General features: G+C 47.7%; 5 protein-coding genes, 1 long non-coding RNA gene, 11 other non-coding genes and 2 pseudogenes across 36 annotated transcripts; 6 read left to right on the top strand and 13 right to left on the bottom strand.

Moving 5' to 3' along the window:
- Positions 1-536: 536 nt before the first annotated feature.
- Positions 537-1,917, bottom strand: LOC116751779 (annotated as a pseudogene).
- A 25,987-nt stretch (positions 1,918-27,904) lies between these two features.
- On the top strand, positions 27,905-28,477 carry LOC116751778 (annotated as a pseudogene).
- A 2,055-nt stretch (positions 28,478-30,532) lies between these two features.
- On the top strand, positions 30,533-30,614 carry TRNAL-AAG. Its single transcript has one exon. It is a non-coding gene; the product is annotated as a tRNA-Leu (tRNA).
- Positions 30,615-30,947: 333 nt separating this feature from the next.
- Positions 30,948-31,020, bottom strand: TRNAV-AAC. Its single transcript has one exon. It is a non-coding gene; the product is annotated as a tRNA-Val (tRNA).
- Positions 31,021-31,317: 297 nt separating this feature from the next.
- On the bottom strand, positions 31,318-31,389 carry TRNAP-UGG. Its single transcript has one exon. It is a non-coding gene; the product is annotated as a tRNA-Pro (tRNA).
- Positions 31,390-33,885: 2,496 nt separating this feature from the next.
- TRNAT-UGU lies at positions 33,886-33,958 on the bottom strand. Its single transcript has one exon. It is a non-coding gene; the product is annotated as a tRNA-Thr (tRNA).
- A 2,199-nt stretch (positions 33,959-36,157) lies between these two features.
- Positions 36,158-47,674, bottom strand: TRIM7 (tripartite motif containing 7). 3 transcript variants are annotated; one of them, XM_032628083.1, is made up of 7 exons: positions 46,859-47,660; positions 45,874-45,969; positions 41,446-41,676; positions 40,599-40,621; positions 40,194-40,309; positions 39,659-39,694; positions 36,158-37,755 (listed from the first exon to the last, which is right to left on the bottom strand). In XM_032628083.1, exons 1-7 carry the CDS (start codon positions 47,363-47,365, stop codon positions 37,244-37,246), a joined length of 1,521 nt encoding a protein of 506 aa, XP_032483974.1. In that variant the 5' UTR covers positions 47,366-47,660; the 3' UTR covers positions 36,158-37,243. The 3 variants fall into 3 exon arrangements, 2 of the variants coding, with proteins under 2 accessions (XP_032483974.1, XP_032483975.1); XM_032628084.1 differs by lacking the exons at positions 45,874-45,969; positions 46,859-47,660 and adding an exon at positions 42,928-44,693 and having other exon boundaries at positions 41,446-41,723; XR_004349331.1 differs by lacking the exons at positions 36,158-37,755; positions 39,659-39,694 and having other exon boundaries at positions 40,259-40,621; positions 41,446-41,723; positions 46,859-47,674.
- A 2,242-nt stretch (positions 47,675-49,916) lies between these two features.
- TRNAA-UGC lies at positions 49,917-49,988 on the top strand. The gene has a single exon. It is a non-coding gene; the product is annotated as a tRNA-Ala (tRNA).
- A 460-nt stretch (positions 49,989-50,448) lies between these two features.
- Positions 50,449-50,521, top strand: TRNAK-CUU. Its single transcript has one exon. It is a non-coding gene; the product is annotated as a tRNA-Lys (tRNA).
- Positions 50,522-57,495: 6,974 nt separating this feature from the next.
- TRNAV-AAC lies at positions 57,496-57,568 on the bottom strand. Its single transcript has one exon. It is a non-coding gene; the product is annotated as a tRNA-Val (tRNA).
- A 3,258-nt stretch (positions 57,569-60,826) lies between these two features.
- Positions 60,827-60,899, bottom strand: TRNAK-CUU. Its single transcript has one exon. It is a non-coding gene; the product is annotated as a tRNA-Lys (tRNA).
- A 388-nt stretch (positions 60,900-61,287) lies between these two features.
- Positions 61,288-61,360, bottom strand: TRNAV-CAC. Its single transcript has one exon. It is a non-coding gene; the product is annotated as a tRNA-Val (tRNA).
- A 680-nt stretch (positions 61,361-62,040) lies between these two features.
- TRIM41 (tripartite motif containing 41) lies at positions 62,041-73,100 on the top strand. Of its 8 annotated transcripts, none has more exons than XM_032628071.1 (7): positions 62,041-64,309; positions 68,072-68,167; positions 69,885-70,148; positions 70,702-70,724; positions 70,922-71,049; positions 71,475-71,650; positions 72,296-73,100. In XM_032628071.1, exons 1-7 carry the CDS (start codon positions 63,500-63,502, stop codon positions 72,311-72,313), a joined length of 1,515 nt encoding a protein of 504 aa, XP_032483962.1. In that variant the 5' UTR covers positions 62,041-63,499; the 3' UTR covers positions 72,314-73,100. The 8 variants fall into 8 exon arrangements, 7 of the variants coding, with proteins under 7 accessions (XP_032483962.1, XP_032483961.1, XP_032483964.1 ...); XM_032628070.1 differs by having other exon boundaries at positions 71,475-71,646; XM_032628067.1 differs by having other exon boundaries at positions 62,042-64,309; positions 71,475-73,100.
- Positions 73,101-73,919: 819 nt separating this feature from the next.
- RACK1 (receptor for activated C kinase 1) lies at positions 73,920-78,550 on the bottom strand. The gene is made up of 8 exons (XM_032628102.1): positions 78,312-78,550; positions 77,132-77,303; positions 76,460-76,607; positions 76,114-76,209; positions 75,582-75,692; positions 75,003-75,143; positions 74,389-74,499; positions 73,920-74,028 (listed from the first exon to the last, which is right to left on the bottom strand). The coding sequence occupies exons 1-8, from the start codon at positions 78,418-78,420 to the stop codon at positions 73,963-73,965; spliced, it is 954 nt and encodes a 317-aa protein (XP_032483993.1). The 5' UTR covers positions 78,421-78,550; the 3' UTR covers positions 73,920-73,962.
- On the bottom strand, positions 76,768-76,846 carry LOC116752405. The gene has a single exon (XR_004349478.1). It is a non-coding gene; the product is annotated as a small nucleolar RNA SNORD96 family (small nucleolar RNA).
- LOC116752414 lies at positions 77,982-78,049 on the bottom strand. Its single transcript, XR_004349486.1, has one exon. It is a non-coding gene; the product is annotated as a small nucleolar RNA SNORD95 (small nucleolar RNA).
- An 80-nt stretch (positions 78,551-78,630) lies between the features above and the next one.
- Positions 78,631-98,936, top strand: LOC116751781. The gene is made up of 3 exons (XR_004349337.1): positions 78,631-78,917; positions 92,131-92,649; positions 93,579-98,936. It is a non-coding gene; the product is annotated as an uncharacterized LOC116751781 (long non-coding RNA).
- On the bottom strand, positions 87,656-92,301 carry TRIM52 (tripartite motif containing 52). The gene is made up of 2 exons (XM_032628104.1): positions 91,468-92,301; positions 87,656-88,130 (listed from the first exon to the last, which is right to left on the bottom strand). The coding sequence occupies exons 1-2, from the start codon at positions 92,266-92,268 to the stop codon at positions 88,062-88,064; spliced, it is 870 nt and encodes a 289-aa protein (XP_032483995.1). The 5' UTR covers positions 92,269-92,301; the 3' UTR covers positions 87,656-88,061.
- Positions 98,937-99,085: 149 nt separating the features above from the next.
- Positions 99,086-116,181, bottom strand: LOC116751775 (BOLA class I histocompatibility antigen, alpha chain BL3-7-like). 11 transcript variants are annotated; one of them, XR_004349336.1, is made up of 10 exons: positions 115,817-116,177; positions 111,980-112,087; positions 108,920-109,099; positions 106,591-106,851; positions 104,921-105,196; positions 102,290-102,559; positions 102,076-102,171; positions 101,715-101,747; positions 101,394-101,537; positions 100,172-100,626 (listed from the first exon to the last, which is right to left on the bottom strand). XR_004349336.1 is itself a non-coding variant. In XM_032628100.1 (9 exons), the coding sequence occupies exons 5-8, from the start codon at positions 106,703-106,705 to the stop codon at positions 101,738-101,740; spliced, it is 885 nt and encodes a 294-aa protein (XP_032483991.1). In that variant the 5' UTR covers positions 106,706-106,851; positions 108,920-109,099; positions 111,980-112,087; positions 114,583-114,716; positions 115,817-116,181; the 3' UTR covers positions 100,172-101,537; positions 101,715-101,737. The 11 variants fall into 11 exon arrangements, 6 of the variants coding, with proteins under 6 accessions (XP_032483987.1, XP_032483991.1, XP_032483992.1 ...); XR_004349334.1 differs by lacking the exons at positions 100,172-100,626; positions 108,920-109,099 and adding an exon at positions 99,538-99,763 and having other exon boundaries at positions 115,817-116,143; XR_004349333.1 differs by lacking the exon at positions 108,920-109,099 and having other exon boundaries at positions 115,817-116,169.
- Positions 116,182-139,458: the final 23,277 nt, after the last annotated feature.

Genomic DNA, 139,458 nt, shown 5'->3' on the forward strand with positions numbered 1-139,458 from the left:
AAGGCACAGAGCCAGGTACTGGAAATACACAAATAATTTCTAAGCAGTTAAGGGTATATTTATATCTCTTAAAGGAAGTTTTATAAAGCTTCTAATGGGAGAAGACTAGGGACCACCCAAGAAAGAATTATAGAGACTCAATTTCTGCCATCTAGAAGTTTTTATTTAAAATATCCATATTTATTAGGTAAAATCATTAATTTAATACTATAGATGACACATAAAGGAAAAAGGACAGTGCCCAGCACATAGTAAGCGTTCAACAAAACACAGTTATAACCAAGAAGAATTAAGAAATAGAGTGAATTTACTTCAAGGACTTCATAAATGATCAATAATGACAATAACGACAATGCATTGCTTCGTCATGCGGCTTTAGATTTACATGCAGTGATCCCTACAGAATCCCTGTGAGGTAAGGCAGGTGTCATGATTCTCATTTATTGATGAGGAAATAGACACTCCCAAAGGGTGAATGACTTTGCAGCATTATGCAACCAGGAGGCGGCAGCACCAGGTAGCAGATGCCCTGGCCGTCAGTGCCGACTGCCAATCCTGCAACGATCCAGCCCCTTCTATTTTTTCTTTTTTTTTTTCTTTTTCTTTTTTTTTTGCGGTACGCGGGCCTCTCACTGTTGTGGCCTCTCCCGTTGCGGAGCACAGGCTCCGGACGCGCAGGCTCAGCGGCCATGGCTCACGGGCCCAGCCGCTCCGCGGCATGGGGGATCTTCCCAGACCGGGGCACGAACCCGTGTCCCCTGCAACAGCAGGTGGACTCTCAACCACTGCGCCACTAGGGAAGCCCCAGCCCCTTCTTTAGGGGCCCCATCACCTCCCAGTTCCTCAAGCTATAAATGAGAGGGTTGAGCCTATATAGGAGTAAGGACTGTGTAGAAGATAAGAGACCACATTGTCATGGCTTGGGGCCTGGTAGCGCCTGGGTCTCAGATAGATAAACATGGCTGCCCCATAGAAGAGGGACACAGCTGTCAGGTGGGAAGAACAGGTGGCCAGAGCCTTTTTATGGGCCTGAGCAGTGTGCATGGGGAGCGCAGATCCCCAGAGGTGAGCATAAGAGGCCGTGATGATGGAGAAGGGCAGGAGCAGCATGAATACATAGCAAGCAAAAAACAGTATCAGGGCTTTCCTGGTGGCGCAGTGATTGAGAGTCCGCCTGCCGATGCAGGGGACACGGGTTCGTGCCCCGGTCCGGGAAGATCCCACATGCCGCGGAGCAGCTGGGCCCCGTGAGCCATGGCCGCTGAGCCTGCGCGTCCGGAGCCTGAGCTCCGCAACCGGAGAGGCCACAACAGTGAGAGGCCCGCATACCGCAAAAAACAAATAAACAACAAAAAAACAGGGTATCAAAAATGGATGTGTCTGCACAGGCCAGTTTCAATAAAGCTGGCACCTCACAGAAGAAGTGGTCCACATTCCTTGAGCCACAGTCGGGTAAGCTCATGGCTCCTGCCATCTGCATCATTCCATCTATTATCCCCAAAGTCCATGAACTCCCAGCAATCTGGAGACAGACCCTCTGACTCATGAGGATGGGATAGTGAAGTGGGTGGCTAATGGCCACATAGCAGTCATAAGCCATGAGTCCCGACAAGAGCCCTTCAGATCCCACAAGAGAGATGAAAAAAACAATTTGTATGCCACAACACACAAAGGAGATGGATTTTCAGCCAGAGAGAAGTTGGCTACCATCTTGGGCACAGTGGCACAGACCAACATGAGGTCCATGAGGGAGAGGTGATTGAGGAAGAAGTACATGGGTGTACGAGGATCAATGTAGATGAGGAAGATGAGGAGGACATTGCCACAGAGGGCAACTGTGGAGACCACCATAACCACAGAGAACAGGGCAAGATCAGTCTGGCTATGAGAAAAGATTCCCAAGAGGATGAAGCCATCTATAGATCCCATGGATCAGTTGTTCCCAGTCACCTGAGAACATGGACAGAGAAATTCTAAGATTGAGTGACATGTCTTTATTTATCTCTGGATTATTATTCTTCAGTCTTCTGTATCTTTTGTAATTTATTAGAGCACAACAATATATGCCTAGGGACACACGAGAGTGTATTCTTTCATTTTTCCCATGACACGGATGATAGGATCTTTGCTAGCTCATAGAATTGAACCATTTATCTACATTTGTACATATTCATACCAAGAAGAATAGAAACTGAATTATTTTATGTGTCACAGGACTGTTGGACAATCCTTCAATAGGCAAAACATTGGCTTTCCCATATGGCACTGACTCTTTTTAGCTGGGATTAAATGGACTCAGTAAACTATCTCTAGCAGGACTTGGACCATTTCATCCCCAAGAGGTAATTCATATATGTTACAATAAAGGAAGGTAATGGAGACTTGAGATGTTCTTTATTTTGCTTAGGCCAAATATCTTGAAATCATTTTTTAATTCCTCTATGTCTTTTATTCCCTAGATCCAAACCATCAGTAAAGCCTCTTGGCTATACATTCAGAATACCTCAGAATCCAATGAATGCTTATGTCCACTGCAACTGCCCTGGTCCAAGCCACCATCTTCTCTCAGATGGACTATTGTAGGCTTCTATCCAGTCTCTTGACATCTATCCTTGAATCCCTTGAATCTGTTCTCATAACTATTCAAATGAGTCTGCTTAAAATGTAAGTCATATGATGTAATTCTCTTGCTGAAAGTAACTCAGTGACTCCCCAAATTACTCCAAATAAAGCCCAGATCCTTGCAGTGGCACACAAGGCCCTACATGATACACCCACACAGACACACACACACACACACACACACACACTCATATACACCGATACCTCTGACCTCATCTCCTACTGTGTCCCCTTCACTCACTGCTTCCTTGAATTTCCTTGGACAAATTGGACAAACACCCACCTTTGGATCTTTGCATTTTCTTCTCTTTGGAATGCTCTTTCCTCAGATTTCTGTCTCTCATCTGCTTCAGATATTTATTCAAATGCCAACCTCTTTAGAGATGGCTTCTCTGAAAGTCACTGAAGTTATAAATGTCTTGCATTTTCAAGCCCTCCCCTGCTCTTGGTTTCTCCACAGCACTTATACCATTTCACACACACATGCTTACATTTTTAAACTTTTATGGTCTGTCTCATCCCACTGGAATAAGAGCACCATTTATTATTCACCATGACATTGGCAGCCCCTAGAAAGGTTGCCTAGTTCATAGTATAACCTTCAGTACGTAAGTGTTGATTGAATGAAATAATCATTATGAAGTAATACATGGCTGCCGCTTCCATTTTCTCAAAGTAGAGAGACTCCCCCTTTAATTGATGGAGCCCTTGTTCTCGACCTCAATATACTAGTTCACTGTTATATTTCTTCCTCTGAGGGATAGTGAGTGATATAGTAAGAACAATATTGAGGTATTTTTAAAAAAAACAGGACTTCTCTGCAAATGGATGATAGTGGCATCCAGGTGACATTTGTTTGGGGTGTATTCATGTCTACCTTACCTCCTTGCAAAGAGGAAACAAGTCAACCCCACAGAACACACTCTTTGTGTGAAGAAACAGAGTAATTTCAAAAACTAGGATAGGCCTGCCCAGATCCACCACCAGGGAGGCAGGCTCTGTGAGCTGAGATCTTACAGAATGGAGCACATCCTGACTCATGCCCAAAAAAGACATGCACAGGTGTCTTTGCCAACAACAACACAAAGGTGTGATGTTGAAGCTAGTGGGGAGGTCCTACAGGAGCAAATCACTGTTCCTACAGCCTTCAAATACCATCTTGGCCGTATTAGCCCCAGACTAAACCAATCAACTGAACCAACCAGGTCCCATAGACCTCACACCAGAAATTCCTCCTCTTGTGCTAAGGACGTACTGTGTGCAGAATCATTCAGCTACATGCACCTTCAAAGACATGCACTCTACACGTCCTCTTCTCCCCCCCACAACCCCCCACCACCTTATACTACAATATCATAGAGTTGATTAATGACAGTTAAACTCCTTTGAATTCTAATTTTTTTTTTTTTTTTTTTTGCGGTACGTGGGCCTCTCACTGTTGTGGCCTCTCCTGTTGCGGAGCACAGGCTCCAGACGCGCAGGCTCAGCGGCCATGGCTCATGGGCCCAGACGCTCTGCAGCATGTGGGATCTTCCCGGACCAGGGCACGAACCCATGTCCCCTGCATTGGCAGGCGGACTCCCAACCACTGTGCCACCAGGGAAGCCCTGAATTCTAATTCTTATGCCACTGTGTACTCATCACCTCCACTTGGATGTGCAATGGGCTTATGCTACCTAAAGTGACCAAATAGAGTCCTTGGTCTCCTCTGGAGAAACATCTGGTCTAACCTTCTTCCCAGGTAAATTAAGGGCAGGTCTGTCCAGCTTCCAAGGGTACAACATATGGGTCACATTGAACCTCTCCTTCCCTCACACATCCCAACATCATAAATCCCTGCTGGTTCTTCCTGCAAAATGTAGGTAACCCTGACCACTTCACAATCTTGCCCATCTCACCTGGCCACACTGTCATCACCGCTCCCCTGGTTGATGGTGGCCCCTAACTGAATTTGCCTCATCATTCACTCCATCCTTGCCCCCATCCCAGTCTCTTTGCACACAGCACTAAAGTGAACCCATCTCTCTAAGAAGATGGGTTCTTCAAGCAGAATAAAGGAATGCTTTTATCAGCAGAACTTCCATCACCACCCAGACCTCCTTTCCTTCTGCTCTCCCCAGTATTCCCATGACTCTCGTCTCACCAGCATCCTGTGTTTCCTCCCACACCAGCCTCGGAGGCCTTGGTCCTTGTTCTTGCCTACTCATGGAAATCTCTTCCCACATACGCTCCACCTGGTCCACTCACCTCCTAACTAACTTTCTCAGCCAGGGCTTCCTCACACCTATTTGGAGTTGAAATCCCTCTTCCCTCCCCATTCCTTCCCTGCCTTATGTTTCTCTTAGCATTCAACACCATTGGGCATGCTACATTTAATTCGTATGAATTGGTTTTCTGCTTTCCAACTAGAACCTATATCCCCCGATGCCACTTTTTCTCATGGGAGGATCCCCGGCTCTTAGAGCAGTGACTGGCATGTATTATGTGCTCAGTAAATACTGTCAAATGATTGATTGTATGCAAACAACTCAAGAAACTATTCTAGCATCTCACATATTCATTTCCTGCTCATTAACTTCATTCCTTTCTGCTGACTAGTTAATGGCTGCATTTTTCTTCTGAGAAATGACACCATAAAGAAGCCACCTTGTATCTAAAATATACTTTGGGGGACAAGCTGACTCTATGTCACATATCAGCCTTCTCCTTCCTGCCCCTTTACCTCCATGTCTCCCCACTCATCCTTTTTCCTCCTGTTAACCACTCTTCAACCCAGGAAACCAACACTATGGCCCCCAATCCAAAATGAGGGAAAGAGGAAAGAAAAAGGTCAATGATACATTTTCCTTCTTTAGAAAGAAAAACAGAGAAATAGATCAAATGAAAAGGACTAGAAGAAAGAAAGGAAAGACAAAGACAAATAACACTAAAAGGTATGTGCCCTCCACCTACTCCAAAAAAAAAAAAAAAAAAGCTGAAAGAGGCAGACAACAACGGGAAGAAGAAATGCTGATAATTTTTTTAACATCTTTATTGGAGTATAATTGCTTTACAATGGTGTGTTAGTTTCTTCTGTATAACAAAGTGAATCAGCTATACATACACATACATCCCCATATCTCCTCCATCTTGCATCTCCCTCCCACCTTCCCTATCCCACCCCTCTAGGTGGTCACAAAGCACCGAGCTGATCTCCCTGTGCTATGTGGCTGCTTCCCACTAGCTATCTATTTTACATTTGGTAGTGTAAATATGTCCATGCCACTCTCTCATTTCGCCCCAGCTTACCCTTCCCCCTGCCCATGTCCTCAAGTCCATTCTCTATGTCTGTGTCTTTATTCCTGTCCTGCCCCTAGGTTCTTCAGAACTTTTTTTTTTTTTTTTAGATTCCATATATATGTATTAGCATATGGTATTTGTTTTTCTCTTTCTGGATTACTTCACTCTGCATGACAGTCTCTAGGTCCATCCACCTCACTACAAATAACTCAATTTCATTTCTTTTTATGACAGAGTAATATTCCATTGTATATATGTGACACATCTTCTTTATCAATTCATCTGTTGATGGACACTTAGGTTGCTTCCATGTCCTGGCTATTGTAAATAGTGCTGCAATGAACATTTTGGTACATGACTCTTTTTGAATCATGGTTTTCTCAGGGTATATGCCCAGTAGTGGGATTGCTGGGTCATATGGTAGTTCTAGTTTTAGTTTTTTAAGGAACCTCCGTACTGTTCTCCATAGTGGCTCTATCAATTTACATTCCTACCAACGGTAGAAATGCTGATAATTAAATATAAATGCGAAATGGCCAGCAACTAGTAATAGATGCAGCAAGGAGGAGAGAAGGGGATGACAGGAAATGACCCTCACTCACTTTTAAGTGGGTTCCCTGAAGGAAAACCAATTCAGCAGATACCCTGTGGAGGAGATTCCAGCATTAAAATAATTTCATCCTCTTTTCTTTGTTTGCACTTACTGGGTCAGAGGGATCAGGGAGGAGCCCCCCAGCTCTGACCTTCCTCAGCTCCCACCAACCTCTCAGCCCAGCTGTGGGTGTCCACGTCACCCTCAGCCTCCCTGTGACTCTCTAGCTCAGACAGTGGGCCTCAGACAGGCAACAGCCTCCTCTCAGCAAAAGGGGTGTGGAGAAAGTGAACTTAGTCAAGGAGACGGTGGTGGGCAGATGGGGACAGAGCCAGGACCCGTGTATCTGAGCCCACTCCCTGATTCCCATCCACCTTCCACGGGCTGCCTCCCAGCCTGGGTTGCAGAACTGTCCCCCGCTGCCCATGCAGGTGCTTAACACTGAACCTGAGTGAGGAAGGGAAAGCTGTGAAGTCCCAGGGGACCCACAAACTCCAGCCCTGGAGCAGAAGCTCCCAAGTTTATAATTAAAGAAAACCAGACAGGGAGCTTGGGGACAGGACCAGAAGAAGGGCCAGTGGGACAGGGTGGGGAAACCTGGTCATGGGAGGGGCACAGAGCAACCAGGGCACAGGAATGGGGAACAAGTTTCTTGGTGCTCTACCCCTCACCACAAACAAATTCCACACTTCCCCAGTGACCCCAAGGGCCTTCATGGGGTCTCTACCCTTGGGTTCCCTGATAGACTTTCTCTGCACCCCAGAATCTACACATGTTTTTTGCTGGCCCCATGAAGTCAACATACATTTATTGAGAACCCGTGTTATATAGAGCACTGGGTGAGCTGTTACACTTGAATCAAAGGTGGAGACCGAACACAATCCTGGCCCCGAGAAGTTTATAACCTGATGGGAGGGAAAGAAGAGCACCCACATTCACGAGGCTCACAGGGTGGCATGGGACTGGGTGTCATCCCAATCCCGGTCAGTCATATCTGTAAGCTCAGTGCCTTACACAGTTTGCTATGGACAGTCCTGTGGTCTTCAGTTATGCCCCTCATCCCAGTGTAATCATGGATAGCACTCCCTTTCACTCTCAAGGATGTCCCAGGATTTAAAAAAAATATTTATTTATTTGTTTGTTTGTCTGCACCGGGTCTTAGTTGTGGCACGTAGGATCTCTCGTGTGGGATCTAGTTCCCTGACCAGGGATCAAATCCGGGCCCCCTGCATTGGGAGCGCAGAGTCTTAACCACTGGACCACCAGGGAAGTCCCATCCTGGGTTTGATGATAATTTAATAGTCACTTTAATTTTGACTTTATATCCCATGGACGGAGGTCAATTTTCAAAATGGCCAATTCGTTGGAAACCAAATGTTCAGATCATCAATTTATGTTGATCTTTTAACTCTTTGATATACGACTGGTTTTTATTTTATCTTCACAGCAGCAATAAAACATGTTTTCCTGCCATACAAATCTCCTGGGGCCTTTAGTTGGAGGCTGATGCTCAGAGAGGACAGATTAGACCAGAAGGCTGAGAGAAGGGGACTTGAAAGGAGAGGCAGGAAAACACAAGGAGGTGGAGACAGAGGGACCTAGAAAATAGAGGCCTCTGTCAAATTAGTTCCAGGCACACCAAACCGGTTTTTGAAGAAACTCCTTACAGCCACCTCACATTCTTCTGCTCCAGCCTACTTCTCTGTCATTCCCCGCATCCCGCTGACCTACTCTGCTTCCCTATAGGTACTTAAAGTTTTTCCACTTCCGCATTTTTCTCAAGTTAACCTCCCACTAGAACTTGCATTGCCTACTTTGTCTTTTCCTACTGAAACTCAATTTATTCTATAAAGACCCATCTAAAGCCCATCATTACTATTCTCACCTTCCAAAGATTCAATCCACATCCCTTCAGCCTCTGTGAGTTCCTACAGTCTACTGTCTGTACAACTGACAATTTATTCTGTTCTGCTCTGTGAAATCTGTTACATTACTATTTATTTAACCTACATAGTGATTGGGTGAAACTTGATTGCGTACAACCAAGAAAGAGCTTTTTTTTTTCTTTTGGTGGTACGCGGGCCTCTCACTGTTGTGGCCTCTCCCGTTGCGGACCACAGGCTCTGGACGCGACGGCTCAGTGGCCATGGCTCACGGGCCCAGCCGCTCCATGGCATGTGGGATCTTCCTGGACCGGGGCACAAACCCGTGTCCCCTGCATCGGCAGGCGGACTCTCAACCACTGCGACACCAGGGAAGCCCCAAGAAAGAGCTTTATGTTTAGCTAGGACCACTTTCACTCCTGGAAAATCCTTCACCACCTTTGATGGAGATCAGGCTGATCTCAGAGCTGTCTGGTCTGCTTCAGGTGTAAGTCTATTCCCACTTAGCTAATCAAGACCAACTTTCAGGTAGGATAAGATCCAGCCTGATACAAGTCATGACTTAAATCTCTCACCAAATTCAAAATCTCCCCTGTGGCCTCTGTCTAGTTCAGATCTGTTTGGGAGTCTGGGGACCTACCACAGGGAAGGGTGAAAGATTCTGTCTTTTCACTCTTTCTCCTGCTCCTTTCATTCTGATACTTCGAGATCTCTCTTCCTTCTTTGGTTTTCTAGGATTTAAGGAAGGATTATGGATGTGGGGGGCAATGGGGCACCCTGTTGAGTAGTATATATCAGTGTCATCTGCAGTGAGATATCCAAATTCCATTGTGTGATCTATCTATCTATCATCCCTGCATGTTGATAGATGTTGAATGCCCTCCCCACCCTCTGAGAACTCTGCAGTGACAGTTCCCTGACAAGGGCAGGCTCTCTCCAGTTGACCTCTTGTGAACCCCTCATTTCCTGACCCTGGCATTTTGCTTTCAGCCCCTCACACAGACCACTCTCAAGAGAGGGCTTTCCGAGAAGGCTTGAGATGGTAGCCTCACAAAACATCTACTTGACAAATAAACAATCTAGTCATCTTGACCCTGGACTGTTGCTGCACTTTGCTCTTTTCTTGCCAGCATGAACTGCTCTGTCTTGTCTCACTACTTCAGAATTTTCCAAGCACAAGTTCTACATTCACCTACCTATACAGTCTCCTTGGAAACACATGCCAGGTTCTCCTTGGAGATCCCTCATCTGGTCAACTCCATGCAATCAGGCCCATGAGTGTCTGTAGTTAGTGAGCCTCCATCCAGAAGTTGAGGGGCCAGTCCCCTCTCTAGGGGTGTAAGGAGGGGAACTTTTGAATCCCTTCTCAATCAGGGAGCAGAGAAGTAAAATGTCACTATAGTCAAACTGAGTTAGACTAGTTAATGTTTGATGCAGCGTGGAGAACAAAGGGATGTTTAGTGGGAGGGTGTAAGAGGAGCTTGTTATAAGATTGTTATGAAACTTATCACATAAGGTGACTTCATTTTTGATGTTGAATGGTTTTCTGTTAACTTGAGGCACACGAAATCCTAACAAACACATCAATCCTGGATCAAAAATGCAACCTCCAACTCTGACGACTGATGTGTTCCTGATGGTCTCTGAGTGATGCACATTGTATTCATCTGCTCAGGCTACCATGACAAACCACCAAAGACTGTGTGGCTTAAACAACAAAAACTAATTAACTCATGGTTCTGGAGGCTGGAAAGTACAAGATCAAGTTTCTGGCAGGATTCAGTTTCAGGTGTGGGCTCTCTTCCTGGCTTGTAGACAGTGACTTTGTCCTCATATGTTCTTTCCTCTGAGCATGTGCATGGAAAGAGTGAGCTCTCTGGTGTCTCTTCTTATAAGAACACTAATCCTATCAGATAAGGACCCCATCCTTATAAACTCCATTAACCTTAATTACTTCCTTACCCCAAATACAGTCACACTGAGTATTATGGCATAACTCAAAAATTTGGGGGAGATAAACATTCATTTAATTACAGGCACCAATGATACTTTTTACTTTGGTATCAAATAAATGTTTAACAGAATTAAGTAAAATTAAATTAAAAATTTTTTCCATGTTGAAGCTTTCTGTTTGTCAAAAAAAAATGGGAAGACCTAGATAAGATAAAAGAGAAATTTGAAAGCATCAGAAAGAAACGACAGCCAAGACTTAGAGGCCAGAATCACAGAGAAAAAGGAAGCGTGCTAAGGTGAACTCAGTTTTATCTGACCTTTTCCCCTTGAGGTGTCTGTTGATTAATAAGTAGCATAAGGCTCAGAGGGTGAGAAACTGAGCATAAAACAGAGACTAAAAGGTTAGGAGTCGAGTAGACCTTTTGGTAGTCTGATGTGCTGGAGATCCAAAAATAGGTGTTAAGGCTTAGCAATAGGAAGTTATTCTCCTCTAAAATTTTTTTTTAAAAAAAGAGACTTTTCAGGTGGAATGTTGAAAAGAACACACCCTAGAAGCAATGGTGAGCTGGAAAGAGATGAGCTCTCACAAAGACCATAATACAGCTTTAAATCAATTAAATCATAGATCATATTAAGGTGAATGTCCACCTTAAAGCAAAATCCAAAAGCAAAATCAAAAGCAAACCCTCTCTTTAGGAAGTAACAATCTTCAAATTATTTCTATGGTTTATAAAATTACCAGGCATTTCAGAAGATAAGACCAAATAAACAAACAAACAAAGAAAATAGGTAATAGAAGCAGACATAAAGGAGATTCAGACTTAGGAGTTATAAGAAATGGACTTCGAAATAACTGTTATTTATATATTCAAGGGGGAAAATCACACCGTGGAGAATTTTACTAGATACTTGGAATCAATAAAAAAAAATTAAACGGAAATTTGAGAACTGAAAAATACATTAAATAAAATCACAAACCCAACATATGAATTTACCTCCAGAATAGACACAGCTGAATACAGGATTAGCACCAGTAGAAAATATTCAGACTGAAGCATAAATATAAAAAGGATACTTAATACAGCAAACCTGCTCTAGCCTCAGGACAAGTCTCACCCAAGAGCAAGGGAACGACAACAGGACAATCGCAGCCCTGCAGCCTGTGGACACAGCCCACCCACCATCAGGCCAGATCTTGCTCAGGGACTAGCTGGGCTCTGGATCCACTTATCAGCAAGCCAACACAAGCTTTGGGACAACCCAGACCTTACAGGCAGCTGTGTCAGGAACAAGCCCCAATGACCAGCTGTCTGGCACCAGTCCTGGGACCCCTGGACCTTGCAGCAAGACCCCAGGACACAGCTCTGCCTGCCAGTGGGCCAGCACTAGCCCCAGGGCCTGGCTTCATCCACCAGTGAACAGACACCAGCCCTGGGATCTCCTGGACACTGACTCTGCCCACCAGTTAACCAGAAATAGCCCTGGGGTCCATTGAGGTTACGCACCAGCCACCTCATGACCTGGCCCTGCCAACCAGCAGCATGCAGCATCTGCACAAAGCAGGGTCTGGCAACCAGCCAGGCCAGGAGTGAACCAAGACTACCAGACCCAGTATTCAGTTCATCAGTACAGAAAAACCCACACAGCTCACACAGGGGGACCCCTAGAGATACAGCTCTGGTGACAAGACAGGAGTGCACTACTGAAATGCATAGGACATCTCCTACAAAAGTCCACTTATCCAAAGTCAAAAAACATAACTAACTTAGGAGATTCATAGAAAATAGCAATTTAGGCAAAATGAGACAGGAACATGTTCCAAATGAAGGAACAGGATAAAACTCTTGTGAGGAAAAACAAATTGAGTGGAGATAGGGAATTTACACAAGAAAAAGTTCGGAGTGATGACCATAAAGATGATGAAAGAATTCAAGAGAAGAATGGAAGCACAGAGTGAGAAGTTAGAGTTTTTTAAGAGTTAGAAAATATGAAGAACAACCAAAGATGAAGAACACAATAAATGAAATGAAAATTACACTAGAAGGAAGCAACAGTAGACTAAATGATACAGAGGAACGGATCAGTGAGCTAGAAGACAGAGTAGTGGAAATGACTGGAACTGAACCAAAAAAAAGAAGAAGAGAAGGAGGACATTTTAAGAGACCTCTAGGACAACATCAAGTGCACTAATATTCCCATTATAGGGATCCCAGAAGGAGAAGACAGAGAGAAAATAGGGGCTGAGAACATATTTGAAGGCATAATAGATGAAAACTTCCTTAACCTAGGAATGGAAACAGACGTCCAAGTCCAGGAAGCACAGAGAGACCCACACAATATTAACCCAAAGAGGAACAAACCAGGACACGATGTAATTAAAATGGCAAAAATTAAGATAAAGAGAGATTAGAAGCAGCAAGGGAAAAGCAAGAAGTTATATACAAGGGAACTTCCACAAGGCTTTCAGCTGACTTTTCAGCAGAAACTCTGCAGGCCAGAAGGGAGTGGCTTGGCATATTTAAAGTGATGAGAGGGAAAAACCTACAACCAAGAATATACTACTCAGCAAGGCTCTCATTCAGACACTCTCTTCAATAAGTGGTGCAGGGGAAGCTGGATAACTACATGTAAAAGAATAAAATTAGAACATTCTCTAAGATCATATACAAAAATAAATTCAAAATGGATTAAAGACCTAAATGTAAGACCAGAGACCATAAAACTCCTAGAAGAAAATATAGGCAGAATACTCTTTGACATAAATTCGCAGAAATATTTTTTTGGATCTGTCTCCTAGAGTAATGTAAATAAAAGCAAAAATAACCAAATGGGACATAATTAAACTTAAAAGTTTTTGCACAGCAAAGGAAACCATAAACAAACACACAAAAAGACAACCTACAGACTGGGAGAAAATATTTGTAAATGATATGACCAACAAGGGATTAATTTCCAAAATATACAAACATATATAGAGCTCAATATCAAAACAAACAAACAGACAAACAACCCAACCAAAAAATGGGCAGAAGATCTAAATAGACATTTATACAAAGAAGACATACAGATGGCCAATAGGCACATGAAAAGACACTCAACATTGCTAATTATTAGAGAAATGCAAATCAAAACTACAATGAGGTATCACCTCACACCAGTCAAAATGGCCACCATCAAAAAGTCGATAGGGCTTCCCTGGTGGCGCAGTGGTTGAGAGTCCGCCTGCCGATGCAGGGGACACGGGTTCGTGCCCCAGTCTGGGAAGATCCCACATGCTGCAGAGCGGCTAGGCCCGTGAGCCATGGCCGCTGAGCCTGCGCGTCCGGAGCTTGTGCTCCGCAACAGGAGAGGCCACAACAGTGAGAGGCCTACGCACCACACACACACACAAAAAAAGATACAGATGTAGAGAATGGACTTGAGGACACGAGGAGCGGGAAGGGTAAGCTGGGACGCAGTTAGAGAGTAGCGTGGACATATTTACACTACCAAATGTAAAATAGATAGCTACTGGGAAGCAGCTGCATAGCACAGGGAGATCAACTCGGTGCTTTGTGACCATGTAGAGGGGTGGGATAGGGAGGGTGGGAGGGAGATGCAAGACAGAGGAGATATGGGGATGTATGGATATGTATAGCTGATTCACTTTGCTATGCAGCAGAAACTAACACACCACTGTAAAGCAATTATACCCCAATAAAGATGTTAAAAAAAATCTACAGACAATAAATCCTGGAGAGGGTGTGAAGAAAGGGAACCCTCTTGCACTGTTGGTGGGAATGTAAATTGATACAGCCACTATGGAGAACAGTATGGAGGTCCCTTAAAAAACTGAAAATAGAACTACCATATGACCCAGCAATCCCACTATGGGGCATATACCCAGAGAAAACCATAACTCAAAAAGACACATGCACCCCAATGTTCATTGCAGCACTATTTACATTAGCCAGCTCATGGAAACAACCTAAATGCCTGTCAACAGACAAATGGATAAAGAAGTTGTGGTACATATATACAATGGAATATTACTCAGCCATAAAAAGGAACAAAATTGGGTCATTTGTAGGGACGTGGATGGACCTAGAGACTGTCATACAGAATGAAGTAAATCAGAAAGAGAAAAATGAATATCGTATATTAATGCATATATGTGGAATCTAGAAAAATGGTACAAGTGAACCAGTTTGCAAGGCAGAAATAGAGACACAGACATAGAGAACAACATATGGACAGCAAGGGGGGAAAGGGGGTTGGGGTGTAGGATGAACTGGGAGATTGGGATTGACATATATACACTAACTAATATGTATAAAATAGATAACTAATGAGAACCTGCTGTATAGCACAGGGAACTCCACTTTGCTGTACAGTAGAAACTAATACAACATTGTAAAACAACTATACCCCAATAAAAACAAAGGGGGGTGGTGTAGAGTGAAATTCTCTCCCAAGTATCGAATGTATCTTTCTGGGGATATTTTGTGCATTTAAAAACCAGTACATACATGAATTCGTTCCCCATGTTTACACAAAAGTTAGAACACTATAAACACTGTTCTACACCTTGATTTTCTAATTTTTAGTTTTTTATTTTAAAATATATATAATGTATACCAGAGATTTTTATATATGTAGTGTTTCTTCACTAACTTCCTGAGATGGAAATTAGACAGTTGATTTTCTGCCTTTTTCATTTTTAAATATATCCATTTAAAGTTATGAATTTCCCACTAAGCATGGCTTTACCTATATTCCACAAGTTTGGTCATGTCATATCTTTGTTATCTCTCTTTTCAAAATATTTTTAAATTTCCATTGTAATTTCTTATTTAACTCGTGGGTTACTTAGAAGCTTATCCCTTAATTTCCATATATACGAGTATACTGTTGACCTGAAACAAATAGACTCCAGATGTTTCTCCAGCAAAGATGGATTTATTCAGGATCAGCAGAAAATTGCAATTCAAGGTCTGCTACCATGGGGAGCCATATGCAAGTGCCCTAACGCAAGGGAAGGAGAACTTTTTTTGTTTTAACATCTTTATTGGAGTGTAATTGCTTTACAATGTTGTGTTAGTTTCTGCTGTATAACAAAGTGAATCAGCTATACGTATAAATATATCCCCATATCCCTTCCCTCTTGGGTCTCCCTCCAACCCTCCCTATCCCACCTCTCCAGGTGGTCACAAGTTGGGAGGGGTAGAGCAAACAATCCACAGCTTTTCATCTGCTGAGTCCTTGTCAGTAAAGAAGTTTTTCTTCTTCCTGTTGGGCTCTGCTATCATGGAAGGGCATGAGAGCTCCCCCTTCTTGTCTCACAGCTCTATTTTATTGAGTTTTCTGTTTACTAATTTTTCATAATACATATAAATGGATTTTCTAGTTTTGTCTATTTGTCAATTAATTTCTAGTGTAATACTAGAAGAATATTGAAATCTGTCTGATTTCAAGGCTCTGAAATATGTCAAGACTTGCTTTATGGAACAGCATGTGATCAATTTTGACAACTGTTGGGCGTGCAGTTGAAGAGAATGTGTATTTTGTGGTAGTTGGGTACAATTTTCTACTTATGTCCACTAGGTCAAGTTGCTACTCTAGTTGTTCAAATCCTCCATATCCTTACTGGTATTTTTGTTACTGTATTCTAAAGTTACTAAGACATGTGTGCAAAAATCTCACATTATGCTGTGAATTTGTCTATTTCCATGTTTAGTTCTTTCAAGTTTCCCTTTATATAAGGCCACATTGTTAAATACATTTAATTTTTTTAGTTTTTAAAAATTTTTTATTTAAAAATTTTTTACAGTAGTCCTTATTGTTTATCTATTTTAAATATAGCTGTGTGTACGTGTCAATCACAAACTCCCAATCTATCCCACCCCTCCACCCTTCCCCCCATAACCGTAAGTTCATTTTCTAAGTCTGTGAGTCTGTTTCTGTTTTGTAAATAAGTTCATTTTTTTTAGATTCCACATACAAGCAATATCATATGATATTTATTTTTCTCTGTCTGACTTACTTCACTTGATATAATAATCTCCAGGTCCATCCATGTTGCTGCAAATGGCAGTATTTCATTCCTTTTTTGGCTGAGCAATATTCCATTGTATATAGGTACCACATCATCTTTATATATTCATCTGCTGATGGACATTTTGGTTGCTTCCATGTCTTGGTTATTGTAAACAGAGCTGCAATAAACATTAGGGTGCATGTATCATTTCAAACCATGTTTTTTTCCAGATATATGTCCTGGAGTGGGATTGTAGCTCATACTGTAGCTCTATTTTTAGATTTTTAAGGAACCTCCATCCTGTTCTCCATAGTGACTGTACCAATTTACATTCCCACCAACAGTGAAGGAGGGTTCCCTTTTCTCTACACCCTCTCTAGCATTTATCGCTTGTAGATTTTCTGATCATGGCCATTCTGACTGTTGTGAAGTGATACCTCATTGTACTTTTGATTTGCATTTCTCTAATAATTAGCAATGTTGAGTACCTTTTCTTGTGCCTCTTGGCCACCTGCATGTCTTCTTTGGAGAAATGTCGATTTAGGTTTTCTGCCCATTTTTTGATTGGGTTGTTTGTTGTTTGGATATTGAGCTGCATGAGTGGTTTGTAAATTTTGGAGGCTAATCTCTTGTCCATAGTATCATTTGGCAATATTTTCTCCCATCCTGTGGGCTGTCTTCTCATTTTGTTGTGGCTTCCTTTGCTTGCAAAAGCTTTTGAATTAAATTCTGTCCCATTTGTTTATTTTTGTTTTTATTTCCATTACTCTGGGTGACAGATTGAAAAAGATGTTGCTGTGATTTATATCAAAGAGTGTTTTGCCTATGTTTTCTTCTGAGTTTTATAGTATCCAGTCTTACATTTAGGTCTTTAATCCATTTTGAGTTTATTTTTATGTATGGTGTTAAAGAATGGTCGTTTCATTTTCTTACATGTACCTGTCCAGTTTTCCCCTCACCATTTATTGAAGAGACTGTCTTTTCTCCATTGTGTAGTCTTGCCTCTCTTGTCATAGATTAATTGACCATAGGTGTGTGGGTTTATTTTTGGACTTTCTATCCTGTTCCATTGATCTATATTTCTGTTTTTCTGCCAGTACCATACTTTTTTGATGACTATAGCTTTTTAGTGTAGTCTGAAGTCAGGGAGTCTGATTCTTCCAGCTTCGTTTTTCTTTCTCAAGATTGTTTTGGCTATACAGTGTCTTTTGTGTCTCCATACAAATTTTAAGATTTTTTTGATCTGTGAAAAATGCCATTGGTAACTTCATAGGGATTGCATTGAATCTGTAGATTGCCTTGGGTAGTATAGTCATTTTAACAATATTGATTCTTCCGATCCAAGAACATTGCATATCTTTCCATCTGTTTGTTTCATATTTGATTTCTTTCATCAGCATCTTATAGTTTATCCCTAGGTATTTTATTCTTTGATGCAATGGTAAAAGGTATTGTTTCTTTCATTTCTCTTTCTGATCTTTTATTGTTAGTGTATGGAAGTGCAACAGATTTCTCTGTATTAATTTTGTTTCCTGCAACTTTACCAAATTTATTGATGAGCTCTAGCTGTTTTCTGGCAGCATCTTTAGGATTTTCTATGTATAGTATCATGTTATCTGCAAACAGTGACAGTTTTACTTCTTCTTTTCCAATTTGGATTCCTTTTATTTCTCTAATTGGCTAGGCTAGGACTTCCAAAACTATGTTGAGTATAAGTGATGAGAGTGGACATTCTTGTCTTATTCCTGATCTTAGAAGGAATGCTTTCAGCTTTTTACCATTGAGTATGAGGTTAGATGTAGGTTTGTCATATATGGCTTTATTATATTGAGGTAGGTTCCCTCTATGCCCACTTTCTGGAGAATTTTATCATAAACAGGTGTTGAATTTTGTCAAAAGATTTTTCTGCAACTATTGAGATGATCATATGGTTTTTATTCTTCAATTTGTTGATGTGGTGTATCACACTGACTGATTTGCAGATATTGAAGAATCCTTGCATCCCAGGGATAAATCCCACTTGATCATGGTGTGTGATCCTTTTAATGTATTATTGGATTCAGATTGCTAGTATTTTGTTGAGGCTTTCTGCAACTATGTTAACCAGTGACATTGGCCTATAATTTTCTTTTTTTGTGGTATCTTTGTCTGGTTTTGATATCAGGGTGATGGTGGCCTCATAAAATGAGTTTGGGAGTGTTCCCTCCTCTGCAATTTTTTGGAATAGTTTCAGAAGTGTAGGTATTAACTCTTCTCTAAATGTCTGATAGACTTTGCCTGTGAAGCCATCTGATCCTGGACTTTTGTTTTTTGGGAGATTTTAAATCACAGTTTCAATTTCAGTACTTATGATTGGTCTATTCATATTTTCTATTTCTTCCTGGTTCCGACTTGGGAGATTGTACCTTTCTAAGAATGTGTCCATTTCTTCCAGTTTGGCCATTTTATTGGCATATAGTTGCTTGAGGTACATATAAATTTTAAATTATTTTACATTCCTGGTTGAATGACCCTTTTATGGAATATCCCACTATATCTCTAGCTTTGCTTTTTACTTTAATGTCTGTTTTGCCTGATATTAACATAGTTTCATCAACATTTTTTACATTGTTGGCATAGCATGTATTTGTCCATTCTTTTGCTTTATACTGTTAATACCCTTAATTTTAAGAGAATATTTTGTGTACAGTTTATGCTTTTTTAAAAATTGAGCCTGACAATTTTCATCATTTTTTGACATATTTAGTCCACTTACATTTAGTATGATGTCTGTGATAGTTTTCTAAGGCTGCCATAACAGAGTACCACAGAGTGGGTGGCTTAAACAACAGAAATTTGTTTTCTCACAGTTCTGAAGACTAGAAGTCCAAGATCAAAATGTCAGCAGGTTTGGTTTCTTTTGAGGCCTCTCTCCTTGGCTTGCAGATGGCTGCCTTCTCACTACGTCTTTTCCTCTGTGTGTTTTTGCCCCTCATGTCTCTTTTGTGTGTCTAAATTTCCTCTTTTTAATAAGGACACCACTCAGATTGGATTAGGACTTGCCCTAATAGCATCATTTTAACTTAATCACATTTATTAGGCTCTATCTCCAAATATAGTCACATTCTGAGGTACTTGGGGGTTAGAGCTTCAATGTATGAATATAGGGGGGATACAATTCAGCCCCTAACAATATCTGATATATTTCAGTTTAAACTCATAATCTTACTATTTGGTTTTTCACTTGTTCCACTTGTACTAATTTCTCCCTGCCTTATTATTATTGTTATTATTATTATTAATTAGGTAATATTTTTCATTCTTTTCTTTTTCTTTAATAACTTCTGGCATACTTGGTTACTAGTGTCTAATCCAAATAAATATTTTTGCTACTTCCTGCTTAACATGAGGACCTCAGAACACTTTACCCATTATTTTTTGTAAAAGGCAACTCTTAGTCTTCTTACTGCACTTCTTAATGTAATCTGTCTTTTTTAATGGATGCTGTTAAATTTTTTCTTTTTGTTTTGATTATCCACAGTTTACACTATGTATTTCTTTTTATTCACCTTGCTTTTGACAAATACAGCTTCTATGACTTGAGGTTTTCTATCACTTTTGGAAATATCTTTACCACTATTTTTTTCAAATATTGTTTCTGCCCTATTCTCTTTTTCCCCTCTGCTTTTGAGACTCCAGTTACATTTAAGTTAGACCTCACTGAGTCCATATGTTTCTCATGCTCTTTCCCATATTTTATGTTCTTTTTCTGTGTTTCAGCCTTGATTTTTCTATCGACCTACTGCTCTCCTCACTTGTGTCTAAACTGCTCCTAAATCCATTTATTACGTTCTTAGTTTAGTTTTTGATTTTTTTTCATTCTAGAGTTTTATTTGAATGTTTTCATAGATTACACCTGCCTGGTGAAATTATCCATCTTCTTTTCTTTTCTCTTGAATATAATAATAATAGTTATTTTAAAGTCTCTAAAAGGTAATGTCAATATATGGATCTCCTTTGAGTTTGTTTCTTTTTCTTCTCTCTTGATTTTTGGTCATTTTATCCTTGCCCTGGAATACGTTGTATTTTTCTTGAATGGAAAACATTGTGAATTACATATTAAGAGATAGTCTGAAGCTCTGGATGATAATGTTTTCCTTCTGTCATGCAGCTAAAATGTCAGCAGATTTTAATCTAGCCTATGAATGACCTGAAGGAAGCTGGGTCAGTATTTATGAGAATTTGTCTATTTCTGATTAATTATTATTCCTAGGGTATAGTCCTTCTGTGGTCTTAGCTGGAAACCTGGGATATTTTTGAGGGCTTTGAACTCCAATTTTTGTCTCCCAGATCTATGAGATTACTGAAAGCTCTGCTCAGCTTTCCAGCCATTAGACCCTTTGCTGCTTAAATCAACAAATTCCTTGAAAGAAAAAGCACCACAGAACATCCACCTCATCTCAAAATACTTCCCTTCTATCTGGGACCTCAGCCTCTCAAGTCATGGTTGCTTTGCTATTGTTATGATGCCTTCAAAAAATTTTGCTTTCTTGTATTTTATCCAACTTCTATAATTGTTCTCATTGTGAAAGTTGCTCTAATACAAATTACTCCACTATAGCTAGAAATTTTTTCTTCTTTATTTAATTTTTATTTTTAATTGTGTGAAACATTTGCCAAAACCAAACTATAAACAAAAGTACATTCAAAGATGCCTAGTTTCTATCTCTGTCTTCTCCAAAATTTCTTCCTTCTTCCTATATGAAACACATTTTTATTAGTTTTTGGTTATCCATTCATTTTTCAATTTTGAAAATATAAACAAATGTATATATATACATATATAATTATCCTCCTTTCTTACACAAGAGATAGCATACTATGTACACCGTTCTGCACTCAACATTATATCCTGAAGATCACTTCAGCATAGCAGATAGAAATACTTTGTGTTGTTTTTTACAGTTGTATAGTACTCCATCGTGTGGCTATATTATAACTTGATCAGACCACCTTTAGTGAGCTTTCAATTTTTGTTATTATGAAAAAAATTTGGACACGTATGAAGTTAGAGAGAATGGTTTAATAAATGTCCATGTACCTATCACCTAGCTTTGACAATTATCAACTAATGGCCAATATTGTTTCATCTGCTCTTCCACCCACCTCTCCCTGCCTCCCTCATCTGTGGATTATATGGAAACAAAAATTCAGGAATCATATAACTTCATTACATGTAAATATATTAGTGTGTTTCTCTAAAAGATAAGGAAATTAAAAAAAATAGAATGAACATTTTAAAAGAATTTCTAACAGAGAAATATTGATATTGACATCTCATGGACATTTATGTCACAGTTACTACTGTCTTTATAGTGTTTAAAGTTTGGGGGAGTAATTTGAATACCCTGAGACACTTGAAAAGTTATTTTAGAAAATTACACTTACGCATTAAAGTAAAACAGAATACTTCTATTTATTCGAGGTAGTTTTCAAAATAAAAAAGAAGGTATCAGTTCAGACTTCCTTGTAATTTATTTGAGAAAAAAATTATTTGAGAAAAGACTACGTCTATAGCCTTTAGAATTTTTAAAGATAAGGAATAATTGCTATTAATAGACTTTTCTCGCTTCCCTACTGTGGGTCTTCAAGCCTCAATCTATCTTGATTTAGGATGGATCAAGGAGAAAAACACTGAATTTGAATATGAGATTCAAGTGTGATTTTTAATGGACTGGATTTAGAATACTTAAGTGAGTTTTAGTCTAACCACCCAACTCTTGAATATGCATGAGATATCATGAAAAAATGGGGATGAAAGAATTGAGATGTCCTATTTAAAAGCAGTGGTTGTACAAAAATAAAGGCGTTTCCTTGTTTGTACAAGATCAACTGGAGCCTGTTCAGTATAATGAATGGTAATATAGGAGATGTCACATGGCAATACAGTATATGTTTCCCAGGATGTAGACAGTAGGCTTGCAGTGATTCATGGGAGGCTGAAATCATGGTGGATTGAGTTTTGGGGTAGTTTGAAAGGAGAAGATGTGCTCAAGCTCGATTTTGGAGAATTAGTAATGACCGAGGAAGACTAGAGGAAACAGACATAGTACAGTCGTCCCCAGGTATACATGGGGGATTTACTCCGGGATCCCCTCTCCCCAGTGGATACCAAAACCTCTGCAGGCTCAAGTCGTTTTTATAAATGGTTAAGTTGCATATAACCTGTGCTCATCCTCCCATATACTGTAAATCATCATTATATTACTTAACCTAATACAATGTAGATGGTATGTGAATAGTTGCCAGTGCATGGCAAATTCAAGTTTTGCTTGTTGGAACTTTCTGGAGTTTTTTTTTTTTTCCTGAATACTTTCAATCTATGGTTGGTTGACTCTGCAGATCCAGAAGCCAGAGATACAGAGGGCTGACTGTAATCTCCGATGGGGAAAAATGGTTTGAGCAAAAGTGTAGACATTGAAAACCATCAGATGTATAAAGAGGATAAGAGGAATAGGCTGAAAAGGGAGAAGAGTGGTAAATGCTCTAAGTCATGTCCTCAGCAGCCAATGTGCTGAAAACCAATTTGCTAGAACCCAATTCCGTTCTCTGTTCTCTGGTCTTCTGCCTCTCCCTCTAAGCATCTCCCTCAATGTGTTCCTTGCCTCCAGCTGAAGGAGCTGGAAGCAAGAGCACACAAAGGGGTACATAAAAAAAACCTGTAACAAAGACACTGTTTTATGATGGTCTCATCTTATCAATAACCAATGCTGTGGCTGGACCAGCCCTTGTGGTTCCTATTATGATTGCAACATACCCTTCAGCAGTAGCCATCAGGAAACTTTGAAAAAATAGAGGTTTATTACATACACAACACACCTGGGACCACACAGTGAGGCAGCAAGTAGAGAAAGAGAAAGAAAGAGAGTGGGCCTGGGGTCCTGCTTTTACAGGGGTCAAGGATGGGGGGCTAGGACTTTAGGGGATCACTCTTCATTAGTTAATTTAAACATAAGACCATGAATTTAAATCACAGGAAGAGGGAAAAAAAACAAGCAGCCCAAATGGCCAATTATTGAAATCAACCAGGACGTATAAAACAAAGGAGCCTCTGTGGGGAGAGGCAGCCAGTCTCTGACTCTTTGCCTGGCAACGTGGCTGGCAATGTGTTCATTCCACACAGTCTTCTTTGAAGTGGATGCCTTCAAAGAAGTGGCAATCAAAACTTAAGTCAGGTACTTGCATTATAAAAAAACACAAACAAACAAACAAAAAAAGCCACTGTCTGAGCTTATACTACAGACACCTGAAAATATAAGGATTAAGAAGAAACAAGTTTGGTGACTTAGCCATGTGGCAGGTAAAGTGCCACCATACTGGTCAGTGAGAAAATTAATTAATTCTGTAGGACATAAAGCCCAAAATAGAGAAACCATAAAATTTATCATTCAACATGAGACACTCTTGAGAGTGAAAGGGAGTGTTATCCAGGATTACGCTGGGACAACAGGCATAATAACTAGACCACAGGCTTGTCCACAGAAAAACGTGAAGGGCACTGAGCTTAAATAAACATCTAACAGGGTTTGGGAAGACACCCAGCTCCCATGCCACCATCTGACTCTCTCAAAGATGGGTGCTTTTCTTTCCCTCCCACTAGGAGGGACAGAATTGTGTTCAGTTCCCACTTTTGATTCAAGTGCAACATCTCACCCAGTGCTCTGCATACCATAGGCCTCCAGTAGACGCAGGCTGACTTCACAGGGCAGGAAAAGGACAGGTGTGGATGGCGCAGTGCAGGGAGAGCCAATTGGGGTGGTCACAGGTAAAGACCCCATGTGGGCCTGGGAGGTCACTGGGGAACCATTGAAATGTGTCTGTGGTGGGGGGTAGAGCACCAAGAAACCTGCCCCCCCATTCTTGTGCCCTGTGCCCCTCCCATGACCAGATTTCTCCACACTGTCCCACTGGCCCTTCTTCTGGTCCTGTCCCCAAGCTCCCTGTTTGGTTTTCTTTAATTATAAACTTGGGAGCTTCTGCTCCAGGGCTGGAGTTTGTGGGTCCCCTGGGACTTCACAGCTTTCCCTTCCTCACTCAGGTTCAGTGTTAAGCACCTGCATGGGCAGCGGGGGACAGTTCTGCAGCCCAGGCTGGGAGGCAGCCCGTGGAAGGTGGATGGGAATCAGGGAGTGGGCTCAGATACACGGGTCCTGGCTCTGTCCCCATCTGCCCACCACCGTCTCCTTGACTAAGTTCACTTTCTCCACACCCCTTTTGCTGAGAGGAGGCTGTTGCCTGTCTGAGGCCCACTGTCTGAGCTAGAGAGTCACAGGGAGGCTGAGGGTGACGTGGACACCCACAGCTGGGCTGAGAGGTTGGTGGGAGCTGAGGAAGGTCAGAGCTGGGGGGCTCCTCCCTGACCCCTCTGACCCAGTAAGTGCAAACAAAGAAAGGAGGATGAAATGATTTTGAGGCTGGAATCTCCTTCACAGGGTATTTGCTGAGTTTGTTTTCTTCCAGGGAACCCACCTTTAGGTGAGGGTCTTTACCTGTTACCCGCCTCTCTCCTTTTTGCAGTTCCTATTACTGATTGCTGGTCATTTTGCATTTCTATTTATCAGCATTTTCTCTTCCTGTTATTTTCTGCCTCTGTTAGTTTTTATTTTCTTTTGTGGGGATGAGGGCGTGGGCATATATCTTCTAGTGTTATGCCTATTCTCACTCTTTCTTCCAGTCCTCTTCCCTTGATCTACTTCTCCCTTTTTCTTAACTTAGTGTCTCATTGACCTTTTTCTGTTCTCTTTCCCTCTGTCTGGATTGGGGGGCCACAGTGATGGGTTGAAGAGTTTTCTAAAGCAGGAAGACAGAGGATGAGTGGAGAGAGATGCAGGTAAAGAGGCAGGGAGGAGAGGGGATGTTGAGTCGTTTCTTCCCCAAAAGGTGACTTGTTTTATGGTGTCATTTCTAGGCAGAAAAATGAGCTCGCTAACTAAACACCTATAGTTACAGTGCAAGAAATGAGCATGTGAGATGCCAGAATAATTTCTTGAATTGTTTTGCATAATACAATTACTCATTCAACAAATATGTGCTGAGAACAAAATATATGCCAGGCCCTGTCCTAAGAGCCTGAGATCCCACCATGTGCAAAAGTGGCATCAGTGAATATAGGTTTTAGTCGAGAAATTAGGAGTATAACAAAATTCATGTGAATTAAATGTAGCATGCCCAATGGTGTTTAGTGCAATGAAAAACATAAGGCAGGTTAGGAATGAGAAGGAAAAAAGGATTTCAACTCGAAATAGATGTGGAGGAAGGCCTAGCTAAGAAGGTGAGGAGCAGGTAAGGGAACAAGGTGGAATACACCTGGCGAGAGTATTATATGAGGAGGTAAGGGCAAGCCTCACATCCGCCTGCTCTGTTGGAGGAACGGAAGGGAGGCCAGTGAGACTTGAGTGGAGGAAATTCCAGGGAGAGCAGAACATACATGCTTTTGCCTATGGATGCTCCAGCAACATCTGTTGAAAAGGCTGTCCTTTCTCTGAGAAATTGAATTGTTTTTGCCCCTTTGTCAATGTAGTGTATACAGAAGTAGAAATACAATGTCGTACATGAAACATATAATGCCATAAACCAACGTTACCTCAAAAAAAAAAAAAAAAGGCAAGCAGCAAAAAGGATAGCAACAACGATGACTAAAAGATTAGTTGGGGAGAAAATATTTGCAAACCACGTATTTGACAAAGGACTTGTAGCTGGACTAAATAAAGAACTTATCAAAACTTAATATTTTAAAAAGTTGTCCACATTAACAGAATCAAGGGAGGGAAAATCACATGATCATCTCAATTGCTGCAGAAACAGTATTTGACAAAATTTAGTACCCTTTTATGATAAAAACATTCAACAGACTAGGCGTAAAAGTAAACAGGTGAATGGTTAAACAATCTGTGGTACATTTATACCATGGAATATTACTCAGCAATTAAAAAAGAAAGAAATCCTATTGATATAACTGGAATGGATCCCAAGGCAATTATGCAGAGTAAAAAAGCCAGTCTCTAGAGGCTACATATTGTCTTACTCCATTTATATAGCATTCTTGAAGCAACAGAATTAGAGACAGAAAATAGACTAGTGGTTGCCACGGGTTAGGGATGGGAGACAGGAGAAATTAGAGGGGTTGTATGTGGCTATAAAAGAGTAGCCCAAGGGAGTCTTGTGGTGATGGAACAGTTCTATATCTTGATTGTGACACATGAAGGTACACATGTGATAAAATTGCTATATATCAGGTCCTGGGGCAGGAAGGGGCAGCAGTGCAGCTGTTATCTGTCACTGGGGGTCGACTGTGGCCCAGTGCCATCTCTTAGATTCTCCCCTGTCCCCTTAAAAAAAAATGAGAAGTAGTGAGTCAAACAAAGAATCATGCCCCTTGAGAACTAGGTAAATTTAAATCTTGGGTAGCCTAATAGACAATGTTCAATCATGACATTGAAAAAACATGCAGTTTTGGTGTGCTGTGTTTTCATTTTTATTTGTCTCTAAGTGTTCTGCAGTTTCCCTTGTGATTTCTTCATTGATCCACTGGTTGTTTAAGATTGTATTGTTTAGTTTCCACAAATTAGTGAATTAAAGTTTTACTTCTGTTATTGAAAAAGAAAGATGTACATTTTAAATTAATGGAAATTATATAAGTTTAAATAGTGAGCTGATTCCAGTGTAAATAAAGAATGAGAAAATGAATGTGCTGGGGAAAAAAATTGCTATATAGAGATATGGAGAAATCTGAAAACTCTATGGGTTGTACCAATATCAATTTCCAGTTTTGTTACTGCACTATACTTATACAAGATGTCATCATTGGAGAGAGCAGGTGAAAGGTACATGAGACCTCCCTGTACATTTCTTTGCAACTTTATGTGAACCTACAATTATTTCAAAATATTTTCTTCCTTCCTTTCTTTCTCTCTTTCTTTGAGCCCAGGTTCCAAATTAACATTCTAAGAAGTTAATGCTCTAATGTGTAGATAGTAAGAGCCCTGCTAATGTCAGGGGCTGTGGTCAGTTCATGATTCCATGTGGATTTACAGATACATTTTCTAATCCACACTGAGGACCTCACTGTGAAGCAGTGGGAGGGCCTGTTAATAAAATGACTGAGTGGAAGTTCGTGTTATTATTATTAAAACACGAAATACTCAGCTAAGGCCAATCTCTTCAGGCCCATGAGGCCTGAAAGACACACACATTGGTTGAAAAGCAGACAGCTATACAAAGTTATAAAAATCACACCACAATCTTTACATTAAGATTTAACATAAGCACCAGGAATAAAGCCACCGAATGCAGCAGTAATTCCAGAGTATTGGTTACCCTCTTCTCTTCGAATCTCCCATCTAAACTCAGAGCCCTCGGGACAGAAATCAGGATACTTTTGTCTTCTAGAATTTGAGCCAACCATTCAAATGAGGTTTTGGAAAATTTAATAACATAAAAATCTAAGTTTAAAAAACGTGATTCAAGGCGTAGCTCCGATCTTGCTAAAAACGCCTTTTGGGAGGTTGAGCTGCTTGCACAATGTTGGGAATGAATGAGCCGTCCCAGCTCTATGAAGAGAGCAATGACGTGCAGATGGACCTGATGCCTGGCAAGAGTGACCTTCTACAGATGCAGGTAGGCAGCGGGAGCCGGGAGCCATCCCTGAACCCCCGCACCGGAGCCCTGCCACAGCCCGACCAGGACGGCCCAATGGAGGAGGAGGCGGCCCAGCCAACGGCGGAGCCCCAGGGGGACAGAGGCCTTGCCAACCGGCCCAGCTCTGGGGAGTAGCCAGGCCAGATCGCCAGCCATGGCTTGGAGAAGGTGGGGGAGGGGGGAGGGGGTACGACGAGAAAGACTAGGAATTTGATGACTGGGAGGACGACTGCGACTATCTGGCAGAGGAGCCGCTGAGTGGTGCAGGCTGCAGTTTCAGCAGCCCTTGGAGGAGACAACGTGCTTCTGAGAACCTCCAGAGTAAGAGAAGCAGCTCTGGATGGCGGGTTTCAAATGCGTTATGAAAACACCTCTTTTGATCAGTTGGCTTTTATGGAAAAGCTTTTTTCACTTATGGTTGGCAATCGTTTGACCGAAGAACTCGGCTGTGATTGATATGATACAGAGTAGTTAAGTGATTTGGGAGAGACCCAGCGTTCCACCGTCTCTCGGGTTCTTTCCAAATAGGTCTGTGCCAATGGAAAACTTGATCTTAAAAAGATTTTTTTTTCTTATTTAATTAAATTAATTAATTAATTTTTGCAGAGTAGAATAGGGCAGGGACAGCACAGTTATGAAAAAGGAAGATAATTGGTAAAGAAATAGGCTGTTAGTACTGTTGAATCCTGTTTTCAAGAATGTCCTAAAACACCTATGGTTTTGACTTTGTTATTGATACAGATTATTTTTCTTGCATTGGGGAAAATATCTTTCATATGTAAGGGATGGTTTTGCAAGAATAAGTCATGACCAAGACAAACTACCAGCACAAGAGCCCACTGTATTTGTTGCATGACAAAGAGTAACTAATTTGTCCAATTAAAGACACGATCTTTTTGAGTTATTTGGACTGAAAGCATTTAAATTATTTATTTACTTATTTATTTGCCACACCGCGAGGCTTGCAGGATCTTAGTTCTCCGACCAGGGATTGAACCCGCACCCTCAGCAGTAATATCACCGAGTCCTAATCCCTGGACTGCCAGGGAATTCCCTTGTCTGAAAGTATAAGGAGAAAACTTTGAAGATTCCACTTTGTGATCTATCCAAGCTGTGGCTATCAAAGGCTAAATTTTTAGTGTAAGATAAATTGAGTATTCTTCAGTATCCCTAAAGGATAATCAAGCCCCCAAAGAAATATGTATTGTGTGTGCTATGTCTTAAAATGTGTTTCCAAGATCATCTGAAATTTTGCTTGTACTACTGTATCTTAATCATTTAGATAGCTACTGTGATCTATAATTCAAGAAAATACCTTGCCTTGACTATTTTTAAAAGTAAAATTTAAGACGTCCTTAATAAAGTTTCAAATTTGAGACATTAAAATGTATGTGAAAGTACAAGAAAACAAACTATTTCTAACATCCTTATACTCTAGAGCAAGTGTCTGTTTTACTTGCTCTCTGTTTTTCATTTAACTTTACAGGCAAAAGACTGTTTCAACGTCATAATGTAAGAACTGTTAAGTGAAAATTGTCAAGTAAAAAGAAAGCCCTAACATCTAAAAGAGACTTTATGAACACTCATGTCCGTCAACGCTTAAAGGTTTTAAACCTGCCCAGAAATCCCCCTCAGTATCTGAAGTTTCCTTCTCTAGTTAAGCTTGTTATTGGTTATGCACTGGCATTCGAGGTAATTTTTTTCTTTTTAAAGCACAATTCAAGTGTGTATCTGAAGCAAAATCACGCACTGATGCAGGTAAAAATCAACAGAAAACCAAACTGGAAATTAGTTCACCAAATAGTGATGGTTGTCTCTGAGTTTGGGGCTTGTAGATTAATTTTTTCCTATATGTTTTTTCTTGGATTTGCTATTTTTTAAGAAGTGGGTTTTTATAATGAGGGGCGGGGGGGGGGTTGTCTCCGTACAGTGTGCAGTCAGGCGTGTTTTGTCAAGACCCCATACCTCCATACCTCCAGCTGGAACCTTTGTTTCAAGGGTGGAAGCATCAGGCAACAGAGCTGCATGGATGGAGGCTTCTGAGACCGCCAAGGTAGTCACTAATGAACCACTTCTGAATGTGTCGGTGTTATTTGCCAAAAAATGTTATGGGTTAAACAAAAAAGAATTGGGAGGAAGTAGTGCAGTGTTTCCCCTTCCTTTTTTTAATTCGTAAAAACAACACAAGCTCACGGGTAAAACAAAACAAAACAAGTGATAGTGTAGAAGGCTTCCCCTGCGTCCACGCCCACTCCCCCAAAGTGAACTGCAGGAGTGACTTCTTGAGTTTCCTTCCCAAAAACATTGTGTGCGTCTGTGCTTCGCGAATCCTCCTTTGTCAGAGAGCTCGCAGAGCGCAGATTCCACGCCGGTGGCTCTGGGCAATCTAATTCTGCTAGTTGGAGTGTGGTTCTGCTGACCTGTAGACCCACTCCAACAATTGATTTCCCACAGGACCCTGCGGGTGTTATCTAAATTGAAAAATAACACCCAAGACGTGGCCAAAGGCAGGGTAGCGTGGCCGAGCGGTCTAAGGCGCTGGATTAAGGCTCCAGTCTCTTCGGAGGCGTGGGTTCGAATCCCACCGCTGCCAGCTTGTTTATCCCTTTTTCTCCCCCACCCCATTCATCACAAAAAGGATTATGCAAATTGGACGCTCAACCGCGGGCCCCGCCCTCACTCGGAGCTTGGGACTGCGTTCACCAGCCTGCTGAGATATATCTCAGCCCAGGGCGCGCCGAAGTCCCAGACCGCAAATTGGGTGGGCCCGAGGATGAGTCGGGGAACCCAGCGCTGTAGATGCTGGTTCTCCCCTCCCTGGAAAACCGGAAGAGGTGATGATGGGATGTCTTGAACTGGGACCAAACTTACTCCAAAGTAATAAATTTCAAGAAGCAAAAAAGGAAAGCCAGTCGGGAGCTCACGCTGTTTCCGCCCGGTTTCGAACCGGGGACCTTTCGCGTGTTAGGCGAACGTGATAACCACTACACTACGGAAACAGGCCCGTCAACCCTCCTTCGTAATACTACTGAAAATCTCTCGTTAGGAAAACTTCTTGTGAGTACGGTGCATACACAGCTTTATGGTGGTGAAACAACGGTCCCACGATCCAGATCATTGGAAACGCCCACAGAAGGCTCTCCACCCAATCTCTTACCGGCAAGCTGCTCACCCACTCTTCTACCTGCACTTCTTTCCCATCCCGGAACTCTTGGTGATGCCCACTGCCCGTCCAGGACGAAACCTGTCCACATAACAAGAAATTATCAGAAGGTAAATGAAAAAAGAAAAAAGTGGGGCTCGTCCGGGATTTGAACCCGGGACCTCTCGCACCCAAAGCGAGAATCATACCCCTAGACCAACGAGCCACCCGGTAAAGTAGCCGCTGATTCAATCCTTGATATGCTTCTAGGTGGAGTCGTTTAATCGCTGAGAAAGTAAACATTTTTTTCTGGTATAATGAAAGCGTTCTCTGGATCTCCGAGTCTCTCACGCCCAACCTATCCCTGTTCGACCGTCTTCGCGTCAGCTGTTAACTCTCAGCAGTAGATAGTTCGCTCAGCATAAAAGCTCGGTATCCCCTGGCCCCTCTGAGATCTCCTGGAATCCAAATGAGCGCCTCATTGCTAAGGCTACTCGGGCAGCAGGCAGGGGCGTCCTTCCACTTTGGGGACTCCTCCTCTCCCAGGGGAGCCCAAATAAGGCGCAAGTCTGGAGGCCCAAGGGCAGGGTACAGAAGCCGGGAGAGCCGGGGGGCTCCTGGAGAGAACCGGGAGCCGGGCTTGTAGGGGACGCGGGATGGACTAGGTCCCGAGCCGCGACAGACGAAATGAAACCTGGGTAGTTCCTTCCTATGAAGTGCCTGGTAAGGGCAGGAGGGAGGGCGGGAGGGGCCCTTTTCTTTATCGTTTTATGAAAATGTTAAAAACAACATATACTTATTTGCAAAATATTCAGAAAGTGTAGGGAAGTGAGAAATGAGAAGCATAAATGAGATGGCCAGGAACCCCGCTCCCTCAAAGGGTGACCGACCAAGGTAGTTGGTGCACAGCCCCCCGAGGCTAGCATCGGTGCGCGCGCGCACACACACACACGCGGCGCCCAGGCCGCGTGTCTTGGCTACCCGCCCTAGCTGCGTTCTCCCGGGATCGCCCCAGAACAGTCGCGCGCCCAGTGAACCGGAGGCCCGGGCTGTGCGGGCGCTTTCCTCCTCCAGTTCCACTGGGTTATTTAGTAGTACAAAGCAGTGATTCGGAATCCCTGCTTTCAAAGTTCACGAAAATCCACTCAGAGTGGACCCAAAAGTTTATTTTTGTGCCACCAGCAGAGAAATTCCCTACACGGATGGCTGTTACAAAAGAGAGAGACAAATGGTGGTTAAACTACTCCGAGGGGGAAAAAGTGCTATTTTTTCCATTGCCACTCTCCGAGATCTTGCTCAGCCCTCTGACCTGACCTCACCTCTCTACTCGCTGCCGCTCCTCCTCTCGGCCTCTTCCTTGGAGACCACGAGGCTAACGCACTCCATCCCCACCTGCTGTGGGCTTCCCCTCTTCCCGTGCGCACTCAGCGTTAGGTGGGCTCTCCTTTGCTTCCGGCGGCTGTGCGTCCTTGGCCTCCCAGTCACTACCGCCTCCGTGTTGCAAGCATTCGCTTCTATTCTCTGTGGAATTATATAAAGAGAAGTGCAAACAAATGTCCACACTCGTGACACCTGGACCTAAAAAGTGTAACTTTGTCACATTCGCTTCCAGTCTTTTTTAAAAACAACTATTTAGTTTTCCTTTTAACAAACAAAAAACAGTAATACATGCTGACCTTCTGACTTATTTTTTCTGTTAACGGAAGTCAAGTGTACAAAATGACCCTAAATCCTCAGTGAACATGGGGCCCCTGCCCAATGGGCAGAACCAGGCCCGCTGGAGGTCTCGGGTGCCCGCCCGCCCGCCGTGGCCTTCGCGGGCATGACCCATCCGAGGGGCCTTGGCAGAAGCAGAGCCCTGACTAGGCCCCGCCGCATCATCCGAGACCGCTGGAGCCCTCTCTCCAGCGGATGAGGACCCTCAGAAAAGCCCTGAGCGAGTCGCCATCCCACGTGAGGTCTAGCTTGGATCAGCGTTCGATAACAGAACCCGGGTCTCCTTCTCACCAGAAGAGAGAAAACCGCTCGCGGGAACCTGGGTAGACGCCCAGGAGGGGTGAATGAGGTGGGTCGGGGGGGGTGGCAGAGGAGGCACACACTTCCCTTCCTCACACAAACCAGCTCCCATCCAACGAGGCAGGCTTTCCATAAAGACCCGAATGGACTCGCCCCACACGGGCACGCTGAGGCACTTGCGCGTCCCGGACTCCCGGGATTCTTCAACCCCTATGTGACTGCCCTACTGGAAGGCCACCTCATTAAAGAAGCCCCTGCGGGGACCAATGGCAAGCTACGCGGGGTCTTAAACATCGCTCCACTCTCGACTAAAATAGTAGATTCCCAGGGGGCGGGGGCGGGAGGGCTTTCACAGGTGAGCCCCCAAGCAACGCAGAAAGAATTAGAGACCAGGGCAAGCCCCTGGCCGAGTGGAGCGACAGGAGGGGAACGGAAAGACCCGCCGTGAACTCGCGGAGAGGGCGCGCATAAGGAAGCGAGAGAGGGGTCGCGGGGGGAGAAGGCGCGCGGGGCCAGCAGAACCTGTGATCTCAAAGCCAGGGACGCAGTGGGTCTGGATCTTCGCGAGAGTAGACGGGAGGGAGGGACCGAAGGGTGGCAAGCATTTAAGAGGCACTTGAGAGGCAAAAACACATAATGGCGGAAATTCGTGTTGGGGTGTGCATTTTCAGCTCTTCAGAAGAGAGGGATGGAAAAATATCAGCGTAGGCCCCAGCGAGATTTGAACTCGCGACCCCTGGTTTACAAGACCAGTGCTCTAACCCCTGAGCTATGGAGCCAACTGCGAGTCGCCTTTCTGCGCACGAGTACTTGACACCGCTCTGGTCACCGCGCAGCCGCAGACACCAACATGCAGGAGTTAACTGACGACAGGCGGGGCCCACGTCCCTCGGCCAGTGAGCGCCCCGTCCGGCTGCCGCCCCCTCAGCTGCGGCGTCAGTGTCAGTGTCAGTGTCAGTGTCGCGGGCCGAGCTGCAAATCCTGGGAGAGAGCCCAGAGGCTAGAGGAAGAGAGTTGCGCCCGCTGGGGAGCGGAAGCTGTGAGAGATCTGGTGAGGGCGGGGCGCGCTGCGGGAGGGGGCGGGGCCACCAATGGGCTGAATACGAGGAGGGCCCGGGGTCTTCCGCCCGGCTTTGGGGTCTGGGGCGAAAACTTGTTGAGGATAGAGGTCCTATGACAGTAGGGGTCCGAGGTCGGGGCTCTGAGAGGAGGGCTAGAGAAAGGGTGTCAGTATGCCTGTCCTGAGAGGAATCCAGGTCTGGTCTGGGTTGGTGATCAGGAGGGAAAGATTGGTAGAGAAAGGTGGGAAAATCAAAAGGTCGATGTGTGAAGGACTGGAACGGGACAGGAGGTCCCTAGCCCCTACCGCAACTTAAGGCAAATTAGGAAAAGGAAATCCTTAGGGGCCCGTCTTGAATTTTGGGGGAGCTGGTTCCATCGGGGCCCCCCAAAGCACCCACGGGACAAAGGGAAGAGATTGAGAGCCCAGGTGAGGGACAGGAGCCCTAGCCCAGAAATGGTCAGAAACTGTGGCTGTAGTTGGTGGAACTTGGTCTGATGGCCCAACCCACCCTTTGGTCCCTGCAAGGCCAGATGACTTAGGTCACTGGGTGGCCAGGCCAGAGGAAGGTCCCTAGGTGCCCTCTTGTCTGGATGCTGAGGAGTGGTGTGAGGGTCTGGTTTCAAGGATGTGGGGTTTTATGTCTCAGCAGCTCACAAGGATCTAGGACCAATGAATGGATGGAGTCAGAAGGAACCCAAGTTAGGCCAGTCATTGTTCTCAGAGGCCCAGACATCTCAGAGATCTTATGATGGTCAAAGGATGGGAGAGGAAAATGCACACACACAGGCATACTCTCACACCAGCCTTGTGACATCCTAAGTCACTGCACCACCCTAGTGACCAAGAGAGAACATCTGTCGTACTGTCCACGTGTAATTGTTATGTAACTGTTGTTACATCTCTTCGAATATGTATGTATCTACATTGTTATTCTGCAAACTCTGATAGACACACAATCACATTCACAAACACAAAAGCTGAAAATATAAACACAGCCACCCCTGCAGTGCCCAGACCTGAACCTAGTCACCCTACCTTCTGTGACCTGTAATGTGTTGCAATACTTCAGCACAGTTGTTAGATGATATAAAGGGTAATTGTGCTACTCAATCCAAAAGCCATACAAGCCTGGATAACATTAAGGCTTGATGATAGCATTAGGCAATTTAATTAATAAGTGAATGTTACAAATGGATTTTCCTTGTGGAAATCAGTGGTATTCAAATACACTGATTAGCTACAGTGTTCTAGAGCTACTCTCCATGTATGAACACCACACAGGGTTCACCCTCTGGGATGCTGCTATAGGCTGGACTCTTCAATGGTCCTGTCCCCAGCCCACAGGACACTGGATTCTGACTGCCCTAGTGCTATATCTCTAGATTGCCTCTAGAAAAGGGTCATGCCTGCCCTGACAAGAACATCTCTCTTACCGTCCCTTGTATGCAAAGTGTGCTTGAAGTATCTCAGGGACAGAGCATGGAAACTCCAAGATGCTTGCAGATCAGACTGTTTGATGGTCACTGCCCCTGCATGCCAACACGTCTATCTATAAACAATGTGTGCAGGACAGAATTAGGTCTGAGACTGGATTTCATCTAGCTGGGCAGCTAGGTAGTGGGGGAAGGAAACCTTTGGCTTTCACCTAAATATGGGGTGGCTAATATTTTACAACAACAAATCAAAAATAGGGTGTGACCATACTGACCTATGTCTGTTTGCACCTAAACCCTATACGCATGCTCATAAACGCCCTCTCCTCTTCCTCCTGAGACCTGAGATATAAACACACATGCAAACATTCCTCACACAGATAAACACACGTGCTCACCTAGTCTGGCAGAAACCTTTGCTCGTAACTGTGCTCTTGCATTCAGACTGGGGGAGTTAAGAATGAGCCAAGACACCCTAGAAATGAGCTCACAGTCTGTATTTCCATCTCCCCATGCCCCTTTCCCGGAGCACACTAAGCAGGGAACAGCCTACCTCCACTCTCCCAGAAGCCCAGCCATGCAGAAGCTGGGGAACCATTAGCCAAGGGAATAACACCCTCCAGGGTACAGGCTGAGCAGGCCGTGGCAGCAGGGTCTTCTGCTGTTGGCATACAATTGAGAAGCTCCAGGAAGTGTCTGTCAGGGGCATGCCTGTGCTCTGTGCATTTCCATGCTGGTGTTAGTTGCTTCTGGAAAATTATACGTGCCGCCTTGAGTTTCAAAATTCCAGAATCTTTGGTCTCCTTACCCAAGGGAGACTGTACTTTGGCACTTGAAAAGGGTTTAGGCAAACTTGAGTACACGGAGCAGTCACTGTGGCCAAGGATGTGTTGTACATACACTCTGTCATCAGGCTAAGCCACACTGGACGGCAGCTATGCCTAGATGCTGTTACCCTGGGCTTTGCCCTCATGTACAGATCAAGGGTCTCCTACCAGTTCCGGCCCAAACTCTCCACTGAGCTGGAAGTACAGTGATCCTCCCTGAGTAGACAACTTCGTCAGGCCAGCTAGATTCAGGTCTCTGAAGGCAGAGCTGGCAGCTGACAGGAAGGCAGAGCAGAAGGGATCATGAACCTGATTGGCCTGGCACGAACCTGCCCCCCTTGCAACTGAGGATGGGAAAGGACCAGAGCTTGGTTTTGTTCCACGGAACCAGAAGCCCTGCTGAGTTGGGGCAGTGATAGGAAGCACCTCTGGTGGAGCTGGGCTCCTGTCCTCATCCACCTCCACCTCCTCACAGCTCAGGCCAAATCCACACGTGGACAACAGGCAGGAGACATGCCAGGAGGGTCCAAAGCATCTCTTCCCCTGCTCAATTGACCTCAGAGCCCTTTTCCCCAACAGCCCATTCTCATGTCTTTGATGCTGTAGTCTGCAGAAGCCCCTCTAAGGCAGCCTGGGACAAGAGTCTGGAGGGCATACCCAGAGTGACCAGGAGGCTCCATCCGAGGGCAACATGCCTTCCCATGACCGACTGACCCCCTCAGGGAGGCCGAGCAGTGCCCCTCAAGGCCAGATTCGCAAGTAGGTCCCAGTGGAGCAGACAGAGAAAAGGGGGAACACGCGCTCTTGGAAGTTGACACGGAAGGTGTAGATGTGGTGCATGTCCTCCGCAGCATAGAACGACACGGCCCCCACCTCCAGGTCCAGGGCGACCCGCACGCGGGACAGGTGCCCACAGCTGAGGGGCGTCCTTTCAGGGCTGGTCACCGCCCAGTACTGCCCGCTGTTGAGCTGCAGCGCCCAGACGCCCTCTTCGGGGGTGAAGGGCGTGAGGCCCTTGCGGCGCACGCTCTCACGTGCCACGCCGAAGGCCCAGCCGTCCTTGGAGCCCACTTCCACCTCCCAGTGGTGCCTCCCGGAGGAGAAACCGCAGGATGCCAGAACTCGCATGTTGGTGTCGAAGCGGCGCGGGTGGCTGGGCAGGTCCTGGGCCCGCTGTCCAAGGCGCACGCTCTTAAGATCCAGAGAGAGGATGAGGCGGGGGTTGGCCGTGTCGGGGTCCAAGGTCAGCTCCACTGCGGGGTATGGGGAGGAGGGAAGACAGGGAGAGACGTCCCATGCAGCGTCCTTGCACGGCTCCCATAGCCCCACTCCCACCGCCCCCTCATTAAGTAGGTGTTGAAATCACAGAAAGGCAATTTATGGACCTGATTTGGATCTCAATTCAAACAGATTGACAAATCCAATTTAAAAGACCGTGGGGTGGCCTTCCCTACTGGCACAGTGGTTAAGACTCTGCCTGCCATTGCAGGCTACACAGGTTTGCAGCCCTGGGTCCGGAAGACCCCACAGGTGGAGCAAGTAAACCCCTGCGCCACAACGACTGAGCCTGCGCTCTAGAGCCCGCGAGCCACAACTTCTGAAGCCCGCGAAGCCACCACAATGAGAAGCCCGTGCAGCGCATCGGGTAGACCCCGCTCACACACCTAGAGAAAAGCCCGCGTGCAGCAATGAAGACCCAAGGCAGCGCAAAAGAGAAAAAAAAAAAGAAAATTGGGGCTGTACAGCAGAGATTGGCAAAACACTGTAAATGAATTATACTTCAATTAAAAATAAAATTAAGAAAAAAGACAAGTGGGGGATTTCGGACACTAGATACTGGAAAGAATCATTAATTTTTTAGTTATGATGTTGGTTTTGTGTTTGCTTTTTTAATGGTTTTGTGTTTATGTTTTTTTTAAAGTCTATCTCTTTAGAGACAACATACTGAGATATTTACGGAAGTGAGAGCTATCTGTGGTTTGCTGCGAAATAATCCAGTGGGAAGAAGTGGGTAGGGGTGTTTATGAAAAATACTAGCCACGAGTCAATAATTGATGGAGGTGTACGATGAGTACATAATACTCGTCATGCTCTTCTCTCTACTTTAGTGTATGTTTGAAATTTTCCATAATAAAAAGTTAAAATATGCACACTTGCTGCAAGTGCTACTATGTTCCAGGTCTGTTCTAGGCCCTGAGAATCCCACAGTGGAGTATCCCTGCCCTCCTGAAGCTTCCTTTCTGTGAGGAGAAGGAGGAGAGACAACACATGATAGAGGGATCAGGAGAGCAGGCTGTAATTTCAACTAGAGGGGCCAGGGAAGGCCTTACTGAAAAGGTGCATTTGAGCACAGACATCAAGGAGATAGGAAGTCAGATCTGCAGCTGTCTGGGGGAAGGGTGTTCCAGGCCCTGGCGTAGCCGGTGCAGTGCAAAGGCCCTTAAGCAGCTGTGTGCTTGGTGCCTTCCAGGAGCAGCAAGGACTGTGTGTGGCTGCACGGAGTGAACCAGGGGAAGAGTGTGCAGTGAGGCTCCAGATCCCGTAGGGCCTTCAAGACCACTGCAAGAACTCCAGCCCTTACTGAGTGAGAGAGGCGGGGCTGTCGCAGGGTTCTGAGCAGAGGAGGACATAGTCTGACTCGGTTGGTTTAGATTCTTCCCGAGTAAGATCTGATTTAGCTCAGTCACATCAGCTTCAGGAATATGTGTCCTCCCCTCCCCACTTCCCTTCCCGTTGGGGTTAGATCCCACTCACCCCAGAGCCCTGCAGGAGTGATCACCACCTCCCTTCCGGTCTTCAGTCTCCCCCTGCTTCCCCCGACCCCTGCACACAATCCCTGTCCCCAGGAGAGGTCTCCATCTCTCTGGGAGTGGGAACAGGGAAGAGAGGCTTGTCCAGGTGACCGACAAGCACTCCCTGATCTGAGTATCTCAAGGTGCAGGGAACTCCTGCTCTGGAACAACTTATAGGCCTATGGGCCCCACTGTGGCCTGAAGGAATCAGACTTGTGAGGATGAGGAAGAAAGGGCAGTCGATGGCAAAGTTGCTGAGGTGGATGGGCAGAAGGAACCACCCATGCACAGAGCCCCGAGAGACAGTCACTGGATCTCTGCATGGCCAAATGACGGGCACCCACTGTTAAAACAGCCATCATACCTTTCTCCTCTTTCTCCAGTTCTCCCCGAAGATCCTCTGAAGAGGAGAAACAAAGCAGGTTGTGTGTGAATGCCATGGGAAATTTCTATTTGGCAACAACGGTGACACCACCTCTTGACACTGACAGCCCCCCTGTAAATGTTAAATATCTGGGGGTTCACTCACTCCCCAGATACCCTAGAGTTGATGGGCAAGTGCTGGGCCGATCATGGGGGTGGGGAGGGGCTGTATTCTAGTTCTACCTCTCCCACTTCCCCCTCTTTTGTCTGGAGCCATTCTGAGCTGAGCTCTCCCTCTTCATCCTTCTTTCTGCCCCCAGTGCCCCTCTACTCCATCTGTCCCCAGGGGAAGCTTCATGCCCTGGGGTAGGGGCGGGGGTTCTAAATAAATTAGCCACCACCGCCTCCCCGCACCAGTCTGGCCTTGACACACCCTAGTTCCTGTTTTATCATACAGCTTTTGGAAAGGCACATCTTCAGGACCCCAAACCACCAGAAACACACCGTCACCACCAGGCCCACACACAAGTCCCTACCTCTGAACTTCTTGAGCAGCCCCTTTAAGACAAAGGTCTTGAGAGAAACATTCCAGACTTTATTCTTCATCTCAGAAGAGACTGTGGTTGGCTTGGGGGCAGGCACATTGCTGCACCTGCAGGACAAGGACCCTGAGGAAGGCCCACTAACACTGTCCCACTCCCACTGGGCTACTTGACAATTAGGATGGTGAGGTCCTCTGGGTGGGGAGAGGTGAAAAGGAGAGCCTGACCCCGTGCCGAATACCCACGGGCAGGCAGTAGATGTTTGCCTCAGAAGGTACCCAGGTAAGGCAGGGAGGGCATCGGGAGGTGAGAGGTCAGGGGTGGGGAATGAAGACAGGAAGCTAAGTGGAAAAGAAGAGCCAGCTTAGAGAGGCCCGAGGTATTGTTAGGTCCACTCACCTGCTTAGTGTGTTTTTGAATTCCTGGAAAGAACAATGAGAGAAAACCAAATCAGCATTCACCTTTGAGAAAATAAAACTGGCCCCTTCCCTCCTTCCAGGGGAATAAGCAATAAGCAGGTGTATCACCCCCTACCTCCTGCATGGGCCCCAGGTGGCAAGAGTTTCCCGATGCTCCCATTTATTACAGCAGCATCACTGGAGCCAAGTGCTAGGACCCAATGTTGCCTCTGCTTTCAACATCACCCAAGACAAGTGACAGCTCTTATGCAACAACTGGACATCACTCAGATTAGCGCCTTTTAAACGACCTTTTTTGTTTTGTTTTGTTTTGGCCTCATGGCTTTGTGGTATCTTAGTTACCTGACCATGGATTGAACCCAGGCCCCCGGCAGTGGAAGTACAGAGTCCAGGGAATTCACTTAAATGACCATTCTTGATCCATTTGTGACTTGTGAAGTTTATTTCATGGATTGTGACTATTTATTTTAGAAGGAAATAAGACAGAATAAAAAACATCGAAGTGCGTCACACGTAGTACGGGTAAGTGTCATTCATTTTCTGAGACTTTTGTCACAACGTATATAATAGAATACATTGTAAGAGATATTATTGTGGATCATGGTCAAGAAAGTTTTTATCACATCCCTTTAGACCTCTAACCCCAGGAAAATCAGCGCTCCTCTCTCTAGTCCACTTTGGCTCCAGATGTGTGATTCTACTAAACTCATAGGATCTGGTTCTGTTCTCGCCGCCATTCTTGTTTCCTCATTTGAAAAGTGGGAGGGATAAATTCATGCCTACTGCCTTAGGATAAATGACTCATACCCTGGCCAAGCCAGGCTCACCTGGAGAAAGTCAAGATCAGGCTTGCAAGTTGTCTCCTGGATCTCGCTGCTGAGCTTGGAGAGCTGGGCAATCTCACCCCCAAGCTGGGCCAGGTTCTCATTCTGCTTCTGTGTCACCTCCCGGGACAGCTCCTCCAGGCGGCCCAGGAGCCGACCCTCCTGTTCCACCAGGAAGGCCCGCAGAGCCTGGAACTCTGCCCCAACCTTCTCTCGCTCGGCTGCCATCTGCTTCTGTCCCAGGAGAGGTGAAGTTGAAGAGGGCAAAGGGATGTGGGCATCTGAGACACAGCATTTGGATAGAAACCTCTGAGCCATCCCACAGGGCAGGGGTGCATCCCACTCACTGCTCAGGGGTCAGAGACTCACGCGTGCACGCCCACCGTGCACACGCTCTAGTTTAAATGTCCCAATTCCGAGCACGCAGCAGCCTCAACACGTGCCTTCCCTTTCCCTGTCACAGTTGCGCCCATGTGTCTCTTTAGACCTGGGCTCTCCCACCAACCTAGGGCAACTTCAGACTCACCCCAGAAACCCCCAGGCCTGCAGTTTCCTTATTTGAAAAGTGGGAGGGATAAAATAGTGCCTCCTGCAATCACTGTAAGGATTAAACTGAGGTCCCCAAACACATTTATTTTGTGTTCAAAGCAAGACAACAGGCCCCAAATGGAGTCGCTTATGTTAAGCCCCACATCACCAAACCGAGACCTAATGACAGTTTCAGCTCTCCCACAAATGTCATCTTAAACCAGCCTATAAGGAACGGCCTGATCAGTATCTGTTCAGTAATCTGCCTGATAAACCCCTGCCATCCCCTACAGGGAAAGCAACTTTGCAATAGCCAACCCACTTTTTTGTGCGTGTGACCAGATTTGTGATCTTTATTCTGCTGAAATTAGAGCATCCAAACACACGATGGTTTCAAGTTATTGTAGAGTTGGAAAACATCTTTGATAGCACACACTGAGATCTCAAACATAACGCCGTATAACTTTTGCTCACTTCGGCTTAGTTCAACATTTTCAGCAATGATTTAATATATGATTTATAAGGCAACTTTAAGGTGTGGCTTTGTGGAAGTGGGGGGTGGAGTGGGGGCTGCTGCTGAAAACTCATTTTAAGACATAGAAACTTAAAGTAAATCATTGATGTCACTGGCTGTCAGACAAGCAGGCCAACAAAGTACCCTAATTCATTGTTAGGCTGCGAGGGTGACGCAAGTATCTACATGGAGAGATGATGGCGGGTCTCACATTTAAAGAAGCACATTCACAGCATTAAAAACATGTACTAATAGGATACCAAAACTGCAAGATTGGAAATAAATTTAAAATACTTCTACCTTCACAGCACTTCTTATGTTTAAATTCCCTCTCTAATCGGACACCCAAACTACTTTGGGATCATAAATCATGTTGATGAATCAGTCTATAAGTCCTTGGTAGTGCTGGCTTGGGCTCTGAAGGCAGAAAAGACAACTCTTACTCAGAAATGTTGTCAGTTCCAGCCAAGATAAAATGCTGTCCCTCCCAGGGTGGAAGAGGTCCAGTGCAATCCATCTGCTACCAAGTAACTGGTTTCCTTCAAGGATGATGTTGTATCAGGCCTCTGCAGTGGTTCTGCTGCTGCCAGGCTGAACACTGGGCAGCAGCAGCTGCTAGGTCATTCTTGGTGAGTGGGAGCCCGTGCTGTTGGGCCAATGAAAAGCCTTCTTAACCGTCAAAACAACTCTTCTACTCATGAGCCTCTGTGGCCAACCCACTTTTTTGCCTAGTACAACTTCCTTGTTCCTGCTTCCTCTGCCTGTAAAGTCTCTCACCTTGTATAGCTCTTCAGAACTTCTTTCTTTCTGCAAGATGGGATGTTGGCTGATTTATGAACCACTGAATAAAGCCAATAAGATCTTTAAGTTTTACTCATTTGAATTTTGTACTTTAGCATTGGTCACCCCTCCAACTTTCACTCTTCACTTTACTTCATTTTAAAGGGCACCTTTTCTGTTTAGCAATCGTAAAAGCAACACAAGTTCATAATATAAAACCTGGAAATGCAGGGAAGTAGAAAGAAGGAAGGAAAATCAATGCCAGTGATCAGAGGTAACAGCACACCCACAACGACCTAAGTAAGAGTATGCTGTGTGCAAGCTTTCCATCCTATTCTTTCCATGACCACTATCCACAGGATTTTCACCCCTGTGATTTCAGACACAGACTCTCGCTCCTGACCCTCTTGAGTCTTTACGTGAACACCTGGGAGGGACTCTGCATGATATAACAAGTGAGGCCTCTCGCGGCCAGTGAGAAGGATTCCATCCCTCCAGGACAAGCTCAAATGTCAAAGTTCCTCTTCCCTGAAAATTCTAGGTGGGGAGGGGGTGGCTGGAAGAGGAGACTATAAGTGGGTTCTGAAGTTAGGAGACCTGGGTTCAGTTCGATGCTCCCCAGTCTTCAGGATTTGGGCAAGCAGGCAGCAACAGCACAGGGAACTTTACAGGCGTTAACTCCCTCAATGCTGACAACCACCCAGTGACGTGGGTACACTCTCATCCTGATTTACAAATGAGAAGACCAAGACAGAGAGGTGCATTACCAGGAAGTGGGAAGTCAGGATTCTAATCCAGGGAGTCTGACCCCAGAGTCCAAGCTTCTTGCAATTATAGCATACGGTCTCCCAAGGAAATAACACAAGTGGGACAATTTTCACCAAAACACTCTAAATCGGGGTTTCCAACCTCGGCGCTATTGACATTTGGGGCAAGATAATTATTTGTGGTGGAGGGCTGTCCTATGCATTGCAGGATGTTTAAGCAGTACCCTGGCCTCTACCGGTAAACACCAGTAGCACCCCTGCCCCAGTGCTGACAACCAAAAATATCTCCAGACATTGCCAAATGTCCCCTGGGGCCCAAAACTGCCACCAGTTGAGAACTACTCCTCTAAATGGTAAGAGCATTTTCAAATAAAAATATTCCTTCTCCTTGTTCTCATAGCACCAATGGTTGTCTCATTAAGCAGGCATTTTGTAATCATAAAGGATGTGTGGGCCACAGGGGGGTTGGCTGGGTGGGGGTAGGACAGAGTAGAAAGTGCTAAGCAATGTCATGGGGTGTGGGGTCAGAGACCATGACGCTGCCCAAGCTGGAGAAGGCCCTCTGGATCATGGATGTACAGCAATGGCCGAAGAGCCACATGCTTACTCTTTTTTTTTTTTTTTTTTTTCCGGTACGCGGGCCTCTTCCGTTGCGGAGCACAGGCTCCGGACGCGCAGGCTCAGCGGCCATGGCTCACGGGGCCAGCCGCTCTGCGGCATGTGGGATCCTCCCGGACCGGGGCACGAACCCACGTACCTTGCATCGGCAGGCGGACTCTCAACCACTGCGCCACCAGGGAAGCCCCACATGCTTACTCTTTTTTTCCAGCAGAGCAGGGTGGAGATCTGGAGGGGTGAGGGGTGAGCCCTTCCTTGTGGAGGGAAGTGAGTGTTCAGAAGAGAATGCCTGAGATGTGCATGGGATGCAGGTGTACCAGGTGCAGTTCAGGGTCAGGAAAGGACCCTGGGGCACCTGTACACAGGGTCCTCCCCTTCACCCCACACCTCCTTCCCTTAAGGGGAGGGGGCGACCCTCAGGTTGCTCTCCCTCCATTTTCCAACTCTAGGACTTAAGAGCCCTGCCCTAACAGGCCTTAGTGGATCCTTTCATTCTCTTAACCCCTAGTTTTTGAGCTAGGAACTGAATTTTCGAGATAGAAAATGACAGTGACCCACATTTGCCCACCTTAACCAAAATGAACCCCATTTCACTTTCCTGTTCCACTTCAAGGAAGACAAAATACCACCCCAAGCGCTGGGCAGCGGGGGTGCTAGCACAATCGGCTGCTGAAAACCCAAGTCCCGGAACCTCCTGCCCTCTGCTGGGTGGGGAGCAGCTCTGCCATCCCCTCCCCCATCCCCCCCACCCCGCTCCCCTAGTCTCGATTTCAAAATCGAAAAAACTCTAAAAATGAAAGTTTTTTTCATAACTCTTTTGGTGGTAAAATATACCATAGACTGACAGAAGGCTCCCACTTAGTATGAATATTCATATGTTTCTCTATAGAAATATTCATGTGTTCCATTACAAGATGCTCCACAGACCCTAACTGGGGTGTTATGTAATATTAGGGGGACTATACATCTTGATTCACCTGGACAGTTCCACTTCAAGCCAGCTGTCCTAAAATAATTATTTTAGCCCTCCCTTTCACTCTCAAAAGCTCTGGTTATATAATAAATTACACGGTCACCCTATATAATATGCATCTCATTATATTTCTAAACTCCACCTCTGCTGTTCCCCAGGCACACACTCCAAAGCCACACACACCTAGCCAGAGTGGTGGGTGGCCCTCTGCTGTCACCCAGGGGAGCCAACCTGGGGGTTGCCATGCTCACCAGGAGCTCCTTGCTCTCCTTCTCTTCGGTGGAACGAAATGCCTCATAGTCCTCCAGATCCTTCTTCAAGACCTTCAGCCTGGACTCCAGGAGCTCCTGTGGAAGAGTGAGAAGGAGGACACTGTGGGGAGAGGATTCTGGCAACTCCCACTTGTGCCTTCCTGAAGCCACCCAGGAGAAAGGGAAGGCCCTGTTCATTGAGGAAGAGGCGGCAGGGTTGAAGCCACCTCTGGACGTCGGGATGGCTACAGCCTGCACAGGCTGCACATAAGGGTACAGGACAGCTGCTGGGTGACTCCAAAGGCCTCAGGGCCTCCCGTCCTCAAGACCATCTGTGCACCATCCAGGCTGACATCAAGCCCCCCAGCAGCCCAACCTGCCTAGTCCTCTCTTCTGCTCTCCTCACCACCATCAGAAAGCCCTCTGGGTGGGAGAGCTGGAGCAGGGTAAGAGCAAAGAAAGACTGGGGACTGTGCCAGAGGCGTCCGCGCACACCCTAGCAAGTTGGCAGGAATGGGAGGTGCCAGAATCCCAGATGGCTCTTGGCTCTCTACTCAGCCCTGGAGCCACCCACCCCCTTACCCCGACCTCTTGGGAAGGTCGTCCCACTCGGCCACAGAAGGTGAGAACACCGAACAGAGCTATGTCCAGGGAAAGGGCTTAAGAGTGGGGGTAGCGAATGTGTGGGTGTGACGGAGAAACCGCTCAAAGCCAGGTACCGACAGAAAGAAAATCTCCAAATCTGTGGGGCATCACGCCGCCGGCCCAGTAGGGGCCCAAAGGGAAACGCGAGGGGTTTGGGAAGGTGGTATTGGTGGTGTCGGGGGTGACAGAGGGAGAGCCGCGCTCAGTCCCGAAGCCAATGCTGCGCAGCATGGGATAAGGGAAAAGAAGCAGGGGCTCACCTGGGCCTTCCTGCCTGCGCGGGAACGCAGAACGGGGACTGGGGGTACCGGGGACGCGTAGGGGTGGGGACGGCGCTCACCTTGGCCTCCTGCACCGCCTCGTCCAGGGGTAACACGGCGTGAGCGCGGTGCTCGCGGGCGCGGTCGCACACCACGCAAATGGCACGTCCATCGTCCTGACAGTAGAGCTTGAGCGGTTCGTGGTGCTGCGCGCACCCGGCCGCCCCCGCCTCCGGAGGCCCGCGTTCCCCCTGCGCGCCCGCTGTCAGGCTGAAGCGCCGCAGCAGCGTGGCCACCGCGGCCAGCTGCCGGTTGGGCCGCAGCTGGCCCGGGCGCGCGGGCTCGCGACACTGCGGGCAGGGCAGCGAGCAGGACAACATGTGGGACGCGGCGGTGGCCCCGGCGCCCGAGCGCTCCCAGCAGCGCTCGATACAGGCGCGGCAGAAGCTGTGGCCGCACTCGACGGACACCGGCTCCCGGAAGAGCTCCAGGCAGATGGAGCAGGTCACCTCGCCCTGCAGCTCTACCGCCAGCGCCAGCGCCTCGGCCCCAGCGCCCGGGCCAGTCCACGGCCCCACCGCCGCCATGCGCACCCTCAGTTCACCCAAGTCGGGCGGCGCGGGAGAGGTTACCCTACCCTACGGTACGCCTCTCCCAGCGTAGCGGCCGGGGCGGGCCTCCGAGCGCCCACGGGAAGAAGAAGGGCGGGGCTGACGCCTGCTGGCAGAGACTTGAGCTGAGGGTGCGCCAGGATGGGAAACGTGAGGGGAGGGTGCGTTTTGATAGCTGACCGGGTAGCACAGGGCGAGGGGATCTCAGTGCAGGCCAGTGCTCTGCGCTCCAGTTCTGGGCCCCTCAATATCCCGCCTTGGCCTGCGGCCTCCTGGGTCCCGCGGCGCCCTCTCTCCGTCTCTCCCTTCTCTCAGCCCTAACGCGAGCCTGTCTAGGCCGCCCCAGCCTGACCCAGTCAGCCTTGGGAAACGGGCCGGGACAGGTGGAAGCACACGCCCACTTGGGCGCCACTCCCAGTTGCCGCCCGAGGCCCAGCCAGCACAGCCCGAGGGCTTGGCGCCGGACCAGCGTCAGGTTCCCGGAGCTCAGGTTTGTCCGGCCCTGTGCTGAGCTAAATTTAGAGTCTGGAACCTGACTCTTGTCCCCGACCCCCAAGCGTGGCCTTGTATCCACTTTTGTAGCTACCTCTCCCGCGATTGTGTCCCCCCGCCTCCCCGTTTATTCTTTATTTTTGTTTTGTTTTTTTAAGCAAGTAATACAGTTACAGTCAATTCCCCCACTTTATTCGGTGTTATACCCCTCCAAAACCCAATCCTTTGTTTCTCTAGCTCATTTCTACAGTCCCCCTACCCACCGCCCAGAACTGCCATTGTATTTGCTCACACCCTCTCTCACCCCACTCCCTCTGGAGGGCACTTGGGGCAGATTTTCTTCCCCAACCTCCTCAGAAACTGCTCTTGTCAAGGTCACCACAGCGATCCTAACCCAAAGGTGAAAGCAGGCCCCTTCTCAGGCCTTACCTCCCCTCTCCCCTGATGCTTCCCCCTTCCAGACACCCTTTCTCAGCGCCTTCTGGGATGCTGTACTCCCTGACTCTCCTCCCACCTCCATGGCCTCCTACCCACTTCTTGGCCACCGCGGTGGTTTCCTCCTCCTCTCCCTGCCCTTGCTCAACCCTTGGACTTCTGTCTATACTCACTTCCTTGTGATCTCTTTCACTTTCTTGCTTAAAAGACCTTCTCCCTGCCCCACAGTACAAAGCCCCAGCCCAGCTCTTCCTAGGATGCCTGGCTCCCACATCCAACTCACTGGGCAGCATCCACATGCAGCATTCTAAGGGCACACACTCACCGTTTCCACAGTGCACTTCTGCTCTGCCCCTCCACCTACCTACTCTGCCCACAGCCTTCCCCACCCCATCCCAGTTAACAACTCCACCCCTCCAGGTGCTCAGGCCCAAAGGGGTGAGTCCTCTGACACACAGGGGAAATGAGAAGGCCCCACTCACAGTCCTCAGCATCTCCTCACTCTCTCACCCCCTCCACCGCATCATCTCCTATAATTTGATGATCACAACAGTTTTCTCCCCTTCTGCCCCACTCCTGCCCTGTCTTCTCCATCCAGCTGTGAGAACAATCCTGTTAAAATGTTAAATCAGATAGGGGCTCTCCTTTGCTGAAATCCCCCTGTGGCTCCCATCTCTCTCAGAGTAAAAGTCGAAGTCTTCACAATCGTCTAAAGGCCCTACCCATTCTTCCTCTCCATCCCCTGCACACAACCTCTCCACCCTCATCTCCTATCACTCTCCCCTGCCACATGGACCTCCTTACTATTCCTGCAATAACAAGTCAGAAAGATCCTACTTCAGGGCCTTTAAACTGGCTGTTAACCTTTACTTGGACCTCTCTTTCCTCAGATACCTGCATGGCTCAGGTCCCATCTCCTTCAAGCCTTTTTTCAAAAGTCACCTTCTCAGAATCACACATTACTATATTCTCTCCCTCAACGCTGGCTCTGTTTTCTCTCTAGCACTCTACCTCCTCTGGAATAGGAGCTGATAGATGTAATGGACTATGTCAGTTTTGTTCACGGTTGAACCTCCAGTTTTCTAGAGCAGTTCTTGGTACAGAGTAGAGCTCGGTAAACTTTTCTTGGATTGAATTGATTTAAATGTGGGTCAAAATTCAGATATACAGAGCGGTTAACAGTGAAAAATCTGCCCATCACCTACGTCCCAATCAACTTTGCAATTCTGAATTACTTTATACAAATATTACATATTTTGCTACACTCCCCCCTCTTTTTGTTTAACAAAAGTAACATCCTGCACCCAGTCTTAACTTTCCTTTTTTCGGCTCACAGTTCATTTTGGGTATCGTGCCGGATGACTTTCCCTTCTTTTTCCCCGCTGCCTCCAAGGGTTTATCCCGGTCCTGTGTTCCCCCCGGGCGACCCTCGGTAGAGGTCCGCTCGCCTAGAATCAGTAGAGGACCCTGGAACAGCTCCCGGCGCTGGCCGCCGAGCTTTGCTGCGTTTGGGTTGTCGCGACTGGCGATGCTATTCATTCACCCTTGCCTTTCGCCAATAAAGGACTAAGGGAACATGGAAAATGCGGTGTTGGAGACTGGGGATGTAGCTCAGTGGTAGAGCGCATGCTTTGCATGTATGAGGCCCCGGGTTCGATCCCCGGCATCTCCAGCGCAGGTATGCGTGACCGTTTTGCTTCCTCTCCTTCCAAGTTTCGAAACGCAGAACACTAGGAAAATTCCTGAAGAGTGGAGTTTGCTCAGGTTGGAGGAGCCGGCGGCCCTCACCCACTACAAGCCCAAGCCCGCGTCTCTGCCTTTAAACTTCCGACTGAAAAATCACAGGGTGAGCTCGTCGATGGCATCAGCGTGCGCAGGTTTTCCCTGCACTGAGCCGTACGTTTTCCAGGGATGGAAAAGGGCGAGGTCCCTGGCAGAAAAGGGCAAGAAGAAAACGGACGGAAGTGGGAGGGACGGTCAGTCAAGCACGGTCGGTAGAGTTTGAGTTTCCTGGGTTGCTAAGAATCTTGTCTTTAGTGGCCAGATCTTGTCCCAACTAACTTCAAACCTGGAGCTAGATACAGCCCGAATCCTACCTTGAAGTAAGAATTATTGAAAGGTGGGAGATACATGCCCGGCTAGCTCAGTCGGTAGAGCATGAGACTCTTAATCTCAGGGTCGTGGGTTCGAGCCCCACGTTGGGCGAGGTGTGTGTTTTGGTCACACGAAGCACTTCCTTGCCTGACCTGCTTTCGGAAGAAATCCTGTACGGGAAATTCCGTGTGTGTGATATTCACGAGGCCGTTTTGTTGTCACTCTCCGGTTCATTGATTAATCTATCCTTTACCTACTAACAAAGTGGGTTTTTAAAACTTTTGGGGGGTTAAAAAAAATTTTTTTTTTAAATTTTTTAAGACATACATAATAAAATGTACCACTTTCACCATTTTAAAAAATTGAAGTATAGTTGATATACAATGTTGTGTTAGCTTCTGGTGTACAGCAAAGATAATATATATAGATATATAGGTTGTTTTTCAGATTCTTTTCCATTATGGTTTATTACAAGATATTGAATATGGTTCCCTGTGCTATACAGTAGGACCTTGTTCATTTTCACCATTTTAAAGTTCACAGCTCTGTGCTTTAAACACATTCACATTGTTGGGCAACCATCACCACCATCCATCTCCAGAACTTTTTCATATTCCCCAGCTGCAACTCTGTACCCAGTGAACATTAACTCCCTAACTATCTTTCTTCCAGCCCCTGGCAACCACTATTCTACTCTCTGTCTCTATGAATTTGACTACTCTAGGGACCTCATATAAGATGAACCATACAATATTTGTCCTTTTGTGATTGGCTTATTTCACTTAGCATAATGTCTTCAAGGTTCTTCCATGTTGTAGCATGTGTCCGAATTCCTTCCTTTTAAGGCTACATAATATTCGATTGTATGTATATACCACATTTTGTTTGTCCATTTATCTCTCGATAGACACTTGGGTCCCTTCCATCTTTTGGCGATTGTGGATAATGCTGCTATGAACACGGGTGTACTACTAGTACACATGTTCGAGTTCCTGCTTTCACCTCTTTTGGGTATATATCTAGAAGTGGATTTGCTGATATATGGTATTTCCCTGTTTACTTTTTTGTGGAATTGCCATACCATTTTCCACAGAGGCTGCACCACAAAATGAGTTTTTAAAACATCTTTTGAGTAGGTAATAAACTGTACTGTTCAAAAATTGAACCATCTATAAAGATATTCAGTGAAAAGAATCTAACTTCCATCCTCCCTTCCTAGGTAACAAGTTTTGTATCTATGTACATATTCTTCCAGAGTTTTTTAATGCAAATATATTTTTGTTTTCTCCTATTTTACACAAAAATATAATTACAGCTCTGTTATATTTTGATGATCTTTCCATCTCAAGACATAGAAATTTTCCTCAGTCTTTTTTTGCAGCTGCATAATATTCCACTGTAGATGAACCCTAGTTTAACAGATCACCTACTGATGGATATTCATAGTTTCCAATCTCTTGCTATTACAATCAATGCTGCAGTTAATAAGCAGGTCGTGTTGTCATTTTGCGCTTTTGAACTTATATCTGTAAGGCAAATTCCCAAGGAGTAAGATTCCTGGGTCAAGGTATAGATGAAGTTGTAATGTAAAATAGACAAATCACCAGGCTATGGGTCCTACAGGGTGATCTTACCTCCCACCAGTCATGGATAAGATTGACTGTTTCTTCACTGCCTTGGTGGCGTCGGGATGCTTTAACAGCAAACCTAACATGTGACTGTCCCTACCCCCTTAAAATTAACAGGGCCCCTCACTGTCTGTCCTATAGGATAATAACCATTGCAGGGCCAGCAGGGAGAGGGACCTTCCTTTTGCCTCTCACAGGCACATACTTGGACAAAAGATTTTGAAGATCACATTGTCACTCTAATTTATGGTTTCTAATCCAGTTCTATAGGACAACGTTATTTTTTCTCTTTTCAGTCCTGTTTCTGTGGGAGGCCATCATGTTTTCTTCACTTGCAAAGCCATGACATCATTGGAAAGGCCTGCTCAATTATTTTTTACTCGGCAAATTTTCTCCTTGGACAAGGAGACTCCAACCAGATATAAGACATTAAATTTGTATGTGGGGCTTCCCTGGTGGCGCAGTGGTTAAGAATCCGCCTGCCAATCCAGGAGACACGGGTTCAAGCCCTGGTCTGGGAAGATCCCACATGCTGCGGAGCAGCTAAGCCCGTACGCAACAAGTACTGAGCCTGTGCTCTGGAGCCCGTGTGCCACAGCTACTGAAGCCCATGCGCCTAGAGCCCGTGCTCTGCAACAAGAGAAGCCATCGCAATGAGAAGCCCGTGCACTGCAACGAAGAGTAGCCCCCGCTCACCGCAACTAGAGAAAGCCCGTGCACAGCAACAAAAGACCCAACACAGCCTAAATAAATAAATAAATAATAAAATAAATAAATTAAAAAAAAAAATTTGTATGTGATGTTATACAAGGTCTTGGTGTCATATGGGGGATATATAAATTATTAGATCATGCATGTAGTTTGTGAAGTGGTCTAAAACAATGATTATATATAATTTATATGTAAATTATTAATCAACCATCCACACGAATATTCTTATTTAAAAATCTCATTTGAAGCAGAAGATTATTTCCAGGTTTAATATATTCATGGCTATATTCTAACTAGTCTAAAAATACTCCAGTATCATCTTTTTCTTTAACAGCCACTGGTTTCCCTTTACTAAACTTGAGAAAATCATTCTTCTATGGTCTGTGTAGCATCAGGAGAGAAGGTTCAATCACTATCAAATGCTCACCCATTATTTCATTGCTGTTTATGTCATATCACATTGGTTTAAGGGTGCAAGTCCCCCCAAGAAAAAGGCACGTCTCAGTCACATGCTGGTGTCATGGGGAATGTGAATTGTGGGTAAGGAGGAAGACAAAATGTCAACCAGAGCAAGCTAATTCTGGAGGACTGCCTGCAAAAGGAAGAGTGGCCAAAAAAGACGACCCAGAATGACCTGCTCCTCTATTCTGTGTCAGGACCAACTGAACTAAAATCACTGGCTATTTTGGGAAACCCTCTCTGCTATCATTTGAGATGTTTAGCGCCTAAGGGCAAGGGGGAGTCTTTTGAATAGGGAAAAGTATGTATTCTTTTCAATACATACTTCTTGTGTGATTAATATTCAATGTATTACAGTTGCAAATGTTAAAGTCTAGTTTTCCTCAAGGCTTTAAATTTAATTTACAAATATTGTTGTTCTTCTTATGAAGCTAGAAATTTCTGAAACAAATGGAACAATCCCTTTCACTGGTTCTTTCATGAATTAAGGTTACCAAAAGGCATCTTCCTGAACATCTAAGCCACTGGTGATATTCTCTTAGACATTTTAAATGACAATTACAGAATTTATCTGAACCTTCAATTCGTGGTGAGGCGAGGGAGGCACTGGGGAGGCAGTGATTAGGTCACAGCTGGAATCTAGAGCTGATGTTTATTTGAAATTTTCGGAATGAACCTATGTGTTAATTCATTTGTCCTTAAAAACTCCACATTGTGTTAAAAACTCTACTCTGTTCTTCATTTGCCTGGGAGTCCTCAAAGACATAAGATCCCGTGTCCTCCACTCATTTTTCTATCCACCTGCAAACAAAACCAGCAAATGGTGCGGAGGCAGTCATCCGAATGCACAGCCAAGGAGGTATAGGTGTGGCTCCTTAGCCTCCAAGCCCCTGGTCTTCCGTCCTTGAACCCACCAAGTTTATCCTACTTCAGGGCCTTTGAACTCTCTGCTCCCTCTCCCAAAGGCCTCTTCCCCAAGATATCTGGAAGGCTAGCTCTTTCTTATCTTCCTGCCTCAGCTCATTGTCACCTCTTCTGATGCATCTTTTCTGGCCTATCTCTCTAATACAGTGCTCTGCCTGACATTCTATCAGATCACCCTCATTAATTTTCTCACAGTCCTTATCGCTCTCTGAGATTATTTTTCTACCTGTTTATTTGTTATTTTAATTGCCCATCAGAAGGTAAACACCAGGAGGGCAGGGACCCGTTCTGTCTTTTTCACTGCAATGAAAGTGAACGAGTGAATGAAGTTTCCTTTTTTTTTTTTGGTACGCGGGCCTCCCCCTGCCGCGGCCCCTCCCGTTGCAGAGCACACGCTCTAGACGCGCAGGCTCAGCGGCCATGGCTCACGGGCCCAGCCGCTCTAGGGCATATGGGATCTTCCCGGACTGGGGCACGAACCCGTATTCCCTGCACCGGTAGGCGGACTCTCAACCACTGCGCCACCAGGGAAGCCCTGAAGTTTCCTTTTAATAGTGGCACACCGTACGTTTGTTGCAAGGGTGCAAAGGAGTCAATGATGCCCAGCATCTAGAACAGTTTCTAGTCCACGGTAAGGACCCAATTCATGAGATTTGTAGCTATTAATATTATTTCCTAACCTTGAAGTTTTACACATAAAAGAACCAGAGGGAAAGGGAGATGATCAATAGAGTGACGATAGAAGGCTATTCCATGAAATCTATGAGGATTATGAAGAAAAGAGGCAGTGGGATGGGAAGTGGTAGATGTAGAGATAAAACAGAAATGGTGGAAGAGAGAAAAGTGTTGAAGCTGAGTGATGAGTACTTGGGGTTTCCTAATACCATTCTGTCTACTTTAAATTTTCTAATAAAAGTTTAAAACATGAAAGCAAAAAGGAATACAATTACTCTTGAGTGAGAGATTTAGGTAAATAATTTTGTAGAGTAATGATGTTGAGGTTTATTTGAAAAAAAAAAAAAGGAAAGATCTAGCAAAGCTAAATTGAATAGAGCTCTCAGTGTAAGCTTATATCCTTTAAAGGATTTCCCTAGGGTACGTCAGAAGTGGGGGAGCCAGGGACTTTTGTCCTGACACCCAGATTTGGCTCTTTTCTTTTACTCTTCACTAAAAATCAATCAATCAATCAAGCTCCCTGAACATTCTCCTGCATCCAGGAAAAATTATAGATAGGCCCGAAGTGTGAACTTCTACCAGGAAACAAGGATGCTCTCAAATTGCCAGGGCAATGCTGAAAGGACCAAGGGACCAATTTAAAGGGGCTTCCACTGACAAGCAGCTACAATTTAAGGATCAGAAAGAGAATAATTTTAGCATTAATTGAAACAAGATGAATCTAGGAAAGCTGTCAAGTCCTATTGACGATTTAGCATTAAAGGTAACCCAAAAGAAATACGACTCACGTGAGACAGCTTTCTGTGGAGCTTATTGCTCAGTCCAGCTGGTTCTTTGGTGTTAATTGTGTTGCATTGAATTTGTTTACTGTCTCCCCAAGGAAGTCAGATGACAACTCTTATGTTAGCTGAGGCACAGATCAAAATCCACCTGGAGAAGAGTGACAGGACTGAGTGATGGTCCTGGCCTCCCAGAGTCCTGGGTCGGCTTGGAGGGGTTGCAAGAGAACCTCTGGCGGTCCGGAGCCTCGGATGCAGGGACTGTACTGACTCATCTCAAATTACTATGAAAAACACGAGGAAAAAAAAGAAATTGGGTCAGCAGGGGAAAGTCTGGGAGAATTCTTCCAAGTGGGGTCCAAAATTCTTCACTCTTCTAGGGCTCTAAGTTGCATGACAGGGCCCTGTCATTCTTGGTTGGGTTTACATCTGTAAACCCAGGTAAGGCATACAAATAAGTATAAAAGAGCAATGATAAAGAGATGGGCCCGATACTGATTCTGTGTGTGTGTAAGTTATGTGAATGCAGGTGGCCTAACAAGTTTTGCCATCACTGGGCTATTTTTGGTTATGTTTTGTCTGCATTTAAGATGTGTGAAATTTTAGGGAATTCCCTGGAGGTCCAATGGTTAGGACTCGGCACTTTCACTCCCAGGGCCAGGATTTGATCCCTAGTCTGGGAAATGAGATCCCGCCAGCTGCGAAGCGCAGCCAAAAAAGAAAAGAAAAAAAAAATGCGTGAAACTTGAGAATTTGATTTACCACTTTGATGTTTTCTCTACTCGACTTTCAAGTTTGACAGAAGTCCTGGGAAAGAAGTTGCTTCTCTCACGTGTAAGTTGGTGTACCGTCAGGTGTATGAGAGTGTGAACCCCATTTTCCAGGCTGCACTGCAAAAGTCCACATCGTGTGTTTCTCTACTGACATCTCTCCGGCCGGGAACTCTGTTTGGGGGACTCCAAGCACAGCTGGTCTGCTTCTGTGAAGCCTTCGCTGCCTTTTCCCCTTGATCTCTGGAGCCCGTTTCTCAACACACCTGTCACTTCTCACAGGCCTGAAACAGATGCGCAGCAAGTGAGGATCGGTGAAGAAGGCGGCTGACCGAGACACCTCTGGAGAGACCGATGGTTCTTTTTACTGTTCTGCACTGCCGCTGAGGACAGGTTGACGAGGAGGCGCAGGATGGGAGTGAAACCAGTCAGGGTAGAAAAACTCAGACTCGCTCACGGTGTTGTCCGTAAGGTGGAGGTTGTCGCGATAGCCAGCAGCGCCGAGCGGGAGCCAGTCACCAGCAGATCACTGGCAGAACCAGGTGCTTTTCCGGCTGTGCTAACTTGAATTTCTCTCGGTGCCCTGTTTCTTCCCCCATTCTCCGTTCTTTAGCACCGTCTACTATTTCCTCTACCCCACATTTGCTCACCTTATGTGATGTGTCTGCGCCTCAGTGGCCTCACCTACAGTAGAGGGAGACACCTACAACAGGACCAGACACAGTCAACATGATGTGATAGATGGTGTGGTTATTACTGCTATCTTTCCTGCGAACAATTCCCCGGCCTGACTTCCACTATACGTTTCCAACGCACTCCTTCTTGTACTTTTTTTAAATATTTCATTTGTCGTTGAGTGGCATTCCTGCCTTTTGCTGCCTCTAAATCTAGGATTTTAAGTTCTGTGAAGTCTGGTTCTAATGACATAGACCACCTGCTTTTGCACTACAGACCTAGAGATGTGGAACATATTAGCTTGAAGGGAACTGGTAATAGACTGGAAAAGACAGGAGTATGGATAAAACTGTAAAAGTTATGCGTACTTTTATACACATACATTCCGGCAACAAATGACAGAAGTAGGCAAGTTAACTGGAAGAAACTTTTAGCAGGGGAAAAAAAAAGGAATAAAACATTGTTGTTTCCGCCCGGTTTCGAACCGGGGACCTTTCGCGTGTTAGGCGAACGTGATAACCACTACACTACGGAAACACATGACTGCTCTGCTTCCCATACCTTTTATAGGACTTATGATCATAGTCAATGTCCAGGACCCTCTACCCATCCGCTGGCTCAGAGCCCCCGGAACCATTCTGCCCTGGAATACCGGTCCCTTGGTGGCCTTGGGTAACAGTGTTTGTCAAACTGTGGAGCGCGATCCGTTAGTGGGTAGTGAAATCAATCAAGTGTAGCAATTAAAAAAAAAAAGTGTGAATGAAAGCAGCGGGCCTCATGGGAGGGAAGGTAAAATGTGGCTTGAGGCTGGATAACCCTCTCCATTATCTCTGTCTTCTAGGGAGAGAGCTGCCAGGTTTAAATTTTCAGATAATTTGTGTTCTATTGACAGTTAGATCTAAAGGGTTCAAATACATTCAAAGTATATGAGATTTGAATATATTTTCGTCAAAATGTAAATTAGATATGAACAAGCAACAATGAAATTAATTTTACGTATGCTTTCAATATAATTATATATTTCTTAGAAATTATACAAAATTATTAAGAATAAACGGGAGATTGAAATTAGTGAATATCAAATTTTAAGTCGATGTTATTTAAATAAAGCTGAAAAAAATTTATTAAATTTTGAAAACGTAGTGAAATCTTTTAAGTATTTTATAAAAATAAAACCCATTCAATTTCCAGGATTGGGATGAGGTTTAACACATGCTCTATGTAGATATGCTATATGTATCTACCTGTATGCAAATTTAAGAGGAGTATCGATGGTATAATATTGCAAAATGTTTTTCTGTTGCCGATGCTTGCTCCCAAAGACCTAGGTAACCAGGAATTGGAACAGAGGCTGAGTCCTACTGAGTAGGGATCCTTAAAGTGTCTGTGACACGGAAGGCCCTCTCCCCCAGAGCACAGGGCAGGAGGCCCTCTTGTCCAAGTCTAGTTCAAGGTTACCAAGGGGCCTGCAAGTGGCCCCATCCATGGACGCTTAACCATTTTCCCTTCCTAGACTATAATTTGACTCTACCCACTTGTCGTCCCTTTTTGCACATCTCGACTCCCTTGGCTTCAATGGAAGCTTCGCTGCTGGCTTTCCTCCTATTCCGACTCCTCCTTCTTGTACCTGAGGCCATCTCCCTGAGGGTCAGATCCCAGCTCACAGCTTGACCCACACTCTATCCCTGCAACTGAGACTCCAGCTAAGACTGCTCTCCCCTGTCTTGCACATGTCCCTTTAGACGTCTCCCAACTTGTTCAAGACTGAACTCATTACTCCTCTCTCCTCTCTCCCCCACCACTTCCAATCTTCAGTATCCGATCTCGGTTGTTAAACCATCGAAAGCAGAAATCCAGGAGACCCCTCTCCTGCCCCGAGTACAAACCATACATCCAGCTCCTTCACCGCTTCTCCGGTCGGCTGCTGCCTTGCCCCTGGCGCCAGCCGCCTCCTGTCTGGACCGTGACTGTTTCCTTCCGGCCCCTCTCCCTGACGCGGTCTCAGCCCCCTCACACCTCCTGCTCATCATTCCTGAAAGAATCCAAGACGTAAATCAGTGCGAGTCCTTCTGCCTCTGCAGCTTTTACTACAGCTCGAGGAAAAGACCAAAGATCCTACCATGCATTTGCCTAACGTCTGAACCTACGAACGCCAAGAGCAACGTGGGTCACTTACTAGCACCAGGATTCTAAACCAGACCCGGCCCGAGGGGCAGCGGTGGAAGGGGTGGAGAGGAAAGAAAAGCAGGAATTGTAGCAAAAACCTCGGGCGGGCGTGCCCTGCGCTTGTTGGGAGACAGGGAAGAGAAGCTTGTCCACTTAAGATTCTCTCTCTCTCTTTTTTTTTTTAACATCTTTATGGGAGTATAATTGCTTTACAGTGGTGTGTTAGTTTCTGCTTTATAACAAAGTGAATCAGCTATACATATACATATATCCCCATATCTCCTTCCTCTTGCGTCTCCCTCCCACCCTCCCTAACCCACCCCTCTAGGTGGTCACAAAGCCCCGAGCTGATCTCCCTGTGCTATGCGGCTGCTTCCCACTAGCCATCTATTTTACATTTGGTAGTGTATATATGTCCATGCCACTCTCTCACTTTGTTCCAGCTTACCCTTCCCTCTTCCCGTTTCCTCATGTCCATTCTCTACGTCTGCATCTTTATTCCTGTCGTGCACTTCGGCTTTCTCTTAATGAAAAAGCCAGAATCTTTTAGGAATGTTTTCCAGTCCCACTAAAGGTGGTAAAAAAATAACCCTGAAACCACTTTGCAAACGAATCCACAAGCATTTGGACAAGACGAAATGCCAAAGTTCAAACTCTTCTAACACCGTCTTGTTTAGACCCAAACGTTCCAAGAAAAGACCATAATAACACTAACTCCCCAGGGACGCGTGAGGTAGGCCTGTACTAGCAACTCTGCCTACTTTACCAACTCTGCCCATTTCCTGTCCACACTGCTCTCAGAGGGTGTCATGCTAAATCCTCCCTAACGCTCCCTTTTGATACACTTCTGAGACCGAAGGTGGTACTATCCTTCGCTTAGCAAGTTTAATAAACCAGCTTTATATAACCAACAGACTTCTCTCGTGGTCTGGTATGTATGTGGGGAGACTTCTACAGACGGAAAATAGAAAATGGGCTGAATTAACAGGACTAAGGAACAATAAATGGAAAATAATGAATTCAAGTGAAGTTAAGGAAGAATTTCGTGACAAGACCGGTAAACGGAAGATGTTCATGTTAGGGTGTTCCAAGAAAGGACATTTTAACGTTCCTTTACGTGTAGGGGGAATGTGGAGGCTGGGATGTGTGGGGTAACATTTCACAAAAGATCGACTCAATACCGACCATAAAGAGAGTATACTGGACATGAGGGTCTCGGACATCGAAACGCGGCGGCGGTGAGAGCGCGGAATACTAACCTCTAAATCACCTGGTAAGGTGGTCGCTAATCAGGGGTCCCCGGGGTCCTACCGCAGCTTCCGGGGGTCACTCAGTGCCCTCCCTCCCAGGGCAGCTTGCCCGGGACACGCGGGCAGGTCGTCTCTTAAAGAGAGGGCGCCTAATACATGTTGAGCGCTGATAGGCGGATTTCAGTAAGCGGAATGTGGTCTGAGGAACAGGCCCCTAGGAATTTGTTGGCCGGCAGTCACCCTTCACTCTCCCTTTCGGGAAGCAATAGGCCTTACAGCTGGGTGCACTCCATCTCGAGTGCGGGTCTTGGTCTGGAGAATACCTTGCTGCCCTTGCATCAAAAGCTCTTTTATTATCCTCATTTCCAAAATGAATCAGCGCCCAACGTGGGGCTCGAACCCACGACCCTGAGATTAAGAGTCTCATGCTCTACCGACTGAGCTAGCCGGGCGGCTATTGAAAGCACCTTTTCTGTCCCAACGGACCAAGATCCACAAGCAAGGATGCAGGCACACTGCTACGCAATCGCAGAAGTATTATAGAGCGCCAACTGTGCGCCTGGCTCTGCCCTAATGACTAGGGCCGAGGGGTCCGAAGTCTACGCCCCCTCGACACGGAAGAGGTGGCCGTGCAGGCGTCCGGGGGGAAGAGCAAAGAGATTAGCTGAGGTAACGAGACCTGAATTTACGTTGGAGCACTTATGCAGAATATAGACTGCTACGGTACCGCCTCACGGCCAGTCTCCGAGAAACAGAAATAGAGATAAACACACACTTTTCCTTCATGTGACAGCCTTCACTCTCCGGGATGCCGGAGAGACGGTGACTAGGACCAAAAGTTGTTTCCGCCCGGTTTCGAACCGGGGACCTTTCGCGTGTGAGGCGAACGTGATAACCACTACACTACGGAAACACCCACAGCGAGAGCATCACTGATAATACCCTGAAATCTACACGTAGGCGGAACTGGCAGGGTTGAGAAACACCACAAATCCAGAGGAACAAGGGGCTCCCATCAGGGGCCGGCTGAACCGTGTTCGGGTCTTGTGGCCCCATTTTTCTGCCACAGTAGCGCTCGCAGCTCCCGGCACGGCCTAGTACTGTTCACGCACGAGGATTCGTGGTTTTGGCGCGTTCGGACCACCACTTTAGAAAGCACGTCCATTTGGAGCGTCCCCAAGAGGCGGGAAGGGCCTCGAGATCAGGGTCAATTCTATCGCGCAGCGTCCGACACTCGCTGGGGATTCTGTACATGGACACAGGTCCTGTAACTTTCCCCGCAGTTTTAAAAAATTTTTTTAATTAATTGAAATATATATATATATATTTTAAAGCATCAAGTATTATTTCTATTGCACAAATAATCTATTTGGCAGAGTTGCTCTGAGTACCACAGCAGTATCTTTATCTTTACTGATGCCGTTCTACATGCCCCCTAGGATTCTCTCAAGTAAAATCAATTCCGCAAACCCATTCCGAGTCCCTGCTCTTAGACTGAGACTCCACGAAGAAAGACCTCGAGGTTTTCTGGGCGTGGAGCACGCGTGGGGCACAGCTCAGAAAGTGTTAAATGAATCGACAGCACTTGGGGAAATAAACTTTTTTTTTTTCTTTAAGGCAATACATTGACATGGTTCAAAATTCAAAACACACACAACGACATTTACGGAAAAGTGTCCTTCCTATCCTGGATCCTCAGACTTCCCAGAGAAACTAGTATTCTTCCAGAGATAGACGACGACGATGATAATAATGGGTAGCTAAAACTTGTATCTCACTTACCATGTGCTAAGCAACATTCTAATAGCTTTGCATTACATTAATTTCACTAAGCCCTCTGAGATAGGAACTGCCCTTACTTTATGAGTAAACACAAGACTATAAAGCTATTACATACATTTAACATCCTATTCCCCCCCCATTTTTTACAGATATACTCTACACACTATTCAGCACCTTGCTTTTTTCACTTCAGAATACTGTACATTTTGAAGAGGATTCCCTTCTTATATCTAAAGTGTTCCAATGTGTGAAAGTGCATGTCATGATTTGCAACCGTTCCTTTACTGATGGCAATTAGGAAAGTTCATCTAAACGATGCGATAGTGACCGACCGCAGTTTCTAAAATGGGTGTGTAAATGCCAACTACAGAGGGGAGGAGGAGGGGGAGGGTCTCCGGTCCCACCTCCACCGAACTTCTACAGGCCCCGCCCCCTAGTCTCGGAGGGACGCTCAGAGCCCTCAAACAACAAAGTCCTTCGCCTAGAAGGGCCGGAAGTACTTCAGGGCGCTCACCGACCGCCGCCCCTCCGCTTCCGGCATCGGCGGTGCGGAGTCCCTGCTGCAGTTCTCTGTGTCCGGTCGGTAGGATGGCGCCGGGCCGATGCGGTCATAGCACTGAGAGCAGACGGGCGCCAGGCCCTTCCACCGTCCCCCGAAGTTTATCCCCAGTGGCGGGCGATGGGGGAGGCCGAGCTTTCTGTTTCGTCTGCGTTCCCTGCTCCCTCGCATCACAGAGGCGTGCGCCTCTGTCTTTCTAGGTCTCCCGCCCTGTTCCCGAGTGCCTGCTAGAGCGTCTTCTCACCGTTTTCTGTCACCCAGGGGCCCGGGGCGGGTAAGGGCGGGGAGAGGGATAGAAAGGGATGTAGCGTGACCGCGGATGGAACTCGCGAGCTTGGGTGGCTCGCAGCACCGGAAGTGTTGGGGGGACGGAAATGAGGGGGCGGAGCCAGGAAGTGAGGAGGGGCGGGGGTTTATGAGGAGGCCAGGGGAGCTTTGGGGTAGATTTGCACTCAGGGCCACCTGAGGGACTTGGGGGTATCGCTCAGCTGTATCCCCTCCCCTCTCAGGGACACGGTTGTTGTCTGGCAGTAGGGAACTCTGTGCGGAGGGGTGGGTTGTAGGGAGGACATTTCTCTGGCTGCGCTTGAGGCAAGGTGTATAGAGGCAGGGCTGGGGGTGGGGCTGGGTCGTCAGGGCGTCTGAGAGGGAAGACCCCCCCCGCCCCCCAGCTCCCCACCGCCCGTCTACACTGGCTGACTGGACACTAAGATGGCTGCCGTTGCCATGGCACCCAACCCTGTGCAGACCCTTCAGGAGGAGGCGGTGTGCGCCATCTGCCTCGATTACTTCACGGACCCTGTGTCCATCGGCTGCGGGCACAACTTCTGCCGAGTGTGTGTAACCCAGCTGTGGGGAGGGGAGGATGAAGAGGACAGGGACGAGTTAGACCGGGAGGAAGAGGAGGAGGACGGAGAGGAGGAGGAAGTGGAGGCTGTGGGGGCCGGTGGGGGGTGGGACACCCCCATGCGGGATGAAGACTATGAGGGCGACATGGAGGAGGAAGTCGAGGAGGAAGAGGAGGGTGTGTTCTGGACCAGTGGCATGGGCGGGTCCAACTGGGAAAACATGGACTACGTGTGGGAGGAGGAGGACGAGGAGGAAGACCTGGACTACTACTTGGGGAACGTGGAGGGGGACCTGAGGGGGGAGGATGAGGAGGATGAGGAGGAAGTGCTGGAGGAGGACGAGGAAGAGGAGCTAGATCCCGTCACCCCACTGCCCCCGCCTCCAGCCCCTCGGAGGTGCTTCACCTGCCCCCAGTGCCGCAAGAGCTTTCCCAGGCGGAGCTTCCGCCCCAACCTGCAGCTGGCTAACATGGTCCAGGTGATTCGGCAGATGCACCCAACCCCTGGTCGAGGGAGCCGTGGGAACGAGCAGGGCATTTGTCCCAAACACCAAGAAGCCCTGAAGCTCTTTTGCGAGGTGGATGAAGAAGCCATCTGTGTGGTGTGCCGAGAATCCAGGAGCCACAAACAGCACAGCGTGGTGCCATTGGAGGAGGTGGTGCAGGAGTACAAGGTGAGAGAAGTAGAAGATGGGAGTTGAGTGGGGGTGGAGAGGAAGTAAGAGGAGCTGGGAAAAGGAAACATGTCTTCCCCGCCCCCCCCCCCCCGGCTCCCCCTCGAAGAACCTCATGTACTGTTGAGCTGATTCTCCTTACCTAAGCACTTACTGGCACCAGGATGGGTTAGAGTGAGAAGGATCCCGGACACAGACAAAGTAGACACAGTGAAGAAGACCAGGGAAGACTGGCTTCCTCAAAGGAGATCTGGCAAAATTGGTGATGCCATATCTCTGGGCTTTGTCTTCTGGGCGTTGTCTTCTGTCTTCTTTTACACTTCCACTGTCCCTAAGTAATAGGAATGCAAGTGACAAGCCCCTAGGGCTTTACTACCAGTCTCATTTAACTCTGGGTGACTCTTAAATGTGTCTTGGACTGAAACCCCTAGCAATGGAAAGAACTTGGGGCTCAAATAAGAAGGGGCTCTGAGGGGCAGGAATGTAGTATTGACTACTCGTATCAGACCCATACGCTCCTCACTTGCTTTCTAAGGCGTTCCCCACCCACTCCAAGATACGGCTTGGTTCTCTCCGTGGATCTGCATCATTCTGGTGTCGTGGCCAGGGCTTCTTACCTTTCCTGGGAATTCAGAAAAAAGGGAGAAGTTTTTACGTCAGAAGACCTGGCTTTTAGTCTCTGAATGTCTTTGAACTTTAATTTCTTAGTGTGTACCCCAGCACTGCACTAAGCACTTTTCATGGACTGTCTCATTTAAAACTGAGAAAATCCTGTGAGTTTGATATGGTTTGTACTCCTGTTTTACAGATTGGGAAACAGAGAGATTTAAGTAATATACACAGGGCCACACAGCTACTAGTAACTGGTGGACTTGGTTATGACCCCCCCGCCCCCCACCGGCCTATACTGTTAACAGCGTCACCGCCGTTTGGATGTCTGTTGTTTGTTTGACTTTTCTGACATGTGACTTTTCTTGGAGGCTGATTCTAGTTTAGTTAATATCTTGCCTCCTACTTCTGATCCTGATTCTTTGGACACAGATAAAGGAGATTTGTGTGTGAGACAGCCAGTAGAAGTAACATTATTTAGCAAAGGCCCAGATGGGTTTGTAGCAGTGGAACCAGGAGGAGAGGGTAGCTTCTTCTATGTAGTCTGCACAGAGCTTTTTTGTTTTATGACTTGCGTTTCCACACCTTCCCCTGATTCCTACAGTAACGTTATTTAGGTATTATTATCATTACCCCAGTTTTAGAGTGAGATGTCTAGAGCTTCTCAGCTGTGAGTGATACATACAGCTAATACAGACCTATACCCCTCATGACAAGTAACTATTCCTTGCACACAGCGATTGTCAGACGTGGCTGACTGTCCCAATTATTAGTGGAGGTTTTCAGAAGTACAGTGTGCCCTACCGTTAGAGATTCTGAATCAGTGACAGGGAGAATATCTTTAGAAAGCCCAAGCTAGTATGGGAATCACTGAACTGGTAATACCGCCTGCCTTTTAGGCCCTACATTATTGGGGGAGATTGTGAGCTCCTTTTGTCCTTCCATTTTGTATCCCCTCAGTTTCTAGTTAATTGTACTCACCACACAATGTGCAGTCACTTTGTCAACTGGATCCCAGGGCGGAATATCCATGGGCATTCCACCCCTTCTCCACCCTTCCCTTGCAGAACTCTTCTGAAGAGCTTCTGAAACTGGATTTTAATTTGTGTTAGCCATAGCTGTTGAATGCCAGGCCAGTAGAGCTGTGCAATTTGGAGAGGCCACATAGACACAAATAATCTGATCAGCAAATGCAAATACATAAGTTTCATTATGTCAAACGATAATTTGAGTGACTCCCTTTCTAACTTACAGGGTATTTTACAGGCAGGTAGTTTCTTTTCAGGTGTGTACACTAACTAGCATTAGCTTGGCACATTGTTGTTTTGTAGAGATATTTCCTTATTGAATAGGTAATAATGCACAAATGATGTATAAATAAAGCTTCAAAAAAGTTAAATGTTCTTGAAACTTTCTCTTAAATGGTACTCTATTTGGATTTGTGTGTATGAATTTTTTGTCAACAATTTAGGAAAAATATTAAATGAGAAACTTATGCATCATGAATTCTGACTTAATAGAGTTGAAATTATTGTGGAGAAAAGTAGATAGTAATAGCGAAAGGCAAAATTTTGTGTAGTTTATGTTATTTTTATGTTATGGATTGATTGTAATTTTATTATGATTTTTTTCTTCGACCAGTTAACCTGTGCAACAACTACCTTTTGTGCTCTGGGACACTCACCTCTTTGGATCAAGGGTCATTGTCAGGCTGTCATTGGCAGCTGAGGCTTGGGTAGGGAATTTTAGATAACATTTAGTACTGATCTTTTGCTCCATGCCGGACACTGTGCTAAGCATAGTGTCTGTGAGGCAGATTCTGTTATTCCCAGTTCCCCTTTTGAGATGAGGAAACTGGAAGCATGGCTTGCCTCGGGCTGCATTCAGGTTCAGATCATAGTCTAGGCTTGAGCTCTTCTATGCTGTATTACCCCTCAAGGAAAAGGAGAAGGCATAGAAGGCAGAAGGAGTAGATGGCATAAAAAAGGAAAGAGCACAAAAGTTGGGCTTATCTCATCCATTCTAGTCTAACAGCCTGTTAAAGCAAAAGATTTTGCTACAGATGATTAGAACACAGAGCTCAAGAGCATATTTGCTGAGAGAGTTAAAACTTTAGGAGGAGAGGGTATTTGTTTTCCATTTAGCAAGTAACTGAGTAGGAGATAAAGCCAGTGGACAGAGAGAAGCATAGAAATTACAATAAGTAAAGCGGGGTTCCTGCTGCCATGAGTCTGTGTGTCCTGGGGGTAGCACACTTGTAAATGATTGCAGTGCAGGGGAGTATTGTAAAGGCATATTCACGTTCCTTGGGATCACAGAGGAAGTTGGGGACCATCAGGGACATGGTCAGGTAGCTGGGTTTTAAAGGAAGAATGCCTTGGGCTAAGTGTAGAAGGGCAGCCCCAGGCAGAGGGAACGGCATGGATAAAGGTATGGAATTATGCTCAGGAAAAGACAAGTTTTATGTGACTAAAACTAAGAGTCTATGTTGAGGGGGTGTAGGAAGGGAGGTGTAGGAGGGGAGGCAAGAAATGAAGAAGCAATGAGAGCCTCATATTTTGCAAGTCATGGAGAACTGTTGAAAGATTTTTAGCACAGGCATAAAATCATCATAAGAGTATTTAGAGATGAAAATTATGAGGAAGATTGCTTATGAGGGGGAAGGGACTATAGGTAGGAACATTCATATGGGAGGACTTTGTGTGGTGAGGGGCTCAAGCCAGGTTTACTCCAACTCTGAGTGTGGGGCTATGTAGTCATCAGGATCCTACCTTTATTTTTATTTTATTTTTTTTTACTTTTTGGCTGTGCTGCATGGTATGCGGGATCTTAGTTCCCTGACCAGGGATCGAACCCTCGCTTCCTGCAGTGGAAGCGTGGAATCTTAACTGCTGGACTGCCTGGGAAGTCCCAGGATCCTACCTTAAGAGCACACCCAGGCCTTTGTACATGAGAGCAGGTGGAGGGTTGGAGGCCTTTGTCATCATCTGAAGAGAAGAAAGGGGAGGAAGGGAGTGTGATGCTCCTTTGATACCTGTGATGGTGATCAGGCTTTGAGCCCCAACCCCAAATGGGAGAATGGGGTATGTGGGCTCTGAGAACAGGTGCCTCTCGCATCCCAGGCCTCTAATCTTCCTTTCCCCGTTCCCTTAGGCCAAACTGCAGGGGCATGTGGAACCACTGAGGAAGCACTTGGAGGCTGTGCAGAAGATGAAGGCCAAGGAGGAGAGGCGGGTGACAGAGTTGAAGGTGAGTGAATGTCCTTGACAGGGCTCTGTGGTCAGAGCAGGGAAGATGGGCTCTCACAGGGGGTGACTAGATCCGCTGAAGAGGGGCAGCCGAGGCCTGGGAGAGAGGTAGACACCTTCCCAGGGTTGTGAGGAGAGAGGGGCCTTAGTGGATCAAGAGGCATGTTTGTTCCTAGGTTCCAAAATGGAGTGAAACAGGTTTAGCTTGGAGAGGGTTGGTGCCTGGCCCAAGGCTGCAGAGCAGGTTTACCACCCCAGACACCCTAACCCAAGAGCTGCTGCCCCATACTGCTGTGCCCGCCACACCAGATAACACAGAGGTCAGAAGAGGGCAAGGCAAAATTCAGATATCAGCTATCAGAGAAGCTCCAGGTTCCAGGATAGATGGCAAATGGTGGGCAAAGCAGCACTGAGCATGAGGGGAGGAATGTTAGCACTGCAGAGACCTAGTATCTTCCGGTCCAGTGTTTCTAAGCCTTTTTAAAATTATTGCTCACCCCTCCCCAAGGAGTATTTTTAGATATTTTCCCCCGAATTCCCACCCCTTACCTCTGCCTCTTTTTGTAAGGCCGGGAGGCACTGGAATAGCCTGGCACTGAGCTTTGGAGACCAAGCTAGGGCATCCTTCCTGTCTGTCCTCTTCCCCCATCCCTCCAATGCCTGCCACCCTGAGAGGGTGGCTGAGCCTTGCCGCTTCCCGGGGCCGTGCTCATTCATTGCCACCTACACATTAGGGACTCTGTTGCTGGCAGTTGCTAGGCACTGAGTGGTGAAATCTGAGTCTGGGAGTTGGGGAGTTATCTTGCTTCTAGCCAGCTGCCCAAGTTGAGACTTTTGGGCTCCTGGAGTGCAGAGGTGTCAGGATCTGAGTTTCACTGGGACAGAGAGTGAAACTATTTCCTTCACCCACTTGGCCAGCCAGGACTTTCCTCCCCACTCTGGCCTGTTACTCTTTTTCCTAAGAATGTCTCCATCTTATATCTGGGCAAAAAGTGTGCCCATCATCTGGGATTGTCCAGCCCAGGCAGATAGGGTGGGAATGGGCAGAGGTTTTCTCTCATTATATATAGAAGTTACCTACATAATAATATCCATGATTTTGCCTCTTGGCCCATAAAGTGTAAAATATTATCTGACCCTTTACAGAAGAAGTTTGCTGACTCCTGATCTAGAAGTATTGGGTGACTTTCCCAAGGTCCTTAGTGGTATAGCCAGGACCCTAATTTCATATCTTGATTCCTGAATTTTTTATTCATTTCAAAAACTTCTTACCAGCACCTACTCTGTGGTCGGCACTGTGCCAGGGTCCGAGGACCCTGTGGCAGCAGCGCTTACAAAGAAGTGGGTGAAGACAATGTTAAAAGATACTCCACTGTAAATACAACATTTCAAATTGAGATATATGCCATGAGGAGATACAATGATATTTATGAGGGTGGTCCTGATTTAGATCTGGAAGAGAGATACTTCTCTTAGGAATGTTTAAGCTTAGACCTGAAGAACGAGTCAAGTTAGGTAGCCAGGGTGGAGATAAGTGTTGCAGGCATTGGTTGGTGAGTTTGGGACCAGTGTGCCAGGAGCATGGAAGTGGTGCCTGCTAAAGCCAGGAGATGGGGAAGGGGACAGGGCCCTTTTTCCATTCAGAATGTAGGGCTCCTTTGCCTTGGATTGAGGGGCAGCAGTTGCAAAATTGGAGGTTTATGTTTCTGTGTGTTGAGGTGGTATCCACCATCCCCTTTGCATCATCCCAGAGCCAGATGAAGTCAGAGCTGGCAGCTGTGGCCTCAGAATTTGGGCGGCTGACACGGTTTCTGGCCGAAGAGCAGGCAGGGCTAGAGCGGCGCCTCCGAGAGATGCACGAAGCTCAGCTGGGGCGCGCGGGAGCAGCGGCCAGCCGCCTCTCGGAGCAGGCTGCCCAGCTGAGCCGCCTGCTGGCTGAGGCCCAGGAGCGGAGCCAGCAGGGGGGCCTGCGGCTGCTCCAGGTGAGCAATGGCCCCTTCCCTGTCCACCCTCCAGAACCCTGTGTCTGCTCTGTCAGGCGGTGCTTACCAAACACCTGTCCAGAGCTGCCTCTCTTCTCATTGGGAGGAACCCACAGTGATTTAACCTGAAGACCAAAAAGGTTTTTGAGGCTGCAGAGTAGTGGATGCCAAATGTGGTGTGTGTTGATTATACGCAATGAAAAGAACGAAGATTCTGTTCGTAGAAGGAGGGTTTTAAGAGTTGAGGAAAGAATTTTTGACAGTGACATCCTGAAAAATATAACCAAGTCGTATTGTGAAAATCCTTTTACTGGGGTTGAAAATTCTGTTGGGCCCACAGTAGGATGAGTTAAATTAGGCATACTGAGGCATAGGGGTGGTCGAGATGGATGCATGTTCACCGAGGGCCTTGTGTCCTTTTTCTTACTCCGTTGTTCAAGTTCAGTTCTTTCTCTGGCTGGAATCAGATGGGGAGAAGGGAGCCATCCCTGTGCAGCTGACTCTCTCTTTGTCTCTTTCTCCCTCTCCCTCTTTTTGTTTCTGTTATTCCCAGGACATCAAGGAGACTTTCAATAGGTGTGTTCCCACCCTTTATCCTTTGTGACCCAGTGGCATCTGGTTCCCCATCCCTGCCTCTCTTGGATATCCTGCTCCTCTCCTTCCTTCCCCAGGACCCGAGTTTCTGCCTCCTGGACCCTCTCCTTCCCCTCAGCTTCTGCTCTTCCCTCTGGGAATATCATGGTCCCACCCCCTGCCCGGTCCCCTTCCTCCAGGTGTGAAGAGGTACAGCTGCAGCCCCCAGAAGTCTGGTCCCCTGACCCGTGTCAACCCCATAGCCATGACTTCCTGACAGACGCCATCGTGAGGAAAATGAGCCGGATGTTCTGTCAGGCTGCCCGAGGTAGGGAGGTCACGTTTGACCTTCCTTTGCCTTTTTCTTCACATACCTGAGATTGGGTTCTGAGGGAAGTTGGGCCCTGGGGGAATAGTGGGTACTGAGATGGAGCAGGATACAGGGAGGCCAACTGGGGGGGGCTTCAAGCCAAGAGTAGCTTTTGTCCTAGCCCAGGTAGGTGTTGGGGAATAAGAGCTGGGGCCAGAGGGAAACAGATGGTGTTTTGGTGTCCTGAAAACAGAGTGGGGAAAGGAGAGCCCCTAGGAACTTGAGCCTGGACTCTAGGTTGGGGTGGGGAGCTGAGGACAGCTGGATGGTGGGGAGGGAGAGAGGTGAAGGGCAGGGCAGCAGGAAAGGCCAAACCTTGGAGTTAGCTGCTAACAGGGAACAGTCGTTCCAGCCTCGGCATATTTGTCCTCCCTCCTCCCAAGTGGACCTGACGCTGGACCCTGACACGGCTCACCCGGCCCTGATGCTGTCCCCTGACCGCCGGGGGGTCCGCCTGGCAGAGCGGCGGCAGGAGGTTGCTGACCATTCCAAGCGCTTCTCGGCAGACTGCTGCGTGCTGGGGGCCCAGGGCTTCCGCTCTGGCCGGCACTACTGGGAGGTAGAGGTGGGCGGGCGGCGGGGCTGGGCAGTGGGTGCTGCCCGTGAATCAACCCATCATAAGGAGAAGGTGGGCTCTGGGGGGTCCTCTGTGGGCAGCGGTGATGCCAGCTCCTCCTCTCGCCATCACCACCGCCGCCGCCGGCTCCACCTGCCCCAGCAGCCCCTGCTCCAGCGGGAAGTGTGGTGTGTGGGCACCAATGGCAAACGCTACCAGGCACAGAGCTCAACGGAGCAGACACTGCTGAGCCCAAGTGAGAAACCAAGGCGCTTTGGTGTGTACCTGGACTATGAGGCCGGGCGCCTGGGCTTCTACAATGCAGAGACTCTGGCTCACGTGCACACCTTTTCGGCTGCCTTCCTGGGCGAGCGTGTCTTCCCTTTCTTCCGGGTGCTCTCCAAGGGTACCCGTATCAAGCTCTGCCCTTGATCAACCTGCCACCCGCAGGGGCCCCTCTGGTTAGCACTGGGGGGCGGGTGGTGGTGGAAAGTAGCCCATAAATTTGGGAGCTCAAAGGCTCCTCTATTTGTTACTGCGTTGCTTCCGGCTCCTCCTTGACCCCAGGCCCCTGCTGATCCCTTAGGAGCCTAATGAACTCCCCTAGCCTCCAGCTCAGTCTTCTCACCTACTATGTTTGTCCAACAGGTCTGCATGGGTCCCTGATGAGAACAGTTGCCTGGTCTTCTCTCCCTCCCTCCGCCCAGGGATCTGAGTTTTTGAGTAGGGGATGAGGGGAGATTGTAATCTCATTATAAACTTCCCTTTCCCCATCCCTGTTCAACTTTCATGTCAGTTCTGAGACTGGAGGATTTGGGCAAGACTCATGACAGCCCTCATTTCCAATTCCATTTTCTGATGCAGATTTTAGCTAAGGGATTTGGAAGCTTTTTTGGGGGAAGCAGGCTGGGAAAAGGGTAGACCTGGATAATTAACAGTCTACTCTCTGGGGGAAGTACGAAGGATTCTAATTTTTCTTCCATCCCCAATTTCTACCTCCATAGACTGGCCAGAATTTAGCTTCAGTGAGAGATCTGGAATGGTCGACATGATCAAAACTCCATACATCACATCACCCAATAAATTATTCCTCGCCCCCTTCCTTTTTTTCAGCACTTAATCTAGGAGCAAAGCTCCTCCCCTCCCCAAACCCTCAGGTCTTTTCACTGCCAGGCTCCTTTCCCTTTTGTTCAGTGGAGTTTCTTTGGTCAGGGTTCCAGCCTCTCTTCTTTGCTTAGTTCCCTCCATTTGGTGAGCCCTGGAGGGGAGCCTGGGGACAGGGATTTGAATCCCTGAGAGGAGAGCCTTGGGCAGAATCTATTTTTCTAGTAACCCTTTGCCTTCTGTCACTTATCAGCTTTTGTCCTCTGCTTTGATGGCTGGGGTCAATTTATGCTCCTGGGGGAAAGGGAAGATGGGTTGTGTTGCGGAAATAAAAAGTTTATTTGCTGCTTTTGTGGAGTCCACTCCTTTAGAAAAGTAAAAGTAAGGAGATGCCACCAAATGGAGGACAGATTAATTGTACCTTCCCTATCAGGTGTGATTCTGTTTCAACAGACTAACGTCTAAGTCTTATTACCCCCCTCCATCCTGTTACTGGCAGGCCCCTCAGAATACCTACTTGAAGAACATTTGCCACTTCTTTTCTACCACTGCTATGAGACTTTATACCATACCATGGCCCTCGAGCCCAAGACTCAGGCACACTACATCTCCAAAGTCTTTTTATATGTCATTATATCTAGTTGAAATCCCACTAAATCGAAGTCAAAGAAAAGACTCATTGCCATTATGAGTTGGAGGGTGTATGTAAGAGACCTCAATATGCTGCACATCTGTCATTTAGCTGCCACTTGAGGAAAAGCCATCTCTGTGATTATATTTATTAACACCTCCAGACCATCCCACACTATTTTAAATCTTCAATTATGGAAGAAGTGCAAAGGAGTCATTACGCAGCAGCTCTTCTGGTGAGTTGCCTTGCCTTAAAGCAGGGGTCCCCAACCTCTGGTGAGTGGCGGGCGAGCAAGGAAGCTTTGGTCTGCTGCTCCCCATTGCTCACATTACCGCCCAAACCACCAACCTCTCCCCAAACCCTGGTCCATGGAAAAAGTGCCTTCCATGAAACAAGTCCCTGCTGTCAAAAAGGTCGGGGAGCACTGCCTTAAAGGATTAAAACAAGAAAAGCAAAACCTTTTTAACCAGAGCCCCAATCTGATGCAGACTGCACAAACCTGATGAGTTTCAGGAAGTTTTCAGAGAAGACACTCACTATAAAAGAAAATCAGTTTAATTTTTAAAGCTCTCCCATGTTTTTAGCGGGTGCCAATGGTCACCTGCCACACTCGCACCAGGTTGTCTGTGTAGCCAGCAAACAGAGTCTGCAAGGGAGAAATGACAGGTTAAATCAGAGCCATGGAGTTCTACAGTCCTGCTACTGCAACAAAGATGGCCCTTTTTAATCACCCACTACTATTCACGGGTGATTATGTATTCCTAGAGGAAGCAACAGCTGGCAGTAAGCACACACAGGTTTGTAAACTGGTGAAGTTAATCAAGGTCTTAATTGAAGACAGGTAACCACTGCCCCATGGACCACAATCTTCCTACTGATGCTGTGTCAGTAAAATGACAATAAGCCATCATTTTACTTATGTCAAAGACATTGGTTTTATAAATGGCTGACGAGCAGAAAGTGTGAAAGGTTAAAAGCTGAATCACCTGAGGACAGACCCACTTACCTGGCCATCAGCAGACCAGGCCAGAGAGGTACATTGAGGCGGCTCTGCCTTGCTGCTGGTACTGATAACTTCTTGCTTCAGTTCATCTACAATGATTTTGCCCTCCAAGTCCTGGGGAAGGGGTAAAACCGGACACTCAGCACTTCAATGCCACTCTCAAAAGCCTCTCTGATCTGTAATTCAGTAATTCTCAAAAGAGAATAATTTTTTTTCCCCCTTGGGGACAGTTGGCAATGCCGAGAGGCATTTTTGTTTGCCACTAGTTTACTACAGGCATCTTGTGGGAAGTAGAGGCCTGGGAGGCTGTTACACATCCTAAAGTGCACAAGACTGCCTCTTCCAACAATGGATTACCCGAAGTGTCAATTGTGCTGAGGTTGAGTAAATTGCTACACTTGGTCATCCTTCTTTTTCAGTAGGCAAAGATCTACCACCACTGCAAATCCCAATCCCAAGAAGTTTTACTCATTCTTCTCAGGTATCCACTGGCAGTGTGATGGTTCAGTTGTTCAGGAAGTTCAAATCCCACCAGTGAGCCAGATGACACATTGGGAAATAACATTGCCAGGGCTTGCAGAGCCAGGTATCTGGCCTCAACTGCAGCCCACACTCACCCAGATTTTGATGCTAGGGCCCGTAGCAGCACAGAGCCAGTAGCGGTTGGGACTGAAGCACAGGGCATTGATGATGTCCCCACCATCTAGCGTGTAAAGGTGCTTGCCTTCATTGAGGTCCCACAACATGGCCTGGCCATCCTGGGTGGACAAGGCACAAGTGAGGGCAATGTGACTTCTTCCAGGATGTTAATCCCATCCACCTTGTCTCAAGATTCTGCCTTAATTCTTAACTGCTTATCATAGTACCCTGACCTCCCCAAAGCCAATTTCTCAAGTATCAAACATTTATCTCTGTATGCTTTTCCTTTAATACATGACACCTCACTAACCCTATCAAGAGTCTCTGACAACTTCAAAATGCATCACTATAAGCTCCAAAAACACAGGATCCTAATCTCATCAGCAACTTTAAGAAACCAGCTTCACAGAAAAGGATCTCTTTTAAAGAGCATACGATATCTATGTCATTTTCAGAATATTCTTCAGAAACATTTACTCTTAAATTGCTATCTCATTATCTTAGGTATTCTAAGACACTGTCCCCCAATGAGTAGGAGACTCCCGGCCTCTGAATACCTTGCCTCCAGAAGCACAGAGGGATCCATCTGGAGAGACGGTCACAGTGTTCAGGTAGCCTGTGTGGCCAATGTGATTGGTCTTCAGCTTACAGTTTGCCAAGTTCCATACCTGGAATTGTGGGTCATAGGTGAAGAACCTGGCCTGGGGATCCATCAGGGTCAAGAGGGCTCAGCTCAAATAAAAGGCATGGCACCGTGCTTAAAAGTATTCCTGGATAGGATAGCCAATTTCCATTCTATCAGTAACAAAGAAAGGTCAAAGAATCTGTCTTGGCAACATAAGGACAATGAGGATTAAAACTGGGGAGGGGAAGAAAAAAAAAAAAGCTTTATGTGTTGCCATCTTACAAGGGACTCTGGGTTCCCAATTAGCTACTTCAGACCAAATATCAAAATTTAATGGCCTGTAATGAGCAAATATCAAGAAGAAAATGGTCACTTGAGGAACAAAGCTTTCAGAGTGACCAACTGGGAGGCAGTGGGAACACATTCTGGTTGAAAAAGGCCTTACACCCTGGGTCCAAGCTCACCTTGACCAACTTGTCCCAGCCACAGGAGACAATAATGGGATTGCTGCTGTTGGGTGAGAAGCGGACGCAAGACACCCACTCTGAGTGGCTCTCATCCTGCAAAGGATGGAAAGGAAATAAGGAGAAACTGTCTTGTCCCATGAAACTGTAGACCCCCCACCCCTCCCCTCAGTTACGTGGGATGTTGACAGTCTTGTGTTCATACCTTCAGAATCCAAACCTTTAAAATGGACAGAACCCCTTTAGGTTCCAGATGAGGCTTGAAATCATCACCATATAAAGGCCCCATTAAGAAGGGTGGGAGAAAGTGTTCAACATGTACTCCCTACACGTGCCTTCACTTTACCTGGACAGTATATTTGCATACACCCAGAGTATTCCATAGCTTGATGGTTTTATCTCGGGAGCCAGAGACAATTTGCCGGTTGTCAGAAGAGAAGGCCACACTCAGCACATCCTTAGTATGGCCTACAAACCGGCGCGTGGTGGTGCCCCTGAAAGGAAGGACGTGGTTACTCTCTAGACCGACTTTGCAAACATTCTTACACAGACTGTTTGCCTGGCCTGGTTCCTCTCCCAGTGGAGCGGCATCACTCACACAACCCTGGACATGGCTTTGATAACAGCAGGCCCTTGGCCGAGAATATGCCGGAGAATCCCTTCAGAATTGCAGGACATGTCCTCACTCCCATGTGGGGATTGGTTGACAATGTCACCTCTCATCACCAAGATCCTCCGTTATGCCTGACCGTCCAAAGACTGAGCTACCAGCACACAACACAGTCAAACTGTGCCTACTCCCAAGTGCAATATCTGATAAAACTGCTCGGCCAGACCACTCCTCAGCAATTCTGTGTAACATTAAAAACAAGGAGGGTGGCCACACAACTATCTTCTCCAGGTATTCTCTGCCTTATAGTTCCCACAACGAACCCATCACCCCTGGGAAACCACTTCCAGATATTATCTACCTCATTTCTACCCAGCTTTCCCCCAGTGCCCCAGAGGAGCTACTTGCGTTGTGAGATCCCAGAGGCGAAGGGTTCCATCCCAGGAGCCTGAGAGGGCAAACTGGCCATCTGAGGAGATGACCACGTCACTAACAAAGTGGGAGTGACCCCGAAGAGCACGCTGTGGGATACCGTAGTTGGTCTCATCTCTGGTCAGCTTCCACATGATGATGGTCTTGTCTAAGGGCAGGTAAAACAAAAGAAAACCCAGTCAGAAACCCCACAGCCCACCCTCTGACCTGCTGGATAATGCCTCAAGGTGACTGGTGGGCTCACAAGATTAATTAAGGGCGTTTAGGGGGTAGGGGAACTACAGGCTATGACTGCAGTTACTAGCCAAATCCAAGTGACTCTCTATTCAAGAGTCAAGTAGAGCTAAGTGGTACCCTGAGAATTTAACTCAGGTGTGTGGAACTTTACCAGGTTATGGATGCCCCTTTTGGCGATTCAGACCGATTCAACGTCTATTTTTAAGTATTTTCTGAGATCTAGTGCATTAACACAGCAGCCTGGGTGTGGGAAGACTAGCTGTGGGCCTCCAAAGACTACTGAGGGCTGCAAGAAGTGCTGGAATTAGAAGTCACTTTAGGCGCTACAGGACTGCCTGCTCTCCCTGCAACGCGTTCCACTCAACAAGCTTTCCTATTACGTGCCAGACATGATCCTAGCCTTAGATGATCCATTTTAAAATAGCGTGGGCGCAAACGCAAGGCACAAGAAGTCTCCAAAGGCAACGAGGTACACAGTGAATAAGAAAAACCCAGAGCAGAATGGGCAGACCCGGGTTAGCCGTGAGACTGATGTCACGAGGTTCTCCGTGGAGTCCCCCCACTTCCCACCGAGTAGACGGCCGGGCGGCAGCTCAGAAACAGCCTCTGGGTTTCAGCATGGGCACTCAGATGGCATGTTGGGTTCATCACCGCGCCGCCCGACCCGTAGGCTCCTAGGCACACAGCCACACACGCGGGTTAGGGTGCTAGAGACTTTAAAAAAGCCCCCAACCGTGCAACCCTCCCGGCAGCCATCCGTGTTTCGGAGTCTGCCAAGTGGGGACGCCTCATGGGTTTAGCCGTGCTGACAAGTAGGCAGGGGTCAACTCACACCCCACCTCGCGGCCCACAGGCCCAGTCATGCGACGCGCGCAACGCCCCCTACCCCTCAGTCCTCTACCTGACACCTCAGCCGTACCTCGAGAGGCGGACAGTATCATGTCCGGGAACTGGGGAGTGGTAGCGATCTGGGTCACCCAGCCGTTGTGGCCCTTGAGGGTGCCACGAAGGGTCATCTGTTCAGTCATGACGGCGGCGGATGCGGGTGTCGCCGCAGCGACAAGGATGGAACTGGATAGCTCAGAGAGACGACCCACACACACACGTTCCTGCCGCGGCCCTGCGGAGAAAAAGAGCGAGCAGCTCCGCGCCGGAACCGGAAATATCCGACCTCCCGAGCAAAATGGCGCCCTCCTTATAATTCACTTCTGCTCAAGATGGTGGCGCCGTGTAGTGCACGGTGGGATGTAAAATGAGAAGACCTCATGGTCTCCTCCGCCGCGCAACATAATTCGGCAACACCTTACAAATACATTCCGAAACCAACACGCCCGAATATTTAAAAAAGGCTCCTCACGGTTGGGGCATGAGGTCTAAGAAGCGGAAGAGAGAAAGTGCACGCCCCATTCCCGTAAGGATCGCCTAGCGTCTTCACTCTCCCTACGTGGCTCAGCGCGAACCCGGCCCTTTCCGTTTGGTGGCTTGGAGGGCAGCGGAGAGGGAGCGTAATTTCGTGGGCGCAACTGTGAGTAACGGTGGGCAATGTGAAAAATACGGTATTAAATTTTAAAAATAAACCTTGTCAGGTAAACTATTAAACCCTAACATTTCCTTGCGCGCGGGGGGCGGGGGCAACTCTTCCCTCAAGAGATTGATGCTCTGATGGTTTTGGTTGAGGAACTCCATGCCCGGACTTAGTCCACCCAGGACTAAGGCAGGAATGGGTTACGGAGCGGAAAACCGGGGATGGAGGAAAAATCAGTCTGTGGGCTGCTGGACAGTAGCCCGCTCCCTCCTAGGCAAGAGCGCGGAGAGCTCTCGCAGAAACTGAAAGGCCCCAAGAGGAAGGACCTCCGGGTTCTGACTTCTCCGTACTCGGGCCAAACCACTCACAGAAAGGTGAGGGGTTTGCGGGTCCAGGCGTGCCCAAGTATTTCATTCCTGTTTGTAACATGTATTAACTTTATTTTCTCATCTGTGAAATGAGGGTGGGAATAATAGTACCTACCTCACATGGTGTGGAGAGTAAGTGGGTTAAGATAGGTAAAACGCCCAGAAAAATGCCTGGCAGAGTAAATGCACGCAACTTAGTGAGCGCCTCTTGGGTACCAGACCCTATTTTAGGTCTTGGGAATACAGCTGTGAACAAGATAAAACATACCTGTTTCTTTGTTGCTTTTTGAGTTTACATACGATGGGATGGAGAGGAGAGAGCTCGAGGGGGAGATTATAACAAAGACAGGAAGATGTGGGAGAAAGCCCTGAGAATTTATGGGGGGATAATGTTCCAATCGGACGGAAGAGTCAGTGCAAAAGTACAGAGCTGGAGCGTTGGAGGCCGTGGGGACCAAAACAATGAGATGGAGGTGGGGGGCAGTTGACTGAGGGCCTCGCAGTCTGGGGGAAGGACCTTGGAAAGCCGTGCTAGAACGCGTGCCTTTGGGGAAAAAAGGCAAGGGGCAATGGCAAAGCTGCTGTGGGTTATGGCCACTCCAGTGTGCGAAGAAGGCCAGAATCCGTCCCTTGAGAGCAGCTACTCTCCTGGTCCCTTGCAGACCCCTGCTTTCCTCCGCAGCCACGCTGGGCTCCTCCATGGCCTAACGACTGTCCTTTAAGGCTTCCAGGCTTGTACATCACCTGCCTCCATGGCGCCCCCACCTGGCTATCCTGTCGCTTTTCCAACACTGAACTCTACCCCCACCCACGCGTTTTGTTTCTCCTGTGGTCGTGGTAGACCCTTGCGTTTACTCACCCCAGTATCCAGCTCGCTGCCCATGACTCCCGCCGTGCCTGCGCCCCACTGGGCGCTCAGCACAGTGGAGAGGTTAGCGATTCTTTGTCATCTCAGTGTGGAATGTGGGATGTGTTGCCCAGCATCTCCTCTGCCCTCGAGAACACTGGCTCCTCCACCTCCTACCTCCACTCTCCAAAGACGCCATCACTCAATCACATTATTACATTTTTTCCCCTCGAGAAACCTCATTCGGCTCTCTGTTTCTTGAACTTTGCCCGGGGTACCCCTGTGGAATCCGTGTCCCTGAGGTAGGCCACCAGGAGACTAGGTTCAAAAGAAGCCAGCCAGGTCCTTCACACCGGCTCAAAGATGGGACCTTTCTGTAACATAGGCTCTTTTCCAGAAGCCTCCCAGATAAGCCCTGCCCTCCCGGGTTCCCCAGCCCACCTCTGCCCAGCCCCTCCCAAGTCCTCTTTGCCCTGCCTCTGGGCCGAGACCCTTGAAGGTGCCTTTCCTCCCCACACTTGTCTCTACTCTTGAGACGTTCTCGCAGTGCCGCCTCCTATGGGGCCAAGGAGGGAATTCAGGTTTTGCCCTGGAGCCCACCAGGACTAAGCCAGTGATGCCAGTGGAAGAGAGAGAGAAATGGGATGTAGTGGAATTTCCTGTTGACCAGAGACCCTGCAGGATTCAGGCTTTCCACTTTAGAGTTTTCCTCCAACCACCACCTGGCCTATCCTTTCTTGGAGGGTAGGCCAGCAGGCCATAATGCCACTGAAAGACAATCTTTAGCCGAAGGAGGCCTTGCCCCAACCCTGCGGACGCTGGGGACCTCTGGCAGTAGCTCCGGCGGGGGCGGGGGTGGTGGTGGTGGAGCAGCCTTTCCTGCTCAGCCCCAGCTGCAGTTGAGCCCCATCCACGCCCACTTCCCTCAAGGGTGTCTGTGGCTTCCTGCTGGGCATCCAGGTCCTCGCCTGGCCCGGTTAGGGTCCACCTGGTCTCCTCACTCCTCTCAAGTAGCAATCTGTAGGTTCACTCTCAGTTAGCAAAGGGAGCCTGGCCTTTGGGAAAAAGGGACATAGAGTGATGTCCCTCCGCTGCTGGATAGTTTGAGAATCAGCTGTGCCTTTCACAACGAAGTCTACTAACTACTCTAGCCAGGTTGGGCCGGGCCTCCAGGCCTCTTCCTTCTCACCCAGGGCATCTTTTCTCCAACCTCAGGGAGGTGGAAGCCTGCTCTCATCTGCCCTTTGGGGAAAATTCAGCTTTCCTCCAAGCCATCTTCTCACTTCTCCAGGCCGCCCACGCCCTATAGGCAAAACTGGTCCTGGCCCCGAGTTTAGTGTTTGTTGTCTCACCCACTTATCATCTGAGCCCCTGGGCTGCCCCATCTTTCCCGTCCCGACAGGCACCACCTCCATTCCACGCAAGGTACGAATCCCACGGAAGAAACTGGAGAGGCTCTTCTAAGGAAGTCTGTCTCACTATTCCTTTTCTGAAGGGAGCCCCCAGGACCCACACAGCTGGAAAGAGCCCCTTAGGCTTCTTGCCAGAGGTCCGTGATCTCCGGGAGCAGAGGCCTCCATCCCCTCCTGCCAGCATTCAAGAGGTGAGAGAGGTCTTCCCTTGAACGCTGAGGTGAGGGCTTCTGTAGGTGCTGGGTAAGGGACGGAGGGAAAGGTGTGTGGCCAGGACCAGAGGGCCTGCTGACTGCCAGCCCTGGGCAGGCGGTTTCCCTTCATCATTTTACTGTCCTTCTGCGGATTCAGTGTGGTTGGCTCTGGCATGCCCCATGCTCTGTTGCTGTGACTACATTGGCCCTCCCTTGCTCCTCCAACTCATCCGTTCTCTCCCACACAGAACACACACTGTTCTTCTGCCTGGAAGGCCCACCGTGTCTAACCCCCCTTTTCTTAGTTAAATCTAAGCTTCCTTCAGGTCTCAGCTCCGGTTGCCACATCTGAGAAGCGCTCTGTGACCCTCAGATGTAGGTGAGGCTCCTTTATTTCATGCTGTCATAGTGGTGGTGCAGTGTTTGTTGGGTCTCATTTAAATTCTGCCACCGACTCCTCTGAGTGCCCTAAGGACAGGGACTAGGCTGTTTCTGCTCACATGTTGCATTCCCAGCACCTGGTAGAGGCTTTGGTATGAGGAAGATTCTAATCATGGTGGCCAGCCTCACAGGCTGAGTAGTTGGGGGCAAGTAGTTAAAGGGAGGGGCGCTCCAGGCAGAGGGATCAGCTTGGGGGACGAGGTGTGCAAGTGGTTTGCATGCACAGGTTTGGGAGTGATGGTTTCAAGAAGGAAAGTAGAGTGAAATCCAAGGTGGGCAGGGAACCCTAGTGCTTTTGTCCTGAAGCCCAGGACAGTCTCTTTAGGATTATCTCATCCCTCTCCTGCCTAGCCTTGATTTTACTGAAAGGCATCTGTAGTCAGAGTGAAGGCTAGGTTGGAGGAGTAAGACTAGAAACAAGTAGAGTTCAGAAGCTGGACAGGAGGGTCTCCTAGAGGATCGTGAGAGTCTTACAAAGGAAAGGACAGAGGACTTAACCAAAGGCCTTATGAATGAGGGGTTGACCATCTCTTCCAATCCATCTCTACCCTGCTTCCTTTACTCCAGGGTCTAGACTCGGGTTCTGAATACAGAAGCTATTTAATGATTGAGGCCTAAAGAATTAAGTTCAAAAAGGCTGGAGACAAGGAAATGTGAGACTGTAATTATAGGTTCTGTTCCATTCTTCCTAGTGAGAGGTGGGGATGGGGCATTAAATCAATGCTGGGAACAGATCTTAGAAAGAAATCACATGCCATTTTTAAATGTCTCTTGAAAAAGATTCCTTGTCCATCTTAGCCAGTAATCTGAGGTCTAACAGTCGCCTAGAAAGCTGCTAAGGCATTCTATTGGGTCTTCCCTGCGAGAGGGACTGTGGGATTCCCCAGGGCCTGGGTGCTTTAGCAGATGTGCAGAGTCAGAGGCTATGAAAGTGGGCATGATCTGGTCAGGTGTATTCCAGGCAGGACTATAAGAAATGCCAGCAGAAGGCAAGCTTCTTGCCTTGTTAAAGGATTTAAAGCAGCATTAGGTGGTAGGGAGAGACAAAAGGTGGCCCAAGGTGCCTGTTCTCGGCTTTTTACCAGGAAGAGGATTTCATATGAACCAGGGTCAGGAGATTATGTTGAAATGGAACGTTGAAGCTAGCTAGCTCACTACAAGATATGACAGCTGAGGAGACAGCCCTCAGCTCTCATAACCCTTCCCTGCTCACACCTGGGTTAAACAGCCAGCGACTGCTGAGAAATTCCATCCTTTGCTACAGAGGGAGAGAAGGGATTTTATGTGCTTAGGAAATGGTAGACAAAAAAGGGGGTGTGACCTCCAGGGATCCTCTTGCAGGCCACCTGGATCCCCATTTATCTTTGCAGGGGCCCTGCTAGATGCCAAGTGGAATTTTCGACCAGAAGCCTCTGACCAACTCTGGATCTGAATCCTTTAGGATGGGAGAAAAGGCAAGGAAGGCCTAAGCATGAACCTCAGTTAGTGAGATATTTGTGGAGGAGTGAACCTCCCTGTTCTTTAAGGCTATATCTAATTCAAATCCCTGAGGTATCCATTTTCCCCCCTTTTTGGAAGGGGGATAGTTGGGGAGAAGAGTAGCAGGTCTCCTAGTAACAGGAGCCTTGTGGCATCTCCTCCTATACTTCCCACATGCACAGATGAGCTGTTTCGCCAAGCCCCAGATTCTCACACTGTACCTCTGAGGACTCTGGTTTGTGGGCAAACACTATCATTAAAAGTTAAATTTATCATTACCTTTAGCTCTCACAGCCTCCTCTTCAGCCCTGTTATTCTTAGAACCTCTCACTTCATCTTCTCTCATTAACACTGCCAGTGCACTCTGCTTTCCCTTCCAGGACTCCAAGACCTCCTCACCACCTTCTGTCAGGATCTAGTGTGAAAGGAGAAAGGGAAGAACCTATTTACCTGCTTAAATACTAGGTTCTGCCCCTCATCCCATTTTCAAAAAGTCAGGCATGAAATAAAACCTTATTTATACTTATACTCCTCCTGTTTTGAGGTTCTAGCCCCAGCTCTTTTTGGGAAGAGGGTAATGGGGTTTTTTTTAGCTGCTTTTCACTAGAGTTCTCCCCTGTCACATCTCTTACATGTGATCCACACGGATCACAACTGTAACTGGCTCAAGGCCATTTTGGTCAGATTTTTAAAAAAAGAGCTGCCTTTTCTCCTTTTATACCTAAAAATATCACCTTACAGCCGTCTCTCTCCTGACTGAGAAAAGAAAGTTGTCTTACTTCTCCTTTTTCTTCTTCCCTTTGGACTTGACTACTCCTGAAGGTCCTAGGAAGGACCAGAGTTCAACCTGCCTTTTTTGTATAGAACTGTACAGTTCAACATGATTTGACAGCCACTACCCATATATGACTATTTAAATTAAAATTAAATACAATGAAAAATTCGGTTCCTGAGTTGCACTTGCCACGTTTAAAGAGCTCAAGTCATATGTAGCCTGTGGTACCTCTACTACATTGCATAGCACAGATTTAGAACACTTCCATCATTGCAGAAAGTCCTTTTAGAGCTGGTATAGAGGGCTAGTGTCCCTGTCTCCCCCTTTTTGTAATCCTGTTTTATCAGTCAATAAATATTTGTGCTAACTTCACTGTTATAGGATAGCTTTCAAAGGTGGTCAGGGATTAGGGGTGGGAAACAGCATAGAATCTCTTGGTCCTATAAATGTTTCAGAAGGGATGGCATAGGGACCAGAGGTTGATGGCCAATCTAAGGAGGAGCCTCAGATTTTAAGGAAGCGCTTTAAGGGCTGATGTTATATAATATGTATCAGCCCAGGGCTTCTCCCACTCTGACAGGAACAGAGAGGCTCTGGTCTTATCTATAAGTTCTGAATAATACTTAAAAAAACAAAGTAAACAATTGCCCTATGGCCCTGCTGAAACTAAGGAATAGCTGAAGTGATTGCCTTTTCTTGCTAATTGTTTCTAGATCTCAATTTCATATACTGCTTTATCTGTTTTAGCCCTCGATGGCAGTGATACAGACAGCTCTAATGTTTACAAAAGGCCTGTTGACCCTGCCACCTGTATGCCAAGAGCTGGGAGAAGTGGGGGTCATATCAATTAATCCACTGATGCTAAGGCTACGTTTAATAAAATTCCAGATAGGTGAGGCTGTTCTTCCACTGAACACTTTTGAACACCTGTGCTAGGCACTGGCTATAGGGCCTAAGTGAGGCTAGTAATGGCACGTCCGTAGATCTGACCACTTCCCTGAGACTAGACAAGTGGTTCTCAACCAGGGATGCTTTTGCACCACCCCTCCCCAAGACATCTGGCAAGGTCTGGGGACATTTGTCGTTGTCACAATGGTGGAGGAGTGCTCCATACATCTAGTGGGTAGAGTCCACGGATGCTACTAAGCATCCTTGAATGCACAGGACATACCCCACGCCCCAAAGCAAAGAACTATCTCACTCAAAATGTCAAGAGTGCTGAGGTTGAGAAACCCTGGTCTAGACCACAACATGGATCAGTTCTTCGTGCCAAGACTAATCGTGCGGTCCAGGGTCAGAAGGATAGTAAGTGAGGCTAACAAGTGTCTGATAAATTGGGAAAGAAAAAAATTAGGAGTCAGTGCAACAGTGACCTCCATAAAGATGAAGGGCAGGTATAACTGGAGTGTGTTTAACTGCACTGGAATGCTAAGAGCTAAGGTCATGGTGCAATTGGAGTTCAGGATTTCAGATGTGTAGCAAGTCTGTGTGAAGATGAGGTGCAGGGTACAGCCACAGGAGTAGAGAGGAGCAAGCTTAAACAGTCTGTCTTGTGATACAGCAGTCAACAGCTGAACCCAGTAGGGAAGACATTGAATAAGCAGATAAGCGTCTGGTGCATGTAGATATATATCAGTTTTTCTCAATGTTTTTGTAACCCACACCTTTACTTTCCATATACCTTCACATCTCACATTCTCTCTCCCTCAGTGTTATTTAAAATTTCAAAATTAAGTTTCATGATTAAAATTAATCAAAGCAATAGTAAATTTTGGAAGGCAAAAATTTATTCAGATGATGTAATAACCATGTCACTATTAAGCCTTAACTTTTCTTTCCTGGATGGTGTAGAAGATGCAACAAAACACAAGCTGCTTTGACAACTCTTGCAGTGTTTTCTCCCACAGTTAGTTATACCAAAAAAAAAAAAAAAAAAGCTTTTAAGATATAAGGAGAAAATGGAATAACGAATGGATTAAAGTCTGAAAGTTTCTAGTCAAAACAATCAGACTTTGAGTTCCACAAACTCGTCCTGAAGTTTTTCCAGTGAGGACTGAACATCAGTGTGAAACATTCTTCCCAAAAGCTACCGCAGGTAGGTTTCAAGAACAAGGTCAAGAACACATCACCCAAAATAGTTTTAGATTCCCTTCCGTCCTTCCTTTTCCTTCCTTCCTTTTCTTTCCTTCCTTCCTTCTCTCTTTCTTCCTTTCCTGGAAATAACATTCATGTATCCCATTCTCTAAAGATTGACCAAGAAAATTAAGACATTTTTAGCATGAGTTTGCTATCTGTAGCTAGATTTTTGGCAAGTACTTAAAGTATTTCGTAATGAGCAGTGATGTTGGTGTTTGCCCCCTGACATTTCAGGGTCAATGTATTTTAAGCCTCAACGTGTTAAATTATGCTTGAAGTTTTTTGTTTGTTTGTTTGCGGTACGCGGGCCTCTCACTGTTGTGGCCTCTCCCATTGCGGAGCATAGGCTCCGGACGCGCAGGCTCAGCGGCCATGGCTCACGGGCCCAGCTGCTCCGCGGCATGTGGGATCTTCCCGGACCGGGGCACGAGCCCGTGTCCCCTGCATCGGCAGGCGGACTCCCAGCCAATGCACCACCAGGGAAGCCCAATTTTTGAAGTTTTAAAGTACAGATTCTTTATCACAGGTGTCCCAAAATCAGTTCTGTCCATAAATTCAGCTGAACTAAGTTCTTTGACAACCAAGGAACCTCAGTATATGACAGAAAACACTCTCAACATCATTCAGATCTTCGAAAACCAAGGCAAACTGGGATCAAATGTACTATTTTTCACAACAGTTATGCTGACAGCAAGGCTTAAGATTTCCAGTAGATTATGGGCAGACTGATGGAAGTCGATGCTTGATGGTGACTGCTGCAGTACATCTTTCTTTCTTTCTTTCAAAATAAATTTATTTATTTATTTATTTATGGCTGTGTTGGGTCTTTGTTGCTGTGCATGGGCCTTCTCTAGTTGCGGTGAGCGGGGGCTACTCTTCTTCATTGTGGTGTGCAGGTTTCTCACTGTGGTGGCTTCTCTTGTTGCAGAGCACAGGCTCTAGGCGCAGGGCTTCAGTAGTTGTGGCATGCGGGCTCAGTAGTTGTGGCTCACGGGCTCTAGAGCGCAGGCTCAGTAGTTGTGGCGCACAGGCTTAGTTGCTCCGCAGCATGTGGGATCTCCCTGGACCAGGGTTCGAACCCGTGTTCCCTGCATTGGCAGGCGGATTCTTAGCCACTGCGCCACCAGGGAAGCCCTGCAGTACATCTTGAATGCCAGTTTTCTTGAATTTTTGACAAAGACCCATATCTAAAACATGTCATTGCTGTAGCACTACCAACATATACTCCTATCATTTTTTTCTTCCAACTAAGTTCATTTCATACAACTTCAAAAATATTGTCTTTAGTGCTCGCTTAGTGAAAATAGCACATCCACAGTTTTTAAAGCCTTATTCTGAACATAAACAAAGCACAATTTTCTTCATCAGTAGATTAATCTCAACTAATAGCAAAGAAGGATGAGCTGTTTTTTTTAAAACCTGACGTTTGATATGCTCAGTCAGTGAATTCAGAGTTCAGATGCAGAAGTCGATGAAGAAATTCTGGAATTCCTCAATTTCCTCTCAAAGTTGTGGCAGCATTCGGAATGCAAGGTTTCACAAGTTTCTCCATTTTTTTCTCCTTTGCAGTTAAAAGGGCTATTTAATAGTAAGCTTTCATTGCCTTTGAAGATTCCTGTTAATATTCCAATACTGTCCAATCTTAAAACTGCAGATAATTGTGCTCTGCAGAATACTGTTTTTAGTGGCATAACTTTAACAGTGTTTGGCATGTTTCACTGCCCAACACTTTCAGATAACTCAGCCGAAGAAGTTGACCCTATCTTCTGCATAATACATGAATCCATACTTGATAAAAGCCTCAAAAAATTTTTGGCTGCCATCTTTAGCTACCTCAAAGGAGAAAACAGAAAAACAAGGAGTACTGATGATGGAAGCGTCTGGTCCCTCTTGCAGAGTGATGAATGACTTTTTCAGCGGCAGCTGGGTGGCAGGGCAATTACAGGCATCCAGTTATGCCTGAGCCTCAACAAGTGCAATCTTTGTTCATTTTCTTTTTATACACCCGTCTGCCGCCTAAAACCTGACACCATTTAATGGTGCCCTTGGTCAATCTAAATGATCTTATTTTCATAATCCTCTGATTCTAGCTTGAAGAGTCAAGACGAACTCTAACTCATGGGATGGACAAAATGGAAGATGTAAATAAGTAAACTTTTCAGAGCTAAAAAGCCTCTTCTTATACAAAATTAAACTTTAAGGAATAGCAGTATAAATGGCACCATATCCACAACAAACATCTCTGGGTATCCAACTAGTTATACACCCCACTGACAATAGGCCTTACTCTGAATGATTCTTGCTCCATCTTTGTATTCCCACCAGCCAAGGAGTTCTTTCCAATTTATTTCTTATATTATGAAAAATTAAATCTTTTTTTCTTTTTAACATTATAATACTAAATATGATTTTATAAATGATAACTCTCCCCATACCCTGCAATGCTGCTATGTGTGAAGGGAGGGGGCGAGAATGCCTTTCTTTTCTATTCCTGAAAATCACTGACCTATTCCTTGAGTCTATGAGTAACAACTCCCGACTCATAGCCCCTAAAGCTAAAAAAGCTTGATCACCTCCAAAGTAAGATTAAAATCTTGTTGAATTAGTAGCAAACAACAGAGAATTTAACGTAACCAGAACTATGTGGTGGCTAATGTATAGCATACTAAGTAAACCATTATATAAAAATAGTTCTGGGCTTCCCTGGTGGCGCAGTGGTTGAGAGTCCGCCTGCCGATGCAGGGGATGCGGGTTCGTGCCCCGGTCCGGGAAGATCCCACATGCCGCGGAGCGGCTGGGCCCATGAGCCATGGCCACTGAGCCTGCGCGTCCGGAGCCTGTGCTCCGCAACGGGAGAGGCCACAGCAGTAAAGACCCGCATACCGCAAAAAAAAAAAAAAAAAGTTCCATATAATGTTAACTATTGTGAGAGTATTGTGAGAGTTTTGTATACTATGATTCTAAATCATGCTACTGTAAGGTGCATGTTTACCAATGAAAGGAAGTGACAAAACTATAAACTGTATAAAGAATGAAAGACTATGTCAGTTAATATCAGTTTACACATAGCCTACATAATTTTTACGTCTTCAGTGTAACTCCTATGTTTGGTAACACCATCAACCTAAGTTCTGGTATATGTTTGAAAATAAGTTTTATTTTTTAAAAAAATATTACATAATTTGAAAGGGATTATCTCCTATTTGTTTAACTTGGTTTTGCTGTTTATACTTACTAAGGTGCTTTATAAATAACTTCTGAGGTTTCAAATGAGTGTTAGCTGGTCTCCCCAGATGAAAAGACCACCTCTTTTCTCTTGTCTAAATTGGCTTTCAATTAAAATTTCGGTTTCAAAATCCTTTCTAGAGAATCCTAGCAGAGGAATGAAAGGTTACCTCCTCTCCTCAGCTTCAATGTACCAAAACCCAGAAATATAGGACATAGTTTCTTCTATAAGCAAACTTAATTATTACCCTGGGGGGAAAGCATGGTAGTAGGGTTTATCCTTAAATCATATTAATATGATGATGGAACTAGCAGTGGTTTGTAGTGAAGATTTGAGTCTTAACTGTGCACTTGCCAATAGTTACTGTGAAATGGGGGGTGATGATATTATCTAATATGTAATGCCTGTAGGGCAGTGTTATGTTTGTGTTTTGAAACCAAGTATACACCTGTGTACATATAATTTAAAAGTTTCATAAAACAATACTTACTGTGCTCCCATGCACTCTGATATTTTCTCTTCTGTTTCATTTAAAAATAATGCTGGGCATAATCCATTTATTTTAAGACCCACTAATTGGTCAAAATCTATGGTTTGAAAGTCACTGCTGTAGAAGAACATGAGGAAATACATTTTATAAACTAAAGCACTACTAAGACATGAGCAGTTGCTATTGATTATAAGACTTATGGACTTGAAGGCAACCTCTCCCTCCTTGGGTACTGCTAGCAGTCACATCCATCTAGGCTTTTTGACAGTATTCATGCTGTCATTGAGACAATTTTCTAATACTCAGATCAGGCCTAGAAAGCAAGGTATTAACCAAATCAGAACCCAAAGAAATGAAAGGAAACTAGAGGAAAGTCAAACTAAAGAAACATTTGTTCAGCGCTTCATGGTTTATACAATACTTTCACATATATGATCTCTTTTAATCTTAACAAGCCTAAGGGAAAAGTAAAGCTAAGAGGTTGAGACTTGCCCAAGATTAGACAGTCAATTGCAGAGCCAGGTCATCTGATCCTAAATCCTTCACTTCTTCCACTCTGATAAAATACCAGGTAAGGAAAGTGATCAGGCCAAGAGGTTTATTCTGAACCATCAAAGATGTTTATGCCCTCTGCCTTTCTCTACAGGGAAAATGGGCCCTACTGAAGGTGGGAAAGTGACCCCAGACTTTGGGAGGGTGGGTGTGTCCAGTTGCTCTATTAGTCCAGGAATCACACCTGGATTTTTGGTCTAACCGGTATTAGTCCTCTGTTTTGACACTGCTTGTGCTGACGTCCTGAATGTCTGTTATCTACAAGTACTGTGGCTTTCCATTCCTATATATTAAGGATCCCCGAGTCTTGGTCAGGTATAGACTCAGGACTCACATCAGAGGGAAATTAAGTACTGGGGGTGGGGGGGTCCTGTCACTCTTACCCCCTTATATACTTCGGTAGATTGAAAGGGAGTAACAACAATGGTCAGCTCCCAGTTACTGTCTTTGTCAGTTTCCTCTGGGGAAGCCAGTCAGCCTCAGCCAATGTCTCCTTCGTCCACATATACCCATCTCTCTCCACCCTGTGCGCCATCTGTCACAAAAGAAGAGGCTCAACTGCCAAGTCCCCAGCTCCCCTGGTTTCTCCTCCACTCCCTTCAAATCCCCACATTCCCTCACGCCGCTCACCTTGTACTCATGAACCACTTCCTCCATTGGCACCACGCTGTGCTGTTTTTGGCTCCTGGATTCTCGACACACCACACAGACGGCCTCTTTGTCCACCTCACAGAATAGTTTCAGAGCTTCTTGGTGTTTGGAGCAGATGTCCTGATCATTCCCCTGGCTCCCTCGATTAGGAGTGGGGCACATCTGGCGAATTATCTGGACCATGTTGGCCAGCTGCAAGTTGGGACGAAAGCTGCGACGCGTAAAGCTCTTTTGACATTGGGGGCAGATGAACTGCGGTGGAGGGGCTGGGGGAGGAGGCAGGTGAGTGTCAGGATACAGCTCTTGGTCGTCCTCATCGTATTCTTCCAATATCTCCTCTTCTGGGTAGACGTCAGTTCTCAGGTCATGTCTCACGCCTCCCAGGTAATAGTCCGTATCCTCCTCTTCTTCCTCCTGGTCCCACACATAATCCACGTTGTCCCAATCCCTTACACCACCGTCACCGTCCCAGAGTTCATCATCCTCTTGGTCCTGGCACAACTCCTCGTCAGCATTCCCCTGGTATAAAACCTCTCGAATGGAGTTGCCCCATCCACCGATGGCCCCCACCGCCTCGCCGTCCTCCTCCCATTCACCTTCCTCTTCGTCCCTGACTTCCTCATCATCTTCCTTGCCCCACAGCTGCGTCACACTCCCACGGCAGAAGTTATGCCCGCAGCCGATGGATACGGGATCCTTGGAGTAATCCAGGCAGGCGGCACATACCGCTTCCTCCTGAAGGGTCTGCGAGGCGTTGGGAGCAGCGGCATAGCCAGCCATCTTAACGCGCTGCCGGTTGGTATGGATGCGTCCGCTCACAGCTGAGAAGCGGGGGACACACCGGCAGGCCTACCTCCAAGCGACGCTGGTGATCCAAAGCTGTCCGCAACCCTGCTCTGCCTACTCGGGCTCTCAGAGAAGCCTTGCGCCCCTCTCTGACTCTCTCCAGCTTTAAGCGCGAAAGCCCCAGGCCCGAACTCACAGCTGACCTCGGAAGGCAGTGGGGGCGCAACCAGGATGCGGCCCCCACCTCCCTTTGAGACTCAGCGTGCAAACTCGGATCCCTTCACGTTTCTCGCCTCCCTTCCGGTTTGCCTGACCTGGCAGCTTCCGCCTCAGAAGCCGGCGCTCCTCACCCAGCCAGAGGTGACCGAAAATGACGTAAGCACGTTAATCCACACTCGGGAGGGGGCGCACTGGGCGGACGGAGGGCCACCTCTCTATGGTTTCCCCCGGAAGCCGGAGACGCGACCCCCGGAAACCCCTGCAGCCCATCCAGCTGCCCCAGACAGGAAAGAGGGCCTAGTCAGAATGGGTGGAGGCGGCGAGAGAATCAGTTTAAGCCACTGAGCGCTCTAATCAGCCAGACGCAGAGGGTGCAACAGCCGCTCAGGAAAGCCCGTCCCCAGATGGACCCAAAAGGGTGGGGACTGCGGTGGCTGACCTCTGGTACTCTTGTGCACTTCCGGCCCCTCTAACCAGAGGCCTTTGTGGTAGGGAGGATTCTGTCTGCACTGCTGCAGCGCTCGAGGGCGTGGTCTGTAGCAACCTGGCGGGATCGAACTCACTGCGCAGTTGGGTGGCGGTGATCACGATCAAAGAATCTCGCGTGAAGACTTGGGTGCTTCCAACTTTCCTCAGACCAACTCACCCCTTTCTTGCTGCCTGCCCTCAGCAGACACCAGCTTCGCCTGTGGATCTTTTTACCTCCATTTATAATCCTTCCATTCACCATCCACTCACCATGCATGCATGCATGCATCCATCCACCCAAATAACCATTCATTTTTCATCCATCCCTCTATCTCTCCATCCATCCATCATAGGCATGCATAACCCATCAATCCATTTATCCATCCATTTTCATCTATCCACGTTATAGGAACAAAAAAATGAGTAAGGCATGATTGTTCCTTCAAGGAGTATAGAGTTATAGGCGAGCGGTCATCCTTCACCCAACGTTCACAAGGTTTATTTTTTTCTTTTTTTAACTTGACCCTCAGTAAGAATTACATTGCACGTACTGATCCAATATAGACTTGCACATATATGACAGAAACAAAATTGGGGGAAATTGTTCTTTTCCTTAGGGCGTTCAAGTCACTCTGATATGTTCTGTTTTGCTTCAATGAGATGCTGTTCAACACCCGTTGGAGTGATTGCACCCCTCAATAATTGGTCACTTTGGTTTGAGGAACTCCACCTGCCCTAATGGAAACTTCAACGAGCCCTGGATCCCTTCCTTTCCCTCTCTGGGCCCAAGCTTGGACTCTTAAGTCCCACAGAGCAAGAATGGTAAACGTGCTATTCAACATTGTACACATAGCTCCTCTGTCATAGTGCTGAACATATAGCAGGTACTCCCTACATATCTGCTGAGTAAATAAATGGAACCCAACAAATTGCTACCATCAAGTCCTGCTGGTTTTTATCTCCTCAGATCTAGGTCTTCTCTATCTCTGTTCCTTCCAGCCTACATCTGACCCCATAGCTTCCAAATGGACAAGAAGTTTCCTGAAGGGTCACTTGGCCTCATTTTAAGTCCATCTTTCAGCCACCAGTACCATTCACCTGAGATGAAATTCTGACACTCAAGCCAAGCTGTTGCCTCTATGTCTTTGGGCATGTTGTTCACTCACCTAGAAGGCTCTCACCTCACTGCTTCACTTGGATATAATCCCTAATTAACCTTCAAGTCTCTGCCCAGGCATAATCTCCTGAAGGAGACTCTTCCCTGAGGCTGGCACCAGGCTGTGTTCACATCCCAACTCTGTCACTCTCTGTATGACCTTGGATTAGTTTCTTAACATCCCTGTGCTTCAGTTTCCCTATCTGCAACATAAAGATGATAGTAGCACACACGTCATGGGTTGTTGTGAAGTTGGATTAATTGTAAAATGGTTTGAACAGTGCCCACTGGAGTTATCTTTTTTTTTTTTTTTTTTATTTGCGGTACGGGGGCCTCTCACTGTTGTGGCCTCTCCCGTTGCGGAGCACAGGCTCCGGACGCACAGGCTCAGCGGCCGTGGCTCACGGGCCCAGCCGCTCTGCGGCATGTGGGATCCTCCCGGACCGGGGCATGAACCCACGCCCCCTGCATCGGCAGGCAGACTCTCAACCACTGCGCCACCAGGGAAGCCCTGGAGTTATCTTTTTATCCTCATCACCTGCCACTATATTCCTTTCCTGTAGTAGATAAGCCTTAGAAGAAACTCTCCCTTATCTCCTATTCTCTCCCACTTTGAGTAGGGTCAAGTGATTTGAATGCTGAGGGGAAAAATAATATGCCATCTGTCATCCTAGGCTTTTTTTTTTCTTCCTGGCCATAGTGCTCAGGATCTTAGTTCCCTGGCCAGGGATCAAACCCGTGCCCCCGTAGTAGAAGCTCGGAGTCTTAACCACTGGACCGCCAGGGAATTCCCTGTCATGCTAGTGGTTCTGAGAGCCTTTTGTCTGGAGAGGGAGGGAGTTGAAACCCAGGTCTGACCTGCCTAAGGTGGGACACCTATTTATTGGTGGTGTTTGTTAGAAAACTAGCAAGTAAACTCCCATATACAATCTGGGAACCATCCTGGAGGTCATGACTGACCCTGAGAGGCCACGGGGAAAATGAGCCATGAAAACTGGAACTGAGTTTCAAGACTGGAATACTTCCCCATCTCTGAATGCAGGTTCTCCCCTGCACATGGAAGAGGGTGGGCAAAGAGCTGGGGAGCAGACCAAGGGAAGAGGGGGCTGCTTATAAAAGCAAGTTCCTGCTTGCCCCAGGGAGCAGAGCCCAGGTGGGAAGGAGAGCTGGAGAAAGAGCAAGGGGGAATGGGTGGAAGAAGATGGTGAGAGAAGGCTTGTGGGATCATCCTGAAGGAACTGTTGAGACTTAAAAGGAACATAGAGTGGACACCCATTATCAAGAATACCTAGGTGAATAAAGACCTGTAAAGTTCAATACCTATTTTATCTTCTTTTTCCTCTGAATTACTTCTCCTCAAATCCAAGTGACAGCTGGGAGAGGGGTTTTGTTTAGATTCCCTCTGGCTGTGAGGCTTAGCTGTTATTTATCAGGGTATACGGGAGGCTTGGTTTTAAGCCCTCTTGCAAATTCTGCATCCTCGGCAACGAGGCACACTCTTCTATTCATAGGAAGACTGCTAGCCTTCTCCTGAACTCAGCTGGGAGCTGTGGGCTGTTGGAGTAGACCATTCGGCACACACAGGACCTCAGGTGCCATCGTCCCAGGGGCACTGGGAAAACAGCTACAGCGGAGGGCACTCAGGAATGAGGGCTCAGCAACGGTGGTGGCTGCCAGTGCATTTTTCTCAGGACTCTGATTTCAGAAAATGTATCCATGGAAACTTACATCAGCCTTTTCAGGCTGAAGAACCCCACACAACTGCAGATGATTAAATTCCAGTTTACGGTGAGGAGGCAGGTACCTGTCACACAGACACTGGGGACCACTTATCAGAGGTATCAGAGAGGCGGTCTAGCACGGGCTTGGTCACACAGGGGTTGGCAAATCTGGCCCTCGGTTTCTTTTTGTAAGGCCCAAGAGCAAGGAACAATTTTTAAATTTTAAAGGGGTTGTAAAAATAGAAAACAAAGGTGAATATTAGGACAGAGACTGTATGTGGCCACAAGAGTCCAAAATATCTCCTATCTGACACTTTACAGGAAAAGTTTACTGACCCCTGTGCTAGGAGGCTGGAATGGAGGACCTCCAGAATGCCTTCTGATGTTACAATTCTGGCTTGTTTCTCCCCTCTGGGTTCAAGACTCAGGCTCGTCCCCAGCACCCTAGCACTCTCTCCTCCCAGTCAGATTCCAGAGGTCCTGGCTGGACAGAGTGAGTATGACCAGTGGGTCAGCCTTGCTTTTCCTTAAACTCAGGCCCAGCTTCTCCTCTGCCCCTGCTGTAGTGCAGATAGCTCTGGCTTCCTGGGTCTCTTCCCTGTCCTGGCTCTGTCACTGTGGAGCAAAGGTGCCTGGAGGGGCTAGGAAATTAGAGGAGAAAAAAACGACCAGCCCAGGGCTGGGCCTTCCAGTTGGCCTTTGTCGTATGTTCCCATCTGGCCAGGCCCTGGCTCCCTGGATACGTCCTGCATTATTCATCATGGTACTCATGGCAGGGATGGCCAGGTCTCCAGGATTCTGGAAGGCCCTGGGGGAGGGCAGGCATGGCTGGGACAGTGAGGGTAACTGGGGGAGTGAGGCTGCATCGAAGATGGCTTGTAAGAAAGGCTTGCCATTCCGTGAGTTTGGATTCTAATGGCATTCACTGAATACCCATGATTCATTATTATTCATTAATGAATTCCCTCATTCATTTGACACATAATCACAAAGCACCAGGCCACACTGAGCAGCCAGAGATTCTGCTCTGAATGTAGCGGCCCCTGAAAAGTTGTGGTTTGGGGCAGGACTCCCGAGTGAGTGGTCAGCATGTGAGATTTGTGCAAAGGCGGGTGCGGAGGATATCAGGGTGGCCTGAGGCCTTGAAGTCTGGACTCTACCCACGGGGTGAGCGAGGGGTGGGTCTTCGGGTGGAGATCCCACAATTCTGAGCCCCAGCCAGCCCGGTCTGGCTGACAGAGGGAAGCAGTTCCCAGGAGAGGTCTGTGGCAGTACCCTCAGGACACAAAGTCAGTGCCCTGCTGACAAGTTTCTCACCTGGTAGGGGTGGCTGAGGAAGGAACCCAGGAGAGAGGCCAGCATCCGGGCTGGTCCAGTTGGGCCCATAGCCCCGGACTTTGGTTGAAACCACTGACAAGCTGCTACTAAGCAGAGAAACAAAAATGAGGGTGGAGTAAAGCCTGGGTTAGGGGAAACTGCCATGCTCTCTGGGCCTGTTCATTCCTCTGTGGAATCAGACTCAGGACCCCTAGGTTCACCTCCTACCTGGTTGGCGGGTGCTAGTTGAAGCATCTGCCTTTGCTTCAGTTTTTGCAGGTGCACCAGACTTAGACCAATCTGTGTTGGGGAGGGGGTGGGAGGTAAGAGAGAGACACACTTGAGAGAGCTCACAGCCTGGACAGGAAGGACTCTAATGTGAGAGGCCTCAAGACCTCAGCAGAGGGGAGTCACATGACGGGGTGGGGTAGTTAGTGAGAGTGTCAAATTATCAGGGGCTCCTAGAGATGCTTTAGGATCCCTTTAGGTCTTAAATCTATTATTTTATTTTTTATTTTTATATACTTTTTGTTTCTTTCCCCTAAAATGTATTTTATGGTTCCATGGGCAAAACACTGAACTAGCCTCTAAGGGAAAGATGATTAAAACAAAATAAAGTTGAAGTTGCTCAGTTGCCAAGGATCTCATAATCCAGTTATGAGGCAGGCACTTCCTGAACGTCAGGACGGTGGTGCCATTGGCAGCATAAAGGCTGGTAGGTTCTGCCTGGGGTGCGAAGTTGCGGTGAGGGCTGCTTCAGCAGGGAAGGGTTAGGAAGGGGGAGGAAGGGGCCCCAGGCCAGGGTAGGCATAGCGGCTGTCTCTTCACCTCAGGCACTTCCGTCTACCAGTCCCCTGGGCCCGGAGCTCCAGGACTTCTTGCAGATGTCGTGTTCTGGTGAGAAGGCAGGAGGCCGTGTGGACAGAGGGTGAGGAAAGCCAGCAGGAAAAGGCCGTGAGGTGCAAAAACTAGGGTTTGCTGATGGATATCCAGGACAGATATTGACCGCTCGGCCTTTGCCCTCTGGTAGTTTCTAAACCAAGTAGCCAATGAGGCTAATGGAAGAGCGAAATGACTGTAGCCTTTGGGTGGCAGGTGCCTGGGGCCCTGCTACTGTCCTAGAGGGGCTGTTGTGGGACTGTTCCAGTCCATGGCCTCTCTGCCCCTTTTCCTCATCTGGAGGGATGGTCCTATAATCCCGCGGCCCCAGAGGTATTCAGGGTCCTAGACACAGAGAAGCACAGACCTGGACAGGAACTTCCGGCCCATTCTGCCCAGGGCTTGCACTTAATAGAAGCCGGACCCTCTATCTAAGGCTCCCTGAATATTCAATGCCCTTGCGTCAAAGAAGCCATGCAGGGCTTCCCTGGTGGCGCAGTGGTTGAGAGTCCGCCTGCCGATGCAGGGGACACGGGTTCGTGCCCCAGTCCGGGAAGATCCCACATGCCGCCGAGCAGCTAGGCCCGTGAGCCATGGCCGCTGAGCCTGCGCGTCCGGAGCCTGTGCACCGCAACGCGAGAGGCCACAACAGTGAAAGGCCCGCGTACCACAAAAAAAAAAAAAAAAAGAAGCCATGCAAATTGCCAGTCTTAAGGTCTACACTTGGCTGGGCAGGACCAAAGCTGAGGAGGTGGGTCTGGGAGGTGTGTAGAGGAGCCTGAAGCCTTGGCGATATGTGTAGGGTACAGAAAGGTGACACAGCTGTACCAATTCAGAGAGAATGGCCAGAAGCCTCCTCCAATCTGCTTCTCCCCAAACACACTCTGCCTCTACCCCTTCCCCAGGGAAGAATGTTTCACTTCTGCTCAGGAGGACCTAAGTGAATCCAGGGCTGAGGGAACCTTGAGGGTCCACCTGGGCACTTGTGCCTCTTATCTGTAGGGGCCAGACCTGCCCTGTTTCCTAACTTGTCTCACCAGTCAGACAACTGTAAAAATAAAACATGTTTATTGCTGCAAAACCTTATTAATACAGGTCCATAATCTCTTACCTGAAACCCTTAGGGCCAGATGTATTTCAGAATTTAGAATTCTTTGGGCTTTAGAAAGCTACCCAGGTATGGATGCTGAATATTACATAATACTACCAGAGGGGTCTGGGGTGACACTCCATAATCCCCCAGATCAATATTTCTGTGGAAAATTGTGAAAAGGCGCACTAGAGGAATAAATGAACATGAATAACACTTTTTTTGGGGGGCCACACCGCACGACATATGGGATCTTAGTTCCCCGACCAGGGATCCAACCCACGCCCCCTGCAGTGGAAGCACAGAACCTGACTTCACTTTAAGGTTTTTTGTTTGTTTTTCTTCCCACCTCTCACCCAGGTCAGTTTTTTTTTTTTTTTTAGTTTTAGTTTAATGTTTATTTATTTATTTTTGGCTGCGTTGGGTCTTAGTTGCGGCACATGGGGTCTTTCCTCGTGGCACACAGACTTCTCTCTAGTTGTGGTGCGCAGGTTCCAGAGCGAGCAGACTCAGTAGTTGTGGCGCACAGGCTCTCTAGTTGTGGCACACGGTCTCAGTAGTTGCGGCTCATGGGCTTAGTTACCCCGCAGCATGTGGGATCTTAGTTCCCCGACCGGGGATCGAGCCTATGTCCGTCCCCTGCATTGGAAGGCAGATTCTTAACCACTGGACCACCAGGGAAGTCCCCCAGGTCAGGTTATGACGACAAAGTTAGGAAGAAACTTCTGGCTTTTGGCAGGTTTTTTTTTGGATTTCAGAATTGCGGATAAAGGATTGCAGACCTGTACTTGCTTGCCTATTTACAGAATAGCACAGTTGTCATTGAGACTTTTGGTGCACTGGCCAGACTACCTGGCCTCACATCCCAGCTCTGGCATGAACCAGCTGTGGGACCCTGGGCCTCAGTTTCCTCACCTGTAGCACAGGAGCATTAATTATCCCGCACAGGTGCGCTTTGAGGATTAAACAGCTTAGTATACAGTGCAGTGCTTAGTACCCTGCTTAGCATGTGGTTTGCTCAGCATATATGGAACATGACATCATCACTGAGAAGGACAGACATTTAAGACACGTCTTCAGGACAATCGGATAATTACAAGCTCACTGCTGAGGCCCTGCAGGCCACCAGCGCAGGCTGAATCTTTTTCTAGTATTACAGTCGTTCACATCCTCAGGCTCGGAGCCTCCCAGGGCTGCAGACACGGAGGTTTCAAAAGTCCCCACGGGAGGCTCTGTCACACCTTGGGGTCAGCTGAAGGGGAGGCAGAGGGTGCCCTGGGAGGGGTCTGGCCTTGTGTCCTTTATGAGCACTCCCTCTCTCTGCCAGGGCTCTGGAGTCCCAGCCCCTTAGCACATCAAATGGCCGTGAGACTGGATTCTTGTTCACAGAGGAGACATGGGGTTTCTGCTCCACTGAAGACGCAAAGGTGAGGCTGGGCCTTCTCCAGACATATCCTTCACAAGCATTTCCACGGGACACAGCGAAAAGGGGTCTTTCCCTTCTTGTAAAAGTAACACGTGCTTATTGTAAAAATTCAAATCATTCAAAAGGACAGGAAATAATGGAAAATATGGCCTGTGTTGTTTCTCATCCTCCAGCTGCCTGGGACCAACGAACAGGCCCCCAGGCACCTGTCTCTCTGAGCTTCTCCTCATATACACAAGGACACCCACACACCACATATACACTCACCCTCACATACACCCTATATCCTCTCACCCTCACACGTACACACCCACACACCCTCACATACACATGTTCCCACCCTTGCCGCCTCCCCTACACCCTCACAGCCCCAACACTCTAATCTTCCCAAAGGCGGATCAGACATACATAAAAGAACACACTTATAAATGAGGCAGGCATTCAGCCATTTCTTCCTGACGCTAGCAGGTGCATGAAGGACGCTGCCCCTGTAACTCTTTGACTATTCTGGTTCTTCCCTGACTGCCCAGACCCTTGGTTTTCACGTTCGGGAAGTGGGAATGAGAATAACATAGCCAGACTCTCATAGGGTGCCTGAGAAGCTCAAGTGGGATTTACACTTAACATGAAACCATTTTGCAAATTGTCAAGTGTAAAACAATCTGAGGAATTACTACTGCCCTTCTCCCCATCCCCTAAACAGGAAATAATTAGACTTTTAAAAGGACTTCAGGAAGATGGCAAAGCCATCCTAGTGGTACAGACCACTTGTAACAAGACTGATAGGGGTGAGGACGCCTCAGTTTTGGGGTGGGGTGGGCCCTTCACAGTCAGATTTCATACCAGCCAGCCAGTGCCGGGGGCCTTCAGGTCCCCAAACACCCCACAAAACACCTCCTTGATCTGTGGCGGTGACCTTCTGTCAGCAGATGAGTGGAGTAGCCCCTGCTCTTGCTGGGCTTTGGGAATTATGGGGGTCCTCTCCACCTGCAGGGAGAAAGGAGGGAGGTGACCCCGGCTCCAGGATGGTGGGATAGGGCAGGAGGCTGAGGCCAGGGAAAGCACCCACCCCATGCCCCGCCCCCATCCTGAATTCCAAGGCATCCCCGCCATGCTTGAGAACACCTGGGACTTCTCTCCCCAACCGGTCCATCCCACAGTCACCTGGGGCTTGCTCGTAAGATTCCTTATTCCTGGCTGTGGGGAAAGAGAACACAAGAGAGGAGGTGGGTGGTGTGTCCCCACCTTCTCCCTCCCGCTCCCGCCCTGGGCCCTTCCCAAAGTCAGGCCCAGTGGTCTCCCCTGACTGTGGGATCTGCAGGGTCCTCGGAGTGGTGTGCAGCTGTGGGGTGGGGACGTTTGAGCTTTTCCACAGGTGGGGGACAGGGGGCAGGACCTCAGCAGTAGTTGCTGCTCCCCAGGAGGGAACGGTTCTAGCTGCAGGGATGGGAGCACAGTATTCTTCCCCCCCATAAGGCTGGACCAGCCAGAGGGCCTCCCACTCCTTTGTTTCTTCCCCACCTACCTTGAATGCACTTGGTCAAGGTCACACCACCAACCACCACCAGCAAGACCAGGACGAGGGAGATAACCATGGCAGTAAGTCCAGGATGAGAGGACTCTAAGAGAAGACAGAGAAAAGGGGCCCCCCCACCCCCAGTCCATGGGACTGTCTCCAGGTGCCCTGGGCCCTCCCCAGCCCCTCCTCACCCGCTCCGGGCCAAGCCCCAGCTCCTCACCCCAGGACACAGTGAACGTGTGGTTCAGGCTGGAGTGCTGCACGCGGCAGGTGTACTGGGCCTTTTTCCCCGCCGGCACCCACGCAGCCGCCCACGTCTGATAGGTGCCGTCCCCACTGGGGCGTGTCTCCGCATACTCGGAGTCCAGTTCCTTCTCCCCCAGCCACCAGCTCAGCAAGATGTTGTGTGGATAGAAGCCCAGGGCCCAGCACCTCAGGATGGTGCCGCCATCCTTGGCCGAGTGCTCTGTTATCCGCACTGTGGGTGGCTCTGCAGGGAGAGGGGGAGCGAGGAAGGCTGGTGAGTGCCTGCGCTCTGCCCATCCCTCATGCTTAATCCCGGGCTCCTCCCGCATCCTCCAGGGTGGAGGACAAGGAAATAGGGACAGGGTCTCTCTCCAGGGGAGGCACCCAATTACTGCTGCAAGCAGGGACAACCCATTGCCCACCATTCCAGAGGGGCACTGTCCCGGGAACTTCCATGAGGGGGATATGACTTCCTGCCCCCAACCTCCAAGGAGGGTCCTGGGTGGGGCTGTTGGGCCCTAGACTGACCCTCCCCCTTCTCCCTACAGAGACTCTAGGGTTTTCTCAGAGGCTTGACATACTTCCCCCTGTGACTTCCTGCATACAGGAGGTGCCCAATAAGACTTTGTTAAATGAGGGCAAGAAGGATGATACTTCTCTGACCCTATAATGAGAATGGTTATGACTGTGGGCTCCGGAGCTGGACATCCTGGCCGTGAAGCCCAGTCTGACTCTGGTCCACAGCCCTCTGCCAGCGCTCAGGGCCTTCCTTCATCATTCCTTCCGCTCAGAGTTCGAGTTCCAAATGACGTAATTCAGGGTTGATAGTTCATTTTCTGTATCCACTTCCCTGGGCCACGGGATGCCCAAGCATTTGGTCAAACATCTTTCTGGGTGTGTGATGGTGTTTCTGGGTGGTATTAACATTTGAATCAGTGGACTCAGTAAAGCAGATTGCCTTCTGCAATGTGCGTGAGCCCATTCACTGAGCTGAAGATCTGAACGGGACAAGGAGGCTGAGTAATAGGGAGCTCCTCTAGCCTGACTACTGAGCTGGAACACGGGTCTCTCCTGCCTTGAGACTCAAAAAATGAAACACTGGGCTTCCCTGGTGGCGCAGTGGTTGAGAGTCCGCCTGCTGATGCAGGGGACGTGGGTTCGTGCCTCGGTCCGGGAAGATCCCACATGCCGCGGAGCGGCTGGGCCCGTGAGCCATGGCCGCTGAGCCTGTGCATCCGGAGCCTGAGCTCCTCAATGGGAGAGGCCACAACAGTGAGAGGCCCGCGTACCGCAAAAAAAAAAGAAACACTGACTCTTCTTGGGTCTTGAACTTTCCAGCATTCGGACGGGAACTACACATTGGTTCTCCTGGTTCTCAGGCCTTTGGTCTCAGACTGGAACTGCAACATCAGCTCTTCCTGGGTCTCCAGCTTCCTGACCGCAGATCTTGGAACTTTTCTACCTCCATAGTCATGTGACCCAACTCCTTAGAACACATCTCTTTTTTCCTCTCTCTGTGCATCCTGTGGGTTCTGTTTCTGTGGAGAATCCTGACTAATCTACCAGGTGAAGGACATAGGACAACACCTGGTGCTGAACGAGAGTTCCACACTACTTATTTAACGCACACCAATATGTTTGCTTTGGGGAGGCAGCAGGTATTATTACCATCCTCATGATACTGATGAGGAAACTGAGGCACAGAGAGGGCAAGTAACTTGCCCAAGGTCACACAGCCAGCAAATCCTGGAGCTGAGCTGTGTATCTAGAGGCTAGGCTCCAGTGCCTGAGCCCTGAACCACCACGCTCTGCTCTCATAATCACATCTTCTGCTCCTGATGTTACCTGTCCTGTCCTCCCTTTGAGGAATATCCTCCCCATTACCTCAACTGATTCACATCCCACTGCTCAATCACCAGACGGTGTGCTGGGTGCTCTGATCAGCCCCACCCCCAGCAGCCTCCCTGACCACCACAGCCGCGAGGCTTTCACCCTCGGCACCCCAAAGCACCCACCTTCCCTAGTGTCCATCCCAGCCCTTGTGTCACCAGCCCTGCTGACTGGGTTCAGGAGAAGTTTGCGATGCACCTGGAGTCTGGGGAGCATGTTTAGCATGAGGGGTATGAGGGAGGAGAGGGGCAGAGGGCTTCAGTTTCCCTGGCAGTCCCCAGTGGTCCAGGGAGTGGTGAGGGATGCTATCCCCTGGGGCCTGGGGTCTGTTTCCCAAGGAGCAGAGCCAAAGGATGTTAAACCCCAAAAGGATTTTATCAGCACCTAGTTTAACCCACTCGCTCTGTAGATGAACAAAATGAGGCCCAGAATAAGGGGGTTTATTCTCCAAGACCACACTGGGACAGTGGAGACTCCAGAACTCCCCACTCCACCTCACTTGAAGGCCTGTGGTCTGGGCTTTCTTCCTCCTCTGCAGGAAAAAGCTGTTGGCTAGCTGGCCATCTTTCTGGGTCCCAGTGGGCTTGTCTGGGACCAGGGGGACACTGCCTGCTTCCTCACCACCCCCCCCCCCCAAAGGCTTCTCTGTCAAATGGGATGGCTCTCGAGAATGGGAGCATGGGGCCATTCTGCATTGCCACAGGGTGGGCCTTACCTCTCCGGCTGAATCTCTGGCCTCCCAGCTCCAGGTATCTGTGCAGAGAGGCAAGGCAGGGGCCTTCCAGGTAGGCCTTGTCGTACTCTGCGTAGCAGCGCTCTGTCTCCCACCAGTGCTTGGTCCGCATGGCCACGGGCTCAGCTGACACCCAGCTCAGGGTTTCCAGGTCCAGCGACAGGTGGTCCTGCCCATCGTAGCCAAACTGCCAGAAGCCCCTGTAGCGGCCGTCTTCCTGGATCTCACAGCCGAACATGCGCTGAGCGCTGTGCATCCCTGTGTGTGCAGGTAAGAAGGCTTTGGTTAGTGGTGGCCGGGGGTGTCAAGTCCCTGAGAGGCACGGAGAAGCCCACCACCCAGAGGGGCCTCCAAAGGGTGGAGGGACAGGGTGTCAGCATTTAAAAAACAAAAACAAAAACAAAAACTGGGGCTTCCCTGTGGCGCAGTGGTTAAAAATCCGTTTACCAGTGCAGGGGACACGGGTTCTAACCCTGGTCTGGGAAGCTCCCACATGCCACGGAGCAACGAAGCCCGTGCACCACAACTACTGAGCCTGCACTCCAGAGCCCGTGAGCCACAACTACTGAAGCCCGTGCGCCTAGAGCCCGTGCTCTGCAGCAAGAGAAGCCACCGCAGTGAGAAGCCCGTGCACCGCAGTGAAGAGTAGCCCCCGCTCACCGCAACTAGAGAAAGCCCACGCGCAGAACCGAAGACCCAATGCAGCCAAAAATAAATAAATAAAATAAATAAGTTTATTTAAAAAAATCTCCCAAGTAATTTTGATAAGCAGCCTGGGCTGAGAAACCTGCTGGGCCTCTCATGTGGGACGAACACTCAAGTTCATATTTAGACACATCCTTATTTCATATCCCACACTACTTATGGGTGTATAACGTCCTCAGTGCTAAGACTATGTCATGCCATGCTTATCCCGGGGGCCCTGGGCTGGTGCACAGCCCTTCCCAGGCTCAGTCCTTTATATCTACTCTTTCTTTTTTTTTTTTTTTTGCGATACGCGGGCCTCTCACTGCTGTGGCCTCTCCCGTTGCGGAGCACAGGCTCCGGACGCGCAGGCTCAGCGGCCATGGCTCACGGGCCCAGCCGCTCCGCGGCATGTGGGATCTTCCCAGACCGGGGCACGAACCCGTGTCCCCTGCATCGGCAGGCGGACTCTCAACCACTGCGCCACCAGGGAAGCCCTATATCTACTCTTTCTGAGGCCTCTGGGGACCCGAGGCTTTTAGTCTGGTCATTTGGGTGTGTCTGGCCACAGAGCAGGAGGGTGTTGTGTGAACGAGCTGTGCTCCACAAGCGCTTTATGGAGAATTAGCAGCAGCCTTGGTGGTAGCTGTAAGCTCGCTGTCGCTGAGATGGGGAAGCTGAGATGGCATCTTGAGGACCTGGGGTGGGCAGGTGTGATTTGAGGGTGGTGCGTGAGGCAGGGAAAAGCCACTCCCAGAATGCTGAGGTCCAGAACCCTGGGTAGCCAAGGGGAGAGGGGGAGATATCATGGGCCCTCTGCTCCTGTGGATGCTTGCTGCACTGGCCTGTGGGGGAAGGAGACTGAGAAGAGCCAAGTATCAGAAGCTTGTCCCACACCCTATGACAGGCATGGCTGCCTCGAGGGTCAGCGTGCAGAGCGTGAAGCACGGGGAGTCCGCCCAACGCACCGCTGCTGTGGTTGTGGTAGCCCATCACCGTCCACATCTCCACCTGCTGCACCTCCGCCCATTTCTCCTGCTTCCTGGTCTCCGTCTCCCAGTACTGGGCATCCATTGGCGTCATCCATGGGGCCTGGGGCTCAGCCTTGCCCACACGACTGTCAAACCGGATGAAGGGCTGGTCGTCCACGTAGCCTACAGCCAGAAACTTAGGGAGGCTTGGGCCTGGCTCTGATAGGGTCAGGTAGTAGTAGTGGAGCGAGTGTGTCCCTGTGGAAACACAGGCCGGTCTCAGGCTCACATGGACTGCCTGGGTCTGCACTGGGTGGGGGTCGGGGAGGGGGGGTGGTCAGTGTGCTGGGTAGGGTTGGCAGTGGAAATGTATCCAGAGAATTCGTTATCAGCAAGAACTGGGAATTTCAGTGGAAAAAATAAGGGCATCCAAAGAGTTTAAATATAGACAGAATCAGTCAAACACTGAGAACGAAGTTCATGCATTAAGGCTTATGGATTTTCTTCCCAGAAAGTTTCTCAGCTCTTCACTCAGGGCCTACTTACTCATACTTTATACTCATCTCTAATAAGTATGATTGTCTGGTTTCCCATTTCAAATTAAAAAGATTTCTTTTTAAGAGTTGGTTGTTTGGAAGCTTAATGTATGTGGAATTATTCACTGCCCAGACATACCAGGGAAAGGTTGGCCATCATTCTTAGCTTGAATCACTGCCGCCAAGCTGGTGGCATCTTGACTCCATCCCCCACTCCCTCCTGCTCCCACAGCAGACGTTACTAGTCAATCTCTTTTCTCTTTGAGTCCAAATGCTGCCTCTCTACTATGTCTCCAAAAGCGCCAACTCATCAATTAAACTTGGTGCTGGAGATGAAATCTACTTAGCAGCCAGTCCTGACTCAAGCTATTAAAACAAATGCTGTATCTTAAGAAACTCAGGCCACATTTCTCAGAGATATCTCTGGCTTACTCTCTTACCTAATTTTTTAAAAACTTCTTGCTCAGAAGTTTTTATCCCTCAACACTCCTGTCTGTTATTTTTCTCCATAGCACTACACTTCCTAGAGAATATGCACTTTGTTTGTCTTGTTAATGGTCTGTCTCTCCTCTGCCATGTCAGCTCCCTAAGGGCAGCGATTCCTGTATGGATTGTTCTGTTTCCCCAGCACCTAGATTAGCTTCTGGCACACAGTAGGTGGTCGATGGTTGAACATTCAAGTGAGAAAGGAGAAGTCAAACACATCTCCCCACTCACAGCTCTTTTTTTACTGCCTTCTTGTTATTTCAGGCCACACCAAACTCCGCCCAGGCCCTCTGTGCCTGCTGTTTCTTCTGCCCTGGGCACTCCCCTCTCTGTTTTCTCTCAGCCAGTTTCCTCATTCCTCAGGTTGCAGTAAGGTGTCCCCTCCTCCAGGAAGTCCTCCTGATTTCAGCCTGATGTCCCTCAGAGGGGTCTCAATAGTGTCCTGTGCTCCCTGTGAAACTGTGGACTCCATGAGGGTGGGCAATACATATGTCTCTGTCATCGCTGTTTCCCCAGGGCCTAGCAGCACAGCTGGCACACAGTGAGCACTTACTTCTGGCCTTTGTTGAACTGGACAAAAAATAAGAACATGAATCGCAGTGACAATAATCACAGCTGCCATTTTTGGAATGACCACTGTGTGCACTGGTTTACCGGCTCCTCACTCACTATCTCAGTTGATCTTTACAATAAACCTAAGAGGTCAGTGTGGTTGGCCCCATTTTACAGATAAAGGAACCGAGGTCCAGGGGAGGCCACGTATAGCACTCAAAGGCATGCACTAGAAAGAGGGCAGCCCAGATTCTCTCCCCAGGGTTCGCTGCCTTTTTCTAAGCTGAGGAAAGAGGTGTTCTCTTCTCATGGCTGGAGAAACCTCCTCATGGGAGGCAAGAGGGGTCCGTGTTAGGAGTGTTTGAGTGAAGGGTTAACATCGGGTCTGGGCTGGTGTGGGCCTCTCACGGTGCTGTTTGCTTGCACACCATTGAGTTAAGATCAGTGTGGGGTGCTCCTCGGCTGGCAGCTGTGAACAGGCACAAAGGCGTTGGGGAGAACAGAGGCTACGGTTTCTCTGTGTCAAGGTGACCCACCCACTCCTTGGCTCTGATCTGCAGCAGCTCTACCTGCCCTGGAAGTGAGGGAGGGCAAAGATCCTGTGTCTTTGGGTAGCTGCTGGCCTCCTGGGTGGTGAGGAAGCCATGCCAGCTGGGCTTCCTGTCCTGCCTCTGTCTCCACAGCTCAGGAAGCATAGTGTGGTAGGCTGAATAATGGCCCCCCAAGATATCCCTGGAACCTTTGAACGTTACCTTATATGGTAACAGGAGTTTTGCAGATGAAATTAAGGATCTTGAGATGGAGAGATTATCCTGGATTGTCTAGGCGGGCCCTAATGTGTCCTCAGAAGAGGGAGGCGGAGGGAGAGTCCATGACGTCAGAGGAGAAGGTGATGTGAAGATGGAGAAGAGAAAGATGCAGGAAGACACCACCTGCCAAGAAATGCAGCTCTAGAAGCTGGAAGAGGCAAGGAAACAGATTCTCCGCTACAGCCTCTTTAGGGAGCTGGCCCCGCCAACACCTTGATTTCAGCCCAGTGAAACCCATTTTGGACTTCTGACCTCCAGAACTGAAATAGAATAAATGTGTAGCTCGTAGCCACCAAGCTGTGGTCATCTGTTACAGCAGCTACAGGAAACACATAGTATTCGACTGAAGCCCATTAGGTCCTGAGAGTTTGGTGGTCAGTGAGTCCTGGGGCCGGGGGAGGGTAGTGGAGGGGGGAGGGAGAGAGAGAGGGAGGAGAATGCACCATCTGGGAGCAAGGACATCCTCTGAAAGCTGTGCCAAAGACTGAGGGACACAGAAGTAGAGGCCCAGGAACCCTGGTGCTCCCATCACCTAAGCAAAGAGGCCGTGAAGGGGCTGATGTGCTCTTCCCCAGGTGTGGAAAATGCAGGAAAGAGCAAGCGATCCTGAGGTCAGGCCTGATGGGAAAGGGAGCAACACACACCTGGTCGTTCTGTTAGGGTAGGTGCACGACCTTGCTTACTATGTAATGTTACTATTTATTAATGTTAGCTGCTTTAGTGGCCAGTTATTTGTGGTTAAAATGAAGGGAAGTCGATCAATATGTATACATATATTTTAAAATTTACGAAACACTTTTAAAGCACTTAGGGGCTGGCCCTGTCCTGAGCACTTTATAAGATGTTGGCCAGGTCGCCCTCATAACAACTTTATCAGGAGGGTACTCTTGTACCTATCTATGACATATGGGGAAACTGAGCCACAGGGAGGCAAAGCCACCTGCAAAGCTCACACCAGTAGTGAAAGGCAGGAACAGACTGCGCACCCAGATTCTCAAGGTGATCCTTGGCTTGCACCCGCCCTTTAGTGAACCCACTTCTGGGTGACACTGAGTGGCTGGGGACACATGAGAAGGCCCCTCCCCATGGCATCTCTCCACCCTCTGCCCTCCCAAGACACCATCCTGGCTGCAATTTAAGATGGCTCAGCTCTGCTTATCCTGGCAGCCTAGATCATATGGCCCAGCAGGGCCCACGCTGCCACCCCACTCAGCAAGTACTTTCTGAGCACCTACCGTTTGGCTACCTCCGAGGTCTTGGGGATGCTGGGATAACCCAAAGAGCCCCAAGTGCCTGCTGTCAGGAAGCTTACATGAATGTAGGATAAGCAAGATAAAGGAGTAAAAGGTATGGTAGGCTGGATAGTGATAAGTGCTGAGGGAAAAAAATAAAGCAAGAGACATACAAAATGTCAGGGGAGGAGTTGAAAATTTTAGATCGAATGGGCAGGGAAGGCCTTCCCAGAAAGGAAACTATTAAAGAACTCAAGGAACCAGCACGTAAAGATCTGGGAGACAGAATTCCAGGTCTGCAGAGGGAAAAGTCAGTGCAAAGGTCCTGAGGCAGGGGCATGCTTGGGGTGTTCTGAGGCTGCTGCAGGAATGCAGGGGGAAAATAAAATGGTGGTGTGATTCAGTGTAGTAGGTGAAGGGGTGAAAGAAGGGGCTGAATTCTGAATCCTTCCCAGGCTTGTCCAGATGGTGTCTGGAATGGCCTGGATATAGTCCTCTGGCCTAGCCCTCCCTGCCACGAGGGCTCTGGTTCCTGGCATCTGCTCTGCCCTGGACTGCTTCACCATGGCCTACATCCTGGCATCTGGTACCCATCCTGAGAGTCAAGGACCTGCTTTTAGGGCAAGTTCGTGATTGTGACTCCCCTCAGCTGACTTCCAGGTACCGCCTCCCATGTATCCAGGGAGGGGCCTGCCATCCCTTCCTCTCTGAAAATCCCACTGCTCTCTGCTCTGCCTGCCAGATGGTCTTGAGAGCCCAGCCGGCTCTCTGCAGGGGCTCACACCCTGCCCATTCCCATCTTTTCCCCAGGAGGACCGTCTCAGCTGGGACTAGACTCCCACTTGCTAACTGGGCTCAGGGGGGATCATCGTGCCTTGGGCTGCAGCCCAGAGTGTGGCAAAAGAAGCCGAAGGAGGCCACCTCCTGGCTTTGGAGGTGATACCAGCTGCCAGGCTGGGGGGTCAGTGCCACGCACTGTGGGACCATGGCAGGAGGAAGTGGGGGACACACAGCAGGCGTCCAGGGGGATCTGCTCCTGCTGTGACACGGCCTAAGGAAGTGGCTACATGCCCATCGTTGCTTCAGGGCCTGTTTGTATCATCAGCTTCCCACTCCCGACCCCCTCCACTGCCACTTCCTGGTCACTGGGCCATGTGGCCAGCCCCCAACAAGGAGCAGTCCTGCACCCGCTTTGGCCCAGCCTTTTACCTTCTCCTCTGACTGTGGTGGAGGAGGGAGGAGGCCAGCCCCTTTCCCACTCTGCCCAGGAGACTTTTGTGCGTCTGCCTCACTTCCCCCACAATCCACGTAGCACTGCCAGTTCCTAGCTGCGTGGCCTTGAGGAAGTTATTTCACAGCTCCAAGCCTTGGGGTCCTCATCTGTAAGTGGGTGCAATTAACTGACCTGCTCCAGGGTGCTAGAGCATTCGGTGAGATAATGAAAATAAGGAAGAAGTACAGGCACGGAGACCTCATCTTCTTAGTCTTAGAGCTTTCCTATTCTGAAGGGAGAGGTGGCCGTGGGAAGGAGAGAGCTGGAGTCGGGGGTGGGGAAAGATGACTGAGTGAGGGGCCAGCTCACTGGAGGTCAGGTCTCATCCCCTGGGACACCCTCCAAAGGCTCTGGCCTCTGTGTCCTCTACCCTGGCAGAGTTCCCCCACCCCAAGACAGTCCACCAGATTCCCAGACTGTGCACACGGCCTCCTGCAGACTGGGGGCTCCTGGCCTCCGCCATCCTACTCCTTGTTCAGCAGATAGGCACGATCTTACTTGTAGGCCATGGCTTCTTTTCCAACTTCAGGTGTTCCAGTTCTGCCATCACCACCTTTGCCCTAGCCGCCGGGCTATCGGCCACCAAGGGCAGCCCCCAGGGACTCTCTGCAAGGGAGAAATGGAAAAGGGAAGTATGAATCTCAAGGTATAAACATCCTACGCATCCTTATGTTTGCTGGGAGAGAGAGTACGGAATGACAATGAGAGGCACGTTGAAAGGGAAGAGGGACGTGGGGCCTTTGCCACAGGAGTGGCTGGAAGCTCCCCCCAGCACCCAGGCACAAAGCCAGCAGGGCTGAGGTCTGGGCCTTGGTGCCAGGTGTGGTTCCTGAGCTTTCCAAGTATTGATTCGTGGTGTTTTCCCCACATTCCTGTAAGGCAGGTCTTGATTGTTCCCACTTAGAGAGGAGGGAAACCAGGATCCGGCTGCCCAACGCTGCTTTGACTATCCTGCCATTGATATGGATTTAGAGGATTTGGGGGTAACGGAGGGCTGCACACTTGCGGGCGTTGAAAACTCCCAGCACTCATGTGCTGCCCAGGTACTCCTGGCTCTACCTGGCTCTGCCCTGCCCACCTGCTCAGCTGTGCCAGCGCTGACCTCTCTCCGCTTGCAATATTACTCATTTGACAAACATCTATTGAGCACCTACTACAAGCCAGGCACTGAGCCAGGTGGGGGTGTGTGTGGGGACAGAGAGACAGACATAGCCCCCAGGGAGCTCAGGTCCGGCAGGGAAGGGGACAACTGAGCAATTACACAAGCAGATCCAGTAAGGCCAGTGGGGGCTGACAAGTGTCGGGGAGCAGAAGTACCAGGTGCTGGGGGCGTCCTGGGGCAGGAGGGTGCTGAGGTCAGGGGTCTTGTAGGCTGAAACCTGGAGGAGACCTCACCAGTGTGAGTTACCAGGCAGTAGGGTGGGTGAGGAGGGAAGGAAATTTTGGGCTCGTGTGAGTCTAGTGTAGTTTCAGAACTTGCTGCATCAGCCCCACCTGCGGAAATGCAAATTCTTGGGCCCCAGCCCTACTGAGTCAGAAGCTCTGGGGGTGGGTCCTAGCTTTCTGTAGTTCAGCAAGCCCTCCGGGTGATTCTAAGGTTTAAGAACTGCTCTAGGCAAAAGCACTAGCACAAGGGAATGCCTGGAATGAAAAAGAGTGTGGTGTGTTCAGGAAAACCAAGGTCAAGGGACGACTACAAATGCAAGAGGTGAGTCTGGGGAGGAAAAAAAAAGGGCTAGATTGCCTCTTCGTGCCTCAGTTTCTCCTTGAGGCCAAATTGGGTCAGGTCCTATGGGCTGGAGTTCAAGGGCAAGGTCTGGGCCAGAGAAAGGGTGTGGCTGTGGACAGCAGGGAGGGGACCCTGAATCCCTGGCTTAGATGAACCTGAGATGGAGTGCAGGAAGCGGGAGGCAGAGTAACAAGGGCACATGAGGAGGAGGGTGGAAAAGGGAAGAGGGAGACCAGAAGCAGTCTCAGTGGTCGTGGCCCGTGAAGTTCTATAGGACTGGCCTCTGCAGTCCCTCCCCTAGCCTGCCCTCGATGCTGCTCCTGTCTCGGTGCCCGCTGGTTGCCCAGGCCAGATACCCAAGAGGACGGCCCTTACCCTGCTCTCACCCCCACTCCCCAGGCCCTAATTCCAGCTTTGCTGTAGTAACCAGCTTTGTAATCATTTATCTCTACTTAATCTGTCTCTCACAGTTTTGATCCCAAGGGCCACAGATTAGTTCTGCCATCTCCTCTCACCGGGCCAGGACTCCCTGCCTCAGCTTTTGCCTGAGGCAGCATGGGCTCCAGAGCCAGCCTGGAACCCAAATCCTAACGTGCCGTGAGACTCTGTGAGACCCTGGGTAGCCAGTTAACCTCTCTGAGCCTCAGTGTCCCTATCTTTACCATGGGGATAATAATTGAATCCTTGTCATAGGGTGCTGCTACGAGGCTTAGAACTCCCTGCTGCATGACTCATGACATCTGCCCCTTGAAATCCACTTCTTCATTCCCCACCTCCTGCAGGGAAAGCCTGGCACCCAGGAGTGTTTGAGGGGGCTTGCTGGAGATGCCTAGCTACCTCCCTGCCATGTGCCATCTCTTTCCTACAGTTTGGCATGCACCAGGGTCACCCTCCATTCCTTCCCTCCCCCTTGGCTTGGGGACCTGTCCCCCTGGGCCAGCCTTGACCATTCCCCTCACAAGGCTACAGGGTCTATGCACACACACCCATGACCATCCCTGCCATGCAGAACTGGAATCGCCTATGCGCCCCTGTATCACCCCTGGGGGGAGCTGTAAGAAGGATCCTCAGGGGCTGTGTGGACCTGAGAACAGGACTGGTTAGTCTTGGCCGAGAGACACAGTGTAACCAGTCCTGGTTTTCAGGTTCACAGCCCCACTCCCCTGGGGTCCCTGTTCCAGGGACACTGGCCAAACTCGTCCCCATCCCTGGCGCCATTCTCTCTACTGATCTCCTGCCCAGACATCCAGGATGATTCTCCTTCAAGTGTTTCCCACGGGGAGCTGAGGGTTGAATCCTCCCGGAGATGCATCCTATCGCATTCAGGAGCCTCAACTTGGAGGGAAAAAATAATCTCTTTATTTTCACTAACCTCTAGCTGAAGTTTGGCCTTTCTTCCATGCTGAATGGAGGCAACAGAGCTCAGCAGGATTTGCAGAACCTGTGCTTTGGTCTCTGATAGAAGCCACAGATGTTTTCGAATCACGTGACCGTTGTTGCAGACACCTGGAAATATGCTTTACCCTCACTACTTCCAAATTCTGGGAATTGTTGCTATCTAATGCATTCTTTAATGTGCTAACTTAGAAGCACATATATTACATATCATAAACTTATATTTCTATTTAAATTTTTAGTAGCTTTATAAAAACATAATTGGGTTCCTTTGGAATCCTATGTATTTCATTTTTTGTGTTAAAAACATTCTGAGACAGGGTCCAAGCACAAAAAAGCTAAGAACTCTGACTCTGGATCCCAGTGCTGCCACCTAGCACCCGCTCTGGGCCCTATTTTAAATCTGTAAATTGTAAATTTTGTATGTTCTAAGAGCCGAAATGGCTTCTTGGACATGAAGCCCTTGGAACAGAGCCTGGAATAAAGGACATCAGCTATTATTACTGCCATGATGGTGGACACTTCCCGCCTGTGCTAATAAACTTTCGGGCATCTGTGCGGTCAGGGTGGGCGGTGCTCGGTGGGAGCGGTCGGGAATCCCGGGGGAGGTCCGGCCCTGCAGTTCTGCGCGCAGAACGGAAATGGCTAAAGGATGGAAATTCCCCGCTAGGTCAGAAAAATCCTTGTTGCTCCGCATCACCCGCCACCTCAACAAGGGGTTGCCCGGGCAACCCGAGAGAACCTCGCCAAGGAGCCAGGGAGACCTATAGCGATGGGCAGGTGCCTCGCCGAGCTAGCAGGCAGAGGCTGTGCAGGCGGCGCTCAGGTTCCTGCCTCCACGGAGCTTCCCCAGGGCCTTCCTGGAGGACCCAGCCCTGGGAGCTGAGCGCGAGCGGCGTCCTCCAGAGAGGCCAAGGGACCCCCAGGAAGCTGTGGCGTCGGCTGGGTCCCCCAGGGTCCCCACCCTCCTGACCGCTCAGTCCGATCAGGGGTCTGAAATGGGAGGCGGCAAAACAAGGGCCCTGCCTAGCCCGGGGCTCAGCGACCCCTGCGATCTTGGATCAGCTCTCCAATTCACCATCCGGCCCCCTCCCCCAAACCCAGAATAGCTTCCGCGTTCTTGGTGGATCTCTCCCTAGCACCGCCACAGGCGCGAGGCCGGGGGACGACTGGGGGTCCGCCCCGGCTCCCACACCTCTCCGCTCGGTTACCTGCTGCGCCCTCCCGCACCAGTCCCGACAGCAGCAGCAGCAGCAGCAGCAGCGGCGGTGGCGGTGGTGGCGGCGGCGACCGCCGGTCCCGCGCACTCCCGGGACTCTGCGGCCGCCTGATCGGCAGCCTCACGCGCTGCCCCAGGGTGCCGGTCCCGGTGGAGTCCGTCTTCAGCTGTGGGGCAGGGGCCTCATGCCAACGCCGGCCGCCGGCCGACAGTAGGACGCGTCCCTCGCCGGGGTCCGGGCGGGAGAGCGCTCAGTGTTCCCAGGGCCGCGGCAGCTGCGACCCCGCCCTGGCTCAGGTTCAGGCTCCGGCCGCGCTCTGGCTGTGGCTCCACCGCACGCACCCTGGGGCCCGCCCGCAGGTCCTTGATGGCGCCCTCTGGTGGGCTCGGGAAAAGAAAACATGAAAAAACCCCAATTGTTTGCGGTAATTGTGAAATATAGCACATATGCTTCTTTGCTGCCTCACGAAACGAGACCACGAGACCAGGCAGTGAAGCTCAAGTTACAGCCATTTGGAAAGTCGGGCGGTGTCTGAGACAACTGTCATGTGATTCGGAAACACCTGTGGTTTCTGTTGGGACCGAGGCAACGGTCCTGCTAACACCACTGAGCTTTGCTACCTCTACTCATCACGGGATGAATGGCTAAATTTCAGCTAGAAGTTAGTGAAAATAAAGGTTATTTTCCCCATCTGGGTTCACAGACCCCCTGAATTCTGACCAGGGATTCCCATGTTCAGGATAATAGTTTTCAGCTGGGCCTTTTCTGATATTTGAAAATTCATAGGAAGAGCTTTGGTGATCCTGATTGGGGCGAGTGAGGGGAGCAATTTACACAACAGAGGGAAAGGCCAGAAGTACAGCTTTGCGCTGTCTTGGGGCCACCACACACATGGTGTCCTGCCAGGCCAACAGGAGAGAAGCCGGATTGTAATGATCTGAGTCTAGAGCACAACGTTTGTTGAGTTTTAATATTGTCAAAAGAACACAAGGAGGGGAAATAATAGAGGAAGTTGGGCATCAGAAAAATCTAGTTAATCGAGGGACTTCCCTGGTGGCACAGTGGTGAAGAATTTGCCTGCCAATGCAGGGAACACGGGTTCGAGCCCTGGTCCAGGAAGATCCCACATGCTGCGGAGTAACTAAGCCCGTGCGCCACAACTACTGAGCCTGTGAGCCACAACTACTGAGCCCACGTGTCACAACTACTGAAGCCCGGGCACCTAGAGCCCGTGCTCTGCAACAAGACAATGCAATAAGCCCATGCACTGCAATGAAGAGTAGCCCCCGCTTGCCACAACTAGAGAAAGCCCGCACACAGCAACAAAGACCCAATGCAGCCAAAAATAAATAAATAAAAATAAATAAATTTATGAGAAAAAAATTCTCACCCTTCACAACCTTTGGGTAAGCTTCATCTACCAATAAAGTCTTCACTGCTCTGGCCTGAGAGCTTTGAGGGGAGGAAGGAGGAAGGAAGATGGTAAACAGGGCTCCTTCTGTGGGGGAGTGTTGACTACCATCACCTAAGAGCAGGAAGGAACCATAAAGTTCTCTGAGCTGGAGCCCTTGCCCTCTCTCACACTTCCCCCACCTTCCAAGGTCTGCTTAGCTCACCTTCAGAGAAAGACAAGGCAAGAGAAGAAATGCTAAAAGTTGTCCAGGTCCACAGTCAGGAAGGACACTGGGGCGTGTGTGGTGTGGAAGGAGAGAGGAGTTGAAGTGGATGAGGGCTCCTGGCCAGTGAGGATGTGAAGCTAAAGTGACCATGTTCCTGGCAACCTTATCCTGAGAAACCTGCCTTATGGCAGCAAACCCAAGAAGAGGGTGTTAATGGAGGGGAAGAGAGAGCTACAGGGGGGATGTGGGGTGCTGGAGCTTCCTGCCAGAGAGTCTTTCCATCCACACCTTGGACCAGGAGGAGCCACACGGGGTACCCAGCTTTGATCAAAGGTACCCAGCCTTTGATCCCTTCCAGGATGAGAGGGTACATTCCCTGTCCCTGCCCCCGCCCCGGTTTCTGGGGGCAAACCCCGAGCAGCGAATACTTGCACCCCAGGACTTCTGCTCTGGGAACCCAGAGCACCTGGGTTTTCACACTCACCAGCACCCTCCCCTTAGAGCCCCAGATTTCTGTGAGTTGAGGACCCCCTTTACATCTGCTCACCCCGGTAGCCTCTACTGCTGGTAAAATGACTCTTCTATACATCTGATCTTTGAAGTTCTGGAAATTCACTAACCACAGAGGTAAACTGTAATCTACCGAGAGTTTAGCAAAGAGTTTTGCTTAGAAGATGTTAAAAAAAGACAAGGAAATGAGGGAAGGCTGATTAGCTGAGATGACACACATTTGAGAGTGCAGGTACACAGCAGGTGTTCCATCATGTTTGGAGCTGTTTTTTGTTTTGTTTTGTTTGTTTATTTTAAATTGGGGTATAGTTGCTCTACAATGTTGTGTTAGCTTCTGTTGTACAGCAAAGTGAATCAGCTATATGTATACATATATCCCCTCCCTGTTGGACCTCCCTCCCAACCCCCCTTACTAGTCCCAGGACAAGACCTGAGTTAAGGCTGCTCTATGCCACCTGCCTCCAGCAACAGGATGGGAAATGGAGGAGGGACTGGGACTCACATCGGAGGAGGCAGGTTGAGAGAGGCAGCATGGAGCCCAGCTGGGTTAGCAAAATGCACCATGTTTCTGTTCTTCCAGTCAAGGAGGCATTTTGTAAACAGAAGCATCTTGTCCATAAGTGAGACAAGGGGGTGCGTTTGCACCTCCAGGGCAGGTTCTGGCAGCATCTCTCAGCTTGCTCTCCAATCCATTGAGTTCTGGTCACCCAGAGCCACAGCCTCATTTTGAAAGGAGACACAAGAGAAAGACGGTTCCTCACAGCCTCTCTTGTACACTCACACTGGCACTCAGGTAAACTCAGGTGTGCCTGTACACTCGAGGGGGAGGAAGATGCCCCCAGAGAGCCCCTGTGTCCTGCTACATCCATTGACAATAATGACGTCACTTTACCTGTGAACGGTGTTTCGCACCTTACTGAACACTTTCGAAATTTCATGTGGTCCTTGTACCAGTGTGGAGGTGCATGCAATTTTCCCGTTTTCCAAGTGAAGAGATAAAGATGTAGACAGGTGCTGCTAGATGTGGAATCAAGACTCATGTGCCATGTACACTTGCTCAACGTTAATTTCAAAATTAATTAATTTTCAGCCCTCTCTATAGGAGGACAGCCTCTGTCCAGGAGATGGTAAAGCCCCAGGGTGGGCACTGGGATGTTCTTAGCCTCGTAGCCCCAGAAGACAGGCACGGGGTAGTGCTTCCGCCTTTGCTGAATGAGGTGTTGATACTGTGGATGCATAGTCTCTAATCACGGGAGAAGCAGTAAGCAGCACAGCTTGGCCATCAGCTCTACTGGGCACCGCTTAAACACTGATGGTCCCAAACGCTGCTGTTATACCTGGTGGGACCGTGGACACGGTGAGCTGCTGGGATGAGAGGCTGGAGGGACAGGTACCTGTCTGACCCACGGGCTTGCTCTGGTCCTTTAGGAACCTCTTCAGGAGGTAGACACACTCATGCCCCAGACCAGACTTCCTTTGCTTTTCAATGGCCACACTGCCTCCCAGTTGCACTTGGTGTTGAGGGTGACATGATGGCAGCCATCAGTCTCCAAGTGATGTAGTCCTACACATCAGAGCAAACTGACAAAACCCTTGGACGCCGCCATCAGCCGGGACCTTGAATCTGGCCATGAGCTGGAAAATGTGAACCCTGGAAGGCCCCAGCCTCATCAAGGGTGCTCTGGGGTGGGAGGTGGGGGGCAGGTGAGAACCCAGGGGTCACGCAGGCTGCCTCACACACTGGTTTTCTGCTCAAAGCCTGAGGACCCTTTCAGGTACCAACGAACTTATTTACAACTCAGTAATAGAGGCATGATGTAGAAAACAAACTTACGGTTACCAGGGGATAAGGGGTGGGGGAGGGATAAATTGGGAGATTGGGACTGGCATATATACACTACTATATATAAAATAGATAACTAATAAAACCCTGCTGTATAGCACAGGGAATTCCACTCAATACTCTGTAATGGCCTATATGGGAAAAGAATCTGGAAAAAAAAAAAAGAGTGGATATATGTATATGTATAACTGATTCACTTTGCTGTAAGCTTGAAACTAACACAACACTGTAAATCAACTATACTCCAATAAAGATTAAAAAAACAAAAATAATGATGCATATTCAAACACATTGTCACTATTAAAATTTTGTTATTGAGAATATTTACTATTTGAAAAGGTTTTATGTATATTTAATATGCAAAACAAATGTTAAAGTGTAAAAAAAAATGCCTGAGGAACTTTTCAAAACGTGCACTTTGTATTTGTGCTTTTCGAGGACATTGAACGTGGTTGACTGGAAGCCCTCTGAGTCTGTTTTATGATCCTCCCCTCTACACAGTGTTTTTAGGTGAATTGCCCATTTATCAGGGCTGCTTCCCCCACCCCAACCTTGACAGCCTATCCCTCCCCAGGGTACTGGCACTGGCCAGCCAAGCAGGGGCCGCATTGCTGCCCCTGGACCTGCTGGGTGAGGTGAGAGTTCCTGGACCTCAGGCCTGGGGTCTCTGCAGCGGGACGCTGTGCCGTCTCGTGAATCACTCACCTGGGTTGTCACTGAGGTAGCCCATCATGGCATGCAGGTAGTCCTGGAACAAGCACTGCCAGCCCAGCACCCAGGTCAATTCTACTCCCAGGAGGCTCCCTCCTGTCTCGGAACCATGGCATCAAGGACTCCACGTTCTGAGGCTCAGTGTCAGACTAGGTGACCATCCGGTCCTCCAGGCACATGAAGGCAATGTACCCAGGTATGCTGGGCTGAGCCTCTGATGCCACATGTGCAAGGAACAACAGGGAGTGGAACACAGGGAAGGGCAGAGGGTCCCATCTCTAGGTCACAAGTGACCTGAGCGGTTCTGACATCACTGGTTCAAGCCCTTTGCGTGATCCCCGCTTTAGAGATGAGGACACAGAGGCACAGAGAGGTTAGGCCCCTGCTCATGATCTCAGAGCTGGGAAGCAGTAGTGCTGGGTTAGAAGCCAGGCCATGAGGTTTCAGAGCACACAGAGGATCCCTGCAAACCTGGAGGGAAACCGCAGTGATCTTGCCGCCACACTTCCACCCCTCAAGGACTCAGAAGCCCTGGGGTCCAGCCCTGGGTTGGTCCTTGCTAACTGTGTAACTTGGACGACAGTCTCTGAAATACTAAATCTCTTTTCTTTTTGAGGCAGGTGGGTGGGCAGTGACTTGGGTGAAGGGCTGGCTGGGGACCGGAAGACGTGGGTATACACAGAGCTGCACAATGGGAGATGTGTCACCAGCAGCAGAGCTGGGCTCTGGGGCTTCCCCAGGAACTAGGAGTCCTGGGGAATCACACGGGACTCCGTATCCCTCTACGTCTTGCTGCACCTAAAATCCGGTAAGAAGGAAAGCAGACAGGGAGGGGAACAGAAACCACACTGGGAGGGTTTGGACAAGGGGAAGCAGAGGACAGGGGTCTATCCAGGTTCCTTCCCTAGAGGTGGCCCCTTCTCGGAGGCCACCATCTACTCTTGAACTGATTTCAGCTGCTCAGTCCTCCACCTCCCAGTGTGCGCAGTGCTGTCAACCCTCAGGAGGTGACGAAAAAGGGGTAGCCCGGGAAACCTAACTGAGGTGAGTTATACTTGGGAGGAGAAGCAGGGTCAGGGAATAGCCAGGCTTCTTTAGAAATGCATTCTTGGGACAGATCTGTTGCAGGAAGGGGGACCCCCTTCCAGGGCCCAAGAGTGGGCTCTTGTCTAACACTCGGAAATGAATTACCTGAGGAGACACATGTACTGACGAAGCAAAAGACATTATTGGGAAGTGGCACCTGGGTTGAGAGCAGCAGGGTAAGGGAAACCAGGAGAGCTGCTCTGCCACGTGGCTTACCGTCTTGGGTTGTATGGTAATGGGGTTAGGTTTTGGGTTGTCTCTGGACAATCATCTTGCTTGGCCCATATTTGGTTTGACTCAGGGTCCTTCCTGGTGGCACACATCTCTCAGTCAAGATGGATTCCAGTGAGGAGGATTCTGGGAGGTCGGTAGGACACAGGGACTGGTGTCTCCTCCCTCCTTTCGGCCGCTCCCAGATTCTTCTGGTTAGTTTTCAGTGGTAGCACGGCATTCATTATCAGGACCTCTTGTTGCGAGACAACTCATGCAAGCGGTTATCACTGTTCCTGGCCAAGGAAGGAGGTTTCAGTCAACGGCTCTGTAACAGATCCATCAACACTGGGAAAGAGTCTTTTCCCCACAGGGGGTGTCCTGGAGACCTAGGAACAGGTGTTGACAGAGTGGTGGGATTTTGGAGAGAGCCCCGGAGACTAGTTACTGGCCAGAGGAGGCAGGAGCCCAGGATGGAGTAAGGGAGGCACTACTCTGGTTTACAAAAGACCTCTTTTCTCCACTGGGCCTTCCTGGATCCTCTGTCATGTCTTCCAGGTGGTGGTGTAAATGAGGCAAAAGCAGGAACAGCATCACCCTCCTTGCTTGGTGTTGTTAAGAAGTTGCTTCTAGCTGGTCTCTGCTTTGAGCTGTAGATGCAACAGGGGTAGCAGCTGGTGTAGGGAATGCAGCAAGTGTGTAAGCAAGAGTTTTCTAAGTTAGAGCAGGCAGATTGCTAGATATGAGCAGAGAAAAGGGGGGTCATGGGCCAGGTGGCAGGAAACCATACATCTTGTGGTGACAGGGGTCCTAGAGGCAGACAAAGAAAGGTGGCAAAGGTGGGAATCTCTGGGGGTCAGAATGTAACCTTTTGCTCATTGTGCCCTCATTACAGTAAAATTAGCCTTGCAGATAAGAAGTTCCCTTCATGCACTGAAACCATGACACTTCTGATCAAGACCAAATAAGAACTAAAATCCCTCCTCCAGTTGGGAAGGTGGAGCTGGGATGAAAATCAGGAAGTATCGATACAATAAACCCCCTCCCCTCCTCAATGAATATTCTGCCCAAACATTTTTACACATCATAGAACCAGTTTGCGGAAGGAATTCAGGGCAGCTATTCACAAGAGCCTGCCTGCTCTCCCTTCTGAGAGTGTAGGATTCTTACCGAAACTCAAGTCCGTGTGCCCGACTCATGGTGAGGCCAAACAATCCCAAAACACCAGAGTTTGGAACAGAGAAAGGTTTATTGCAGGGCCATGCAAGGAGATGGGTGGCTCATGCCTGAAAAACCCCAAACTCCCCGAAAGCTTTCAGCAAAGCACTTTTATAGGAAAGGTGAGGGAGAGGTGTGGTTAGTTGTTGCAAGCTTCTTGGTGTTGGCTCCTTTGTTCTTTTTTTTTTTTTTTTTTGTGGTACGCGGGCCTCTCACTGTTGTGGTCTTTCCCGTTGCGGAGCACAGGCTCCGGACGCGCAGGCTCAGCGGCCATGGCTCACGGGCCTAGCCGCTCCGCGGCATGTGGGATCCTCCCGGACCGGGGCACGAACCTGTGTCCCCTGCATCGGCAGGCGGACTCTCAACCACTGCGCCACCAGGGAAGCCCAGCTCCTTTGTTCTTAAGGTCAGGTTATGGTCAGGTAAGGATGTTCCTGTAAATCTCCACCAAACAAATGTTGCTTTCTGTTCTGACAGGAAAGGGCAAGGTCCCAAGGCACAACCTCTCATCCTCCGAGATCCAGGCGTGGCTAAGAGAAGGAGGTCCCTGCGGGGGGCAGGGGCAGTGGTTACCCTGCCCCAGAGAATTTGTCCAGCACCCAGTCTGGGTCTTCCCACCATCACCCAGGCCTGGCTGGAGAGGCAGATCTCAGTTGGAGGCTCCCTCAGGGCCAGGTCCCCAGACCCTGCCCAGCTGTCATCACTGAGCGAGCCAGGTGTCCAGGACCCAACTGGCCCTCAGCCTCCTCAGGCCACCCAAACAGTGCCAGGTCCCCCAGACTGTGTCCCATGCAAACTGCCACTGCCATTAGGTCACAGAGACATGAATGGAGGAGAGGTTCACCGCCGCCTCAGGGCCTCAGCCCAGGCAGTGGACAGTCTTGGCAGGGGCTCTGGAGGCCTGCAGGACACACCCACAGACTGTTCTCTGGGCCCTCCAGCTCACTGGGCTGGCTGGAGGCTGGGTGAGCTGGAGGGCCCTGGGGAAGAAGGTTGGGATCTGCCTCTTACCTCACTCTCCACCTACCAACCACTCCCCAGACCATTTGCTCAATGCCCCTCTCTAACAGTCGCTCATTGACAATTGCTCACTTGGGGGCGGAGCCCACTGCAGCGCTGACCAATGGCTGAATGGCGCTGACCAATGGCTGAGCAGGACCTCTAATACTGCTCTAACCATCGGCCATTAGTCTCCCAGTAACCGTTGCCTGGTAACGGGGTAGGGGGGTGGGTAACAGCATGCAGCAATGGCTGTGCACTGCAGCGCTCTATTACACCTTCACTTAATAAATCCTCACTTTGCTTTCTTGGCCTCCATGTCTTGCCTCTGAATTCTTTCTGCGATGAGACAAGAACCTACTCTCTGCTAATGTAAGTGGCACAATGTTACATACACAAACACAAGGTCGGATTTACCATCCTCTAGTTCAGCTTTATTGCTACTGGTAGAGGGGATCCTGGGGAATGTGGGTGACTGCAGTAATAACTGTAAGAGCAACTGCCTGAGATGACAGTTGTGACTGCAAGGACTATTTTACTACTTTAATACACTGTGTATGGGAATTGCTTTAGCTAATGAGGACAGAGACTGAGACTGAAATCCTTCCCAGAGAGCTGGGCAGACCACGTGCAGACCTGATCCCACTACACTAGACTATCACTGACCTACAGGTACTGCTGTAGTATTAATGGACAAGATCTTAGAGGAAACTGGGCCACCCTCACTTCTCAACCCTGTGCTGAGGCCAGGCCCAGAGCCTGCCCTACTGGGTGCAGAACCCCTGGGGGCTGTGAGACAAATACAAGGCTAGCGGGGGAGGGGATCAGATCATACTTCCTTAAGAGTGTTAACTGCATCCTTTGAGCAGCTGGAAGCACCGGAGGCAGAAGAATGACAACTTATTACAGCTTGAAATAGAAATCACTTGTGTAGTTGCCCTAGGCCTGCCTTCCTAAAAACTACATTTGCTTGTCAAAAGCATTTGTATTTAGAAACATTTCAAGAACACATTAAAGTAGAAAGAAGAATATAATGACCTCTCCTTACACCCATCACCCAGGTTGCATAACTACCACATTTACTTCACCCTGATGCCGAAAACTTGGCCTCTGTGCACCAGTGCTGAATCGAATCTCAGAGACAGAGTTTTGGGTGAAGTAGAAAAGAATAGCTTTATTGCTTTGTCAGGCAAAGGGGGGCACAGCGGGCTCATGCCCCTCAAAACTGTGTGTCCCAACCTGGGAGGATCTGGTGAGGAGTTTTTATAGCAATGGTTCAAGGGTGGGGTTGCTGATAAGATTAAGGTGTATGCAGGGCCTGCACTCCTTTAATCTGGTCTCAGGTAATCTCTTGACAAGCTTCTGTGGTTCTTGAGGTTATCAAACTGTGACCTTCTCTCTGGAGTGAAGAATACTTCATCAAGTAGTTAACATCTTCCATTTGGTGGGGGTTTTTGGCAGAACAGATTAAAGATATTGTTATGTATAGCCCGTGATGGGGAATGAGGACCCTGCCCCAAGGCTGCACTGTTGTTTCTTGACTGCTCCTCCCTTGTCTCAGCAAACCCCCCCACCCCCCCCACCCCTCACCCCCCCAACCCCCACCCCCACCCCCACCCCCCCCACCCCCCCACCCCTCACCCCCCAACCCCCACACCCACCCCCTACCCCCCACCCCCCCTACCCCCCACCCCCCCACCCCCACCCCCACCCCCCCACCCCCCACCCCCCCACCCCCACCCCCACCCCCCCCACCCCCCACCCCCCCACCCCCATCCCCACCCCCCCACCCCCCCCAACACCCCCAACCCCCGCCCCAACCGGTTCTCTGATTAACAACTGTTTGATCCTGCCCTTTGAAACTCAGGGAAGGTCATGGAGGCTGAATGGAGCCTATTTCCTACAAACAAGAAATGGGGAACACAGAATGGCTTTTATGCCCAGGAGCCCCTCAGAGTCCTGCTTGGTTACAGGACCTTGTCACATTAAACAAAATTAACAGTTATCCTTCATATTGCTTAATGCCAGATGCATAATTTAATTTTCATAATGGATGTAAATATGTCTTTTTTTATAAAAGCATTTATTTATTTATAAATTTATACAATTTTTAAAGGTCACATATCATTTACACTTATTACAAAATATTGGCTATATTCCGTGTTGTACAATACATCCTTGCAGCCCATCTTACACCCAGTATTTTGTATCTCCCATAAATATGTCTTTTAGAGCACGTTTTTGGAATCAGGATGTAAATAAGGCCCATTCAGACCGCTTCTGTATCTACCTCCATGCTGAAACTGAGCAGAGTCCTGTGGGGCCCTCCTGGGCACAAAAGCCTTTCCAGGTCCCCCATTTCTTATTTTCGGGAAAGGACTTAAGCATCCTAGACCTTTCCTGAGTTCCAAAGGGCAGATTCAAACAGCTACTAATCAGGGAAATAGGGAATGCCGAAACAAAGGCATTTGCCGAACAGTCAAGAAACTGTAGTGTAGCGATTAAAGCAGGATCCTGGTTCCTCCTCATGGAACATACATAACAGGGCTTCCCTGCTAGCGCAGTGGTTAAGAATCTGCCTGCCAATGCAGGGGACACGGTTTTGAGCCCTGGTCTGGGAAGATCCCACATGTCACAGAGCAACTAAGCCTGTGCACCACAACTACTGAGCCTGCGCTCTAGAGCCCGCGAGCCACAACTACTGAGCCCATGCACCACAACTACTGAAGCCTGCACGCCTAGGGCCCGTGCTCCGCAACAAGAGAAGCCACCACAGTGAGAAGTCCGCGCACTGCAACGAAGGGTAACCCCCACATGCCACAACTAGAGAAAGCCCATGTGCAGCAACGAAGACCCAGTGCAGCCAAAAATAAATTAAGAAAAAAAAAAAGGAATATACATAACAGTATCTTTGAGTCCTTCTTCAGGAACTAAGGCCCCCACCCAGTTGGAGGATGGTAACTTCAGGCTGAGCACAAGATTCCTGGAGCACCGCCCTGTTACCTCACCACCAACCAATCAGAAGAAACAACCCTGCAGCCCTCACGCCCGAATTTTACCTATAAAAACTTCTCCCCCCAAACCATCAGGGAGTTCAGGGTTTTTTAGAGCATGAGCCACCCATTCTCCTTGCATGGTCCTGCAATAAACCTTTCTCTGCTCCAAACTCCGATGTTTCAGTTTGTTTAGCCTCACTGTGCATCGGGGCACATGAACTTGTGTTCAGTAACAATACTAGGGACTCCTTCTCATGGTATTTTCTTCTCATGGAAATGAGCTCTAGAGTCTACTTTTGCTTTCTGTTTCCTAATAATCGTTGTAATGGAAAGAGACTGCATTTGCTTGCTATTTATCAGATGTTGTTTATAACTTGTTTATAACAGATGTTGTTTATAACAGATGTTGTTTATAACATTCTTGTCCCTGGAAACGCTGAGGATAGAACTTGGGATGTTTCCCTTGTTGACTGTGTAGACTGAAAAAATACGTGCAACCTAAAAGTTGAGAGTTATGTTTTATTCGGTGGAAATTTTTAGGACTTAAGCCCATGAGGCAGCATCTCATATAACCCTGAGAGGACTACTCTGAGGAGGTAGTCTGAACATCAAAAGATTATTGTTAATTAAAGAAAACCAGATATCCCAAGTTAAGGAATTTAGTGCTTTTCTATGTATGGGAAGATGCAAGAGTCTGGGCTCGCTGAAATCATTCCTTTGATATGCACCTGAGCCATCTGGGGCCAATATCCTGTGTTTTCACATGCTGAGTTTCCTCAGGGCTCACCGTGGGGAGTGGCTGCAGTCTGACGGCTGCTAGATGGCAGGTATTCTTCCCTTCCTGAGTTCCCTCAGGGCTCACCGCTCACCCTCTGTGGTGGCTGCATTTGCTGATGGCTGTGACATCCTTTTTTTTTACTGATATGGCAAGAAATATTCTATTTCTCAGATCCTCCTCTTGGTCCAGAATTCGACCAATATTTGGGAGATATTTCGTGACCAATTTTTGTCATATGGCGCTGGGAGGCTCATCCCAGATCAGGTGAAAGTTCCTGTTGATATGTCACTCCAGGTACTAATTTTTGGATTAGACCCTATTGATAATTAAAGATTATCTGGATCCTCTGTCCCACTAACCTATTATGATCCAGGAGATATTTCCCTTGTTGTTTCTTCCCATACCTAGAATCACACTATTACAATTATTCTATGTTATGAATGTGATCTATTTCTTCAAGATGTTTAGCCATCATTAATTTGGCCAGGGACCTGGTTACACATTGGGTAATGTAAGAGACAACAATCCTATAAAATAGAGAAGTCACAAGTGATACAGCTAGTAACGGTAATAAAGTTACAAGTAGGGATTTAAGCCGTAGCTTCCAGAACCAAACCATCTTCCCAAAAGATCACCAAGGCTAGGAAGTGGATCATCTAAGGCAGCAATCTTATTTTTCATGTGAGTCATTAAATGTGTTACACTGGAGGATTCATCTGGTATATAAACACAACATTTAGTTTGAATTATAGTACAGGTGCCTCCTTGAGATGTTGTAAGGTTATCAAGGGCCATGTGGTTTTGTAACACAGCTTTCCTCATCATAGAGACCTCAGAATTTAGTAGGCTAATCGCCTGGTTACTGTAAGGTCAGATCTTAAACGGCACCGCGAAACAGAGGAAAGCTTCAAGTGAGCTTTATTAGGGAGCGCTGCCGAGCGAGGTTCACTGGTCCGAGAGAAAGGGGCCAGAGAAGTCGCACCCGGGTGAGGGTTGGGCAAGATTTTATAGGGGAAGAAGGGAAAGGGGTGTGGTGAATCTGGGAGGGCGCAGGGCATTCCTTATTTGGTGGTCTTTTTGGGTATCCTGGGGGACCGTTAGTCCCGCCCCTCGAAAGGCGGGGGAAGGCTGGGCCGGGTTCAAAGTCCCCAGGTCAGTTCCTGGAACTGGGTGGTCCGGAGAATTTCGGTCTGATACAACCTGTGAATCTGATTGTGTTCCCCTGCCTCGGGCCAGTTGGCCTTACAGTTACTATCATTTAAGGCCTTTTGAGTGAATTCTGTTAAGGCTTCAAGGTGGGATATTACATCTTCCAGACTTAATGAAGACACAAAAATAGCTGCCAAGTGATCATACCAGTGAAATACACTCTTGGTCCATCAGGCTCGTATTGATGGTAAATCTGCTGATGTTGCATCTAGATTTGTACGTAAGTGGTCTTGAGCCCAAGGGAATCCTAATGTACACCTTCCTATCCATCCTGGCGGAACCCAGGGCCATAGATTGGACCCACAAAGCCATTGAGTCCCATTAGGTGCCACCAGTATATCTCTGGTCACTTGACCCAATTTGTTTCATACCAATCACTATCTTTAAGGGAAATGATATATTGGCATTTTTCATAAGGTACCCAGCCTAATTTTCTAGTGTTATTAGACTATCTTTAGTATGATTTAATTGTTCCCAGCGTAGGGGGTCCTTTAAACTTAGACGACCATAGCCTGATGTTAGCCATATATATCCATCCCATAACTGAGGAAGGGTCCTTCCTAATAGTCGAGAGTTTACATTTTTTGATTGAAATTTAGCTTGTTCTGATTGAGCCTGAGTAACCTTAAGGTAAATTCATATTTATGGCCAGGGTCAGAATAAGTATGCTTGATTGGCTAAGTGAGGGGGTCTCATCTAGTAATATCAGTAGTGACCCAGAGAGAACTATAATTTCTTTTTTCTAAAATAAACTTTCTAAGGGCAATCCAATCAGAGCCTTGGAGGGGAGAAACCCAAAAAGGTAAACCAGAAGTACTAGATGCAGGTAATTGACCGCAAGCCCAACAATTGGATTGATTCTAAAATTTGCATAGGATCGTGCCCATGATAGAAAAACATTTGATTTGTGCACAAGAGTCCAAGAAACCAAGAAGAAAAACGTTATGAATCATCATACAGGTCAGGTCCAGCATCTTGGGATAGCTGTCTACTTTTTTTTTTTCCTTTTTTTGCGGTACGGGGGCCGCTCACTGTTGCGGCCTCTCCCGTTGCGGAGCACAGGCTCTGGACGCACAGGCTCAGCGGCCATGGCTCCACGTGGCCTAATCGCTCCAATACATGTGGGATCCTCCTGGATCGGGGCACGAACCCGTGTCCCCTGCATCGGCAAGCGGACTCTCAACCACTGCGCCACCAGGGAAAACCGCTGCTTATTTCTGATGTTGTTTTCTTCTCATCCTGGCTCTGGAGTTTTTTTCTTATTAGAGCATTGCTGGAAGGTGAGTTTGAGGTCAGCAGTTCTCTCTATAGACCAGTCTGGTGCAGGAGCCCTTTTTGGGTGGGAAATATGAATCCAAGAGTCACTTCCATTCAGTTTTGCTGGGCATGAGCTAGTTAAAAAAAAACCTGATAAGGGCCCTTCCATCTAGATTGGAGGGAGTCTTTTAAATGATGGCTCATCCAGTATACATAATCTCCTGGTTGTAAGTCATGGGGCATCTGATCCTCATTTTTTTTTTTTAAATTTTATTTATTTATTTTTGCTGTGTTGGGTCTTCTTTTATGTGCGTGGGCTTTCTCCTAATTGCGGCAAGTGGGGGCCACTCCTCATCGCGGTGCGCGGGCCTCTCACTATCGCGGCCTCTCTTGTTGCGGAGCACGGGCTCCAGATGCGCAGGCTCAGTAATTGTGGCTCACGGGGCTAGTTGCTCCGCAGCATGTGGGATCTTCCCAGACCAGGGCTCGAACCCGTGTCCCCTGCATTGGCAGGCAGGTTCTCAACCACTGCGCCACCAGAGAAGCCCTCTGATCCTCATTTGAGGATAGATTACTGTGATGAGCTTCAGAAACAAGCTTAGAATGTCCTGCCAACAATTTAATTAAACCTTTCCAATAATGTAATATATTTCCCTTTAGTAATATTGGTCGATATAATCCTTTATCCAATCTCAATGGTCTCCTTGTAATAATCTTGAAGGGAGACAAACGATGTTTGCCAAAAGGAGTGGATCTGAGGTTGAGGAGAACCAATGGAAGAGCCTTAGGCCAGGGTAAGGAATAAGCATCCATAACTTTAGCCAACTGAGTTTGTAATTGTTTCCATTTGACCTTTCCACTAACCCAGAAGACTGGGGATGATAGGCACAGTGGAAATGTTGCATAATCGGCCAAATTTTACAAATTTCCTTAACAACTTGTCCAGTAAAATGAATTCCTCTGTCACTAGGTAGTTCTGAGGGGATTCCCCTGATGGGAATCACTCTTTCTAAAAGCAGCTTCCCTACTGATTGTGCCGTGGCCCTTCTGCACGGGAATGCCTCAGCCCAGTGTGAAAACATACAAGTCATAACAAGAACATATTGCTAACCTCGAAAGGGAGGCATCTGTATAAAAATCAATCTGCCATATCTTAAAAGGACCTGCAGGTATGGAAAACTTCCCTGAGAACTATGTAATGGCCTTCCTGGGTTGTATTTTGGACACGTTTTGCATCCTGAAGAGACCTTCTGAGCTATAGGAAAGGAAGGTTTCCAAAAATATTGTTTACCCCATAACACCATCTTATCTGGGTTCCAATGAGTTAAGTCATGAATATATTGTAAACCAGGATATTGAGCTCCAAACAGAATAATAGGCTTTCCGTTTGGGCCTATCCACAGCGCTCCGTTAGAGTTGAATCTTTCTCCCTTCTGTATCCAGGTGTCTTTTTCTTTGTCTGGTGCTATTCTCTAAAACCTTAACATCATGTTAATTAAGATTACTGGGAGGCTGAAAGGGAAAGGCAGTAGTTAGCTGGTCGCTGATAATTTGTGGGACTGCTGCCTTGGCTGTGTGATCAGCTAAAGAGTTTTCTTTTGTCTCTGTAGTGTCAGCCTTTGAACGACCTGATACCTTAATAATAGCAATTGCACTTGGTAGCAGAATTGTATCTAATAACTCTACTACTTTTTTCCTGTTTTTGGTAGCCTGTCCTGAGGATGTTAGAAATCCTATTTTGTTTCCAAAGTATACCAAAACCATGTGCCACTCCAAAAGCCTAGTGGCTGTCTGTGTAAACATTAGCAGATTTTCCTTTTGCCAACTGACAGGCTCTTGTGAGTGCTATTAATTCAGCCTGTTGGGTGGAAGAGACATTAGGCAAGGGACCATTTTCAAGGGTAGACCCTGGAAAAACAATAGCACAGCCAGCCTGGTACTTTCCATGAGGTCCTTGTAAATATGAACCATCAGTGAATAATATAAAATCAGTAAAGAAAGCCATTGGGCTTTCTTGAAGGTCAGTCTTAGGAGATAAAAGATTGTTAAGACACTACAATCATGGGACTTCCCTGGTGGCACAGTGGTTAAGAATCCACCTGCCAACGCAGGGGACATAGGTTCAAGCCCTGGTCCGGGAAGATCCCATATGCCAAGGAGTAACTAAACCCGTGCACCAAAACTACTGAGCCCGTGAGCCACAACTACTGAAGCCTGTGTGTCTAGAGCCCATGCTCCGTAACATGAGAAGCCATGAGAAGCCTCGTACCGGCATAAAGAGTAGCCCCCGCTCACCGCAACTAGAGAAAGCCCGTGTGCAGCAATGAAGACCCAACGCAGCCATAAATAAATAAATTTATTAAAAAACAAAAAACCAAAAGTGAACAAACAAAAAAACCCAATACAATCATGCTTTTCATTATCTGATTTTTCTGGGAGCAAGGTGGCTGGATTAAGTTTGTTACACCTGTGGAGAGTTATGTTTGGTGAGAGCAAAACAATCTCATAAGAAGTTAATCAACTTGTAGAATAATGTGTGTGAAGAGAGTTTAGTAAGGCTTCCACAGAGTGAGGAACAAAGACAGAAGATGACTCATGACTATCTCCTCTGTGGTCTGACATATCATAGCTGTTGTAGGGACAACTTGGAGACAAGGAGGAAGGCCCTTGGCTACTGTATCTAGCTGCTGGTTGTAATATCCTGTTGGTTGGTAGTAGCTGCCATGCTGTTGGGTTAATTCTCCTAGTGCAGCACCCTTGTTTTCGTGGACAAATAGGAAAATGGGTAAATGATAATTTGGATGACCTAAGTCTGGGGCCTTTGCCAGGAGGCCCTTTATGGTCTCCATGGCTTTAGAATGTTCTGTTTCCCTGCAAAGAGGTTGAGTTTGGTTTTGTTTAAATAAATCATATAATGGTTGAGCTACTAAAGAAAAATTCAGAATCCAGCTCCTGCAGTAGCCTGCAAGACCTAAAAATCCTCTTTACTCTGTCTAGATCAACTAAAAGCCTGTCCTTGGATATCATATATCCTAAATACTTTACATTAGCTTTACAAAATTGTATTTTCCTCTTTGGACACTGTATGTCCTTTTGAAGTTAACTTCTGAGCAAGTACAGGGTGTCTTGCTGCTTATTCATTAAGGAATTTGAACACAATAGCAAGTTATCTACATATTGTATCAAGACTGATTTATGAGGAAAAACTAGATCATCTAAATCTGCTTTTAATATCTGAGAAGAGTAAGTGGGGCTTTCAGTGTAGCCCTGTGGTATCACAGTCCATGTATATTGCCGTTCATTCCAAGTGAAGGCAAAAAGATACTGATCATAGGGTTTCCCTGGTGGCGCAGTGGTTGAGAGTCCGCCTGCCGATGCAGGGGACATGGGTTCGTGCCCCGGTCCGGGAGGATCCCACATGCCGTGGAGCGGCTGGGCCCGTGAGCCATGGCCGCTGAGCCTGCACGTCCGGAGCCTGTGCTCTGCAACGGGAGAGGCCGCAGCAGTGAGAGGCCCGCGTACCGCAAAAAAAACCCCAAAAAACCAAAAAACGATACTGATTATCAGGGTGTACAGGGATACTGAAGAATGCACTGCAGAGATCTATCACAGAAAAGAAGTCACTATTTTTAGGGATATGGGACAGTAAGGTTTGGAGGATAGGTACCACAGAATGACGAGGAATAATAATAGCGTTGATAGATCTCAAATCTTGTATGAATCTCCAACCTTTGCCATTAGGTTTTCTAACTGGCAAAATGGGAGTGTTACAAGGTCTGGTGCAAGGCATGATGAGCTCTTTCTTAATGTAGGCTGATAGCGATCTCAGAAAGACAGCAGTGAGCCGTCCTGAAGAGAGATCTTAGTTCCCTGCCCAGGAATTGGACCTGGGTAGCCTGGGTGAAAACCAGGAATCCTAGCTGCTAGACCACCAGGGGCCAGAGGCTAGAAGCAAAGTGGCCCTAGCTCTTTCCCCTGTTTGAAAGCAAGAGTGTTTTAAGGAGGCAAAAGCTGTAAAAACAGGTACAAAGTTTATTATTAGAGACACAGCACAATGTATGGGAGAGAACACAGAGAAGTAATTTGTTTATTTAAGTTAGAAGCTAGGCAGAAATACACACCTTGAGAGGAGTGCAGGCGTCCTGAATGAGAAGCGCAGTGAAGAGGTGATTTAAATCACTTAGATAGGACAGTCCTTCCAGGTCTTTGTTTACCTTTGGCCGATTATCGTGTTTCTTTTTTCACAACTGGCTGGTCGCAGGACCCTCCTCAAGATGTCTGCGTAACTTTTTGCTAAGATGGATCTCACTGTAGAGGCCTGTGGGTGCATGTCCACACTTATTATAGGGTGGGGGCCCCTCCCTTTTTGACCCCCAAGGAGCCTTCCTGAGCATGTGCAGACAGGGAAGCTTTCCTTGACCTCAGGAGTGGGCCTCTTATGTCTTTACTTCAACAGAGCTCAGTTTCTGCCACCAGCTTTGTCCTTGGAGTGTCTGGGTGAGAACAAAGCTTCAATTTTACTCCACTTGACAAACACCAGCTGTCCAGCCCAGGGACCCATCTATCTCCTATCTCAATAGCAAGGGTTTTATTCCCTCTATACCTTCCTGCCTCAATGGATATTGACTAATATTGGGCGGGGTTTATTGGGGTGTATGGTAAATTAATGGGTGGATGCAGAATGTATTCTCCCTATGTCAGTAGGATTAAGTCCCCATAAGTTTTTAAATACTAAGCCTAGCAATTTTTCTTGTTCTCCATCACCTTTACCATGGGCCGCAAACATTTTATGATGAAAGAAATCTTTTAGGTCAAAAAACCTTTCTCCCTTAGGAGTAAAAGAAATCTGGGCTTCATAAGTTTTTAACAAATCTCTACCTATCAGGTGAATAAGGGCACTTTCTACTAGGAAAAAGGAGTGCCTTCCTTTAAGTTCTCCTAAGTAAAATTCTAAAAGTAATGGTTTAAAAGCCTTAGTAGACTCATTGTAAACCCCCGGCATTTGTATTAAGTGTTACTCCGAGGGGAGGGAGCCTTTGATTTTGATTGGGTTTAAAAATTGAAAAGATTGTTCCTGTATCTATTAAGGCTTTAATTGTTTCTCCTTGTATATTCACTTTCATTTCCCCAAGGGTGTTAGAAAGGAGAAGGGGGAAGTCTCGGGCTTCCCTGGTGGCGCAGTGGTTGAAAGTCCGCCTGCCGATGCAGGGGACACGGGTCCGTGCCCCGGTCCGGGAAGATCCCACATGCCGCGGAGCGGCTGGGCCCGTGAGCCATGGCCGCTGAGCCTGCGCGTCCAGAGCCTGTGCTCCGCAACGGGAGAGGCCACAACAGTGAGAGGCCCACGTACCGGAAAAAAAAAAAAAAATTGTAGGTTTAATTCATATGGACATGTTTTTAGGGTCAACAATGTTAAGTATAATCCTTTAATTTTACCTAGGTTTATTGAAAGTCAAACAAGTTCATTTATTTTTTTTTGCTAATTTATCAGCAAGAAAAATAACTTGATATGATGAAAAATTAAATCTAAATGAGGGAAGAGTTTTGGGGTGAACTCTTTGGGAATAATTATGTTTTTGGAAAGTCTACTTAATAATAGTCTTGTTACCAAACCACACTTGGATCTGCTCACCTATGTGCAGGACAGCCAATCTACTGACACAGGGTTGTAGTAAAAGAAAGTGCAGCATTTATTGCAGTGCACTGAGCAAAGAATCCAGGTAGCTAGTGCTCAAAAGGCCTGAATTCCCTGATGGTTTTCAGGGAAAGGTTTTTAAAGCCAGGGTGTGGGAGGGGTGTTGTGGCATACATGATCAGCTTGTGGACATGCTGCTGATTGGTTGGTGGTGAGGTAATCAGGAGTCAACCTTCTGGTTCCAACCGTTCTGGGTCTACATGCTTGTGGGCATCATGCAGTTAAAACTTCTTCCACCTGGTGGGAGTTTCAATCTCAGAAAAACAGCTCAAAGGAGATGGCTCAGAATATTATCTACAGCCCTTGAGGAGGAACTCAGGGTCCTTGACTTTGTTTAATGGCTAAACTATTATTTTTTCTTGCTTGACTCTTTTCCTTTCTTTCAGTCTTTTCTCACTTTTCTGATTAAATTTATTCTTTGGAGCTCAGGGAAGGCCTAGGAGGTGAAAGTTTTTCTACAGACCAGAGGCAAGTAGAGGACGTGGGGGGAAGGGTCTGTTCCCAGAAGGCTCCACAGGGTCCTGCACAGTTACAGTCTATTAATTTTTAGTTACTTGAAACTTTAGAGTTTTTCTCAATTAAATGAGAATTCATTGAATGTCTAGATAATTTTAAAATAAGATAAAATATGGAAACATTGATTCCTAGACAAGTCTAATTTTACCTATGTTTTTCCTCTTATGAGAGGAAAACTAGAGATGTTTGGATTTATTATACACATGTCTTGTACTACACTGAAGAAAGAAATTACCCTATGAGACAATGTATGTTTTCAGAGGTTACAAAGTATGTTCATAAGTTTGCCAATCACAAAATGCTTCTCTGACAAATAGTTCACAATTACTTGCTTCTTGGTTTTCACTAGAGATTAATGTTTTTAGGCTTAAAAAGTGTAATATATATGTAATTATTGGTACTATCTATGTAATTACTGGTGTTATTGATAATATATATGTAATTATTATTGTAATTACAATATTAATATATTGTAAAGAATAATAAAGGAAGCATTTTAGTATGTTAAAAAAAAGTAGGATATATGCTGAGGCTATGGATATTTCCCCAGTTGGAGCTAATGTTGTGGCTGGACTGGCCCTTGGGGGTTCTTATCATGATCACAAGACACATTTCAATAACAACCCTCAGGGAAATTTGAAAAAACAAGGTTAATTATTCACAGATCCTTGAGGATTACACACAGCATATGCAGGGCCACACAACAAGGTTGAGAGGAGAGAGACTTTATTATTATCTCTGCTACACACTTCAAAGAAAATGATGCCCAACTGGCCAGAGTAATTGGAAAAATGAGAAAGAATTTCTGTTTTGCTTGAACCAAGGTAGATAGTGGTTTAGACAGTGAACAAAGACATAAGACTAAGACCATGGATAAAGAGAGAATCCTACAAGAGCCCTGAGACAACACTCTGGAGAAAATACTGGAGGCCAATGTGAGGGACCTTTGGGTCTTAATAGTCATCAACATAAAAGTGTCTGACTAGAATTTCCCAAACCTTGATATCACTCTTCCATGAGAGCTCCCAACCCACAAGCAGCACATCTTCATGCAATGCCTTCCCAGTATTACTGAAGCTGCCATTGACAGGAAGAGGGATTCTCTGAAGCAGAAGTTCTGACTGGAGGCTCTGAATGCGAAAGCATTGGCCACCATCCCTTTTGTGATCTTGACCAGTGATAATAGTGTGGAGAAGCTGAAGGAAGTTTTAACCCTCTATAGGTTTGCTTTGGGCTAGTTGACAAATCCCTGGAAATCATAGCCAAGGATTTGCTTGTGTCAGCAGAGAAATGCAAGGCAAACTTATGTCTCCCTGTTATCTGCTGAAAAGGGTGATGAGTCCTTAGGGGAAAAATTGCTACATATATTGAGAAACATTGCTCAGTCACTGGGGGGGCCTTATTTAGAAAGACCTTCTATTTGCAAAATCACTTCCTTGATATTGTCGTGAGTGATGCTTGATGCTAAAGCTCTCCTTAAAAAAGAAAAGCTTTTCACAGAAAAGATGGCCTTGGTAGCTGGCCTGATGGTGGAGTTGCTCTAAGCAGGCCTGAACCACTGCCCCAAGCAAGGACCCCAGATATTTCCATGCTCCCACTCCTGGACAACCTCTACCTCAGTGACTAGCATTTTATAAAACATGGGATCAGTCTTAAAGACTCACTTAAAATCTACCTAAGGGGGACAAAAAAGGAAGGGGATCAGGAATTCTATGCTGAGAATAGAGACCATCTCTCTGTGACACAGCTATTCTGTGTCCAGGGCTGATCTCACTGAAGTTATCATACTGGCAAATTGCTGTGCTCAATGTCTGGCACCTAGTAGGTGCTCAGTAAGTGTTTGATGTCTGCACATATCCACAGTCAATAGAGGCCATTCCTGATGGTCCCTCATGATGTGCCCATCTGATGTTTCTTCTGGCTGCCTTCTAAAATTATCATGTTATTCTAGAAGCCTCCGCAACATAAACATGAGCAGGACATAAGGTCAGAGGAAGTGAAAGAGGAAACAGAGCCAAGGGAAAGCCTGCAACTAAGGTAATGTGAGAAAGGAGAATGTCCTTGGCAGGAATGTAGCCTGGGGATCTTCCATATTAGAACCCTGGAAGATATTCAACTGCCACGTCTGCAGATGACTGAGGCAGGAAGAAAGCCTGTGTTGGAGTGAGTCAAGATGACTGACAGATTACTAATGGGAGCTCTCCAGTTTGGATGTGATCATCAACCTGAGAGCTCTCCAAACTGTATTATTTTGGGACTTTTATGGAGGCTACCTTCATGTAGGCATAATCAATTATGAACTATATTTCCAGCCCATCTCCTCTCTCTGGAGGATGAGGAAAGAGACTGAAAAATTAATCATGTCCTGGACTTTCTGGTGACCAGCCCCCATCCTGGAGCCATCCAGGAACCCACCCAGAGCTGCTTCATCAGAAGAAAAGACGCTGCTATTACCCAGGAAATTCCAAGTATTTAGGAGTTCTGTGTCAGGGATGGGGTCAAAGACAAATATTAGAACAAGAGTTGCTCCTGGTGCTCTTATTACGTAGGAAATTACAAGGATTTCAGAAACTCTGTTCCAGGAACTAGTGGGCAGAGGACAATACATATTTTCTATTATTTCACAACCCTAGAATCCATCTGAAAACCGGCTCCGACACTGACACACCGTGTGGCCACCTCAGAGCTAGCGTTCTCTCTAGGGAGGAAGTAATCACGATACAGTCTCCAAAGGGTCTTGATACAACTCAATAAGAAAACACACAAAAATTACTTCATTAAGGTATAGTGCACTATATGATGTAAAGTCTTCTTCATATTTCTCCCTCAAAATCTCTCCTCTTTCCCTCCTGCCCACACTCAGTGGAAAACCAGTAATCACAGAATGTGGGAAGAACCAGGAATCAGCAGACGGCTCTTCTCAATCATTCCATTCAGATAGATGTGCCACAGGCAGCAAATGACAGGGGGAAGTTATCAATCAACT

Source organism: Phocoena sinus, chromosome 3, assembly GCF_008692025.1.
Source record: "Phocoena sinus isolate mPhoSin1 chromosome 3, mPhoSin1.pri, whole genome shotgun sequence".
Lineage (NCBI taxonomy): Eukaryota > Metazoa > Chordata > Mammalia > Artiodactyla > Phocoenidae > Phocoena > Phocoena sinus.

Coding starts and splice junctions, on each gene's coding strand:
- TRIM7 (XM_032628083.1), bottom strand. CDS start 47,365: ATGGCGGCGGTGGGGCCGTGGACTGGCCCGGGCGCTGGGGCCGAGGCG. Junction 40,622..41,445: donor CTGATCTTGACTTTCTCCAG/GTGAGCCTGGCT, acceptor TGTTCTTTCCAG/GAATTCAAAAACACACTAAG. Junction 39,695..40,193: donor GCTGCTCAAGAAGTTCAGAG/GTAGGGACTTGT, acceptor TCTCCTCTTCAG/AGGATCTTCGGGGAGAACTG.
- TRIM41 (XM_032628067.1), top strand. CDS start 63,500: ATGGCTGCCGTTGCCATGGCACCCAACCCTGTGCAGACCCTTCAGGAG. Junction 64,310..68,071: donor AGGTGGTGCAGGAGTACAAG/GTGAGAGAAGTA, acceptor CCGTTCCCTTAG/GCCAAACTGCAGGGGCATGT. Junction 70,149..70,701: donor GGGGCCTGCGGCTGCTCCAG/GTGAGCAATGGC, acceptor TGTTATTCCCAG/GACATCAAGGAGACTTTCAA.
- RACK1 (XM_032628102.1), bottom strand. CDS start 78,420: ATGACTGAACAGATGACCCTTCGTGGCACCCTCAAGGGCCACAACGGC. Junction 75,693..76,113: donor GCTGGGACAAGTTGGTCAAG/GTGAGCTTGGAC, acceptor CCACAATTCCAG/GTATGGAACTTGGCAAACTG. Junction 74,029..74,388: donor CCTGGTCTGCTGATGGCCAG/GTAAGTGGGTCT, acceptor TCTCCCTTGCAG/ACTCTGTTTGCTGGCTACAC.
- TRIM52 (XM_032628104.1), bottom strand. CDS start 92,268: ATGGCTGGCTATGCCGCTGCTCCCAACGCCTCGCAGACCCTTCAGGAG. Junction 88,131..91,467: donor AAGTGGTTCATGAGTACAAG/GTGAGCGGCGTG, acceptor TTAACTGCAAAG/GAGAAAAAAATGGAGAAACT.
- LOC116751775 (XM_032628096.1), bottom strand. CDS start 112,028: ATGGCAGAACTGGAACACCTGAAGTTGGAAAAGAAGCCATGGCCTACA. Junction 102,560..104,920: donor CCAGAGATTCAGCCGGAGAG/GTAAGGCCCACC, acceptor CTCTCCCTGCAG/AGCCACCCACAGTGCGGATA. Junction 101,748..102,075: donor CTTGACCAAGTGCATTCAAG/GTAGGTGGGGAA, acceptor CTTTCCCCACAG/CCAGGAATAAGGAATCTTAC.